Below are 144,179 nucleotides of genomic sequence, written 5' to 3' on the forward strand. Positions count from 1 at the left end.
TTTCCCTCAATTTTTTCTCCATCCTTTTCCAATATTCTTTACCATAGCAGAGCTTGAAAAACTACAGAAGCCATTCTGAAGGCAATGACAGTTTTTGTATGGATTAGATAATTTAAGAAATCCTACCATCTCATAGCATGGATAGAAGCCACCTGCTTCCTACACCTACTTCTGGCGTCCTCTGCCTCCTCCCTGTGTGTTGGACAACTGTCCTCACTAGACCTCAGCCCACCACCTGTGCCCTGGGTCCTATGTCCTGAAACCTCTTCAAGATTGACTCACAATCCAAAACAACAGACCTAGAGATTATCATAGAAAGTGGAAGTAATTCAGAGAAAGACATATATTATTTGATATCACTTATGAGTGGTATCTAACACTAGTACAAATGAACTTATTTACAAAACAGTAAAACGCTCACAGACATAGAAAACAAATTTAGGGTTACCAAAGAGGAAAGGGGGCTGATAAATTGGGAATATGGGATTAACAGATGCATACTACTATGTATATAATAGATAAACAACAAGGACCTACTGCATAGCACATGGAACTATGTTCAATATCTTGTAATAACAAAATTGCTATTTAATAATCTTGAATTAAATTATTAATAATAATTTTTGTAATGAAAAAGAAAATTTAAAAATATATTTTCACATATATACATATAACTAAATCCCTTTGCTGCTGCTAAGTCACTTCAGTCGTGTCCAACTTTGTGCGACCCCATTGACGGCAGCCCACCAGGCTCCCCCATCCCTGGGATTCTCCAGGCAAGAACACTGGAGTGGGTTGCCATTTCCTTCTCCAATGCATGAAAGTGAAAAGTGAAAGTCAAGTCGCTCAGTGGTGTTCGACTCTTAGCGACCCCATGGACCGCAGCCTATCAGGCTCCTCCGTCCATGGGATTTTCCAGGCAAGATTACTGGAGTGGGGTGCCATTGCCTTCTCCGAATCACTTTGCTGTATACCTAAAACTAATACACTATGTAAATCTAGTATACTTCAATAAAAATGAAAAAAAAAAGATTCGTCCCTAATTCAATTTCCTCATTCAGTTCAGTTCAGTTCAGTCACTCAGTCGTGTCTGACTCTTTGCAGCCCTATAGACTGCAACACTCCAGGCCTCTCTGTCCATCACCAACTCCCAGAGTTTACTCAAATTCATGTCCATTGAGTCAGTGATGCCATCCAACCATCTCATCCTCTGTCATCCCCTTCTCCTCCCACCTTCAATCCTTCCCAGCATCAGGGTCTTTTCAAATGAGTCAGCTCTTTGCATCAGGGTGCCAAAGTATTTGAGTTTCAGCTTCAACATCAGTCCTTCCAATGAATATTCAGGACTAATTTCCTTTAGGATGGACTGGTTGGATCTCCTTGCGGTCCAAGCGACTCTCAAGTGTCTTCTCCAACACCACAGTTCAAAAGCATCAATTCTTCGGTGCTCAGCTTTCTTTATAGTCCAACTCCCACATCGAATTTCCTCATTAGTTGTATCCTTTTGTTGACATAAAACACGATTCAATCACTCCCGTGTTGAAGTAAGGAAAGAAGATGGTTGTGGTTTGGGCTGGGGTGAGAAAGTTCAGGGACAGAGGGGGATGTGTTGGAAAGCCATTGAGGACATGTGCTTTTTAGGGTCATAACCATAAAATGATATAGTGTTGTTGTAGGGTCAGAATTCATCTCCATTTTTGCTTTATCCAGTCTATTCTCTACAGAAAAACACAGTTGTCAAAATGTGTGGTTTCTGGGCTCTGTAAATTCTTCAAGTTAATTCTTACTCACTTCATTTGTCTGTTCTTTACCTGTGAGGACCAACATCTCTAGAAAGGTGAAGTTAAACACACAAACATTCTAATTAATGACTACTTTAGTAATAGTAGCTCATTTTCTGTTTGTTTAAAGTGGATTCATTGGTCAAACAGCAAGTCCCAGCATGACCAATGAATCCATTTTAAGGCAAAATGGTTGATGTTGAGTTCTTTGGCAACTTCTTATATAGATGTAAGAGGATCAGCTTCATTGATACTCTCAATTGTAGTTGTCAACTTTCAATAGCTGGCCACCACACTCCTCATCTTCGAGGTGCTTGTCTCCTTTTGTGAAACTTCTTGAACCACCACTGCACTGTAGTACATTTGTGTGCATTTCCTGGGCCAAACGTGTTGCTGATGTTGTGAATTGTCTCTCCTGCTTTATGACCCATTTTGAACTCAGGTAAGAAAATCGCTTGAATTTTCTTTTTGCCTAACATCATTTCCCTAGTCCAAAATGAATATAAAATAAACAGCAAGTAGTAAGTCATTTTTGTTGACTGTATAGAGCTTCTCCATCTTTGGCTGCAAAGAATATAATCAATCTGATTTCGGTATTGACCATCTGGTGATGTCCATGTGTAGAGTCTTCTATTGTGTTGTTGGAAGAGGGTGTTTGCTATGAGCAGAGCAATTCCTTGGCAAAACTCTATTAGTCTTTGCCCTGCTATATTCCGTATTCCAAGGCCAAACTTGCCTGTTACTCCAGGTGTTTCTTGACTTCCTACTTTTGCATTCCAGTCCCCTATAATGAAAAAGACATCTTTTTTGGGTGTTAGTTCTAAAAGGTCTTGCAGGTCTTCATAGAACCATTCAACTTCAGCTTCTCCAGCATTACTGGTTGGGGCACAGACTTGGATTACTGGAGAAGCTCTATACAGTAAAAAAAAAAACAAGACCAGGAGCTGACTGGCTCAGATCATGAACTCCTTATTGTCAAATTCAGACTTAAATTGAAGAAAGTGGGGAAAACCACTAGACCATTCAGGTATGACCTAAATCAAATCCCTTATGATTATACAGTGGAAGTGAGAAATAGATTTAAGGGACTAGATCTGATAGAGTGCCTGAGGAACTATGGACTGAGGTTCGTGATGTTGTACAGGAGACAGGGATCAAGACCATCCCCATGGAAAAGAAATGCAAAAAAGCAAAATGGCTGTCTGGGGAGGCCTTACAAATAGCTGTGAAAAGAAGAGAAGCGAAAAGCAAAGGAGAAAAGGAAAGGTATAGACATCTGAATGCAGAGTACCAAAGAAAAGCAAGAAGAGATAAGAAAGCCTTCCTCAGCGATCAGTGCAAAGACATAGAGGAAAACAACAGAATGGGAAAGACTAGAGATCTATTCAAGAAAATTAAAGATACCAAGGGAACATTTCATGCAAAGATGGGCTCAGTAAAGGACAGAAATGGTATGGACCTAACAGAGGCAGAAGATATTAAGAAGAGGTGGCAAGAATACACAGAAGAACTGTACAAAAAAGATCTTCATGACCCAGATAATCACGATGGTATGATCACTCACCTAGAGCCAGACATCCTGGAATGTGAAGTCAAATGGGCCTTGGAAAGCATCACTACAAACAAAGCTAGTGGAGGTGATGGAATTCCAGTGGAGCTATTCCAAATCCTGAAAGATGATGCTGTGAAAGTGCTGCACTCAATATGCCAGCAAATTTGGAAAACTCAGCTGTGGCCACAGGACTGGAAAAGCTCAATTTTCATTCCAACCCCAAAGAAAGGCAATGCCAAAGAATGTTCAAACTACCACACAATTGCACTCATTTCACACGCTAGTAAAGTAATGCTCAAAATTCTCCAAGCCAGGTTTCAGCAATACATGAACCGTGAACTTCCAGTTGTTCAAGATGGTTTTAGAAAAGGCAGAGGAACCAGAGATCAAATTGCCAACATCCTCTGGATCATCGAAAAAGCAAGGGAGTTCCAGAAAAACATCTATTTCTGCTTTATTATGCCAAAGCCTTTGACTGTGTGGATCACAATAAACTGTGGAAAATTCTGAAAGAGATGGGAATACCAGACCACCTGACCTGCCTCTTGAGAAATCTGTATGCAGGTCAGGAAGCAACAGTTAGAACTGGACATGGAACAACAGACTGGTTCCAAATAGGAAAAGGAGTACATCAAGGCTGTATATTGTCACCCTGCTTATTTAACTTATATGCAGAGTACCTCATGAGAAATGCTGGGCTGGAAGAAGCACAAGCTGGAATCAAGATTGCTGGGAGAAATATCAATAACCTCAGATATGCAGATGACACCACCCTTATGGGAGAAAGTGAAGAGGAACTCAAAAGTCTCTTGATGAAGGTGAAAGAGGAGAGTGAAAAAGTTGGCTTAAAGCTCAACATTCAGAAAATGAAGATCATGGCATCTGGTCCCATCACTTCATGGGAAATAGATGCGGAAACAGGGGAAACAGTGTCAGACTTTATTTTTTTGGGCTCCAAAATCACTAGATGGTGACTCCAGCCATGAAATTAAAAGATGCTTACTGCTTGGAAGAAAAGTTATGACCAACCTAGATAGCATATTCAAAAGCAGAGACATTACTTTGCCAACAAAAGTCCGTCTAGTCAAGGCTATGGTTTTTCCAGTGGTCATGTATGGATGTGAGAGTTGGACTGTGAAGAAAGCTGAGCACCGAAGAATTGATGCTTTTGATCTGTGGTGTTGGAGGAGACTCTTGAGAGTCCCTTGGACTGCAAGGAGATCCAACCAGTCCATTCTAAAGGAGATCAGTCCTGTGTGTTCATTGGAAGGACTGATGCTAAAGCTGAAACTCCAATACTTTGGCCACCTGATGCAAAGAGCTGACTCATTGGAAAAGACTTTGATGCTGGGAGGGATTGGGGGCAGGAGGAGAAGGGGATGACAGGATGAGATGGCTGGATGGCATCACGGACTCAATGGACGTGAGTTTGAGTGAACTCCGGGAGTTGGTGATGGACAGGGAGGCCTGGTGTGCTGTGATTCATGGGGTCGCAAAGAGTCGGACACGACTGAGTGACTGAACTGAATGGGTCAAGCCAAACCTCTAAACATTTAGAGATTGTTCATAGCAGCCATACTTCTTTGGAGATCTGAACAAACTTAAAAGATAGCAGAAGACCCTAGATCTCTCCTCCCTGCATTAGAAGTACGTAAATGGACTCCCTTCCCTGGAGATTTGAAAGAAAAAGATAAAGAGAGACCACTGAGAGTTGGAGAAAGATCTCTGACTTGAAATACTTACCCTAATAGTGCTGGGCAAACTAAAATAATCATTCTATATTTAAGTGTAATAGCTCTTAACTATTCAAAATCAGTTCTTGCCCATCTGACTTGTTATTTGCAGCCCCCCTGGGGAGACTTCCTGTGACTCTGAGTCAAATCCTGACATCACACCTGCCAGTTCTGATATATGTGGGATTAACACTATGGTAAGAAAATAGAATGCTGCTGCTAAGTCGCTTCAGTCGTGTCCGACTCTGTGTGACCCCATAGACAGCAGCCCACCAGGCTCCACCATCCCTGGGATTCTCCAGGCAAGAACACTGGAGTGGGTTGCCATTTCCTACTCCAATGCATGAAAGTGAAAAGTGAAAGTGAAGTCACTCAGTCGTGTCCGACTCTTAGCGACCCCATGGACTGCAGCCTACCAGGCTCCTCCGTCCATGGGATTTTCCAGGTAAGAGTACTGGAGTGGGGTGCCATGCCCTCCAAGAACTTCAGGGCTTACCTGTTAGTGTGGAGTGGAGGAGAGAACACATTTCTTCAAATGAAAAAATTGTGAGTTTATGGAGCAGCATCATAGCTTAAGGAGATCCAACAAGCAAGGAAATCCAACCGGTCCATCCTAAAGGAAATCAGTCCTGAATAGTCATTGGAAGGACTGATGTTGAAGCTGAAACTCCAATACTTTGGCCACCTGATGTGAAGAACTGACTCATTTGAAAAGACCCTGATGCTGGGAAAGATTAAAGGTGGGGGGAGAAGGGGACAACAGAGGATGAGATGGTTGCATGGCATCACTAACTCAATGGACGTGAGTTTGAGTAAACTCCAGGAGTTGGTGATTGACAGGGAGGCCTGGCATGCTGCAGTTCATGGGGTCACAAAGAGTTGGACAGGACAGAGTGACTCAACTGAACTGAATCATAGCTTAAAGGAGAGGCACTCTGGCTGCAGAAGCACCCCATGGGTCTGAATCCCAGCTCTAACACCTCCTAGCTCACTGGATCTCATTTCTCTCATCTCTAAGATAAGGATAATATTAACATGTAGTACATACAATTGTGTGAAGGTTAAGTAAGTTAATATATGTAATGGGTAAAACAGCACCTGATACACATATAGGGATTATTGTTATTGTTGCTATTTTTGCTTTATTGCTTGACAGATTTTGCTGGGCACTACCATCCATCTCCCAGGAATTTTGACAGATCTTAGAACTGTTAACCATCTTCTTCTTTACTCCTGTTGGGGCCAGAATGGGTTTTCTGGTCAGGAGGGTCCTCAGTTGAATCAGACTCTACATGTTGCATCATGTTTCTGGAAGGACAATGGCGTCACAGCATTGTCATTTAGAAGAAAAATAAATTGATTTTCTAATATTGTCTCACTGGTCCCACTTTCCACAATTGTTCTTCAGCTTTTAGAGCAATGGCATTCATACTGTGCGGGTGCTTTGTCAGATTTTTACATGTGGGCTTAATTGCTTGACTATCTCAGGACCCCTATTCGTTAGTCTCTTAATCACAGCACTGCGTTTCTTCTGACAGCTTCCCAATTTGTCTACATTGTTTTCAAAATGAGATATCTCAGTGCAAACGGGATTCTGAAAGTGGAATTTCCCCATCATTAGAGGGGGAGCCAGCATCTTCCTGCTCCCCAGCCTGATGACTCTATGTCTGCATCTCCAAATAACACTGGCCTTTTCAGACTCAATATCACGTGTCTAGCTGATTTCAGTGTCACCTCATAGACTGGGCCCCTTCCTGTTACACAGTTCTTTGACAATATCACTTTCTGCATTTTATACTTCTTCTTGACTGTCTACAAGCCAAATGTGCAAGTTTGCTTTTTCTCCAGATGGAATCTCATTGTGTCATGTTCAGCTCCTACTTAAAATGACATCTGATGGAGACAGTAATAAGTTGCTCTCAACACTTTAGTAGGTTACCTCCTTGCATCAGGGTGAGCTTTCCAAAGCCTAGAAGAAACAGTTTTCAAGTATATATATATTTTCTTTCTTTCCTATATGTGGGGGAAAAATGGTGCCATGTTTTATAAAATGACCCGACTTTTTTTTAAATGCATGTAGCAAATCTGGTCCAATTATGGAAGCAGGAGGCTCATGCCATTTACTCACCAGTTTGTTTTACCAGGTACACAGTTTCATAACTATCCACAGGATGACTGATTTATATTTTGTACGAGAGGAAAAACTTGCCTTGGATAATGCTGGACATCTTGTTAGATTCCATTCCCAAATCTGTCAACCGTTTAATGACAGCCAGAGCACAAAACAAGATTTTGCTTGTACATAAGCAACAAGACTCATGAGTAGAAATAGCTCCTTTTCTAAGTGTTTATGTGGTGATGGACAAACTATAGAACATAGCTCATGTTCTTGGGAAATCACCATAAAATGGCATGCTGTGTTAATTTTCAATATACCTAATCAGTAAGATTCTATATGCATGGTTATTATACTGCTAAAATACTTACCAAAAAAAAAAAAAAAACAACTCACTATAAGTCAAACCCTAATGGATTTGCCTCTCTTAATATAGTGAAATGTTTTAAGAGAATCCTTTCAATATGTGTCAAATTTAATTCCCATTTCCTGAAAGCCAATATCATAAATTGAAGTTTTTAAGGATTTCGGGACACCACCATTTAAAATTAATGTTTTGGGGAAAAAATATACATATATAAAACTGAATCACTTTACTGTAACCTGAAACGAATACAATATTGTCAATCACCTAAGTTTCAATAAATGAATGAATGAAATTAGTGTTTTGGCCAAGTTGCAACAAATGTTCTATTATTTCTTCCATTTAAATGAACAACAACAAAAAAAGATGGACTGGAAACTTACCATGGAACAGAATTTTACTTATTGTCCTAAAATATGATTCATCAAATGAGTACCATGGTGGTCTCGCTCCAGGCAGACTGGTTGTATGGAATTAAATCAACCCCTTCTAGCAGACATGTGTGTCTTTGCTTCCTCATTTCTCTGAGCTCTTAACTATGGGGTCAGTCCTTGACCTTTTTTCTGCCCTTACTTACTGCTTTGGTGATTTCTTGAAGTCTAGGGAATTCAAATACTTTGTATATATTCTACTTGTTTATTTAAATGCCTCTGAAGTTTCCTTGCACTCTGACTCCTATGTACATCTGGTACTCACCATCTGCACTTCTATTGATAAATTAATACGTCCAAATTTAGACTTAATATGACCCACATGAGCTCCAGACCCATTTCCTTAGCATTCTTTGCAAAGTCTGACCCATCTCAGTTAGTGGCAGTGGCAACTCCAATATTCTTTATAATCCAATCATTCTACGTAAGTGGGTGATTAGATGGTAAAGATAAAGAGGAATATAAACTCCCAGTATCCGCATGGGCTCTACAGTTCCTGGTACAGAATAACCACTTGATAATTATTTGTTAAAAGAACAAAAGAATGGATAAATACAGAAATATTTAGCAATTGAGACAAAAATCTCCAAATATCAAGGTGTATTCTAGACATAGCTAAGTCTGAATTTTATGTTTGTTTTTCAAGTGAAGGACAAATAAAGTTCTCACATGGACCAGGACACCATCGAGCTCATTAATAACCCATTGCTTTCCACCACTTGATGCTTTTGAGTCATCCATGTCCTAATGACTGTATTTGGTCATAGACAGGCTTTCAGTTACAGCTTATGGAATCAGGCACATGATTTTCTATTTGCTTTCAAACTAGTATTGATTATATTTGCTGAAGCATTTTTTATTGAGGTATGATTGACATGTAACAGTATATTAGTTCCAGGTGTACAGCATAATGATCCAATATTTATGTATATTGCAAAATGATCACCACTGTTAAGTCTGGTTAACATCCATCACCATAGAGATTTATACTTGTTTTTGCTTGTGATAAGGACTTATACTATTGACTCTCTTAGCAACTTCCAAATGTGCTCTACAGTATTATTAATTACAGTCACCATGCTGTACATTGCATCCCCATGATTTACTTATTTTATAACTGGAAGTTTTTATATTTTGACCTGCTTCACCCATTTTGTTCATCCCCCACGCCTCTGCCTTTGGCAGCTGCCGATCTCTTTATCTATGAGTTTGGTTTCATTTTCTGAAGTTTTTAGTCCCAAAGAATTTCTTGCATTTTGCCCCCATGAGTTTAGATTGTCTATGCTCAATTCCCCATGGTCAACTTTTTCTGTAATTACTCACTTCTTAGTATTGCTTATCATGTGCTGTGCTGTGCTTAGTCGCTTAGTCGTGTCTGACTCTTTGGGACCCCACAGACTATAGCCCACCAGGCTCCTCTGTCCATGGGATTCTCCAGGCAACAATACTGGAGTGGATCGCCATGCCCTCCTCCACGGGATCTTCCTGACCCAAGGATCGAACCCAGGCAGATTCTTTACCATCTGAGCCACCAGGGAAGTCCATTGCTTATCATATCCCTAAATAAAAGGAATCCAACCACCCGCCCATAGAACGAAGCAAGCACAAGACTGAGACAAGAGTCTATGGCTTTCATATGAGCTTAGATTCTTAATGACCCTTAGACAACTGTACAAACCACACCTCGTAGAGTTAGCTTTTGCACTCTCTCTCATACTGTTCCTCTACCTGGAATGCTTTTTCTCTTTCTCTCTCTAGTTCCTACATAGTGACCAAAGTCTATACTTATAAGCATGGATTTAAGTAACTCTTATCTGCCCATCTATTCGACATATCACAGATGTTTCATCACATTGGCCATATTATTTTTTCAAGTGATTTTTTTCTTTCACAAAGGCTGTATCTTGTATCGGTTGGGTCCTACAGTATTGATCATGCTCCACTGTGAAATAGTCACTTAACTGTTTGCTGATTAACTGACTAATTTTGAGTGATCTTGTGTCTTCCATGATGCTAGTTCTTTATAACATGAACAGCCATTGATTTCATTCCTGGCACTTATGCAGGGCACTGTGCCTAGAGGTGCAATTACTGTAATCTGCACTTCTACTTCTAGACCACTGGGGATGGTTTTCAGCTGCAAATATTGGAAAATCCAGTGAATAATGATCTAAATTTTTTTTTCTTTCACCTAATAAGAAGTCTGGAATAAATGGCTGCTGTATTTGATTCACTAACTCAGTGATACTAGGGCCAGTATTTTGAAAAGTATGATGGTCTTTCTGTAACAGATATAAAGTGGCTGCTAAAAGTATGGCTTCAAGTTCCTGTTCAAGGGAAGAATGATCAGGAAAAAGGAAGGGTAAAGCTAGCAGTTCAGTCCCTCTTAAAAAGAAGCCTGACATTGAAACATGTAAAATATCATGTATGAAACGAGATGCCAGTCCAGGTTCAATGCACGATACTGGATGCTTGGGGCTAGTGCACTGGGACGACCCAGAGGGATGGTATGGGGAGGGAGGAGGGAGGAGGGTTCAGGATGGGGAGCACATGTATACCTGTGATGGATTCATTTTGATATTTGGCAAAACTAATACAATTATGTAAAGTTTAAAAATAAAATAAAATTAAAAAAATAATAAAAAAATAAAATAAAATAAAATTGAAATAAAATAAAATAAAATAAAATAAGAAGAAGCCTGAGTTTTTCAGGAAGCACTTCTACACCTTGCATGTTTCTGCACACTTCTCATTGGCCCCTGGAGAGGTGGGGAAGAGAGACTGCGGTTGCTGATACATTGGGTTAATTAATTAACAGAATCTGCTGAAACATCCTCATGAGTATGCTTTGTGTACCCCAGTTTCTCTGGTCATAAACTAGGCATAAAACTAACAATAAGTTATGTCAGAGGAGGCTGAGGTTGTAAAGTGTTTGAGCTCAAGATAAAATAACATCCCATGCATTTTCTAACTTGGGGAATGAAATCTCTGATAAATGAAATAGAAGGTGACATGCAGTGAAGCAGAGAATGGAGATGTAAGTAACCATTTGTTGAGCTTGGACTGTGAGCAAAGAAAAGAAAAGGAGCCTTAAGTTGTTTTCCTCTCTCAGGGAACTTTATGCTCAAGAAAGGAGGAAAGTGCTAAAGAAGACAGACTAATTATGCCCTCAAAAAAACCATAGGATAGATTCATGGGATTATTGAAATCAAATAACAGATCCTATTTTGATCCTATTAGTCTAGATTTTTGACAACTTGGATAAAGGCTAGACCACTGTTTATATCTGTACTACTTTGACATATTAATAAGAACATTGGTGAGTTTAACCCACTTAAGAAAACGATTCTTAGTCATTTTAAATAGCTGGACCTACATCCAGAAAACTTATTGTGAATAATTACCAGTCATCCTTGGATATTTACTAAAGTCTCTTCTGTGAAAATGGATCTTGATAATCATACCTAAGAGTCTATATTTTTAAAATAAAATACAAAATTATAACTCATGTTTTACTAATTCACAGAGGTAGCATCCCCTTAAATTTCAGTTAATAATGATACAAATTTACTGCAATATATTAATTTGACAAGGATCTTATCTTTAATAGATAATGATCACAGAGGTAGAGAAGGAAATGGCACCCCACTCCAGTATTCTTGCCTGGAGAATCCTGTGGACAGAGGAGCCTGGTGGGCTGCTGTCCATAGGGTTGCACAGAGTCAGACACGACTGAAGCAACTTAGCATGCATGCATGCATTGGAGGAAGAAATGGCAACACACCCCATATTCTTGCCTGGAGAATCCCAGGGATGGAGGAGCCTGGTTGGCTGCCATCTATGGGGTCGCACAGAGTCAGGCACGACTGAAGAGACTTAGCAGCAGCAGCAGCAGATCACAGAGCTGTAGTTTCATGCTTCTATTTGGAATAAATAATCCAAATAGTTCTTTGTTAGGCTAAGTAAGAAATTACTATTTTTCTATACTGAGGTGATTAGAAGAATTAAAATTATATTATTTATACTTTTAAACAAGAAAAGTAAATTACGTGGTTTAACTCACATTTAAATTGTCAAATTTTATCTTAGGCATGAATAGAGATTTAGGATTCAGAGTCAAAATTTAAATTCGGTTTTTAGTTTATTTCAGAGTCCTCCATCAAACACTAGGTGGTACTGTTGTCACAATGAAAACCTAGCATTCACCCACTTTTCTATACCATCGAGAAGAATCTTCTTTTGAAATTAAATTTAAGACCTCACTCTGGATTATTTTCACTTTTCCTGTGTGATTAAAATAAATCTGTAATAAACATAAAAAAAGATTAAAATTCATTATCAACATCTGCTATTCACTAAGAGGTGTGAACCATGATAATTTTTAAGAGAGTGTTCTTGTGAATCCTAGAATTTAAAGGATATTTGCATAAAGACCAAATAGCTCTTATAATTAAATGTTATATTTTCTTTGTTCAAAAGTCTCTATTGCTTGGATGTAGAAATACTATGTCAAAATGGTTTTTAAAAATTCCTTTCTGGAAAATCCTGCCTGAAGTTTTATGGAATGCCTGAAAAATCACAGATCAATTTTTTTTTTAGGAATAGAATAAAAAAATGTAAGAAATATTGCTATATTTGCAGTGAAAATCAAAATTAGTAAAGAACTGAATCTCAAAAACATCAGTTCAGACTTTTGTGTTGTTTTGCATGTACACAGGGAAATGGAGATCAATGGAAAAGGGGAAAAGTAAATTATCAGCATAAGGAAATGTTCTTGCTTCTAAAATGAATTCAAAAATTTCAGATAAAGTTACAACAAAGAGAAATGGAGATAGAACACACTTCTAGGACCAGAAGGCCACTGCAAATGTTTTACCAAATAATACAGTGTAGATGAGCTTGTCTTGACTTACTCTGAGTTTAGATTACTTGGGTGAGTTTACGGACCTCTAGGGACACTCATAGCTGTAGGAGACCATAGTTTTTAACACTTTGCTGAAGGCCGCAGTTTAGTTCCAGAGATAAGAACACAGCAAATGTGCCTGCCTTTGAATCCTGGCACATAGGCAATTTTTTAAACCTCTAAGCCTACATTTTCTCATATATAAATTAAGGGCAATAATATTCCTTAGAGTTGATTTGAAATCCACACAATATATAAAGCCTACCACACTGTGAGGCCCTAGCTGAAAAAGTGGTGCTGGGAAGGGGGTGTTATCTTGTTATTAACACAGTCATAGAGCTGAAGAGGTGTTCCCTCTGCATTGTGCACCCCGACCCCTGGGGAAGGCCCCGGAGCTCCTTACTGTGAGATGGGGCCGGGGGTTCAGGAACTTTAGGTCTAAAATCTGATAGCCACATCTGCCAACTTCAAGGTTGTGGGAAAAGGACACCTCTTTAAACCTCAGTTACTCTACCTGCAAAGCAGAAATAAAATGAGTAACCCTCACTTCACAGCATATATATACTGACTGTGGTGGCTTAGTGATAAAGAATCTGCCTGCAGTGCAGGAGACCTGGGTTTGATCCCTGGATCAGGAAGATCCCCTGGAGGAAGGCATGGCAACCCACCCCAGTATTCTTGCCTGGAGAATCCCATGGACAGAGGCTGCAGTCCATGGGGTTGCAAAGTGTCGGGCACAACTGAAGCGACTCAGCAGCAGCAACAGTACAATCATGTTAATAATAAGAGCTCAGTAAATGTTAGTCAGGACGACCACCAACACCATCACCACAGACAATCCACTTGTGATTTCAGTCTGTGAAGCTTTTGACCTTTTCATGTCCTTCTACTTGGGAAAGCATTTGAAGATTCCAAATAATATTGCTATACTGACCTCTCCACAGATCTGGGGAGAAAACAACTTACCAGTATCAAAGGAATTTAGAAAAAATTGTAACAGTCTCAGTCAACCATAAAAACCAGAGATTCTCAATGTAGGCATATTGCAAACTGCAAATCCAAGTTATAATATGTCACTGTAATTTGCTGACCTCACTAAATGAACAGCAAATATTGCATTTTGATAGAATCGAAATCTTTTTTTTAAAAAGTGAATGTCAAAGCAAAGAGGATCTAATGTGTATTTATTAAACAAATGCACCCATACTATCTTAAACTTTCCTGGTTATAGGTCTCCCTTCCTCTTATTATACTCTAAAGTGCCTAATGTAATATTGGTTTCTTATTCTGGCATTGATTTCAGCATCTTCATGTATTAGGCTCCGAGTAATCTTTGTTAAGGATGAGCAAATGAGTGAGTGAAAAACAAACAAGCACACACTTATCTGTCAATCAAATCACAAGGGATCAATTTTAAAATTTTATTTTCAGCATTTGTGTAGAAACTACTCCTTTTCAAGTCTTACCTGACATCACTATAACTTGCGGACCTTCAACTGCTGACCTTTAGAGACTGTAAATTGGCCAAGGAAAAGCTGACCAGGTTCATATCGACTTGTGCTGCTTCACCTTTCCCTGGAAGACTCCAAATTTCTAACTCTATGGAACTTGAGGACTTACTAAATAATACTAAGTTGTCGCAAAAGAATTAAGAGAGGTAACAGGGAGATGGAAACCTTCTATGTTATCTTTCAACTTACTATTAACTTCTACTATTCCCATTTGTATATTTAAACTGAATGTTGTTGCCTGCATTTCAGTCTAGCAGGGATTTATTTTCATACATTTCCAGTTTAAATAAATAGTAGTTATAATAAAAGTTTTAATACTCCCCTTGAGAGGCAGGTTTGCAGTACTATACATTCATATGTAATATGTAATTTAGAAACAATCAAAGTTGCCTTTCAGTAAGGTCTCCTATGCTTCAGGCACTATGCTGGCCTCCTGATATTTATGCAATTCTTAATAATTCTGAAAGCCAATTATTCCTACAAATGAGGAAACTGAAACTTAGAGAAGTTAAATTACATCTTCATGGTCAGATGGCTAAGCAATCTGGGAGCTGCGATTTTAATCCAGATATTTCTGATGTCAAAATCTGTACTTCTCTCAACTTTCATTTACCACTACAAGTATCTGCTAAAAGTCACAATTTCTCCTTAGGAGGTCCATTATTTAAGGTAACTCAGGTTGTATATATCTGGTATGCCAACTTTGGATGGCCTAGCTAATTTAGTAAATAAAGGGCAATTTCTGGGAGAAATAAGATAAATAGCGGACCTCCTTCAGTGAGACAGTATCTCATGATCACAAAGCTCAGAAGGGAGGGGTCACTCTAGTAAGTGCCATTGGTTCCCTTAACCTATATTTATTAAACACCAACTATGTGACAGGCACCTTGTGAGGGACTTGCAGGAAACAAAGCAAGTGAAACAGGCTCTGGACAGGTGGAGCCTTCAGATAGATGAGAAATCATAGACCTCTAATCTTGTTTACAAGTTACAGGTGGCTTACAGGTGGTTTTTTTCTCTCTGTTAAGAATGAACATGTGGGTCTCGGTACTTCACATCAACAAGAATGGAAAACAGCTAAACGTACTGAAATAAAGACTTGAACAATGTGACAAGAATAAAATAATGCCACGGGAGGAAAAAATTAATCAAAGTGAATGAGGTAGGTTATATTATTTTGACTCCAACTCCCACAGCATGGGTCTAAGCTGCCTGGATGTTTCCCCTTCATATATTCTCTGTTCTACTCCTTCTTTTATCAGCTTCATCGGTCAGGAAAGTAAGTGGTTGTTGTATCAATATATTTCGTATATTAAGGCCATCTGCCAGCTCAATTACTCAAATACGTTCTCACAGTATGGGATTTCTCGGAGGAGTAATTCTATTGTAACGCTGCCGAAATTATATAAATGTCCTATGTGACTGAGAGAAAGAAATATTCAGAATGACAGTCATAAAGGGATCCAAAGTGCACTGTTGTTTTATCGTTGCGGTTTTTTTTTTTTTCCCCAGACTTCTGAAACCGATTTTTATTTTGGCATCTTAAAACTAAACATGGAGCTTTTGTTTAATTTGATTTTGATGAGACAAAACCACACTGCTAAAGTTTAAAAATTTAAAAAGGCAACAATGCATGGAGCATTTAAAGGCAGTACAACTTAATGAAATTAATAATGGTAGAACTCAGGAGCAAATCTTCTCTTTCTGTCTCCATGGTCAATGTCATGTGTGACCTTTCTCTCCATAAACCTCAGTTTCCTCATCTCCAACAGGATAAGGATGAATCAGGGTGTTAGTGGTTGGAGTGCTCGTATCAAGGGAAGCTTTATTCTGAGTCGTAGACCTATCTGATACTCTTCTACACACACAACCTTTTTTTTTTTTTTTAAATAGATTGTTAAAAACCACAAATGCAATTGACAATAATTCTGTGACTTGACAGAAAACAAAGTGTAAGAAATTATAATTGTGTAACATAAAAGGGTATATGTAGTGGAAATTCTCCTGGAAAAGAATGACGTAGAAAAGGACCATTCCCTTTGAAGTAAAAAAGATGTGTTCAAAATGCATCAGGGGGATTTATTTAAATATACCCAATTATTATTATGTGCATGAAATCCTAGTAAATATTACTGTTGGAAGCTATAAATTCTTTTATCTCAAAGACTATAAATCTCAAAACAAATAAATACTGGATCAACTCAGGCCTTTTTCAGAAAACACATTCCTATTTTGTTCATGTTCAAGAAAATAAAATCTTCACATTTAAATGCATTCAAGCGGAAGTTTGGGTTTTAGCAAAAGAAAAAAATGGGTATCCTTCCACACCATTCTTACAAGCTGCCTTCCATGCCTTTCCTTTAAATACAGGTCTGATTTACTAGAGAATATATAGTACACAACAAGTTTTCAGAGATGATTCCTGGAAGTACTTAAATGAGTTTAGTATAAATCTGGTTCAGCAGTTCTCTACTGAGCATTCTACATATTGGCTTAGAATTCAGCATCTATCCTGGTTGGTAGGAAGAGTTTTCAGCGCTGTCCTGCAGGGAAGCAGGGATTAAAAACAGGTGACCTCCAGCTCTCTCCTATAGCTAAGAATCTATTTGTTCACACTCATTAAGCTGTTCATATGCTCAAAGCACTTGTTCTGATTACTCCCTTTTTCTATGTTCTCTCTGGGCAGAGGTGAAAATACTCAATTGGTGTCAAGACCCTATTATTTTTCTCCTGAATTCCCTTCCTGCTCCAGTTTATATTAAGCAGTAGAGAGCATCTTGTACAAAGTCAAATTGGGCAAGTTTCCTTTATTCCATGGAAGAGAAACTTTCTGGGAAGAACGATCATTGGTCTCTCTTTCCTACCCAAAGTGAATTTATTCAATTAATATTTATTTTTCAAGGGCCACCTCTGTGACTATATAGGTTGACTTTGCACTGGGAAAAGATCAGAACATCATTGATATAAATTGACTCTACAGTTGCGGAGACAGGGTATCCATCCATGCCATTCTTCGAAGCTGCCTTCCCTACCTTTGCTTTAAATGCAGGTCTGTGTTTTATTAGAGACTATGTAGTATACAACCAGTTTTTGCAGATGATTCCTGGAAGTATTTAAATAAGTTTAGGTACATGAATATTTCTTTATAAACTGCATAAAGTCCATAAACACAAGGAGTCCATTGTTAATAAAATATTCCACCTCTTGTTTTATTAACGGGTGGAAGTGAAAGGGAAAGTGTTAGTTGCTCAATGGTGTCTTACTCTGGGACCCCATGGACCATATTAGCTCACCAGGCTCCTCTGTCCATGGAATTCTCCAGGCAAGAATACTGGAGCAGGTAGCCATTCCCTTTTCCAGGGGATCTTCCTGACCAAGGGATCAAACCCAGGTCTCCTGCATTGCAGGCAGAATCTTCTCTGAGCCACCAGGGAAGCTACCAATTATTAACAGGTAGAAGTCCAAAAGTAATAAAAAGTCTGCCACTTGTGAGTACGCTTTTAAGTGCAGGGTATCCACTCTTGTGCAAAGTGGGAAGAATAGTCCACGACTCCTTAGAGGAGATTCTTTCTGCCCAGAGCTAAACCTGAATGAATTTAAGACTCCAGAAGTCCCAGATTCTTAACCAAGGCTCATGCCTTTGAAATCATTAGGGTGATTAATGGGTTAGTCCAAGAAAAGCTTGCTAACTTTTCTTAGGACTAGCACACAGAGAAAATAATACATTTTATAAAGCACCATGGGCTCTATGAACGCCTGGGAGAGCTCAGAGCACAACTCCTTTGGGAAATTTAGCCACTCCAGATCCCCACAACTCCTCCAAAGATTCAGGCAAATATTTGTCCAACTTGAAACCCACTAGGAAAAGAGGAGTGTTAGCCAACAAAGTAAATAGTTGGAGAATATAGAAAACAAATTCTTTCTTTCCATCATCAAAATTCTGTTGCTCCCTTAGGCCCCAAGATTAAAAGCAGAGTGACAGATGGATAGCATCTTAGTTGGCACTAAGTGAAGCCACTCAGTCGTGTCTGACTCTTTGCCACCCCATGGACTGTAGCCTACCAGGCTCCTCCGTCCATGGGATTTTCCAGTCAAGAATACTGGAGTGGGTTGCCATTTCCTTCTCCAGGAGATCTTCCAGACCCAGGGACTGGACCCAGGTCTCCCACACTGTAGGCAGATGCTTTACCATGTAGGTAAATGCTTTACCATTTACCATCTGAGCCACCAGAGAAGTCTAGTTGGCACTGGTACAGGATACATATGGTACTTGATATATGTGATGGATAAAAAAGTCTATGTATGTGAGTCTTGGTGTGTATGGGTATGTACATCTGCTTAGATTTCATGTGTGTGTGTTCATGTGCACTGGAGCTATGAAATGCGGGAGAAGCATCCCTACAAGTGAAACCTCTGTCCCCTTGGTTCTTTGGCCCATCATGTCTTTCGAACTTGCCTCTAGCATGATGACAGTTCTCCAGCACCACAGGAAGACATGACAGTTATTCCTGAGGTTGAATCTGAGCAAGTTTTGAAGAAGAGGAGTGAAGCATGGACCATTTTCTAAAAAGTTAAATAAAATGAAACAAGTATGAAGTGGCAGAGGTAGAAACTTCTAAAGAAGAGCACTGAGAAAGTCGGAAGAAGGAAGGTGACAGCAGAGGGCAGGGAGCTTCTCCTTTTCACGCTGCTCACCATTAACTTAACACTGACCCATGGCAGGAGTCACTCTGAGTATTGATTAGTGAGAGCACTTGGGTTACTGAAGACCCTTCATAAACCCCCACTACTGTCTGAGGATGCCCCAGGGGAATAAACACTTTTTTGAAAATCCTAAAGTAACAATAGGCCAAATGCAGAACACTGAAGGAAATATACAGCATCTTCACATTTCAGGAGGCCTTTTGCAACAGACGTTTCCAAGATCTTGGTGGAAGACAGATTTTTTTTTTTTTTTCCTTAGGCCGGCTGTGCTGCAAATTTTCTCAGTCTATTGGAATTTACTGCTCTTTTCACCTAAAATCACTGTAAATGTTGTGACATGTCTAAAAATGTGTCTGCCTCTTCCTTGTTTCATCTCGCCCCAAACTATTTTTCTTTGTAATTTGACCATGTACTTTCAAAGAATATATCATCTTCCTTGCTAGGACTTGTTCTTTATTTTTCGTATGGGAATTAGCTTTTTATTTGATTTGAGTGAGATGCCACAGAAGGAGATTAACTGATCTGTAAATAGAATCCTTTTGTATATGGGCTGCGCACAGTAAAATCATAACTTAGCTAAACTTGCTTGAATCAAAAAAATGGGCTAAATATGAAAAGTAGAATTTATAATTTAAATTGTAATGCTAAGTTAACAATACAATTTGTTGGGTGTGGAAAAGGAAAGTATTGATAATTATTCAGGGACAATAACTTAAATTGAGACTTTTTTTTTCCCCCAAAACCAGAAGATATGGTCACCTTGTTGAAAGTCTCTATCTTTCTCTGCACTTGACTGTATAACCTAACTTACTTAACCTTGACAGGAGTTAGTAAGTGAAAAAGAATGTGAGCTCTGATGCTTGAATGAAATCTTGGCCATACTCCTTACAAGTTATGAGAGCAAAGGTCTCAGGTAGAATCAGGTGCACAGTCAGCCAGACTAGAGCAAAAGGAACTGTTACTAAGTTAGAATTATTATTCCTGGGCCTCACCACCATCACACACTGAAGAGAGCTATGGAAAATATCCCTGGACTTGTATTTCAGCAGATTAATTGATCACTATGTTCTTTCCTAAAATTGAAATTCAAAAATTAATAAAATTGAATAATTTGAAAAATGTTTTGAAATAAAAAGGGGCTACTGATATTGATGAACTGGTGAATTTCATGTTACTTTCCTCAGCATTCTACATAACCTCCCACCCATGTCAGCTCTGTCTTAATTTCAGGCAGCTCCAGGAGAAAACCAACTAAGATATACACATGCAATGCAAATTTAGGTTAATACAATTCCCTTTTAATAGAATGATAAGAATACAATATTCATAAAATTGTAAAACAACATAATTTTAAAAATCAGGAAAATGTCCTTCTATCACTTTAAGATTATTCTACTTTCTAAAGAGCAACAGTGACTTTTTAATTTGTTGTTGATGGAATCACCTCATAATTTTAAGTTGTGGGTTGGAAGAAAAGAAAAAGTTTGAAAGTTCTTACCTCCCCCAAATGGAGTTACACAACAGGGATATCAGAAGAAAGAAAATATAAATGACTTTTATTCTTAGGTCTGTTTTCCAATTAAGAGGGTAGCATGCATTTCCTGAGTTCACTCAGTTGTCATTAATGTTATAGGAAGTCTTAGCTTTGTTTGTACCTATCAGAAAAATAAGCTAATCTTTGATTACATGCAAACCTAGCTTAAAACAGTCATTCCGTCCAATGAAAATGTTGCCTTTAGTGCTTAATGTTTTATAGTGTTCTGTAAGAGGTCATAATGCACTTCACTAGACGAAGGGCTGAAGAAGCTGAAGTTGAACGGTTCTATGAAGACCTATAAGACCTTCGAGAACTAACACCATAAAAAGATGTTCTTTTCATCATAGGGAACTAGAATGCAAAGGTAGGATGTCAAGAGATACCTAGAATAATAGGCAAGTTTGGGCTTGGAGTACAAAAGGAAGCAAGGCAAAGGCTAACAGTTTTGCGAAGAGAACACACTGGTCATAGCAAACATCCTCTTCCAACAGCACAAGAGATGACTGTACAAATGGACATCACCAGATGGTCAAAACGGAAATCACACTAATTATATTCTTTGCAGCCAAAGATGGAGAAGCTCTATACAGTCAGCAAAAACAAGACTGCAAGCTGACTGTGGCTCAGATTATGAACCCTTAATGCAAAATTCAGACTTAAATTGAAGAAAGTAGGGAAAACTACTAGACCATTCAGGTATGACCTAAATCAAATCCCTCATGATTATACAGTGCAAGTGACAAATAGATTCAAGGGATTAGGTCTGATAGACAGACTGCCTGAAGCACTATGGACAGAGATTTGTAACTTTGTACAGAAGGCTCTGATCAAAACCACCCCCAAGAAAAAAATGCAAAAAGTCAAAATAGTTGTCTGAGGAGGCCTTACAAATAGCTGAGAAAAGAAGGGAAGCAAAAGGCAAAAGAGAAAAAGAAAGATACATCCATCTGAATGCAGAGTTCCAAAGTATAGCAAGGAGAGATAAGAAAGCCTTCCTCAGTTATCAATGTAAAGAAATAGAGGAAAACAATAGAATGGGAAAGACTAGAGATCTCTTCAAGAAAACTAGAGATACCAAGGGAACATTTCATGCAAAGATGGGCAAAATAAAAGACAGAAATGGTATGGACCTAATAGAATAAGACCTAATTAGAAGCAGAAGAGATTAAGAAGAGGTGCCAAGAATACGCAGAAGAACTATTCAAAAAAGATCTTCATGACCCAGATAACCACAATGGTGTGATCACGCACGTAGAACCAGACATCATGGAGTGTGAAGTCAAGAGGGCCTTAGGAAGCATCACTATGAACAAAGCTAGTGGAGGTGATGGAATTCCAGTTGAACTGTGTCAAATCCTGAAAGATGCCATTGGGAAAGTGCTACACTCAATACGCCAGCAAATTTGGAAAACTCAGCAGTGGGCACAGGACTGGAAAATGTCAGTTTTCATTCCAATCCCAAAGAAAGGCAATAGTAAACAACATTGAAAATACTGCACAATTGCACTCATCTCACATGCTAGAAAAGTAATGCTCAAAATTCTCCAAGCCAGGCTTCAACAGTTTGTGAAACAGGAACTTTCAGATGTTCAAGCTGGATACAGAAAAGGCAGAGGAACCAGAGATCAAATTGCCAAAACTCATTGGATCATAGAAAAAGCAAGAGAATTCCAGAAGAACATCTACTTCTGCTTCATTGACTACACTAAAGTCTTTGACTATGTAGATCACAACAAACTGTGGAAAATTCTTAAAGAGATGGGAACACCTGACCACCTTACCTGTCTCCTGAGATGTCTGTGCGAAGATCAAGAAGCCACAGTTAGAGCTGGATATGGAACAACAGACTGATTCCAAATTGGGAAAGGAGTATATCAAGGCTGTATATTGTCACCCTGATTATTTAAATTCTATGCAGAGTACATCATGCAAAATGCTGGGCTAGACGAAGCACAAGCTGGAATCAGCATTGCTGGGAGAAATGTCAATAACCTCAGATATGCAGATGACACTACCCTTATGGCAGAAAGTGAAGAGGAACTAAAAAGCCTCTTGATGAAAGTGAAAGAGGAAAGTGAAAAAGCTTACTTAAAACTCAACATTCAAAAAACAAAGATTATGGCATCCAGTCCCTTCATTTCATGGCAAATAAATGGGGGAAACAATGGAAACAGTGACAGACTTTATTTTGGGAGGCTCCAAAATCACTGCACCTGGTGACTGCAGCCATGAAATTAAAAGACTTTTGCTCCTTGGAAGAAAAGCTATGACCAACCTAGACAGCATAGTAAAAAGTAGACACGTTACTTTGCCAGCAAAGGTCCATTTAGTCAAAGCTATGGTTTTTCCAGTAGTCATGTATGGATGTGAGAGTTGGACTATAGAGAAAGCTGAGCACAGAAGAACTGATGCTTTTGAACTGTGGTGTTGGAGAAGACTCTTGAGAGTCCCTTGGACTGCAAGGAGATCCAACCAGTCCATCCTAAAGGAAATCAGTCCTGAATATTCATTGGAAGGACTGATGTTGAAGCTGAAACTCCAATACTTTGGCCACCTGATGTGAAGAGCTGACTCATTAGAAAAGATCCTGATGCTGGGAAAGATTGAAGGTGGGAGGAGAAGGGGATGACAGAGGATGAGATGGTTTGATGTCATCACCGACTCAATGGACATAAGTTGGAGTAAACTCCGGGAGTTGGTGATGGACAGGGAGGCCTGGTGTGCTGCAGTCCATGGGGTTGTAAAGAGTCAGACATGACTGAGTGACTGAACTGATACTGATACTGATAGTCTAAAACATGGATGACATTTTCAAAGAGCCAATATGAGAAAGTTATACAGAAAATGATAAAATAAAAGTACTAAAATGATTAGATAAGGAAAAATCTCCTTGCAATACTCTACTTTTTCTTCCAAGCAGCCACCTATAAGCAGAATTAGTATAAAGTGCTGACTCCTTTGTTTAATGTCTAGATTTCCAACACAAAGTTTAGTAGCCCATATATAATATTATTACAATTTGAAGAGAAACCCAATTGGATTGTGCAGAGTGTTGGCTACATGAATTATTCACCAATGTGCGTTTATGCCTTTATAAATTATCTAAAGAGTTATCCAACAAGGTATTTTTAAATATAACAATATAAATATTTAATTATAGAACAGTGAAGCAATAAACTCTTGATTATATATAAATATAAAGGAAATATAAAATGTAAGTAATAATAATTCAAAATAGTTTCTGTGAAATTGAAATGATCACGTATACTTATTTAAGTATTCTTAAAAAAATATATTAAAATAGATTGACAAAATGTGGAATTCCCTTAGATTCTCAAGTCTGGCCCACACAAAATGACTGTCTTGTGAGGTACACATGTTATATGATTTTTGTATAGTCAATGACACTTTCATTCAAATAAGAGAGAAAACACAAATCTAAGTCACAATGGGTTAAATAGGCTGCCCATGTGATCAAATACCTGGTTCAAATCTGCTCCAACTACAAAACCTTGGAAAACTTTTCTACTTTTTTGGAACCTTATCTGTCCTCTCCATAAGTTGTTTTCAACTTCTCCTAAAGACTAAATGGTAGGAATTAACAGAATTATTGACCTAGAAAAGCATTTTGAGATCATCTGGAACAACTCATCATTTTACACGTTTAGGTCTAAGATCCAGATATTTAATTAATTTTACCTAGGTCAAACATAACATTATCAGCAGAGCTGGTGGTACAGTACGTGTTTACCTAGTCCTCATACATTTTGCTTTTCACTCCAGCACTCTGCCTCCTAATAATTTAACAATTAGAACTCTTGGTACAATTTCTGAAACATTTATGTTAAAACCTATCTGAATCTTGATTTTTCCATATATTTTTCTCCACAGCATGGGCTGTAAGTCAACCTAAACTGAGGACCTCAAATATCAGTAAAATTTTAACTAGACTTAGTTGTATCCCTTGATTATTTCAATCTGAAAAAAATCTTTCAGAAATAGTACCAGTGGTTTCAGTTTTCCTACACTGTAATTAGTGGTGACTGCAGCCATGAAATTAAAAGACGCTTACTCCTTTGAAGGAAAGTTATGACCAACCTAGATAGCATACTCAAAAGCAGAGACATTACTTTGCTAACAAAGGTCCGTATAGTCAAGGCTATGGTTTTTCCTGTGGTCATGTATGTATGTGAGAGTTGGACTGTGAAGAAGGCTGAGTGCCAAAGAATTGATGCTTTTGAACTGTGGTGTTGGAGAAGACTCTTGAGAGTCCCTTGGACTGCAAGGAGATCCAACCAGTCCATTCTGAAGGAGATCAGCCCTGGGATTTCTTTGGAAGGACTGATGCTAAAGCTGAAACTCCAGTACTTTGGCCACCTCATGTGAAGAGTTGACTCATTGGAAAAGACTCTGATGCTGGGAGGGATTGGGGGCAGGAGGAGAAGGGGACGACAGAGGATGAGATGGCTGGATGGCATCACTGACTCGAAGGACGTGAGTCTCAGTGAACTCCGGAAGTTGGTGATGGACAGGGGGGCCTGGTGTGCTGCAATTCATGGGCTCACAGAGAGTTGGACACGACTGAGCGACTGATCTGATCTGATCTGATCTGACCTGGGGATTTTAGTATATACAATCATAGTGTCGTCACACAAAAATTTATTTAAGTACAAATAAATTAAAAGTTATTGTAATATATTCTATGTGTTGCTTCTAGCATTAAAGATACTGGGCTTTAAAGTTAAAGATAAAATAAATTTCATTGAAATAAAAAACATGTGGCTGTCTTGGATCATCCACTTTTTTTTTTCATTGAAGTATGGCTGATTTACAATGTTATGTTAATTTCTGCTGTATAGCTATCCACTCTCTTAAATGATGTTTTTCAAAATAGCTACTATCAAAGTTGTTATGAGGGAAAGATAATATAAACAAATTCACATAAAATTATAAATTACTGTCAGCTTAATCTATTATCCTTTCCAAGTGAAAGAAAGTGAAACTGTTAGTTGCTGAGCTGTGTTTGACTCTGCAACCCCACGGACAGTAGCCTGCCAGGCTCCTCTGTCCATGGAATTCTCCAGGCAAGAATACTGCAGTAGGTTGCCATTTCCTTCTCCAGGAGATCTTCCTGACCCAGGGATTGAACTCGGGTCTTCTGCATTACAGGCAGATTCTTTACCATCTGAGCCACCAATTTACTAGGCAAAAGCAAGTCTTTAACAAACAGAAGAGAACCATACTGACTGAGTTCTAGAAAGGAAGGTAATCAAGGCTCACAGATAAATCTTTCAACCCATAGTATAGGCCTCCTCAATCCATAATACTCCTTTATCCGCAATACAAATCAACAGTTCTCCAAGTTTAGTGTGTATCAGGAATCACTTGGAGAGCTTCTTTAAATACAGATAGCTGTGTCTCATTCCAGGTTTCATATTCAACATTCTCAGGTGATGCTAAAGCTGCTGGTCAGTCAATGGGTCACACTTTGAAAGCCAAGCTTAGACTGGTCACTATTCAAATGATAATATGATAATTTAAATGATATTCAGTTCAGCTCAGTTCAGTCACTCAGTCGTGTCCGACTCTTTGCGACCCCATGAACCACAGCACGCCAGGGCTTCCTGTCCATCACCAACTCCCGGAGTCCACCCAAACTCATGTCCATTGAGTTGATGACGCCATCCAACCATCTCATCCTCTGTCATCCCCTCCTCCTCCTGCCCTCAATCTTTCCCAGCATCACGGTCTTTTCAAATGATTCAGCTCTTCGCATCAGGTGGCCAAAGTACTGGAGTTTCAGCTTCAACATCAGTCCATCCAGTATTACCAATACTCTATTGCAAAGATGGTGAAGGGCAGAGAATCCTGACGTGCTGCAGTTCATGGGGTCACAAAGATTCAGATTTGACTAAGCACCTGAACAACGACAAAAAGCATTACTCTCTTGGGCAACAGATAAAATACAAGAAAGGAGGACTGGGATTTTGGAGATCAGACCTCTAAGACTGCATAGTGGGAAAGTGGCTGTTGGATGTGATACCTATAACATTTCCCAAATCAAATGGACTGTAGGAACAAAGCATCAAGTCAGAGTATAGCAGGGAATCAGAAATAAAAATGTACTTGAGAAGTGGAAAATAGAACAGTTGTTCCAACACTGGGTAAAGCATAAAAAATTGAGTGAAAGGAATACCAATTATACATGACACTGTCGATAGACCTGAGCTATTAAACAACATAACATGAAGAGGCAACATGTCTATACCCCAGTGCAACAGAGTAAGCACAATAGAAGCCACTTACTCTACAGCCCGGTCTCTACAGTCACTCTCTCCTTTCTTGTTTTATTCACCCCTACTTTATCCAAGGTTTCATTTCCCAGTACTCTACCACTTTATCTTATCATTACCTCAATATTTTGATTATTAATCTTTTCAAATTTCACCATTTTAAACTCTAAATCAGGTACCCAGAGCATGCCTGTTCTTGACTAAGACATGTCCTCTTCTCTCTGAAAAGGAACCTGAACAATGATTCTTGTTACAGTATCCAAGGTTGCAAGTAGTGAGTGACGTTGATGATATCCATTCAGGAGACTGAATGCTGAATGATCTGTGAGTACTGACCACTCCTTACACACACACACACACACACACACACACACACACACACACACACCCTTTCTCTTTATACCCAGGACTCTAGAGAGAGCCATTATGAACTTGTTGAGGAAAGAAAAAGAAAACTCAGAATAAAGTGTTGGTAATGAATTTGGGAGATGGAATTAAAAAATCCCAGAGATACACAAAACTATTAATAGGTAGCCTATGTGCTTGAGGGGTGTGTTAAATGCACTAATTTCTTTAGAATACTATATATTTTCTATTTTTGCATTCACAATATTCTTTAAAGAATATTTCTTTATCACCATTTTACAGATGAAGAAACTAAGACCCGGAGGGGACTTGCTCTAGGTCAACAAGCAGTGACAAAGCTTGAATTAAATTGTATCAAATCTTATTTCCTTAGAGGATTCTCATGAATGGTTAAAATTGAAATCAAGACTGTAATTGAAGCATGTAAAAAGTATTATTGCTCTTATTTTTCCAAAGATAGAAGGGCCAAATGCCCCAGAAACCTTATATTCTCTTGCATTCCTCAATAGTAATAGGTTCTTCACAAGCATTATTTTATATATTTTACATGCCCTCACAAAAATTTTATGAAAGTTTGTGTTTTCTAACTTTAAGACTGAGGAAAATGAGGCATCAGGCACTATGAAAGACATCTACCTAATGCGCAGGTAAAGTATTCAAATTGAGATCTGTATCATGACTGCAGAGACCAAGATTTATCTACTCCACCCTTTCACTCCTCATATGGGATTCTTATCTATTAATATTCCTAGAGGTCAGCATCCAGCAAAAATTACTTACTCGATGAGGACCAAGGAATGTATCCATATTGTATGCCAAGACTTGCATTATAATGAGTATTCCTAAAACATCACTGTGATGTGTTGACATGCTAAAGGGTTCAGTGTCTTTTTTCTACCAAGAAATTAAAATGAATACTCTGTTCATAGGTTCTAAGACACTTCACAGTTTTTCACATGCCAGTCACCCCATGTCCCATTTTGAAGGAATTTGCCACCCACAGGCCCCACCTCATGACACAACTGATTGGATCACAGATGTTTATCTGACCCAACAGCAGCCAATCTATAGGCTTTCCAGAGTCTCTACCCTTGAGTTCTTATAAGCTGGGCCAATCACATTCCTTTTTTTCCTCTTTTTTTCTTTTTAATTTAAACTGAGGAACAGAGGAAAGGTGCAAAATATCAATAGGACAGAGAGAGAATACCTTATGAAGTGGTTGTTCGGGGGGGTAGCACCTCAGAGACAAGCTTGAGGGTAAAACCCTTGATGGGAAATACATAAACAATTCAGGTATGAAATATTGCACATTTTATGTTCTTCACTACATTCTTACAAATCACTCAATGATATTCTCCCCAGATTTATTTTAAAAATGAGTGTTAAAGTCCATATCAGAGCTGTTAAACAGGTTTGGCACATTTTCTTAGCTAGAATCCTTTAAATAGAATCACTATTAAATTATTCAACTTTTTATGGTAACAAATACATAGAGTTAATAATATTTACATTTAAGTAATGGAAATTTCTTAAAAGTAAGAAAATGGAAAACTTTATGTTTCCAATGTTCTGTAATAAATATGAGTAGTTTTAAAATGTATAGTAATGTATGAATTATATGAACAAATGCACTTGTGTTGTCAGTCAGATTCTTTACATGAATTCAAGGGCAAAACCTACTATACCGATTTCCTCTCCAGTGTGGTACAGAGAAAAACCCAAGGATTCTGGAGTCAGTCTGGGTTCAAATCACCTATTGATACTTAGTAGGTGTATGGCTGCAGATGAGTGACATTTACTCTGTGTAATATTTTGCTTCTCTGTAAAAAATAAGCTATATTAATTCATACTCAACCTCATTATCCTTGTGTGAGTAAAAAGAGTTTGAGTCTTTCTCAAACTCTCAAAAAGAGTATAGAGTTTTTCTTTTGGTAGCTTCATGTTTTATCATAAAGTATTGCTCCAACATGTATCACCTAGAGCTTAGATGCTGAAGCTGAAGCTCCAATACTTTGGCTACCTGATGTGAAGAGCTGACTCATTGAAAAAGACCCTGAGGCTGGAAAAGATTGAGAGCAGGAGGAGAAGGGGGTGACAGAGGGTGAGATGGTTAGATAGCATCACTGACTCAATGGACATGAGTTTGAGCAAAATCCAGGAGATAGTAAAGGACAGGAAAGCCTGGCATGCTGCAGTTCGTGGGGTTGAAAAGAGTTGGACATGACTTAGTGACTGAACAACAACAAAACAACAGAGCTTAAGAGTCATTTTTATTGTATAGAGTGTGACTTTAATAGTTTATTCTGATATACTCTTCAGTCAGTTATACCTCTTCCTCCTATATTCAATGATCTATAAATCCAATGCATACTTAGAGTGGACATCATTTAATAAACTCCTAGTATTTTCCTAGTGTGACACAGCAAGGGCTTTCAGAAATTAGGTGTAGAAATTCAGTATTTCTCCAGAAATATGGTCAAAAACTAGCACATTTAAATTTTTCACTTAGCATACTGGTTAGTGTTTCATAAAATCTGCTGTTTTCTGTCTTCCCCGAAACACTTGATCTGACTTCCAGACTTATACACTTTCTACCTTCCTTACCACTTCTTCATTCTTATAAAAGGAACATGAGGTAAATGATACGTACATTCCACTTGAAAACTTCAAGCATGAGAGTCCAGTCTCATGTTCCCCAAATGCAGCTGGGGAAAGCAGCTTTCACAACACTGTTAATGCTTCATTACCAAGCCAGATGTGGGTGACAGCGGCATTCTCTCTGACAGTTCAAATGGCATGTTTCTGAGAGTGTTTAATTCAGGATTACAAGTGGACAGAGCTATTCAGACCTCTTCACCACCTTTATTAGGGGTTTCAATTTTGTTGCTTGTATTTTTCCCCTTTTTTAATAGGTGAGGCAGCTGACAACTGAATTAGTACACTCTCCTTAGTATGCCAGTGGCTCATGACAATAGCCTAAGGGGGAAGATATAGATAACTGAGAAGTTTTCTCACTGTTGTGATATATTTTTTCATATGGTTAATAAGGCAATTGAAATGACATTCTGTCACAGTGGTGTAATACAGTGAGCTTGTGATTTCCCTTGTGCTACCACTAGGAGGAGATACATTTTGTTTAATGCTTTTTTTTTTTTTTTTTTTGAAAGGAAGAGGAAGAAGAAGAAAAGGAATATGTTTAAACATGGAATGGTCTGCAAACTTGAACATTCTTAGTGCAATGAAGTATAAGCAATACCCAGTGCTAATGGTGGTCGGGGGAGAGCTCCACGCCAGGCTGGACTTGTTCTGGTGATGAAAAAAGATTAAGTAGAATTAATAAAGAAAATTTAAAAACCTAAAGAAGATAGTTATTTAGTTAGCAGCCTTAGAAGGCAGAAGAGCTACTGTTAGCTTTCCAAGGCATCAAGTTTTACAACACCAGAAGACGGGCCAAAGTCCAGGGTCACTTTCTCATACTGGGATGTCTGAAGTTATATTAGGGAGAGGACTGGAGGCTTCAGATATTGGTAAATTTAAGGTAGGTTAAAAGAAGTATAATGTGGGAACTGAACAAAGAGAAAAATGGAAGTCAAGTGGCATCTACTTAAAAGAGAACTGCTGCAACCTCTGACAGAGTTCACTGTGCATTATTGACAGGTGGGCTTCCCCAGACGCTCAGATGGTAACAAATCCACCTGCAGTACAGGAGACCTGGGTTTGGTCCCTGGGTTGGGAAGATCCCCTGGAGGAGGGCATGGTAATCCACTCCAGTAGTCTTGCCTGGAGAATCCCCCAGGACAGCCTACTGGGCTACAGTCCATGGGTCACAAAGAGTCGGACATGACTGAGCAACTGAGCACACCCACTCCTGTTTACCAGGCTGAGGAGGTGTTGACAATCCCACTCAGTCAAGTGGAACATAAACAGACAATTCCTCAAGCACAAGATTCTTAAAGACAATTTTCCATAACTTTTCTCCCTTTTAGGACAGCAATGGACACCAGCCCGAGGACAATATATAGGGTCCTCTACTATACTTGGAGCTTCTTCGATTGCTCAGCAGATGAAGAACCTCCCTGCAATACAGGAGACACAGGAGATGCGGGTTCAATCCCTGGGTCAGGAAGATCCCCTGGAGGAATAAAATGGCAACCCACTCCAGTATTCTTCCCTGAAAAACGCCATGGACAGAGGAGCCTGGCAGGCTATAGTCCAAAGGGTTGCAAACAGTCAGACACAACTGAGTGACTAAGTATCACTATACTTGAATATTTATTTGTAGATTCTTTGACCTGGGCAAAGCAGACATGAAGGCAGTCTTTTGGCCTGTTTCTCTCAAGTAGTTTAGCTTTTGCCAAAGTAACATGGACCTGAGATAGCTTGTTGACCCATGTCTGGATGAGTACACATGTGGAGCTGAGAAAAGAGGAGGCAGAACAGAGTTTCCCAACATCTGTTACTGGAATGTGACAGCCCCTTCAAGAAGAAGATTAGATTCGACATGCAATTGTGATTGGAGCATTTTGGTTCACTACTACATTGCTTCAACTTATTCCTGTGACAAGTAATGCTCAGGAAGAGCTGCTGCTCTACTAGTTAATAAAAGTTCTCTATTTTCTATTTCTGGAGTGGGTAGCCTTTCCCTTCTCCAGGGGATCTTCCCAACCCAGGGATCGAACCCAGGTCTCCTGTATCGCAGGTGGATTCTTTACCAGCTGAGACACAAGAGAAGCCCCCTATTTTCTATAAAGTGATTCAATAACCGCAGGACCTTAACATCATTGCAAACACAACCAAGAGTGAAATAAATGCCAACTGGGGAAACTCACTTTTGTTCAATAACAACTAAAAATGGTGTTTAATGCATATTCAAATACCATTAATAGATCTAGTAGGACCTCTTTTTTAAAAAAAATTTTAATATATACTTAAAAATATGCAAATGTTTAACTAAAACATAGAACCTGAACAGGAGAAGAATACTTAGGGAAATGCATAGGAAGATGGTATAAAAATATTAATGAAGTTTTTATGAGTATTTAACTTTTACACAACAAGTGTTATTTAATTGATTTTAGTTCTTCTTAGAGTCTGAGTGAATCAGAATATCCCATTTAGGTTTTTTTTCCTCTCATCTTGTAGGTTGAGTAGAAATAAAGGAACTGTTAGTTATTAATTTTTAGGATATTAATAATGCTCACCTGTGTTTCTCAAAGTCTATTCCTAACCTCCCACCCTACCTTGGCCCTTACCTGCAAGACACCAGTATCTAGCACATGAGTAGATTAGCTGCTATCAGCAGACATTTGATTACACCCACCACTCCCCATCTCAAACACTCTATGGTTAAAATTCTTTTTACTAGTTTGTGAGATATAAAGCATCTCACAAATGCTTTAATCTGCTTAAATTTACATCTTTAAGCTGTGCTACAGCTAAGCATAGTACAAATCTGATACTAACGTCATGGATCTAATTTGAAAGTCAAAGTGCTAGATGTTCACTTGTGTCATACTCTTTGCGATCCCATGTACTGTAAGCTCCTCTGCCCATGGGATTTTCCAGGCAAGAATATTGGAGTGGGTTGTCATTCCCTTCGCCAGGGTATCTTCCCAACCCAAGGATTGAACCTGGGTCTCCTACAATGCAGGTGGATTCTTTACCATCTGAGCCACCAAAGGAAGGTAATACAGGAGAAGGGAAGCTCTCAGGAAATCAAAAGCTAAAGGAAAGTTTGCTCTGGACCAGAGTACTTAGAAAAGGGCTTACCTCCCCTCCTCTTCAGAGCACATGTACAAAGAAGAATTCTTTGAGAGTTGACCGTTTTCTATTTTCTTGAGAAACTCTGAATGTCACAGAACTTTGTAATGGTCTTAAGATCCTGCAGACCTGATTTCCAGAAATTGCCAATCCATTTTCTCCTTCTGAGAAAGATGCCTCAGGAAGTTATTTAAACTCTTAAATTTTTCTTGGGACAAAAAGAATTAGCTTGCTGTTAAGAACAAAATCATTAAGTGTTCCATCTCCTCTTTGCAGTACATAACTTAAGGACAGAACAAATTCTTGCCCTCAAGGATCTTACAATCTCTTTCAAAACACAGTGCATTAGCATTTTAATAGTGTGATAATTCTGTGATGCTGTTGGAAATGTTTTATTTAAATGGGCATAACAGCTACATTTATTCTAATGAAGACTCATTGACAATATAGATTAGCAATTGCCAGTGGGAAGTAGCTATTAACCTTGATATATGTGAATACATCCACATATAGTGGCCAAGACTCTGTACAGACTATTTTCTAAGGTATAACAAGAGGGTTGAGGAAGGGAGGGAGGAGAGATATCTACTATAGTCAGAATGTTTGCAGAGGAGAGAGGTGAGTCCAGACCCCAGGTGAAAGAGCAAACTTGTCTGATCAGCAACTCTTCTAAAACCTCTGTCTTTCAATAGTAGAAAAAAAGAAAACAGTCCTATTCTTTAATTTTCAACTTACTGAAACTTCATTACTATCTGCTACTATTTAAAAAAAAAAATCATCCAGATGGGTGGCATAAAAGCATTAATCTCCATGTTGATAACAATAATGCCTGTACTAATAATAATGGCCAGGAATAATAGGGCTGTTAAAAATGGATTTTGCATCTTCTATAGAACAGTTCATTTAATTCTCATGAGAAGTCTAGAGTTTACAGTATTCATATTGCCCAGGATTTCACAATGTGTACCAGTGTGTCCAAAATTCTTGTTTATTCTTGTCAAACTCAACATTTCTGCTCCTTTCACTTTCCTCTGAGGTGAACACCAGTCCTAACATCACTGGAATAGACATCTCTCATATACAGAAACAGAGCTACATGTATATACTATATATAAGAACCTCACAGATGAAAATGCCAACAAAGTATATACGGCTCTCACTGCTATGACCTAAAAAGCATTTTATTACACAAAAACATTTAAAAATCAAGATTACTAATCCTCTACAGATATATGAAGTCAGAAGCAATAGAAAATGCCCTTTTCAGAGATGCTGACTTTGAGGCTTCATACCTCTATAGTTTATCCCAGCTTTAGAAACTCTGGCAGAGCCGTAGAGAAGCTCATCTATTTTGGAATACTACATTGCTTGCTGAACCTTCCAACTCCCTTGACACTACAGTCAGTTTCAACGATGGAGTTCTTTTTGTTTGTTGTTTCTTTGCTTGTCTTTCTTATTTTTTCTTGCTTTGATGTCTCTAATCCTACTGATCCACGCAGGTGACCAAACTTTCATCCATAATCTGTAGCATTCAAATTAAAGGAATGGTTTATAGATTCTAGGATTTTCTGAGCACCTCAGATAAATCCTTCATAGGCCCCTCATGAACAGATAAAACCAGGAGCAGAGGATGAAGTTAAATTGATCCCAATCAATGTACCACAAAGCATCAAATTGCATTCGCTGCCAGTCAACAAACAAATATCTATTCCTCCTCATTTTTAAAATAAATTTTATTTTCATTATGTTTCACTTTTTTTCCTAGTTCAGCTTGATCACAAGTTCATTCTTTGTAGCAAGTTTAGATTCACTGGATAATACATCCTCCTTTATATGATAAAGAGCTTTTAGATTTCCACAGAATTCAATTTCTTGTGGCTCCCTTTAACTGAACCCTTCTGAAATGCTTACACTCTGTGTTACATTAAGAAAAGAATATAATCTCTTTTTCATAGCAAAATTCTATATCTCTTTAAAGAAAATAGAATGGAAATAAGTGCACTTTCTCCCAGTCACGTTAAACAGAAAGGTTAAGCTCCTACTGACAGGAAAGATGTATTTGCAAGTGATTAGTTATATTTCTATCATAGTGCTTGTCTGTGTTCTTTCTTTGATGTTTAAACAAAGCTCGTGAACACGCTGGGTTGTATGCTCTGATGTTGATTTATAGGTAGAGCTGAATTCCAAACACTGAGCCAGTAGGTAGGCTTTAATAAAAGGCACAGACTTTCCCCCTGCTGGTTAGTGTGTGACTAAGCGATATTGTTCTAGGGCCCCAATCTGTCAAGACAGGTGTACAATGGTGGAGTCCTTCAGGCACAAAGACCCGGACTATCCACAGAGGGCCACATTCTGCTCTACTGGATTGCTGGGTTTATAAACCCTTAGAAGAAAAATAAGCCATGTTTAAAAACAAAACAAAACAAAACTGGTTTGTATTCCGCAATGATGTTGACATGCCTTCATTAGAAAGTGAACTGTATCTAGGAGGGTGAAGCTGAAGGCAATGGGGTAGTCACTGGGAGATGAGAGGCAGGCCAGGCAGTGCCAGTCCTAATGCAGGCACATCAGAAGGAATGATAGAGCATCTTCTGCAGGCTTATCCACGCCTAACTGGCTGACACCTCTCAGCGAGCTGGGTGGGGATACAGGCAGCATTATCGGTAGCTCAATGAAGTTATCTGGTGGAGCCACAAAAGGGGGAAAATTAATGTAATAGAGATATTTGGTTAAATTAACAGAGGCATCCCCATCTGGCCAGGCCCAAGGAGGTATGAATTACTAGAGTCATAAAATGAGGGCATGTGAAATGCCTCAGCTTGCCAGCTTCATGACCATCATCTCACATATGATCTCAAGCATTGCCAGAAATACTACATTCTCACCTGAATGTTTTGTAATGCATTTTCCAAACAATGGATTGCACTTTCTACTTTATATCCATTTCACTTTGGGATTCTCTAAGTGCAAGCCCAGAAATGCAATGAAAGTAATCTCTTTAAGGAAGGCATTCAGGGAAAGATTCAGGAAGAAACTCTGACCTTCCTTCCATCTGCCTAAAATAATGTAGATAGATAATTTGTTCCGGGAAGGGAACCAGCAACAGATACAACTACAGTATGAACTAGGTGTGTCAAATGGGTGGAAACTAATAAAGTCCATTAAAATTCCTCTCAATGTCCCATTGTGTCTGCAGGCCCAGCAAACATTTATTCGCTGAACAGTACTTTTCCGTTACCATGTGAATTGTCTTCCTCTTGTTTGAAGTCCCAAGCCACTACTCTCAGCATCCCTTTAGCTAAAGATGATATTAAAGGTGAGGGCTTAAGCCATTTTGGTAAGTTAATCAGTTTTCCTGGGTGACTCCCATTTATAAGTTTATTTGTATTTATATGTTGCTAAACTTTTAGTTGATTTCCTCCTGTTAATCTGTCTCATGCCAGTTTAATTCTTAGACCAACCAGAAGAACTCAGAAGGGTAAAGGAAAATTTCTTCTTCCCCAACACTTTAAAAAATAAAAAATGCAAAAATTTGCATAATAAAAGTTATCCTTGAGAACATCCACCAATGTATCAATTATGTCATTGAAAAAATAAAACTAAATTGTTTTCACATCCTCTGTAACACTCCACCCAATGGTACAAAATAGCACTGAGTCAAGACTCTTATGATATCATGATTTATAATAACAAATGTGTATTTAGTCCTTTCCCTATTTCTGGTGCAGAGCTCCTAAAACCCTTGAATTTTCTGGGTAATGAAAGCAATAAAGGTGTCTTTTGTAATGTCAATGAAGTAATTTTTGAACCCCAACTAAGGATTGGGGCTTTTTGCTAGTGGAGCCAAGCATGTGGTTAGAAGATTAGGGCTTTCATTCCAACCCCATGACCTCAGGGGAGGGAGTAGGAGTTAGAGACTGAGTTCAGTCACCACTGATTAATGATGTAGTCAATCATACCTACCTAATGAAATCTCCATAAAAAGCCCCCTAAAAATAAGGTTCGGAGGGCTTCTGGGTTGAGGAACATGTGAAGGTACTGGCAAAGCAATGAGCCTGGTAAGGGTGTGCAAACTTTTTGGTTCTTCTCACACACGCTGCCCTATGCATCTCTTCCTGAGTTGTATCCTTTTAATAAACAAGTGATTAAATGGGTTTTCTCAGTTCTATGAACTTCTCTAGCAGATTAATTGAACCCAAGGAGGATGTCTATAGAATCTCCAATTTTTAGTTGGTCAGAAGCACAGACTAACAATGTAGAATTGCAGTTGGCCTCTGAAATGGAAAGTGATCTTGTGAGACTGAACCCTTTACCTGTGGAATCTGATGTCATGCCTGGGTAGATACTATCAAAACTGAATTGACGTTTATCTGGTGTCCTGATTATTGCACAGTGGTATACAGGAAAACCTCCCCTCTCTCTGTGGGGAAATTAGGTGCTAAGAACCCAAATAACTTTGAAAATGATTAATATATAGAATTCTGTAAACCTTAGATTTAATGTTTTTCTTAATAACAACATTGTTTTTGAGGTTTCATCAAAGACCTAGATAAATGATTTCTGGATCTCATATTTTCAGTTTATAAAAGTATTCACAAATTAAAAGTGACTATCATTGGCAATAACTCACATTCTTAATTCTTAATTAGATAGCTTCAACCGTAAGGGGCTAAAATTGTGTCCCCATTGATGAATTTTTCTTCTAAATTTATAAATTCAACTCAGTCCCCTCATTCTTACTTTTTAATACAGCTTGTTGGTTGTTATTTTTTTTTACCAGTTTTTCTTTAAAACCCTTTCCTTCATTTAAAGTCCTTATTCTGTTTAAATAACTACCAATACATGATAAATCAAGAAACTTAGGAATCTATTGTTTTCTCTTTATCTTCTAAATCCAATCTGTCAACGAACCTGGCTCATCCTACAACCTACGTAGAGCTAGACTGCTTCTTCTTCCTTTCACTTCTATTTCTACTACAGCTGCTCAGGATTTTCCCCCTGGATTTCATGATGGTACTCAGATTATTCCCCCAGTCCTCTGTTTTCGCTCCTTCCAAGACAACCTGTTGCTTCAGAGATATGTTTAAAAGTCTTAGCTTATTGGAAGAAAAGTTGTGACAAACCTTGACAGCATAGTGAAAAGCAGAGACATTACTTTGCTGACAAGGTCCTTATAGTCAAAGCTATGGTTTTCTCGGTAGGCATGTATGGATATGAGAGTTGGACCATAAAGAAGGCTAAGCGCTAGAGAATTGATGCTTTTGAACTGTGGTGTTGGAGAAGACTCTTGAGAGTCCTTTGGACTGCAAGGAGATCAGACCAGTCAATCCTTAAGGAAATCAGTCCTGAATGTTCACTGGAAGGACTGACACTGAAACTGAAGCTCCAATATTTTGGCCACCTGATGCGAACAGCCGACTCATTAGAAAGGCTTCTGATGCTGGGAAAGATTGAAGGCAGGAGGAGAAGGTGATGACAGAGGATGAGACAGCTAGATAGCATCACCAACTCAATGGACATGAGTTTGAGCAAGCTCCAGGAGATAGTGAAGGACATGGAAGCCTGGCATGCTGCAGTCCATGTGGTCACAGAGTTGTACATGACTGAGCGACTCAACAAAAACTGATTCCCAGCTCTTAAGTTTTCTGCCTTTTTGTTGACAACAAAGTAAAAGCACAAATTTCAGCTCATCAAATGAGGCTTTTTATGATCCAACTCTACCTACAAGATTTCTTTGACACAAGTTGCAACATAAAGAAGGCTGAGCACCAAAGAATTGATGCTTTTGAGTTATGATGCTGGAGAAAACTCTTGAAGTCCCTTGGACAGCAGGGATACTAGCATCACTGACTCAACAGACATGAGTTTGAGCCAACTCTGGGAGACAGTGGAGGACGGGGAAGCCTGTCTTGCTGCAGCCCATGGGGGTCAGAAAGGGCTGGACACAACTTAGCAACTGAATAACAATGTTGCAGCAACACCACTCCTTGTAATCTCTGCAAAATGCTTTACTGTTCATTCATTAAACATGATAATTATTAGTATTTTTTTTTTTTTTTGATCTAAGAATGTACTCAATTTCCCTTGGTCATTCTTTATATTTCAGGTCTGAGTTTAACTTTCCCCTTCTTTATCAAGCCATCAAGCACATTTTCAATCTCATTCTCTCTTTTGTAACCCAGAGAAAGTTAATCTGCCTTTTGTGCAAATACTGAACTTCATACTTTATTATAGTGATTATCACATTATTTAAAAGTGATGCTTTATGTCCTCTCTTTCTTGAACCTCTTGATAAAAGGTAGGTCCACAGAGTCTAGTTCAAAACTTGACACACAATGAGATAACAGTGCCATGTGGATGAATTATGAAAAGAAAACATATTTGCTTTAAAAAGTTTCAGTCTTAATAGCTCCTTCTATATGTACAGAGGATTTTTTTCCCTCTAATTTCTTATAACAAAAATACATCCTGGTGTTGGACTCCCTTAAAAGTCATTTTTGTATCATAGTCATTTGCAATTTTATCCAATTTTAAGGAGATTTGAGATAACCTTATTTATACCTTTTCTTTTGAACCCCAAATCAGATTCATCCTTTCTCTAAGTTGCTTAATCAATCAAAATAGAAGAATATTTTGGATTAGATAAGACCAATCAGTTCTATTTTTATAAATTAATAGCCAGTGTTCCACCAACAGAATCAACAATATATATCTATATATAGTGAATTATTTTTTTTGCAAATAATTAGCCTATCCGATTATGTAACAATTTAAGCAAACCCAAAATTCATAGAGCAGGCTGTCAGGAAGTGTGGACTGGAAATCTTGGGTATAAGCTGACTCTTCAGTCCACAGAATTTCTTCTTTCTCCATTCTGCTCTTAAAGCTTTTCAACTGATTGGATCAAACTCACTCAGATTACCAAGAATAATCTTTACATAAAGTCAACTGATAATAAATACTAATCACATCTACAAAACACTTTTACTACAACACTTAGATTAGTGTTTGACTGAATAACTGGATACTAGAGCTGCTCAAGATCATATCTAAAAATGCCAGAATTTCATTCCAACATTTTTAAATAAATCTTGGAAATGTAAATATAAAAACACATTAAACATTAGTAATACTTATATTTTAAAATAACATAATAATACTATTTATATACATTTTACAATTCCAGAGTTGATAACTAAATTTGTATTTTCATAAGATATGCTTTTTAAAAGTATTCTTAGAACTATCTTTATTAGTTTTATTTATCATCAGATGATCTGTATAAGCTAACATTACTTCTTCCCTTTCTGGTCTAAGGCATTGTAAGGCAAAACTTCTGTTATCATTAATATGCCAAAGTCAACACTAATAGAGAAGAAGAAGGAGGAGAAGCAACATTTTTAAAATTTCTTAAAGATACTACTTTATTAAATGATGGATGCCTGTATATCCTCAAAAATTCAGAGCAATGAAAATATGGGATTAGAATCAGGCTGCATGCCCAAAATAATAAAATTATTTGAGGACAAAGAAGATGCTACATTCTCTCTCTTTTTAAAATATATTATAATCAAGTAATTCAGTCTAATATTATTGACATGGGCACCACAAACCTTTTTTTAACACAGAGAGAAAATTTTGTTTTAGGATTATGTGATAATTTTGTGTTTCTACTTTTCCTAAGTACTACTATGGAGATGGTTCCACTCCAGCAATATTGTTATCCAGAATTTTTCAGCTTAATGGAATGACATTGACTTCTTAATTTTTATAAATTTACAGTGTAATTTTCACAAACCACTTAAATCCATAATAAAACATAATCATCAGTTTATTATACCAAAAGCTTTCCATTTATTCCTAAACCCAATATCAATCTTACTTCATGTTAATTTTAAAATCCAAAATTCTGAAGTAGTATTTTCTGACTTCTTTCTGACGACCAGGGCAGTATTTTCTCCTGTCAATTCTGAAATATGAAATGAGGAATCTGCTTTTATTAATCTAGTTAGAGGAATGAACTTCAGACTTCTAAAAGGCAGCAAAGAAATTGAGTCAGGCAGGAAAAAAAAATAATGAGAAAGTTAGGATGCCTTCGTGAGCAGGCAGAGTCATTTTATGTAGAGGTTTCCCTCAAGCAACTGAATCGAGCCCAAACAAGCCTATTTCTCTGAAACTTGCTTTACCCGCCATTCCGTCGCAAAATACATTGTAATAATATCATAAAACAGCTTGAGACGAAGAAGGATTCTGATTGACTGTTCAACATTCCAAAAGGGTAGATTAATATCTGTGAATCTCACAGCTGAAGCATTTTAATGCAAACTTGCAGTTTGTGGGAATTGAATCTGTCCGCCAAAATCATTTATTTATATATAGAAAATGGGGGGGAAATAGACATTTCATAATAGCAATGAGTCCAGGGGATGCTGTTATCATGAGCTAATCACATCCCATGGGCATGATAGCACTCAGCTGTGTCCCCTGTCTTGTATTGCTCCAGAGGAATGATTATCTCATGATAATAACCCTTATCGTGGCTTAGTGGGTAATAAAAAAAAAATAACTTTCTTCCGAAGTTCTTGGGTATTTATTTATCAGCTAACTTTTTCCCTCTTGAGCTCTGGTTGTATGTAACTTCCTGTTTAGGAAATAAAAAGAAATTCTGTGTTTTGATATTTTCAGTTAGCAAAGTGCAAAAAAAGAAAAAAAAATGTGTAACTGTACTGATCTGACCAGAAAAGAGCAGCATTGAAGACAAGCTGTGATCTCCTAAGACCAGCATACAGAAGATCCATACTTGCATTGGCATTTTATAGGATGTCTAGACTGGCTAATCCACTTTAGAGAAATGAATGTATTTTGTCGCACAGGAACAGTAAGAGAAACATATGCTTATACAATACTACACTTGTTTAAGCACTGTAACGTGTGACTATCTGATACGTACATTTAGTTGGAGCGCACATATCACGCAACTTAAAATCTGGTTGTCCCACTTAGACGCAAACCTCCTACCAGTGACCCTCACACTGCCAAACTGCAGGGATTCAAGGTCATGTCAGTCACAACAGCAGGGACGCCAGTGCATTCTGTCATTTGCGGCTTAGAATGCAAAGGCAATAGGCATGCTGAGGCAACATCATGGAGAAACAGAAAATCAAAAAGAAATTAGACAAAAAGAGGAATTAGAGCAAAAGACAATAGAAAAGAAGTAAAGTGGAAGGGAGAGAATTTAGAGCACATTCCACTTGTTCATGTGTTGCTAACCTGATAATCCCCAAATTCCCCAACTTGCCCCATTTGCTAATAAAATACCCACCTGTGACTCTTCAGTTTAAAAAATATATCCTTAACACAATGCTTTCTGTGAAAAGTACACTATTTATAAGGTGCACTTCTTTTTGTATACTAAGAAGGATACATTGCAACATGCCATATTTAATGTTTATAAAAATTAAAGTTAAAGCAATTAGCCTCTAATTAAAAATAAATTAAAAAAAAAAGCCTGACTCTGGTCCTCAAAAAAAATTAAAGATGACCCAATGAGATAATATTTGCCCTGTTAAACACAGTATAAAAATCCAAATAATTCAATTTAATAAATTGTAGTATATGTGTGTAGTAACATAAAACTAAATATGCGAGAACAGTGTTAAGAAGCATTGGTACATGGAATTTTCATTCTGTAGAGACAACACTCCAAAGACCACAATGTACACCTCACATAGGGAAACAGAGATTGTGGTCTATAATGGAGCTAAAAGAAAGAATGAGACTGCTTTTACTCTCTACTTGACTATCAGTAGGGCAGGTGGATCTTATCTAGTCATTTTATTTTCCCATTCATCAACATCAGGTATTTTTTTTCCAGATTAAAAAAAAAAACAGTTTAGATAATATCTTGTACTTTGTCCAACTCTGACATTCTAAGAATTTATAATTACTAATATATATGGATTACACTTCCGTTTACCTCACAGTGCACTATAAACAACAGTGGAAACCAAAAATACCAACCTAAATCTAACGCCAAGAGCAGAAAGAAGAAATATAATGAATATGTAGAATATTTTTTATTATATTACAGGTTGCATTACAATACAGGCAGGTTGCATATATGTCAAGTTGGTTAGTTCAGTTAAATAATGAGTCTTCTGAAAAAACTAAAATGTCATGTTGAAATTGTTCATTACACTTAAAAAAAACTTCTACATTGTTAATGAAGTGAAATAGCATATCATCATTCATATGTTACATAAATGGCTGCAAATATTTTTACACAATACTAAAAACAAATTAGTACTTTCAATGTAAGATGGTGATTTATGCTGTCATGTTTATTCTACCTTCTCAACACTCCATAGAATAGATTAGAAGGAAAAAGAATATTAAATGAAAGAAACAATAATTATGCTTATTTGGTTGGTCTAAAATGTGTTAGGTCACTAAAGTCAGAAGAGGTATTGGGTGAAATCTATTTAAGATTAGGGAGTGTTTACATTGTGACTAAAAGAAAAGATTATCTAGTTTAGTTGGAGTTCTGGCAAATGTAGAAAATCTACCTGAATGTCAACTGCATCAATACCTTTCTGATCATCACCGTTACGCAAATATTCTGATGACTTATAAAAAGGTGAGTAATGCACAAAAGCATATTGAGTAATTAGGGATGAAGGAAACACAGCTCAATTAGCTCAACTCCAGAATATATCAGAGGACGATTTTTAGGGGGTTTGAAGTAGAAAGTGAAGGCTTTCTTCTAGAACAGAGTCCCACAGGGAGGAGGGAATTCTGGAAGTGGAGTCAAAATTATGCAAGGGAAAGTCAAAATCAAAATGGTAGAGGAGACCAAAGTCAGGAAGATGAAGTTCTGTTAAGTTGGATGTTTTCCTAAACTCTGCCTCATCAAAAACAAACAAACAAACCCAACAACAATATAACAAAGCAAAACAAACAAAAAACTAATTCCACATAAAAATGAGAGACAGAAACTAAGATCAAATTCTATATAAATTTTTCAAAATAAAATAAGAGGAAGAAGCAAAACAATACTCCCATAGACAGAACAAAGACTATTTTAAAACAAGGTAAAGATGTTAAGAAAATGATAATGAACATTAAAGAGAACTTAAATTGAAATTAGAAAAAATTTTAAATGAGAAGATAGAAATAAGGTAAGAAAAAGAAAGTCAATTTTAGAAACAAATAACAAGCTATAAAAAGCACATGACATGAGCTAATAAATACAACATATAACAGATTAAAGGAACTAGAAGGTGGAAAAACAAATTCAAAAACAAATGAAACAAGATAGATGACAAACAGAATTTAAGAGAAAGTGATAATACTGAGTATATGCAAAGAACATGTAGATGAAGAAGAAAACCAAAACAATAAAACAAAAACTATAAAAACTATAATTCAAGATATCTTTTCTGAAATAGTAAAATATGTGAAGCTACATATTGAAAGATTACATTGCATATCTGATAATATTGACCACCCCCAAAAAATGCCTAGGTACATTCTAGCAAAATTATTAAACTTAAAAAAGTTTTTTTTTTTTCCTCATTTCTTTCACTTGTTGAAACACCCATGCCACTTGTCCTGTAGCATTTCCCAAAGTCTGGATTTTGCTGATTATACACTCATCAGTTCAGTTCAGTTCAGTTGCTCAGTCGTGTCCGACTCTTTCCAACTCCATGAATCACAGCATGCCAGGCCTCCCTGTCCATCACCAACTCCTGGAGTTCACTCAAACTCATATGCATTGAGTCGGTGATGACATCCAGCCATCTCATCCTCTGTCGTCCCCTTCTCCTCCTGCCCCCAACCCTTCCCAGCATCAGGGTCTTTTCCAATGAGTTAACTCTTCTCATGAGGTGGCCAAAATATTGGAGTTTCAGCTCCAGCATCAGTCCTTCCAATGAACACCCAGGACTGATCTCCTTTAGGATGGACTGGTTGGATCTCCTTGCAGTCCAAGGGATTCTCAAGAGTCTTCTCCAACACCACAGTTCAAAAGCATTAATTCTCCGGCACTCAGCTTTCTTCACAGTCCAACTCTCACATCCATACATGACCACTGGAAAAACCATAGCCTTGACTAGATGGACCTTTGTTGGCAGAGTAATGTCTCTGCTTTTGAATATGCTATCTAGATTGGTCATAACTTTCCTTCCAAGGAGTAAGCGTCTTTTAATTTCATGGCTGCAGTCACCATCTGCTGTGATTTTGGAGCCCCCCAAAAATAAAGTCTGACACTCTTTCCACTGTTTCCCCATCTATTTCCCATGGAGTGATGGGACCAGATGCCGTGATCTTAGTTTTCTGAATGTTGAGCTTTAAGCCAACTTTTTCACTCTCCTCTTTCACTTTCATCAAGAGGCTTTTTAGTTCCTCTTCACTTTCTGCCATAAGAGTGGTGTCATCTGCATATCTGAGGTTATTGATATTTCTCCTGGCAATCTTGATTTCAGTTTGTGCTTCATCCAGACCAGCATTTCTCATGATGTACTCTGCATATAAGGTAAATAAGCAGAGTGACAATATACAGCCTTGACGTACTCACTGATATTACAGGTTAATAGGTTTCTTTGTCTCTGTTTTCAGGAAACAGTCTGTTCAATATTGAAACTGAATCACCCTCAGCCTTATTTTTGCACAACTATCAATAGTGTTAGGCAAAAATACAGGAGTAACATGGGGTCTGTTTTTCTGTTATTTTATGATGTTGGAAACTACTGATGCCTAAAACCTGTATCAATTAGGGATTTAAAAAAGTGATATTCTAGTTATATCATTTATTTTTCCCTTATCAGTGGAAATACTTTGACAAGATTTCTCAGCTACTATTTGATTATCCTCTGTTATAGTTTAGAGAGGAAAGGCAAAGTTAAAACATGTTATTTATTTTCTAGATTTCAAGTGAATAAATTGGTTCCCTATGATTCTCCAATGGTGACAAATTTTTTAAATTAGAGCATGCATTTAAACATCTTAACTGAGTTCAATCCATTGAAAATTGTATCACTGAAACTCACAATTTCCAATGTTTGGTTAGTAGAAGACTTTTCAACAAGTAAAAGAAATAATTGGAGAGAAAACATAAGATTAAAATACAATTAAAAGTCATTGAATTTAAAAAGAAATGCACAGAATTATAATGCCTGAGGAGGCACTTTTGGATGACAGGCTTCCTTTAAAGGTGCAAAGTAAATAGTATAAAAATAGGATGGTGGTTACATACAAGGGAAGGTAGGGGTTGTGATTGGAATGGGGCAGCGGAATTGGTCTTCCGAGGTGGTTTACAAAGTTCTATTACATGATCTGGTGATGTTTATAGAATGCCTATCTTAGAACAATTTATTAGATTATATTTTTATTTGATGTGTTATTCTAAATGTTTTATTTTGCAATGAAAATACAGTAAATAATAAGTAAATATAAAACTTTATTCATCACCTTAAATAAAATGAAACTATTTCTTAAAAGACACTAATGAAAAAGATCAACACAGGAAGAAGGGGAAGCCATGAGGCATGCAGTGGGCTAGGTGAGAGTCCCAACCTCCCTGCCACCACAGCACTCAGACTCACACAGCCCACCCTGGAGCAGCCCTTGAGTGCTTGACTCTGGTGGTCAGGGGATTGCACAGTACATCTCCTGCACGAGGTCACTTCTTCAAGATTGTGAGAGGTAGCCGATTTGCCTAATACATAGAAACAAACACCAAGAGTTAGGAAAAAATGAGGAAACAAAGGAATATGTTCCAAATCTAAAAATAAGACAAAACTTCAGGAAAAGCGCTTAATGAAATGGAGATAAGCAATCTATCTCAAAGAGTTCAAAGTGATGGTCATAAAAATGTTTAACAAACTCAGGAGGAGAATAAATCTACACAGTGAGAACATCAATGAAGAGATAGAAAATATATAAAAGTACCTAACAGAAGTTATAGAGCTGAATAATTTAATAACTGAACGGAACAATACACTATAGGGGTTCTTCAAACTAGGTGAAGCAGAAGAACAAATCATCAAGCTGGAAGATGAAGCAATAGAACTCATCCAAACAGAGCAGCAGGAAGAAAAAGAAAAGACATTTAAGAAGTGAAGATTCTTCAAGGGACTGTTGAGACAATATAAAGTAGAAAAGCATTCACATTACAGGGGTCCCAGAAGGAGAGACAAGAGAAAGGTCCAGAATATGTACTTGAAGAAATAATGGCTGAAAAGATCCCTAAACTGGAGAAGGAAATAGATATCTAGATCTAGGAAGCCCAGTGAGTTTCAAATAAGATACCAGAAGAAATCCATTAAGACACATTATAATTAAAATGATAAAAAGATAAAGAGAAAACTTTAAAAGCAGCAAGACAAAAACAACTTATTACATATGAGGGAAACCCCCTAAGGCTATCAGCAGATTTTTCAGTAGAAACTTTGCAGGCCACAAGGAAGTGGCATGACATATTTAAAGTGCTGAAAGGATGAAACCACAAACCAGTAATTCTCTACCAGGAAGGTTATCTTTCAGTACAAATGGGAAGATAAAGAGTTTTTCGGACCAAAAAAGCTAAAGGTGTTCATCACCACTGAATCAGCCTTACAATAACTATTAAAGGGACTTCTTTTTTTTTTTTTTTTTTAATTTTTTTTTTCAGCGGTGGCGGGGAGGTCTCCTGGCTGAGCCGGAGCGGCGCGCGGCCCGCCACATACAGCCCCTCACCACGCGCCGCCACCACACACCGCGCACCCCAAAGGGACTTCTTTTAACTGAAAAGAAATGATACTAATTAATAGCAAAAAGTCAAAGTAAAAATCTCACTGGAAAAGATAAATATATAGTAAAGGTAATGGATCAATCACTTATAAAGCATGTATGAAGATGAAAAAACAAAAGCAGCAAAATTAACTAAAACTGGAATATTTATTTAAGAAATACATAAAATAAAAAAGATGTAAAAGGTGATACAAGAAATATAAAATGTGAGTGGGGAGAAAAAAAAATTTAAGTTCTGAAATTAAGTTGCTGTCAACTTAAAACAGACCATTATATTCATAGGAAGCTCACAGTACCCACAAAGCAAAACTTACAGTAAATACACAAAAGAAAATGAAAACAGAACCTTAACACCGCATGAAAGAAAGCCACCAAAACACAAGGGAAGAGAGAACGAGAAGACAAGGACAGAGAAGAGCTATAAACCAGCCAGAAAACACTTAACAAAATAGCAATAAGTACATACCTAGCAATAATAACTTTAAATGTAAATGGACTATATTTCCCAATCAAAAAACACAGTGGCTGAAAGAGTGGGGGGGAAAAAAAAAAAAAGCAGAACTCTGGTTACCTGGGGCCAGAAGTTTGGAGATCAATGGTTAAAAGGTATGAGGAAACTTTGCTTTAAAAACATTTTTTTAAGTAGACCATTTTTAAAGTCTTTTTTGAGTTTGTTACCACGTTGATTCTGTCTTTTGTTTTTTTGGCTGAGAGGCATATGAGATCTTAGCTCTCTGACCAGGGATCATGCCTGCAACCTCTGCACTCAAAGGTGAAATCTTAACCACTGGACCAGAAGGAAAATCCCAAAAGGTATGAGGAAACTTTTGATGGTGCTGGAAATATCTTATCATTGATCAACACTGATAAACATACACATTATAAATGATACCTTTCATTTTGTATAGGTATACTTCAATAAATTCTAATTTTAAAAAATCAGAAGGCCAATCAAGTGACAAGAACAACAGCAGCCATCATAATGCACTTGCATCCTTTACAGCTCCTTCAGTAGGTATCAGTCACTCAGTCGTGTCCAGCCCTTTGGGACCCATGGACTATAGCCTGCCAGGCTCCTCTGGTCATGGGCGTTTTCAAGCAAGAATACTGGAGTGGGTTGCTATTTCCTTCTCCTTGTGTATACAGCTCTCAATATGATCAGAGCCAGCACAAGTACATTAAGTGAAATTCTGCTGCCTCACCTCTTCTACTGAAAGCAATTACTAGAAGCTACCTTTGCACAGGGTGAAGATCAAACCTATTCTTATGGTGGCTTTTAGAGTTAGTTTGAGTTACTAAATGTGTGGAAATATTTTAACTTTATTTCTTCTTTTGGTCCTTATTGCCATTCCAAGAAAGTCTTACCCAATTTAATAGGGATCTTATATATAGAAAAAAAAAAAAAAAACAAAACCAGGTAAACAATTGAATAAATGATCCAAGAATCATCAGACATTCAAGAAAAATTGTCACATGTCAGATAAAAACTAGGAATAAAAAAACAGAAAAACTGACTCTAAACAAACAAAACTAATCCCAATTGCAATGTTGAAACAAATTCCAATTATTATCCTAAAGGATGATCAGGAACACATTTTGTTAATAAATGTGTAACAGTGTACCATATAAAACGCTCTTTCAGATCACAAGGAAAAGCCAGTGGAAATTTTTAAAAGGAAGTGATATTAAAAATTCTAACTAAAGGTTGGAATATATTAATAGTTAAGGAACTCTCCCAAATTTCATTCATTTATGCATTCATCTATTTATTCAATATTTACTGGTCACCCACTCTGTGCAGGTGTCGGCTTAGTACCATGGAGAATACAGTGAATCACACATACACATCAGAAAGAACCAAGAGTTTGACACAGATCTGCCTACAATTCTGAGCAGTCTCATGATACTACACTGTCATGTGATAAATGAGATTCACTCAAACAATGTTCATTTGTAGGAAATATAAGGTTGCCATATATTACAAAAAACGATTATAATTTTTCCATCTACCATCAACAAAAATGTATTCAGATGCAAGGTAATGAAGGCAATATCATTGTAAGAATTACTTTAAATCCTCTTTAACTTAAGTGGGGAAATCATTGACAAACTTTCTTATTTTTGACAATTTTTAGTAACAAACTTGCTATACACTTATGTAGGAAAAAGGAGAGCTTGGTGGTTATGGGTATATGGTCAAGAGTCACACTATCAGCCCTGCCATTTGTTAGATTTGTGATCTAATTAGCATAAAGGAGGTGTATTAAGAAGTACGCTTGGAATCAACACCTGTAAGAATGGGGAAGGAGCAGATACAGAGAAAGAAGTCAGGTGAGATAGACCCAAAGGCAGATTTGTACAACCTCATAGAGAGCTCTGGACGTAGTATTGTCTTTTAGAAGTGTCCAGAATTGGGCTAAGATGACCAGGACCCTTTATGTAGGCATCAATCAGTCATCAGATGTGAGTGAACTAGGAAGGGGCTTGATCTTGGTGAGGTAGCTGGCTGTGGCTGAGGCAAGTCTTATTAGGAGCTGATAGGTAAAGACTCCTGCCTACTGCACTCCTTAAGCCTGGGCAACAAGTTCTTCTTTAAAAGAGTTTTTGGGTGGCACATAAGAGCATCTATCATGCTATCTCATGAGCTTGTCATGGGTTAAAGAGAGAGATTATAAAAATTCTTGGCAGATAGGATGATGTACAGTGTTGCTATTATTATACCTGAACAAATACGCAACTTCACGTAAAATGTAATGTTCATATGGAAGGAAAAGAGAAGGCTGGAGAAAAACTGGCAGGAAGAAAGTGATTATAGTGAAAATTTACTATTGTGACAACCTTGAATAGCATTCCACTTCTTTTTAGGAACTGATACTCTCTCATTCCAATAATATAGTTTCTGGAGGGGCTGTGAACAAGTGGCTTTTCTGAGGCCAGAAATGGAACTGCCTTTAACTACCAAACCTGGTCTGCAGAAGGCATATGATACCAGTTGAACTATTCAAGTCTACCTAGGAATTCCTACTATGGAAATAAAGGGAAGATTCCTTTCTCTCTAGCAGTTAAAAAGCTGTTAGATTATGAATTCCATAATCTTACTGTAGTTAAATTTATATTCTGCGTTCTTGAAACACGTAACCACAATCATTCAATATGGATGAGAAATTGTTTAAAAGGAGAACCTAACTCAAGATGGTGAAGACTTAATTCCAGCCACCACCATTCAAGAGCCTAGGAAGTTCTGGGGGTTTTGAGCTGAATAGGACTTGATTTATTGTTTATGAAGACCCAGGTCAATATATTCCACAAAAGATATTGCTCACAGGACCAGAAACCACACTAGCAAATCACCTGAGATGTAAGCTTTCCTAGAGCCAAGATATGAACCCGTAAAGCCTCCTAACACCAGCTTCCTGTTCTGCCCCCTTCCCCCCAAGGAGCCTGCCCAGCCCGTTTGCAGGTGCCCTTGCAGTTTGAGGTATTAACACTAGAGGTCTCTCCCTACTCGTGAGCCTTCGTCCCTGCACAGGGCTTGGCCTTATACTCAGCCTGCTCTGCCGCTTTCACCCTAATCTGAAGTAACTATGCCAAATGATAATTGTGTCAAGATCAGAAAATATCCAAGATACAGTCTTGAAACCTCAAATTCTTGATCTGCTTTCTAGAGCCAAACCACATTCCACGACAGACACACCAAAAATACAGCTGACCAAAATATCCAAAGAACAAAAAAACCGTATTGACATAGTGTTTCTTTCTCTCATCCCTCATCTCCAACAGAAAAAGAGCTGGTGAGCCTGTTTGGATCCAGTGGGTCACAAATGCCACTTATACCTCAGGTATACCTCCATATATCTAGAATAACAACTGCATTATGAATGAACACCTTAGTGCCTTATCTTAGGTATTGTAATTTCTCCTGGAGGTATACAGTGAACAACCCACAGAGCTATGCATTCACTGGGCCTGCTCAGATCACTGGCTTATGGGCTGTCCATTCTGGTAGAGTAGGAGACAAACTGAAGGGAATAAAGCGGGAAAGAGATTTCACCAAAAGCCAGACTAGAGCATTAGCCTAATCCATCTACTATAAGCCTATCTGACTGGGGTCTTCATTTGGCACTAAAAAGAGAGATGTCCATCAAACTCAAGGAAATAAATGTCAAGGTATGTTAAGAGGGGGAAACAGAGAATTCCTGAGTTAGGAGGCCAAGTAGTTCCTATGCAGCATTAACATTAACTCCTTGCCCATTAAATTCCTTCGGACTGGATCTATCCTTTCAGAGTTGAAGGCAGATTGGAAGAATGGATGGAAGAGAGCCTTCAAGCAAGGCTCAGCTAGAAATCTGCCTAGAATTTCGCCTGCTGCTGCTGCTACGTCACTTCAGTCAGGTCTGACTCTGTGCGACCCCATAGACGGCAGCCCACCAGGATCCCCCGTCCCTGGGATTCTCCAGGCAAGAACACTGGAGTGGGTTGCCATTTCCTTCTCCAATGCATGAAAGTGAAAAGTGAAAGTGAAGTCACTCAGTCATGTCAGACTCTTTGTGACCCCATGGACTGCAGCCCACTAGGCTCCTCCATCCATGGGATTCTCCAGGCAAGAGTACTGGAGTGGGGTGCCATTGCCTTCTCCAGAATTTCGCCTAGAAACCAACAATTTCATCTAGAAATCAACAATTTCAGCTAAATTTCCACAGCTTTATCTTATGTCTGTTTATGGTTTGGCCAAAGATGGTATATGAAGCTTGATTAATTAGAAGATATTTAAGTTTAAATTTTTCATTTTCTCTTAAAACTTCTATGACTATGACCACTTTTCTGAGCAAGACTTATGAGCATGGCTCACCAATGTGAAAGGCCAGATTTGCGAAACCAAAGTACAAAAAAATGGCTAACTAGCAAAGCATCAGAAAACTGGGTAAGCAAAGCCTACATGAAAATAACCAAAAAAACACCACAGATTATTGACCCTGCTAAGGATTCATCTTGCTATATGTGCTATTTAAGTGTGAAAACTCAACATGTTTCAAATGTGATTCCATTTATAGCGACTTTAAATTCACACTTTTCAGCATTACATCATTTGCACTTATTGGGAAAAAAAAAACAACCTACCCTTACTTAAAAAGCAGAACTAGAAATGATGTGAAGTGCAAGCTTTCATGTGTGTGCATATTGCACAAATGGTCATTTTTTAGGCAGAACACTGATTTTATCAGTTAAAGGGTATCCAATTGCATGACATTAAGGTTTTCTGTTCATTTTTAGTGCTCATCAACAAAATCTACTCACTCTTATTGGAAATGGTCTGTAGTTGTAGTAAGATGAATATTTGCTAGATGTGACAATGAACTTCCTGACAAAAAGGAAGGAGTGGTTTAAACCTAGGAATCATACCTGGGCCACTGCAGTCTCTTTCCTGGAAGCTTTAAAAAGTTGAATGGACTCCCACCCACAAATATGCTCTAAGTGTGGCTCATTCTGACACCCATGTTGCATGCACTGTATGTGTGAGTAGGAGGGAGATGTATCGTGCACACGTTCGGTTTTCCCTTTCACTGTAGGGTCAATGGCCTGCCTTGCCATGCTTTTCAATGTGCAGTCATTATGCTATTCATCAATGTTCTGTTGTGAGTTGGGCATCTTAGTCACAAACTAGTACTACTTGCAAGGGATATGCCATCACCCCTTTGGCCTAGGAGCCAGCCAGACAATGCGCCTCTTGGATGCCCAATCCTCATTGTGATTCTGCTGGAGCACTGCCTGTTCCCTCGCCTCTCTCCAAAGGTCAGCCCGAGGTCTGCACTCCACCGCTAATGGGTGCACGCAGACTGCTTATCGCTCCTGCTGTGGAGGAGGAACTCGGTCCCTTTACATACCTCTCTTTCCCCAACTCTCTCTTTACTCCCTCCTTTTCTCTCTGCCGTGCTAGCTCTCTCTTTCTCTGCCTTGCAAATGACTCTGAGGAGCTAGGCTGGTGGATGATTTATATTAAGGAAAAAAAGCACTCAATTTTTTTTTTGAACTGGGCTCCCTGAGAGCACTCTGGGCTGCCTCGTCCTGCTCAACGCCTACCTGCTCAACTGCAGGGAAACAAGCTTCTGAAGGCTTTAATGGGATTTTGCCTGAGGCTGTTTTATTAAGATGTCGGCTTTTTCTGCTGCCTCTGCAGCTGACACCATTCACTGTCAGCTGTCCCCTCCCCTTCCCACCCCCACTGCCACAGCCCCCCCCCCCCCCCAACAATGCACCAAATTATTCGCTTCATTTAGTGCTCATGGCTCAGTGTGGGCAAATTGGGAGAAGGAGCCCTACTGGGCCAGATGAACCAGGCAGAGAGGTGAAAAGCCACTGTGCTACTTAACTGGGGGTTTAAAGCGGGGAGGGAGGTGAAAAAAGGAGGACTAAATCAATGCCACTGGGGCACACTTCCATTCTATTAGGAAGAGTCACATTCAGTATCAACATACCCATTCTGTAAGTGCATTTACATTACTCATTTACATGAAGCCTTCATTTGGGAAAGTCTGTACACAGAGCTTTGTATAATTACCTACAATACATAATATTCATTGCATATGCATTGCAATTATGCCATTTAATTAATTACATATTTTTACAAGATAAAGTAAGCATGGAATTATATATTTTAATGAATGCTCTGAATTATATATATATATACATACACACACACACACATACATGCACAGACACACACACACACATGTATTTGTTGTTTGGTCACTAAGTTGTGTCTGACTCTTTTGCAACCCCATGGACTATAGCCCATCAGGCTCCTCTGTCCATGGGATTTCCCAGGCAAGAATACTGGAATGGGTTGCCATTTCCTTCTCCAAGGGATCTTCCCAACCCAGGGATCAAACCTGTGTATATATATATATACACACGAGGGGGAGAGTTGACTACAAAATGGAAATTAACAAGCTAGTGGTGGTGGGTACATATGGGGAAATGTGTGTGTTTGAGGTGTATTTGCAGGATGGGGAGAGTGTTTATAACAAAACTGTCCATTCTTAATTACCTGCTATTTTCACAGCAAGAATAAATTAGATGCAGCTCAACAGTAGTAGTGGGCAGGCTATGATGTCAATGGTGGCATCTCATTAGTAGGGAAAAATTAATGTTTATATGGAACAGACCTATTAAGTGCACAGGATATTTTAAGAGCAATTTATGAGGGATAAGACAGGGATAACTTACCGTGCCCTCATTTTATGGGTTGAAACCTAACATAATGATAAGAAAAGACATTCAACTCAACTTAAAATTTCAGTATTGGATGCTAAGAAAACCACTGTATTCCATTTCCTTCGACTGACTTGCATAACAACCTGGTGGAGCAGGAACGGTTCACTTACAAGTCATTCATTCACTCACCAAATATTTTTGAGTCCCCTATTTGACACCTTCCGTATACTATCCCATGTTTTGGGTTCAAGGTGAGAGATGGAAAGCAAATTTGCCATAATATTCGCTCTCACGGAACTCCCAATTCAGTGGAGGAGACAGACCATTGGTGAAGCAATCAAAACTCCGTCTGCTGGAAGAAAGTGGTACAATTTAGTGGAGAACCAGATTAGGCTTCCCTGGGTAAATGGTGCCAGATTTGAGACCTAAAGGATTAATAGAAGTTAACTAGGTAAAGCTATGTGGGTACAGATGGGGGTGGGGATGTTAGAATATACATGCACAGAGGCCCTCTGGCAGGAGCTCCCTGAGGCTTTTAAGGAAACAATGTGTGACAAGAGCACAAATATCAAGCAGGCAGGTATTTCAAAGTGCTCCTGCAGAGGTTAGGTATCAAAGAGCCCAGGAAGTCTTTATTCCGAAAGTACCGAAAAGTGTTATGCCACCGAATGGTTTTAAACTATGGGCTTTGGGGAAGGTGGGTTTAGTATCACCTAATTTTCATTAATAATGGACCACTTTCTCAACAGGGAGGCTAAATTGAGAGGGTGCAAGAGGAGAAACACAAAGCTATTAATATCTAAGGGACTTTTGCAGAGGTTCAGGGAGAGATAATGGTAGGTTGAACTTGGGTGATGACAAGAAAGGTGGATAAGACATGTGGATAATGCTGAGAGATGTATAGTAGATAAATTGGCAGATGCTACTAATAATGAGAGAGGGAAACTGCAACGTCAAAGGTAATTTCTAGGTTTCAGACTTGCAAAATGAATGAACGGTGGCCCCATTGACTAAGACAGAGAAGTGGAAAATGGGTAGCTCTGGAGGAAGCAGTCCTTGAATTTGCTTCTGGACACACTGTATAAGATGCCATGGAAATTTTAAGTTATTATTGTTGTTGTTCAGTTGCTAAGTCATGTCCAACTATTTGCAACCCCAAGGACTGCAGCATGCCAGGCTCCTCTGTCTTCCACTATCTTCCAGAGTTTGCTCAAATCCATGTCCATTGAGAAAGTGATGTTATCTAACCATCTCATCCTCTGGCACCCCCTTATCCTATTGCTTTCAATCTTTCCCAACATCAGGGTCTTTTCCAATGAGTCAGCTCTTTGCATCAGGTGGCCAAAGTATTAGAGCTTCTGTTTCAGCATTAGTCCTTGCAATGAATATTCAGGGTTGATTTCCTTTAGAATTGACTGACTGGTTTGATCTCCTTGCTATCCAAGGGACTCCCAAGAGTCTTCTCCAGCATTACAATTTGAAAGCATCTATTATTAGGTCCTCAGTCTTCTTTGTGGTCCAACTCTCACATCCGAGATGTCTCTGTTTTTTAATATGCTATCTAGTTTGTCATAGCTTTCCTCCAAAGGAGCAAGTGTCTTTTAATTTCATGGCTGCAGGCACCATCCACAGTGATTTTGGAGCCCCCCCCCAAAAAAAAAAATCCGTCACTGCTTCCGCCTTTTCTTCTTCTATCTGCCATAAAGTGATGGGATGGGATGCCATGATTTTAGATTTTTGAATGTTCAGTTTCAAGCCAGCTTTTTCACTCTCGTCTTTCACCCTCATCAAGAGGCTCTTTAATTCCTCTTCACTTTCTGCCATTAGAGTGGTATCACCTGCCTACCTGAGTTGGTGATATTTCTCCTGGCAATCTTGATTCCAGTTTGTGATTCATCCAGTCTAGAATTTCACATGATGTATTCTGAATAGAAGTTAAATAAGCAGGGTGACAATATAGAGCCTTATCATACTTCTTTCCCAATTTGGAGCCAGTCAGTTCCATTTCTAGTTCTAACTGTTGCTTTTTGACTCTTATACAGGTTTCTCAGGAAGCAGATAAGGTGGTTTGGTACACCCATCTCTTCAAGAATTTCCCACAAAATATGCTTCAACAAATATTGACTGTGTGCCAAGTTATGGGTTAAGCCCTATGTTATGGTCCAGGTAAGAATTTCCTGGGTAATGACTATTTCAGAGTTAAAGCCTACTAAGTAAACACTGTTTTGCTACAAGTCATTCTTTGGTTAACAAAGAGTTAAAGCCTATGGATCTCAGATACAAAGGCTACTCATGCAATTCTATTTGTGGTGCTGTAATTTGAATTTAGACATTAAGATTTTGTTTGTAAGGGAATTGTTGCAAGAGGTTTGGAGTATCTGGGTGACAATGTTATGTCTCAGACAATAGTAAACAATTTACAAAACATGATTATTCTTAGTGATTCAGAGACAATAATTCTATAAATTTTTATTCCCAGGCTTGATGACCATTTCTGCACTATATTGAGGGCTTAGTATTATTTTCTTCTTTCTCATCAAGTTCTTTCTACACTACTTAAACTAACAACATAGAAAAGTCAATAACTATATCCATGCTAAATTTTGCTATATCCAAAATAAAAATTTAGAGATTAGATATCTTCATGATTCAAGGCCACTATATTTCTTCATGACTTCCTGATAATAATAATTATAAATATTATTAAAACAACAAAAATGTAGCTAGTTTTATTGAACATGCCAGAATTAAACTCTTAGTTATCTGATATTTAGGCAATAATGTGTTTCTTATTTGACACATTTTCTACATGTACAATATAATGATAAATACTGTCATAGAAAGACCATAAAATATGCTGTAGTGTATTTTCTATTATTAAAGTAAAATTAAATAGCTTTTAGTTATAGGGCACTTTTCTCCTTCACAGCAGATAGAAGCTAACTTCTCATAAAGAAAAGTAAAATACATGTTTTGGCATCAGATAGTCTTGGTTTGAAACTTAGTTTTATGAATTAAAGGCTTTATGACCCTGATCATTTATTTAAACTCTCTGACCCTTTAGTTTTCAACAGCTGTAACCTGGGTTGTCCAGAAAACAGAGATCAGGGCAAAGCTGACTTGCTAAAGCTTTGCTAGGTGGTTACAATCCAAGGGAAGCAAGAGTGAAAAGAAAAGAAAAGTGATTCAGGAAAAGAACAAAAGCAAGTACAAGATGGTACAGTATCGATTTGCCCACATCTTCAGAAAAAGAAAAAATATATATAACAGAGGTAGATGTTTGGTCATACGGGAGATCTTCCAGACAGGCTTTGTGGAAACATTATTTCTTAGAATAATCCATCAGAGAAAGGAAAAGAGACGAATATATCTTGTTGGCCTTTCCCGTCTCCTCCAGACTCATTGGTTGAAACTTACCCAACTGGGCATCAGTTCCTCCACTGATCGGCTGGCTTTCCTCCAAGTGACCCTGCAGCATCCTATTTCATATAAGCTCAGAAGTGGTAGGTAGGAACCATATCCTCTGTGGGTCTTGCTGGACCTAGACTGTGCAACAAATGATGTTGTGTCCTGGCACAGGGATAAAAGAGGAGAGGACATAATGCTGACTCTCATAAATGATTGGCATAATAATGTGTATTGTGGGCTTCCCTGTACTGTACTTTCCATTATAAACTAGCCACATTTTTGGCAGCTTTGAAGGCAAAGAATATGCCTGCAATAAAGGAGACCTGGGTTTGATCCCTGGGTCAGGAAGATTCCCTGGAGAAGGAAATGGCAACCCACTCCAGAATTCTTGCCTGGAGAATTCCATGGACAGAGGAACGTGGAAGTCTACAGTTCATGGGGTCTCAAAGAGTCGGACATGACTGATCGACTAACATATACATGGGCATATTATCCATTCATTCTTTCTTTCATTTTAACAAGAATTTATTATGCTAAAGTCAGGACTATAGTAGTTTGGGGGCCAAAATAATAAAAATTCAGATCCTTCTCTCCAACAGCTTATAGATATGTGTGGGTGTTTTTTGTATGTTCTGTTGGTGTGTGTGCATTCAGGTCATTAATACACATAGGAAAATTATTTGGAGTGAATTCAAACATGAGTTGTTTATTCGTAGGAGTAGAAGATGCTTCTTTTGGAAGTCAGAACTGCCTATAAGCCTTATTGCATCATAGTTTCCGGTATTTTCCATTTGGAGGGAAATGGAAGCTTTTCCTGGATTTCTTTCAGAAAAGAATCGTTAGCAGTATCTGCAGAGAACATTGTGTTTTCCGTGTCTTTCAGAGGGTCTATTTGCTTGGTGATTTCATTTTTCTCTGCAGTGATGAGATGGCACTAAATCCAGAATCAGGGTGACTTGGAACCTAAATCATTTTTTAAAGGATCCTGGGAGTCATGCAATATGAGAAGTGGAGTTTCCTGATTCTTTTATAACCTCTAGTCCCCTAATCCTGAAGGTCTAGTGTTAGAGAAGGACTCAAAGAATCAAAGACTGTTTCACCCTGTGCACCATTTCTAGTGTACCTTTATCTTTCTCCATCATCCTTTGGGATGTGGACATTTTTGGACCTGAAGGAGCTTCTATCTTTAGAATTAAGGCCACACTCTACAGTAGCTATCTCACCTTCACACATTTCCAGGAATACTTTGGGAACCTTAGTTAAAATGTATATCACAAGAAAAAAAAAATGCCTGAGTCAACTTTTCTCTGAGAAAGTTTGAGGAGAAGGCAGCCTATCCTAGTTAAAATTAAAATCTGTGTCAGTTTACCACCATATTTGTGGAAAAATTCTATAAGACAGCAGCAACAATGGCGTCTCACTATTTGCTTTACTTACTGACACTTTCTCTCATCTCTCTGCTTGTCAAAGAAAAGGTAGCAAGTATTTAAATAAGGACAAACCTATGATAGAATAACTGTGACTTTTAAGATAATCTATGTATTATATTAAAAAAATCATTAGTAGCTTGAGACTTGAGGCAGACAGAATTATATAACTTTTATTCACAAACACTTTCAGTAACTTACAAAAAAGAAGCAATGTACATTCTGATATAATTGTCTGTTTTATGCTCCAATTTTGAGAATTTTTAAATTGAAGTCTATTCTATCATGGAGTAACTATGTGTTCTCCCAAAACTTGTCAAGGTAATTTTAGATGTGAAATTGGGGTACAAAAACAGAAGCTGGCACAATGAGTAGAGTTTTTCTGAGGCAGGCAGAAAGTATTAAATCCATATGATGAGAGAAAAAAAAGATTAAAAAAAAAACATGATTCAATTTAGGCACATAAGCTCCAGCATATTTCTTTTTTTGTGGAATAAGACTATAAGTTAACAAGTTAGAATCCCCTGAGTGCCTGTCACTCCTTGGTTAGGAGTTGATTGTTCATGAAGACATAGTCATCTGTTGGCCACTAAGGTATCACAGAGTGCTCTGTAACAGTTCTGCCTTAGGCTTTGAGATAAAACTTCTTATAGTAGTAACTCATTAAAATGTTCTTCAGTTAACTGAAAGAGTTAAGATCCTTCTTCAGCCCCTGACACTCAGAGAATGTGGATCTAGGAATAATTGGGCCCTCTGAAAATTATCAGTTCAATTCTACAGTGAATGCATTTTAAGCTCTTTCAAGAAAAGGAGAACAAATTAGTCTACATAGAGATTCATAGGAGATTTAAAACATCCATAGCTGCATCTTATTCCTACTACATAACTTCATGGCTACAGATAAGTTAATAAAGTTAAGCAATATTATCATTAGTTTTAACACTGAATCTGTATAGCAGTGGGCACTGCAGGAATAGTCCTAAGGTAGGACTATTATTTTACCATTTTTTTTCTTTCTCCATGTCCGTGTTACTGATTATGGTTGCTATGTGAGGAAGAATTCAACTGCAAATACACTACCTCTATATATCTTCCATAACAGATGCAATAAAGAGAGAAAGAGAGAGAGAAGGAAAGGCAACTCTAATAGTACCTCATATCTCAGGTAATGGTGCAAGCTATAATATGAACTTATTTATAAAAAGTCATATTAAAAATTATAATATGGCAGTTGTATAACATATTATTCAATGCTAGAGATACATGGAGTTTAGACTCAAATTTTTGTCTGTATATATTAATCCACTAAACCCATCAAGCCATCACTGTCTCATATACTGTCAACTCACATGTGAGAGGTCCTGTTCTATAATGGTGGTTCTCAACCTGGAGACCCTGGCAATGACTAGAGGCATTTGACCGTCACAACAAGGGGGAAGGGGTCCTCCTCACTTCTACTGGGCACAGGCCAGAGATGCTACTAAACTAACATCCTACAATGCACAGGCGGCCCCTCCAGAACAAATAACAGTCTAGTTCCAGACTTCAGTAGTCCCTCTGTTGAGAAACCCTATCCTATACTTAGGTAATACAAAGGAGTATAGTTTTTTTTTTTTTTTTTACAAAGTAGTATAGAATGGATAGAAACAGAGTTAGTCTAAGAAAAGTTATTCTTCCCTACTTCTATCCACTCTCCACCAAAACTCTCAGACTGTCCCCTCTCCTGTCTACAGTTCAGAGTTAAAAATCAGCTTCAGAGCCACCAGTAGAAGAAGAAGAAATCATTTCATTTTGGTCCCACAGAAGCCTCTAAAAAGATGTATATTATGACATTTTGTTCCATATTATCTCTCTATTTTGGTCACAGACTGAATCCGAGATAATTTTTACTTAAAAAGTTTTTTTTTTTTTCTCTTCGGTAAACAGTCAGTCATGTTCATTCTAACTTAGAAAAGTGAAAAGACCAAGTTGCTGTTTCTCACTAAGAAGGTCAAATTGGTTATATCAAAATGACCAGTTTCTCACTAAGAAGGTCAAATTGGTTATATCAAAATGACCAATTTATGTTGCCTAAGGAAATACCCAGCTTTCATGTATATTACATTGAATATAAAGGAGGGTTTTTTTTTTTTTTTTTTTGGTGGGATTACAGAACTGTTGACTTCACTATTTCTAGTAAAGGAAATGTTCCTGCACTTTGGGAAATCTAAATCAGATCCAGTGGTCGTGTGTTTCCTCAAATGTACGCCAACTACCTTCCGTGTGACAATACTGCCTCTTCCTACCCAGAAGACAACTAGGGCATAGGGTCTTTTAAGTGGTTTGCCTTCTACTTCTAAATCCATGAGCACAGCACAGATGACCTGGGATAATCTGGATAAAACATACTACTTGGTTGTATATTTTTGAGATTAGTTGTTTGTCAGTTGCTTCATTTGCTATTATTTTCTCCCATTCTGAAGGCTGTCTTTTCACCTTGCTAATAGTTTCCTTTGATGTGCAGAAGCTTTTAAGGTTAATTAGGTCCCATTTGTTTATTTTTGATTTTATTTCCAATATTCTCGGAGGTGGGTCATAGAGGATCCTGCTGTGATGTATGTCTGAGAGTGTTTTGCCTATGTTCTCCTCTAGGAGTTTTATAGTTTCTGGTCTTACATTTAGATCTTTAATCCATTTTGAGTTTATTTTTGTGTATGGTGTTAGAAAGTGTTGTAGTTTCATTCTTTTACAAGTGGTTGACCAGTTTTCCCAGCACCACTTGTTAAAGAGATTGTTTTTAATCCATTGTATATTCTTGCCTCCTTTGTCAAAGATAAGGTGTCCATATGTGCGTGGATTTATCTCTGGGCTTTCTATTTTGTTCCATTGATCTATATTTCTGTCTTTGTGTCAGTACCATACTGTCTTGATAACTGTGGCTTTGTAGTAGAGCCTGAAGTCAGGTAGGTTGATTCCTCCAGTTCCATTCTTCTTTCTCAAGATCACTTTGGCTATTCGAGGTTTTTTGTATTTCCATACAAATTGTGAAATTATTTATTCTAGCTCTGTGAAGAATACTGTTGGTAGCTTGATAGGGATTGCATTGAATCTATAAATTGCTTTGGGTAGTATACTCATTTTCACTATATTGATTCTTCCAATCCATGAAGATGGTATATTTCTCCATCTATTAGTGTCCTCTTTGATTTCTTTCACCAGTGTTTTATAGTTTTCTATATATAGGTCTTTAGTTTCTTTAGGTAGATATATTCCTAAGTATTTTATTCTTTCCATTGCAATGGTGAATGGAATTGTTTCCTTATTTCTCTTTCAGTTTTCTCATTATTAGTGTATAGGAATGCAAGGGATTTCTGTGTGTTGATTTTATATCCTGCAACTTTACTATAATCATTGATTAGTTCTAGTAATTTTCTGGTGGAGTCTTTAGGGTTTTCTATGTAGAGGATCATGTCATCTGCAAATAGTGAGAGTTTTACTTCTTCTTTTCCAATTTGGATTCCTTTTATTTCTAATAGCAAACGAAGCAACTGACAAACAACTAATCTCAAAAATATGCAAGCAACTCCTACAGCTCAACTCCAGAAAAATAAATGACCCAATCAAAAAATGGGCCAAGGAACTAAATAGATATTTCTCCAAAGAAGACATACAGATGGCTAACAAACACATGAAAAGATGCTCAACATCACTCATTATCAGAGAAATGCAAATCAAAACCACTATGAGGTACCATTTCACACCAGTCAGAATGGCTGCGATCCAAAAGTCTACAAATAATAAATGCTGGAGAGGGTGTGGAGAAAAGGGAACCCTCTTACACTGTTGGTGGGAATGCAAACTAGTTCAGCCACTGTGGAGAATGGTGTGGAGATTCCTTAAAAAACTGGAAATAGAACTGCCTTATGATCCAGCAATCCCACTGCTGGGCATACACACTGAGGAAACCAGAAGGGAAAGAGACACGTGTACCCCAATGTTCATCGCAGCACTGTTTATAATAGCCAGGACATGGAAGCAAGCTAGATGTCCATCAGCAGATGAATGGATAAGAAAGCTGTGGTACATATACACAATGGAGTATTACTCAGCCATTAAAAAGAATACATTTGAATCAGTTCTAATGAGGTGGATGAAACTGGAGCCTATTATACAGAGTGAAGTAAGCCAGAAGGAAAAACACCAATACAGTATACTAATGCATATATATGGAATTTAGAAAGATGGTAACAATAACCCTGTGTACGAGACAGCAAAAGAGACACTGATGTATAGAACAGTCTTATGGACTCTGTGGGAGAGGGAGAGGGTGGAAAGATTTGGGAGAATGGCATTGAAACATGTAAAATATCATGTAAGAAACGAGTTGCCAATCCAGGTTCGATGCATGATACTGGATGCTTGGGGCTAGTGCACTGGGATGACCCAGAGGGATGGTATGGGGAGGGAGGAGGGAGGAGGGTTCAGGATGGGGAACACATGTATACCTGTGGTGGATTCATTTTCATTCATAATCATTCATTTACATTTACATACATAAATTCATTTACATCAATTATGTAAAGTTTAAAAATAAAATAAAATTTAAAAAAAATTAACAAACAAACAAACAAAAAACATACTACTTGGGTATATAGAGGAACTCCTCAGAAGCTAGAACTCATTGGTTTTATGCACTTTGTATTTATAATATCAAGAAAAAAAAAAGGCAATTTTATTTGAGACTGAGAAATGGAAATCTTGGGGCTTCCCTGGTGGCTCAGTCTGTAAAGAATCTGCCTGCAATGCAGAAGACTGCCTGCAATACAGGAGGCCTGGGTTCAATCTCTGGGTCGGGAAGTTCCCCGGGAGAAAGAAATGGCAACTCACTCCAGTATTCTTGCCTGGGAAATCCCATGAATGCAGCAGCCTGGCAGGCCACAGTCCATGGGGTCACAAAGAGTTGGACACAACTGAGTGACTAAATCACCACCACAATGGGAATCTTAACTTATGTTATTCAATGTACGTAATTTGCTGCATGCTTTTGGAATTTCTTACAGTTACTATTGTTTGTGGCTTTGGCAAAATAAGACTGCAAGTGGGATCAGAGGCAGCAGCACCCACCCTTCTTGAACCCCATGAGATCTTGAACCCCATGAGATCTTGAATCCCATGCAGCACTTAGCAAAAGTGTGCAGGGTCATATAACAATGAGAGTGTTGGGTGGAAATGAACTTTAATTTCGTGTGTCATCTTCTCTACATCTATCTCTCTATGTAGGAGCTCCTGGTTCTCAGATTATAAGTGAGACTGCATGGTTTCCTATCCCCAACTCCAAAAGGCAGTGCAATGAAAATTGGGAAATAGAGGGACTAGGGAAAGTACCAGTGAATTTAACTTGATGACTTTTAGGTGTTCATTTTACATTTCTTTATAAAACTTGATTACCCTATCCGTGACTCATGCCAGACAGCTTTTAGTTATTAAAGGTGAAGTGGTAAGAGATCGTGTCCTTTTCAGAAACACACATATACACACATAAAATATCTCATTTCTTTAAAAATTGCATGTGATTTTTCATCTGGTTCTCTATTTCTTTCTTTTCCTTTAGATTTCTTAGTAGTTTTGTTTGTAATTTTGTGCAGAGACCTAGAAGTAAAGGACCTAATATCAACCAAGCTTCAGCACTGTGTAAAGCCCTAGGTGGCTGTCATCTTAACATATTAAAATGCACTTCATCTCTAATCTCTTTCAATTAAAAAGATAAGGTTGCCTTCAGCTTTATGAAATTTATGATATGAAACACCTTAGATATGCAATAACTGTTAAACTGAATTTTATTTAGTATTTTGATTATAAATTAGAGAAATGGTACATTAACTCCTTTCTGAGGCGAAGATTAAAAAAGACTACATTTACTTGCTGTTGTTGTAGTGTTTTGCAACATATGTTATATTTATAATTGCCTTATTAAATCTTATACGTTGTAAGTGATAATCATATTGCCCAGAGCTATAAAATCATCAAAATATATAATGGCATTTTAAGTTGTTGTATCTACAAATGGGAATTTTTATTTTTAGCTTTTTAATAATGTTTTCAACTGGGTGTTGGAAACACTCATCAACTATTCAGAAGAAGCATATTATTTCCACTAAGTATTTGGTAAGTGATATTAAGAGGAAATCATCGTCAAGCCTCACATAGATAATCAGGGACATTATAGAACTACTTCACTGTTGGGTTTCCCTGGTGGCTCAGACAGTGAAGAATATGCCTGCAATGAGGGAGACTTGGGTTCAATTCCCGGGTTGGGACGATCCCCTGGAGGAGGGCATGGCAACCCACTCCAGTATTCTCACCTTGAATCCCTGTGGACTGTGGAGCCTGGAGGACTCGCAAAGAGTTGGACATGACTGAACAACTAAACATCCCTGTAGAAAAGATTTGGGTGTAGAACATGGTTTGATGAAGATTGCACAGGCAGATATAATCAGGTTCATAGGACTAATTCAAGCAATGCTGGCAGTGTCTTGACCATCTTTACTCCTAATTATGCCCATGAACCAAAGCCATGTTACCCTAATTGATGTCTCTTCTCCTTTTCCTCTTTCTCTGCCCCCTCCCCTACTATTTTTCTGAAGGTGTTCTCAAGCTTATATTCTTCAAAGTCATCTCTCATGGCAGTTTTACCATCAATAAAATTTTTTCCACAGTGTTATCTAAACACATAGGTGCTGCTGCTGCTAAGTCGCTTCAGTCGTGTCCGACTCTGTGCGACCCCATAGATGGCAGCCCACCAGGCTTCTCCGTCCCTGGGATTCTCCATGAAAGAACACTGGAGTGGGTTGCCATTTCCTTCTCCAATATACACATAGGTGAATCCTATATTAGTTATTGACCTCTAGCCCGGATAGCTTTCCCAAGTTCCAGAGAAGTATCATCTTACTAAAGATTAGAACTGTAAAATTTAGGTTTTCTAGGGCACATTTTCATAGAAGGTTTCCTTCTAAAATTATGAGGTTGGAATCCTCACTAGAGCCCCATCATTTCTTCTGAATGCTCTGTTTTGCTACAATGTTTAGCCAAGGAACTCAGAGGAAAGGCAAGGACACATCTGATTAAACTGGACCCTACTCAAGCTTGGGGAACAGTAGGTGAGGATCAGAAAGCCTGACATGTAAATGTGCTACTATTACTTTTTATAAGCAGAAGATAAACAAAATCTTCTGAATATTTATGGAACTGAGCTGGGGGAATGAGGTAGGTGGTAGGAGGAAAACAACACAATGAAACAGCAAAACATAAAACCTGGGCACAGTAGAGAAGACCTGGCCTATTAATAGAAGTTATCCATCCTAAACTTTTGGAGAAGGCAATGGCACCCCACTCCAGTCCTCTTGCCTAGAAAATCCCCTGGGCGGAGGAGCCTGGTAGGCTGCAGTCCATGGGGTCGCTAAGAGTTGGACACGACTGAGCCACTTCACTTTCATTTTCACTTTCACGCATTGGAAAGGAAATGCAACCCACTCCAGTGTTCTTGCCTGGAGAATCCCAGGGACGGGGGAGCCTGGTGGGCTGCCGTCCATGGGGTCGCACAGAGTTGGACACGACTGAAGCGACTTAGCAGCAGCAGCAGCAGCAGCTTTTTTTTCTTGTTTGGGACTTCTGTGTCCTCATCTATGAAAAAATAAAAAAGAAAAATTCTGTGGAATTTGACTTCAAAAGACCTTTCAAAATCAAACTCCTAAAATTCCATAATCTGATGGTTTTCTAAACCAAGAATGCTCAGCAATCTGTCTTATCCATATCTTTTTTCTAACATGATCTTGCTGATTCTTTAGCAGATGTTAGACCCTGGAAAAGGAGAAGGCAATGGCAACCACTCCAGCACGCTTGCCTGGAAAATCCCATGGATGGAGGAGCCTGGTAGGCTGCAGTCCCTGGGGTTGCTAAGAGTCAGGCACGACTGAGCAACTTCACTTTCACTTTTCACTTTCATGCATTGGAGAAGGAAATGGCAACCCACTCCAGTGTTCTTACCTGGAGAATCCCAGGGACAGAGGAGCCTCGTGGGTTGCCGTCTATGGGGTCACACAGAGTCAGACATGACTGAATCGACTTAGCAGCAGCAGCAGCAGCAGCAGGCCCTGGAAACAGGGACACCTGACTCGAAGAAATATCCGTTTACAGAGTAGGTATCACATTCACTGTGAGGTTCAAGGACTGTTAAGGAAAAATCCTAGACTGGCTAAATAAACTACAATGTATCCATGAAATGAAGTAAAAAAAAAATGAGAAAGATCACAATATATTGCTATAGCACAGTCTCCAAGATACATTATTAATTATATTTCATGTTGGAGGTAAAGCTACACATAAAAATTATTTCAATTGCATTTAAAAGGTGGTAGTTTGTATATCCTGGGCTCCCTTGGTAGCTCAGCTGGTAAAGAATTGCTTACAATACAAGAAGGGAACGGCTACCCACCCCAGCATTCTGGCCTGGAGAATTCCATGGACTGTATAGTCTATGTGGTTGCAAAGAGTCGGACACGACTGAGTGACTTTCACTGTCTATCCTAAAGACAAAACACATGTATACCCACACATATATAGCAATCTTGAAATGCAGTCATTAGGTTATTGATGCTACTTTTATGTTAGTAAAATTGAAAGCTGAAGTTTTCAGAGTAAGTAAAAAGAGGTGCAACTACAAAATCAGAGCAACTAGTAGACAAAATGCTGCTAACCTAAAATACATCTCATAGGTTCTAAATCATTTTTTAAATTTTATTCTTAATTTTAAACCCTATGCAGAAATATGTTCATTAGATTAGTCAGGGTCAATGAGGAAGCTTGAAGAAATGGAAGAAAAGAAAATAGCATAATAGAAATAAATACAGTATTTATAATTTTCCACACATACATTGTACCATGTACCATGATAACTTTCCAAGAATTCCTCATTAAATATTTCCCCAAATCTTAGGAGGTAGATACAATTATGATCTTCAGCTGTGAGCCCTAAGCTATATAGATTTTAGGTAAATTTGGATATGGGAAAGTAGAAAAGGAGCTTTAGTGCAAAGCATTTGACTCATTGCAATTGAAAACTTCAGTTTTATACATACTTGAGCTTGAATCAGAATTTTACTTTCAAACATTAACTTATTTATCCTAATTAAACACTCCAATACCTTGTTTTTCCTCAAAGTAAAGAAAAAGAGTGAATATATATATTTATGTATAACTGATTCACTTCACTGTACAGCAGAAAGTAACACAACATTGTAAACCAACCATATTCCAATAAAAAAATTTTAAAAAGAAAAAAAAGACAGTATTTTAATATCCTACGCAGAGTTAACCTGAGATTCTGGATGGACTGACTTATTTGCCTTCTTTGGGGCTAGATAGCGATCAATGCAAAGAAATAGATGAAAACAACAGAATGGGAAAGAGTAAGGATCTCTTCAAGAAAATCAGAGATACCAAAGGAACATTTCATGCAAAGATGAGCTCAATAAAGGACAGGAATGGTATGGACCTAACAGAAGCAGAAGTTATTAAGGAGAGATGGCAAGAATACACAGAAGAACTGTACAAAAAAGATCTTCACGACCCAGATAATCACGATGGTGTGATCACTGACCTAGAGCCAGACATCCTGGAATGTGAAGTCAAATGGGCCTTAGAAAGCATCACTACGAACAAAGCTAGTGGAGGTGATGGAATTCCAGTGGAGCTATTCCAAATCCTGAAAGATGATGCTGTGAAAGTGCTGCACTCAATATGCCAGCAAATTTGGAAAACTCAGCAGTGGCCACAGGACTGGAAAAGGTCAGTTTTCATTCCAATCCCAAAGAAAGGCAATGCCAAAGAATGCTCAAACTACCACACAATTGCACTCATCTCACATGCTAGTAAAGTAATGCTCAAAATTCTCCAAGCCAGGCTTCAGCAATATGTGAACCGTGAACTTCCTGATGTTCAAGCTGGTTTTAGAAAAGGCAGCGGAACCAGAGATCAAATTGCCAACATCCGCTGGATCATCGAAAAAGCAGGAGAGTTCCAGAAAAACATCTATTTCTGCTTTATTGACTATGCCAAAGCCTTTGACTGTGTGGATCACAATAAACTGTGGAAAATTCTGAAACAGATGGGAATACCAGACCACCTGATCTGCCTCTTGAGAACTTTGTATGCAGGTCAGGAAACAACAGTTAGAACTGGACATGGAACAACAGACTGGTTCGTCAGCGCTGTATATTGTCACCCTGCTTATTTAACTTATATGCAGAGTACATCATGAGAAATGCTGGACTGGAAGAAACACAAGCTGGAATCAAGATTGCCGGGAGAAATATCAGTAACCTCAGATATGCAGATGACACCACTCTTACGGCAGAAAGTGAAGAGGAACTAAAAAGCCTCTTAATGAAAGTGAAAGTGGAGAGTGAAAAAGTTGGCTTAAAGCTCAACATTCAGAAAACGAAGATTATGGCATCCAGTCCCACCACTTCATGGGAAATAGATGGGGAAACAGTGGAAACAGTGTCAGACTTTATTTTGGGGGGCTCCAAAATCACTGCAGATGGTGACTGCAGCCATGAAATTAAAAGACGCTTACTCCTTGGAAGGAAAGTTATGACCAACCTAGATAGCATATTGAAAAGTAGAGACATTACTTTGCCAACAAAAGTTCATCTAGTCAAGGCTATGGTTTTTCCTGTGGTCATGTATGGATGTGAGAGTTGGACTGTGAAGAAGGCTGAGCGCTGAAGAATTGAGGCTTTTGAACTGTGGTGTTGGAGAAGACTCTTGAGAGTCCCTTGGACTGCAAGGAGATCCAATCAGTCCATTCTGAAGGAGATCAGCCCTGGGATTTCTTTGGAAGGAATGATGCTAAAGCTGAAACTCCAGTACTTTGGCCACCTCATGGGAAGAGTTGACTCATTGGAAAAGACTCTGATGCTGGGAGGGATTGGAGGCAGGAGGAGAAGGGGACGACAGAGGATGAGATGGCTGGATGGCATCACTGACTCGATGGACGTGAGTCTGAGTGAACTCCGGGAGTTGATGAGGGACAGGGAGGACTGGCGTGCTGCGATTCATGCGGTCGCAAAGAGTCAGACATGACTGAGTGACTGATCTGATCTGGGCTAGAAAATATAGCGTTGTTTGGGAGAAGGCATTATAAGAATAACTTCAAGTACAACTTGTATCTATTTAATAGTTTCCTTCCATGCAGACCCTAAAGAAAAATCCCTGTAGTGGACTTAGATATTTTTGTACTAGGTCATTACTAGGCAATGACCAAAGTACTAGAGAGATGTGCATTGTTAAAGAAACTGCCTGCAATGCAGGAGACCCGGGTTCAATCCCTGGGTCAGGAAGACCTCCTGGAGAACAAAATGGCAACCCACTCCAGTGTTCTTGCCTGGAAAATTCCTTGTACAGTGGAGCCTGCGGGGCTATGGTCCATGGGGTAACAAAGAGTCAGACACGACTGAGCAACTAACACACACTATGTCCAAATTGGGGAAAATGAGCTAAAATATATAGAGAAAATTCACCTCCTTTGTTCAAAGAAATTTGGCTTTTATTAAAAGTGCACTCATTTCACACACCTATATCATCCACTTCTTGCAAACCCTGAGTCCTGTTGAAGGCATAGTCCATTTTGGAGGAAATTATCTATATCTGATCAGCACTAAGATGCCTCATAGGCTAGTGACTTTCCTCTTCTCCCCACTCTCTAGCTCCTCTACCAACTCACTTCAAAGTAGATCAGTCTTATGGACTCTGTGGGAGAGGGAGAGGGTGGGGAGATTTGGGAGAATAGCATTGAAACATGTATAATACCATGTATGAAACGAGTCGCCAGTCCAGGTTCGATGCACGGTACTGGATGCTTGGGGCTGGCGCACTGGGACGACCCAGAGGGAGGGGAGGGGAGGGAGGAGGGAGGAGGGTTCAGGATGGGGAACGCGGGTATACCTGTGGCAGATTCATTTCGATATTTGGCAAAACTAATACAACATTGTAAAGTTTAAAAATAAAATAAAAAAAAAAAAGTATGTTTTGATAAAGACTTTCTATTTATCTAGGTCCTATTTTTCTTTCAAGGCTTGTTTTGATTCCCACCTCACTAATGAAATTACTATTGCTCGGAGTTGTGATTATTTATATTACTATTTACTTGTCATTTACTATATGCTATCACGCATTAATTTCTTTTGAAACACATGTTCTCTAAATCTGTTTATCATCTATCTATCATCTCTCTATCCACCAATTATAGATAAGTTTCTTTGTACAAAAGCTTTTTTTTTAACTTCTTATTTTTTGTTCTATGTGAATATGTATTTGACGTGGAAACTTTACTGGAGAAAAGTAACCTTCCCTGACTGTACAGCGGTGTCATATATATCATAAACTAAGTCACTGAATTTGAATGGGTCTCTTACTGGACGGCTGAATTTCTTCCATTGTAAATACGTCTCTTTTGTGAAAGACTATTTTGATTCATTGGGTCAATTCAGTTCAGTTTAGTCACTCAGTCGTGTACTACTCTTTGTGACCCCATGAATTGCAGCATGCCAGGCCTCTCTGTCCATCACCAACTCCTGGAGTTCACTCAAACTCATGTCCATCGAGTCAGTGATACCATCCAGCCATCTCATCCTCTGTCGTCCCCTTCTCTTCCTGCCCCCAATCCCTCCCAGCATCAGAGTCCTTTCCAATAAGTCAACTCTTCGCATGAGGTGGCCAAAGTACTGGAGCTTCAGCTTTAGCATCATTCCTTCCAAAGAACACCCAGGACTGATCTCCTTCAGTATGGACTGGTTGGATCTCCTTGCAGTCCAAGGGACTCTCAAGAGTCTTCTCCAACACCACAGTTCAAAAGCATCAATTCTTCATCGCTCAGCTTTCTTCACAGTCCAACTCTCACATCCATACATGACCACTGGAAAAACCATAGCCTTGACTAGATGGACCTTTGTTGGCAAAGTAATGTCTCTGCTTTTGAATATGCTATCTAGGTTGGTCATAACTTTCCTTCCAAGGAATAAGCATCTTTTAATTTCATGGCTGCAATAACATATAAGCAGGCATAAACATGAAAGGTGAGATTGGAAAGAAAATACCACTTGTCTTGGATTTGGTTTAGAGGATCCTTCTACTACCGATAGTGAGATAACAGTCAGTCAGTTCTCCCATTTGTGAGAGTAATGGAGAAACACTTTAATTTCTTCCCCAATGTAAATCTCTCCTTCATACCTTATAACTGACTATTTTGTGACTGAGCAATTTGGAGAAAAAAGGTTTCCCTAGTTGTTTCTCAAACTGAGACTCCACAGTTCTCTGCCATGAATTGAAACTTCAGAATAAACTTAGTGGAAAGTAATTGCAGACTGTGAGTTTTTTTTCAACAGGGAGAAAAGGGTATGGTTTTGGCTTTCCCTCATTATTCCAAAAACTGTGAAAATATTAGAGAAATTTTCCTGCTGCTGCTGCTAAGTCGCTTCAGTCGTCCGACTCTGTGCGACCCCATAGACGGCAGCCCATGAGGCTCCCGTCCCTGGGATTCTCCAGGCAAGAACACTGGAGTGGGTTGCCATTTCCTTCTCCTACATATCTTTAAAACATGATTAAAGGAAAAGAAGGAAATGGGAAAGAAAACTAACATTTGTTGAGTCTCTCAATCTGCTAGTCATTACACTAAATGTTTCATACATGTCAAGTTCTTCAACAACCTTGACTGGCAGGTAATATTATGTCCATTTTATATGTGAGAAAATAGAAGCACAAAGAAATTAAGAAGATTTCCACTTCCAGGAAAAGATGGTATAGACCTACTTTCTTCTAAATAACAACTAAATATCGTGGAAATAATTCAACAAAAATCATAAAAAGTCTCAAAGAGATGAAGAGGAGAAGTGGGCTAGATGAAGAAATCAAGATTTAAGGACTGACACCACTGTGAGGCTTCTGTTCCTAGATTTTCTTCTAATCATCCATGTATTTACCGAAAAGCCAGTAGCCCAGACTACACTGTCTAACCCCACAGGCATAGACATAACAACGAAGTCAACAAAGTGTAAGAAAATCTTGCTTTCATTCGCCCAAGCACTGGGAGAGGGGCACCAAGCAGAGACCTTGTGAGAAGCCTCCAGCTCCAGCCCATCCCCCAGCAGCATCTGCAAATGTGTCATGCTGGTACCTGCAGGGCACCTAATATCTCCTAATCTTCTGTCAGTGGCAGAAAGTTACTAAGACCCAGTCTTTCCTGAGCTTCCCATCCACTGGCACCAGGTAGCCCAAGTGGTACCGGAAGAAAACTGAGTGGCAGCTTCAGAGGCAACAGAAGAACAAAATCAATCGTATGGCGTTTCAAGGGACCTGAAGGTTCAATTGTCATGGGAATTACAGTTTTAAAAAGTAGGCTAGTACCTACACATGACTCCAAAATAGCATGACTACCTCCTAAAACAAAATATTTAAATAGAATCAGGAGTTTTCTGATATACAGAATACCCACAGTAGGATGAAAAATGACTAATCATACCCAGAACAGGAAATATACAACTTGAGAAAAGACAATCTATTGACAATTACCAAAATGAAGACATTGGACTTACCTGACAAGAACTTTAAAGCAAAAGAATTATTACTCAAAATTCAGAGACTGGCAGATTTAATTAAAAAAACTTACAATCCAACTATATGCTATCTAAAAGAAACTCATTTCAAATATAATGACATTTGTAGGTTGAATTTTAAAAGCTGGGGAAAAGATATATCATGCAAACATTAATTTAACATGAAAAGCAAGAAGGACTACTTTTGTTAAGAAAGTGAATTAAGTCAGTGTTTTTAAAAAGTGATTATATTAATATCATACAAAGTAGACTACAGAGCAAAGAAAACTACTGAGACAGAGCGTGATATTACATAACAATGAAAATATCAAGTCATGAAAGTGTATGAACCAAACAACAGTTTCAAAGTGCATGTAGCAAAATGCGACAAGCTGAAACAAGTAAGCAAATCTACCACTGTAGTCAAGGGTTTTAATATGCTACTCTTAGCAACTGATAGAACTAACAGAGAGTAAATAAACAGTGATATAGAAGGGAACAACAGTATCAACCAATAGAATCTGAGTATGAGAAAGACTTGTGGTGAGGAGATATTTCTATGTCTTGACGGTACTGATAGTCCTAGAAATTATACATGCAATATAATTAATGTCATTTGCTGCAACGTGGATGAATCTAGAAATTATGATACTAAGCGAAGTTAGAGAAGTATAAGTATCATATGATATCACTTCTATGTGGAATCTAAAAAAAATGACAGAAATGAACTTATTTACAAAACAGAAATATATATAATTGAATTACTTTGTTATACACAAAATTGTGAATCAACAATACTTCAATTAAAGAAAAGCTTTAAAAAATGCATGGGGTTACACCTCTACACACAAACACAACAGTGAATGACAAAAGTAATCTGAGCCTCAAACACTCTGCAAGAATAAAAGCTGAACTAAGATCTTTGTAAATCCATTTATCCAATAATCTGGTAATCTACACAGCAAGGTGGATGTTGTATGACCTAAATAACATTTCTGATTTGCAGTTACAAAGTTTTCCTTTCTCTACAATCTGTATTCGTTATTAAAAGTAAGGCTTAACAGAATTCCACAATTTCATAAATTGTCAAGCCATTTAGGATGCATAATTAATTGGATTGTAGTGTGCCATATTTATGAAGGTTATTCATGCGCAGTATGAGATAATCATAAATTATTTTGTTAACAAAATCTCTTGAGAGACTTCTTAAAGAGCTTTCCCTTGAGTAACTTCCCGTGGTGTGACTGCTGTCTGATTTTTTTCCCCCCATTGGTTAAATCAGGAAAGAGCTACTTATTACTTTATAATAATAAGTCTAATCTGAAAAATACTGAAGCAATCTGCAGAGGAGGTGCAAAGTAATATCGGGATTCAGAGTTTTCAAAAGCTTGAAACAATTTGATGAAGAAAATGAAGTGGTAATTGTAAATTTGGTATCTATATTTATATTTAAGTTTATCCATGAGTTCTAGCTCTACCTTGGTCTGTATTTCTTGGCACAAAAATTGTTAAAGCCCTGAGGTTTTTAAAATTTTCTGGAGCAACTTTTCAAAAGCATTAAGTCTAAGCAGAGTTCATGACCATAAATATGAGAAGGGAAAGGAAAGTTTTTGCCTAAAAAAATAGAAGACCAAAACACATCAAATGATATTTAATTGGGACTGGAAATATTCCAAGTTTGACATTCAAAAAAAAAAAAAAGCTTTGATTTACAATAGTTCATGTTGGCCTCATGTTGAGCCTGCCAAAAATCCAAGCTAGATCAGAGTCCTTTTTGAAATAAACACAGGCTTAATCTGATGTAGGTATTTCCAAACTCCCACTGCTTTGGTTATAACATCATCTGTTGCTGAATGATTTATAAATCACCCTCTGTAGACAAATTTCTACAAGATGGAGGGTGAGATATTTTAACCTGAGGATATAAGGACATGTCTAATTCATACATTAAAGCCACATTTAGAACAACTCTTCTTGGGAACAAAGATAATTCCTGTCCCTGGTTTTTCAAGATTGTGATTGTATCTGAAAATTTAATAGTACCTAAAATGTTCCTCCCTTGTTTTTCAGTGATCAGTCAATAAATGGTTATTGCTATTATTCCCCACTGCTGATAGAAGACTTATTACTTAGAGCTTGGCACATGGCAGACATTTAACTATGTGCTTCCAGAGAGCAGTTAAGATTTTGGGCTCTTGAGTCAGACTTGTGAACTTGAATCCCAACTTTTCCATTCATCTACTGTGGAATTTGGGTAAGTGACTTAACCTGTATATGCTTCAAATGCCTTTCTCTTAGGACTGTTATGAGGAAGAAATTAGTTAATATGTATAAATCCATTAGAGTGGTGCCTGGCATAAAAGCATTTATTAAGTGTTAATCATTATTGTTATTTTTATTATTATTTTGCAGAGTATGAACCTAAGGTCAAGTAACTTTCTCAAGATGATACGATATTTGAATACCAGCTTATTGGACACTGAATTTTGTGCTTAATCAGTTTTGCATGGCCTTTTAGCAATATCACTCCTTATTTCACATGAGGACAAATAATACTTATAAAAATTGCAACTTTTCACTGTGATATTCTCTGGTATTTATCCTTTAGTTAGTTTTAAACTTCAGCAGACATAAAATACAGTTGTGCTTAGGAACACTAATGGAAGATATAACCTACCCAATAATCTGTATATATTTTCAAGGAATTATGAAAATGGACACAAGTTTACGAACTTCAACTGTATTTACAGGAGCTGATACACCTCCTGATCTTGTGAAAATTCCTGTGTAATATTAGTGCATCCATATTAAAAGTGGTTGGGTATTTAACAAACACTGGCAACTCAAAATATATAAAAGTCCTTAAACGTATCCAATCTTCATGGCTTTCATCTTCACAAAGAAAAACCTGCTGATTTCATTTTTAGAAAGATCACTTTTAGAACAACAATAATACAGGTCTGAAACAGACTGCCAGGGCTTGAAATTTATTCTACCTATATGATGTTGGATAAATATTGAAGCCTTTCACTGTACCTACAGCTAGATTTCTGTAAAGCACAGAACTGAGAATATTTTTAAGTACTCAATAAATACCAGTTGTTACTATCAGTGGTGGTGATGATATTATTATTGATAGCACACTTATTAGTTTTAACTGTTCACTCCTCTTCCTAAGCCTAATGTGAACAGATCCACTAAAAAACAGAAATCTGCATGGTTAAAGTTACAAGAGAGATTCTCCACTGAAAACCAATCAGCTGACTGAAACAACAGGAAATGACTTTATCATAATGAAAAGCGATTTTTTCCACTTGACAGTTCAGCTCAGAGAACTTAGGCAACTGGGACTATTGCAGTTTCAGGTTCAGCCTGTAGAAACTGCTGAGAACTGCTGTAGAGAGAAAGAGGATCATCAGCATTTCTGGAACCCTCCAGGGAGTTTTTGATACCTGTGCAGTTAAAGCCTTGTAGAAACAGGCAAGGTAAATGTCCCAAGACAAAGTATACAAAGTCCTTAAGAAAGGAATGTGGAATAGTTAAGTGATTAGCTATCTTGTTGGTGCCTATTGCTCTGTGTAATAATGAACTCAATCCTACTTATTATTTTAAGCAATTATATGGCACTTTATTTTTGCAAAGTGCTTTACAATAATTTTTTATTAGCTATTCATCACAATAATCCTGTGAAGGAGGTCAGAATATCTCCAAGGAAGAAAAGATGAAGCTGTTTTTATAAACATCTTAACGGTAAAATGTGCTAATTTTCCTAATGATAAATAAAAAAGTTTTATGTTGTGATTTGTTTGGTGCTCTAACACGCGACCTGGTTTAACAATGTGCAGTTTGGAATCACCCTGCCCCTGCACTGCCTGATACAATAGCTGAGGAAGTCCGGATCCTTGAGGGCAATATAAATAATCATAAAAATTAAACATGCGAGCAACAGATACTGACAGAAATTCAAAAAAAATGGTTAATGGAATCTTGCAAATTTATAAACAGAAGCATTAAAAACAAAGAATATTTGTATTGCTTTATAATTTTTCAAACACTTTTAGTCAGTGTATTAAATAATTTTTTATTTATCACAATTACTCTTAAGTAAGATTTTTTTAAAAAGATCTCTTATAGATACAGAAAATGGAGTTAAAAGAGGGAAATAACCAGCTCTAGGTAACACAAGTAGTAGCTAGTAAAGTTGGTAATTAACAGTCTTCTTAATCTAGAACACGTTAGCCCTATTTAACATTTTGGTTCATTTATTGTAAGTGATACAGTCAATTTACCTACTAATGGTGACAAGTTGCAGAGAAGAGTTGAATTTCCTCTTCTGCAAATTTGCCAATGTAAGCCAGCTTACAGTGCATAAATCATCTTCTCCAGAAGTGTGTGTCACTCCAGTCTGTAGCAATTTGATTTATGCTGTCCTTGGATATAGCTCCAAGGAGAATGAGAAGTGACGGCCTTTGGAGTCCTGACGTTGCCACTGGCAGTCCAGGTGGCTGTTTTTGTGCCACCCTCCACCATATATTTACCTAGACAGCAATGGGAATCATACAGAAATCCCTGGCTAAGAAGAGAATTGTCTTTTGGTGCCCCCTACTACAGTTCTAAGGATGCTGAAATTACAGTCAATTTAAGGGCAAGTGTCTGTTACCCTCTGAATAATCAGAGTCCACTCCTCTCCAGAGCATCAGAGAAAGTAGGGGTACAACCAAGTAGGAAAGCTAATGAAGAGAAACTTTTTGTTCTAGTAGTTTAGAGCAAACATGGAGGCTTCCTTCGGAGAACATGGATTCCTGGTTGCACCAGGTAAGAATTCTTGGCTTTCTTTAATTGTCTTGTTTCACTTGTGAAGTGCTGCACACCCATACGATACACACATGGGAGACTTTCTAGACAGTGCTGTGGACAGATGGACTCCAGACAGCGGGGAGCAGGTGTGATGCCAACAGAGGCAAGAAGTGGGGAATCCTGTCAGCACCCATAGGGACTTTGCCTAGCAGCAGGGAGAAATGCTGTGCCCAACAGCCCAGTGCTGAAAAGGCCCAAAGGGAGGGATGCAATGGAAGAAGCTAAAGATCTGGGGTCCAGATGCGCTCAGGGTGAAATGCTGGGCCCTAGCTTTTCCTCTTGGCATGGTGTGCGTGGCTAGTTGCTCACGTACATTCCACTCTTCTGCTGCCTTTCAATCCAAGTATACTCACTGTTTCCCCAGCAAGTACAGGGAATGATGAAAACATACACTGGAAAGAGTACCAGATTCTAAGGAAATCTGAAAACTTAAAAATTAAAATGATGTAACTCTAATGGATACAGAAATCTCTAACACAAAGTTTCTAACATAATCTTCTTTGATGTCTAGACACATGACCCAAACTTTCCCACGACAGGTAGGAGGCAGGTGCTTGACCCTGCCTCCCCAGCTGCCTGACCGTGGATTTCAGAAAGCAGTCGTGCTAGGAAATGTTGCCAGAGGTACTGCCCTTGCAAGATTTTCCAGACTGATTTTTAAATAAAACGTATCAAAAGGAGAAATCCAATAGTAGATATTCTTGGATACAGAAGTATTTATCATTTTATAAGTTTAATTTTATGAGCAACCTAGAAAACTGACACCTTAGAAAGTGGAGCCAGATAATAAATGGAGAAATAAAGGTTTAGTTTGCTTGTTTTCCTTTAAGAGAGGTAAAGCGAGCTACACATAACAAAAATTAAATTAAAGAACTTTAGTTATCAACTTTCTACATTTGTTTTTTGAATGGTTATTAAAAGTACTTTATAGTTGTTTTAGAAAAAAAAAAGTTTTTCTATATGACAGTGTGCTAATACTAATGATAATTAAAGAGAAATAATCATATAAAATAATCACCATGACTATGTAAAGCAGCTTTGCCCAAGGGCAGATTCACGTTCCAAGAGGCCCTCTTTTCCCCAAAGACTGTCAGATTTTTCAATTTCTCTATTAACAGCTTTTTCCATCTTTGTGGTAGAGATTTGGATCAGCCTGGGAAGCAATGGGTGTGGGGGATGGTTCCCTTGCTTCTTTATTTTCTTGGTGGTGGGGAGATGGAGCACCTTTGCTTCTGCATTCTCTTTGTGGGGATTGGCGATTAGACCCCTTTGCTCCCTGGGGCCTTGGGGCAGCTGTCAGGAGCACAGCCCACTGCAGGCCTTAGAGCTGCATTTTGATTTTGCAGATGAAGGAAATGGCCTCAGAGCCTCACAGGAGTGGGGGAGAGTGGGGCAGGGTTGGATAACATGCAGATTTTGTCCTACAGACTTTATAATTTGGCAAATCTAATCTCAACTCTGTGTACTTCAGATCTGACATCTGAAATGAGGAAACTTCAACTGAACGGGAAAAATTTGTCAGCCAGAACCTAGAATATGCAGTCAATTATGTGAGTTTAGTCAAATGAGTCACTTAATATTTTATAGATAATGCACTCGGATATATAAACTCTATAGATATGATATTCATATGCTAATAACAATAGATAAATAGATATAGATATAACATTTTTCTCTCTCTATATGTGTACATACACGCACATAGTTTTTACACCATGTCTCTTTTATGATTTATCCTATAAATACTTAAATATATATACAAATTTTACTTAGGCATATAAATACATGCCTATATTTGCTAAAAATAAATTATTTTATCTAATATAATAATCAGAATAATTTTTGGCATTCTCAAATCATGCAAAACTTTGCCACACAATTTAGGACTCAATATTAACATTGAGTATTGTCAGTTAGCCTTTTAGCCCCTTGAAAATCTTCATTCTATAATAATTTCTTTGTAATTCAAGTCAAATTATATCCATAAATGTACACTTAACATGTTTATTAAATTGGCTTTCTATATAAAAGTGCCTATGTGTATATAGGCAAAGATTGAATTAACGATGATTCAATGAACCACGATGCCTTGTTGCCAGTCTTACAGATGAACCATTCCCCTAAAACATGTCTCTCAGATCAGATCAGTCGCTCAGTCGTGTTCGACTCTTTGTGACCCCATGAATCGCAGCACGCCAGACCTCCCTGTCCATCACCAACTCCCAGAGTTCACTCAGACTCACGTCCATTGAGTCAGTGATGCCATCCAGCCATCTCATCCTCTGTCGTCCCCTTCTCCTCCTGCCCCCAACCCCTCCCAGCATCAGAGTCTTTTCCAATGAGTCAACTCTTCGCATGAGGCGGCCAAAGTACTGGAGTTTCAGCTTTAGCATCATTCCTTCCAAAGAACCCAGAGAAAAATCTTCCAAGGTCACAGCAGAACAGATCCAGCCTATTTCTTCTGTTTCTTACTTTTCTTAACTTCTTTTAGCCATGTTTTACACTGAGAGAAGTTGATAAAATAACTATATTGTGTTTTGACAAACAGGTTTATAAAACACACATTTAGCTAAGGAGTCTTAGAATATCATAGGAGCTAAAGTTTGTCTCTAGGGAGTATATGTTTCAAACAGGGCTAGCCAAAGCACTTAATTTTAGAATTTTAGCTTCTTTATATTAAGAAAAAAAAAAGAAAAAGTTGTGCCAAAGGACTTAATTTCATCAAATTACTCTTCTGGGGTACTTTCATAATGAGTGTGTTTGGTCGAAGAAATAAACATTTAATTGATTCAGAATGCAGAAACCAAAACCATGTGCTTAAACACACTTATTAAACTATTTCATTGATTTTAGTTTGGGGAATTAAGCATCAAGAAAAAATTTATAACATGTTCTAATTTGCATTCTTGCTCAGATATCTAAACCAGTACCTGAGGATTCCTTTCTCTGCCCCCAAGTTTTTAAAACATGGAGAACAAGAAAGAAAGAACCCGAGGAACAACTCAGAGGAGGTGGTTGCTGCAGTTGGCTCTCTTCTCACACTTTTCATTTTTAAATATTATCAGAGTAAGAGGCACTAAAGCATCTCCTTATTTTTCTTACAGCCCTTGTCATCACATTAAACTATTACCCAAAGTCTCAGAAATTGTATTGAATAACCCAGTTTTGTGAAGCCAAATAAACCAAAGTGTTAGAATATAGACCAGAAGTATGTTTACTGATGGAGAGGTACCAACCCAGAAGATGTGAAACATAGGTATGTATCAGATCCATCTTGCTGGCTGGGTAAGGGGCATGGGATTTTTAAAGGCAAAAGGAATAAATGGGAGGAGGTCTTTGTGATTTCAGCTTCTCAATAAGATCTCAATTGTGGACTTCCTGGTACTGTCTTCTTTTGTAGTCCTCTCTCACATCTGGTGTTCCCTTATCTAAAAAGGGAACCACGTGTTGGTGTTTTGAGTTCGCTTTCTTTAGTATATTTTGGTGTCAGCTTTCCCTGATTGAGGTCTTTCATGGTTGCTCCAATGGTAAAGAATCTGCCTGCAATGCGGGAGACCTGAGTTTGATCCCTGGGTTGGGAAGATCCTGTGGAGGAGGGCATGGCAACCCAGTGCAGGATTCTGGCCTGGAGAATAGGAGAGAGGACACTGGCAGGCTATAGTCTATGGGGTTGCAAAGAGTCAGATAAGACTGAGCGACCAAGCACACACTTCCCTGGTTGATCTATGCAATTTCAATTGTTGTCTAATTTTTCTAAAGATGTTGATGGGGGACATGGACCAAACAGAGAGATGTTGAGCTAAATGTTAAAGATGCCCATATTTCATAAAATGAATAAATGAGAACACACCCCTGTTCAAACATATTTGAGTTAAACATGAGGTTTCTGATGATGTTAGGCTTAAAAATCAACATTCAAACAATGAAGATCATGGCATCTGGTCTTATCACTTGATGGCAAATAGATGGGGAAACAATGGAAACAGTGACAGACTTTATTTTCTTGGACTCCAAAATCACTGCAGATGGTGACTGCAGCAATGAAATTAAAAGGCGCTTGCTCCTTGGAAGAAAAGCTATGACAAACCTAACAGTGTATTAGAAAGTAGAGATATTATTTTGCTGACAAAGTCTGTAGAGTCAAAGCTATGATTTCTTCAAGTAGTCATGTATGGATGTGAAATTGGACCATAATGAAAGCTGAGTGCCGAAGAATTGATGCTTTTGAACTGTGCTGTTGGAGAAGACTCTTAAGAGTCCCTTGGCCAGCAAGGACATCAAACCAGTCAATCCTAAAGGAAATCAGTCCTGAATATTCATTGGAAGGACTGATGCTGAAGCTGAAACTCCAATACTTTGGCCACTTGATGCAAAGAACTGACACATTTGAAAAGACTCTGATGCTGGGAAATATTGAAGGCAGGAGAAGGGGACGACAGAGGATGAGATGGTTGGATGGCATCACCAACTCAATGGACATGAATTTGAGCAAGCTCTGGGAGTTGGTGATGGACAGGGAAGCCTGGCATGTCACAGTCCATGAGGTCATAAAGACTTGGACATGACTGAGTGACTGAACTGACCTATGGCTTATTTCAAATGTCCACTCAGAAACAAGGTAGGAGATGAATATATCCTTTTTGTAATTTGCCTACCCCCAAACTCAGTAATATCTCTTACAATTCCGTAATTTAGTGATACCATTGTCCTTATATAATTTTGCCCAGGTTTGTACATAACTCTTCCATGGGTAAATGGACTCATTTGCCAAGGTTCATGTAATGCTTTAAATGGAATAATAAATATGGCAACAATTAGTACAGTTATTACCACATAGTAATGCTCAATATATGCTACTGTTTTGCTTTATTTCCTTCTCTCTTCCCTTCATCCTTCCCATTTGCTTCATTAAGGTGGATGAACAGGGGAGCATCTAGGTCAGAGATCTTTGAAAGTGAAAGTGAAAGTCACTCAGTCGTGTCCGACTCTTTGCGACCCCATGGACTATACAGTGAAATTCTCTAGCCCAGAATATTGGAGTGTGTAGCCTTTCCCTTCTCCAGGAGATCTTCCCAATTCAGGGATTGAACTCAGGTCTCCCGCATTGCAGGCAGATTCTTTACCAGCTGAGCTACAAGGAAAACCCAAGAACATTGGAGTGGGTAGCCTATCCCTTTTCCAGCAGATCTTTCCAACCCAGGAATCAAACCTGGGTTGAAATGCGGGTCTCCTGCATTGCAGGCAGATTCTTTACCAACTAAACTATAACGGAAGCTCAGAAGGAAAGTGAAAGTCTCTCAGTCCTTTCTGACTCTTTGCAACACTATGGATTATACAGTCCATGGAATTCTCCAGGCCAGAATACTGGAATGGGTAGCCTTTCCCTTCTCCAGGGAATCTTCCCTACCCAGGGATCGAACCCAGGTCTCCTGCAGTGCAGGCATATTCTTTACCAGCTGAGCTACAAGGGAAGCCCATAGAGATCTTTGAGAGATCTTTGAGGACACCCCACTTCTCACATGGCACACCCTTATCATTTGTACTCTAACTACCAGGCGGTCCTGAATTCCTAGACAGTTGGGCACTTATTCCCAGCCTACTCCAGTTCTGACTATAGTCATGAACAGGTGAACTTACAGGGCAGAGCTTGCTCACTGGAAACTGATTGAAGTGGCGTTCAAGCCATGACTAATTTATTTAGTATTCAAAAATCAGCAAAGATTCTTCTGTCACATCATTCTCCCAAATAAAAGGGAATACAAATATAGTAGAAACCTGTTTGATGCCTCAGGCATGTTCAGTGTGGTTGTTCAGGTCAGTTCATTTCAATACTTAATTTGTGTCTCTTCATTTAATGGAATCATTTAACACCCAAAAAGTAATTATAAAAATGAACAAATTTGGTTTCCTGTGGTTGGTATTTGACATCGTAGAACACTGAAATCCTTACTGCTAGCTTAAGCTGCCTTTGTCATTCTGTAAACAATTAAATGACATTAATTTGAATATGGGTTATGGATGAGCTCTTATATATCGCAATCTTAAATTTTTTTTTTGTCACTGAACTTAGTAACGGGACAAGGAATGACTCCTACAGTACCATCATTCACAATTAAATAAGGTACCAGAATATTACCTTGCAGATTGCCAGAGCACAACGTAGTTGCCATACCCTGCTCCAGGAAGGATCTTCCTGAACCAGGGATGGAGGCTGTCTCCTGCATCGCAGGCGGATTCTTACCTACTGAGCTACAGGGAAGCTACTTGGGACTTAGGAGAAATGTAGTCAGTGTTGCTTTGGTGACTGAGTTAGGTGAACATATAATGGGTACAGAAAATGAGAACTCTTAACCATTTATTTTTTGTCTACCACTGAGCTTCTTTTCTTCCTTTTTTTCTGTCATATGTGCTATTTTTTTTTTTTTTTTTCTGCCTAAAGACCAGCTTCCTCATTTTTGGAGTACATTTGATGTAAGATGAAAGTTCTTCAGCCTGAAGTGTGAATTATTTCAGCTCAAGCAAAGAGCTTATAATAATCCATCATCTGAGTCTGAAATCCACATTCCCAGGAAGAAGAATACAAGCAACCCAGTTTGAGTGATATGCATAGTTCTGGTCCAATCAATTGTGACCAGGGCTGGAGCAGACCCATTTAGTACAAATGTGGCTGCCCAGAACCAGCTTTTGGCAGAGAACATCAATTATCCGATAATAAGAGTTCCCTAGGAGTCAGCTTCTGTCTGACAATTTCTCTTGAAACACAACATATAACTCAAAAATTATCTAATACTCTAGGGTGATAGACTGATTAAGTGGCAGTGCAAGGACTCAAATCTGTCTCCATTCCAAAGAGCCTACAGTTAACCATTATATATACTACTCCCCCAACAACAATTTGATAAAATGTTTTCCTATCATGTGTGTTTTTAAGAATAAATTTTCTGAAATATCCACTGTCTAAAACTATAAATACCAATATAGTCCCTCTAAAATAGGCTACAAGTTAGGAAAGATTGGTAATTCATTCTTTGGGTTTACCCTGGGAACAATTTAAGATTTTCTATTGCAGAATCTTAAGAAATGAATGCTTAAATGAATATCTCTAGAGTCTTCATACTATAGGAATAGCTTACTATTTATTAGATAATAAAAATATATAAAAGTAAGAATAAACTTTTCCCTTCCACTCATGACACATCATTTCTTTTAAGTGTACCATTTCAATAACTCTGAAAGTCACAAACTTTTCTTAATATCCCAGACCTATAATGCTGGTCCACCTGGATTCCTAGTAATAAATTCCCAATGGTATCTCAATCACCAATGTATCATACTCCACGCACAATCCATTCTCTAAATCACAACCAGAAAAAATTCCTAAATTCATCATGTCTTTGCTCCCAGACCTAATGAACACAATGCTCATAGACTAAAAAATTAATACACCTTGTATAGAACTCTGTAGACTGGCACCCATATACCTTTCTAGTCTCTGTTCTTGCTGTTTCTGTCTCCTACTCGAATGCATCTTTCAGATATATCATCTCACATCTAAAACTTCACACTTATCCCTGAGCCTGAGTCACACTCCCCAGCCTCTGCTTCTACATCACTTGTATTTCCAAATTGTACTTTGCATTAGAGTGAAACTGTTGAGCAGTACAGCATCAGGCTTTGGAGTGAATCAAGTCTTACTGGTCACTAATTTCATGTCTTGGAGGATGTTTTCATCATCCGTACATCTTCATTAATATAAATAATAATAGTCTTATTCTAAGAGTTGTTTTATGGATTCATTGTGTTTGGTTTGGAGCCAAACTCATAGTGAGAAACCAGTAACTGTTAGCTAAGAGCTGATTAAGGCAACACAAATTTTCAGGCATTTTTTACTCATCCATTAAGTGTCACTTATTTTGCAAAGCCTTTCCTACACATTCCCTTGCTTTCAAGTGATTTTTTAAAAAATAAGTCACATTTTAAAAACCTTGGGTTCACCCTCTCCCAGTAAGATTTCACATAAAAATCTATTTCCACTTTTCTTTGAAAAATGGAACAATCGGGCAACATTTCCATAGGTCACCATTTGACCAGGCTGAGCTGCCTGTCTAGGATGGGGTACTTGCCTCTTAGGTTGCCACAGACCACACAACTCCCTTTTATACCTGCCCTTCTTTACTTGTTTAAGGTCTGCTATCCAGCCCATTAGGAACTTGGGTTCACCCTAGACTAGGAGTCAGTAAACTTTTTTTTTCTTTAAGGGCCAGATGGTTAACATTTTAGGCTTTAAGGACCAGATGGTTTTTGTTGCAACCACACTCCAGTTTGTAGTTGAAGGGCAAATGCACCTAATGCATATATGAATGAGTATATCTATGCTCAGTAAAATTTTATTTTAAAACAAGCAATGGCCATATTTGGCCAGGCTATAGTTTGCTGACTTCTATCCTAGACCCTCATTTGTCCTCAAAAACTTTGTGGCCATTTGTGGCTTTGTTACCTATTCTATAAACTCTTTTAATGCCCTATAATTTGCCTCTAATGCCAACTATTATACTATATTTTAATGGTTAATTTAATTGTATGTCTCTCCAAACAGCATGTTAGTCTGGTTCACTGGCTAAGAAGTGCATGGGACAGTCTTCCTTTAAAAAAAAAAAAAAGTACTTTTCATGTGAATTAAGGTCAAGTGGCATTCACCTCAAACTTCATCTACAGCCTGAATGTAACCTATTTAGCTTTGAATTGTTCCATTTTGTGGAGCCTTGGACTTTGACAGTTGAGATTTCATTTAAAAAAAAAAAAAAAAAAACAGTAACAGAAGGTTTCATAGACTCTGTTCCACTTTATTTTAAAAACTATTTAAACACAAGAAGTGCAGGTCATTTGCATTGTGTATCGACCCTATCATCTTCACTTGGGATAGTAACATTTTATTAAAAGTAAGAAAAGAAAAATTAAACTTAGTTTATTTGCTTGTTTCTTTCTCTGTGAAAACTTTCTTTGCAGAGCATTTTCTATTGACATGACTCCTAGATTTTGGTAACTATCTTAACTATCGTATTTATTTCATATATATATTTTTAAAGATAACTTTTGATAGAAAGATTATATATATAATCTTGTAAATCCTGGAGATGAGGGACAGTATGTCTTATTTTTCTCTGATTTTCCCACAAACTTAGAACTGTAAGTGATTCACCATAATAGATAAAAAATAAGGAATGACTGGGTTTTCATTTTCTACAGTCTTCTTATATTTTCATTCTTATAAAATATACCATTATTCCAACATTGTATCAGTTGAAACTAGTGTAGTCACTCTGCCTTTCCATTGGGTTGGCAAGAGTAATGGAGTATGAGGACATGGAAGAACCCATTTCTACGGTCCTTATCTCACTTATGTCCTCTTCAGGCCCAGTGAATCCTGTCTCTAAGCACACAATGGCATTTTAAGTCAGGGTTTCCCACAGGAAGCATTATGCCTTCAAGAGAGGAAAGAAAAAAATCACCGTGGCATGCCAAGGATGTCACTTACACTCCATTGGCCACATCGTCAAGGTTCATTTCCATTAAGCCTTGTGTCAGTTCAGAAACTTTACACATGAGGCTGTGTGTAGCAGTCTACCACTGCTGACTGCCCTGGGGCTAGCCCAGAGTCCCAATCTTGTCACTGGTTTTCCAGAATGCCTCTGTGAGAATTAGTTGCATATGCTGGCCAGCCTCACCATTTGAGACAGGAATGTGGTTTGGCTGTATTTTTATAAATCACTCTCTTATGAAACACTTACCATCTTTGACATATTTAGATAGGGAAGAGATAAGAACAAGAGGAGAGTGAAAATAGTCACAGATAATGATAGGTAGGTGGAGAGATGGATGGATATAGATGGAATGGATGGATGACTTTTGACATTAATAATAGAGAACAAATGTGAGAAGGGTATTGCTTTCAATACCTGTCTAGTGCTTCCAAAATGTGTCATGAAATGTGCATAAGAGAGATATTCAGACTCCATTTTTCAGTAGTGACCATATTCAACTACCTGCATCAACTTAAAAAATAGCGAAAACAAAAAAAAAACCCTTTAACCCAGATTAACTAGATGAAGAAGGATAAATGAAGGTGTGAAGGTAGGATGAGGGAATTGGGCTATGTCCTTTTAATTTTAGTTGTTGTAAACACAAAAGTATAAGAAAGTTGGCTGTCATTTGTAATGCTGTTTTTATTTAAAAAGCTAAATGATCTCTTCCGAACAACTTCAATCTATGGCCAAGTGAAATCTTCCAAGTCATTGAATAATATTGTGTAAAACAAGATATTTTCATTTTATCTATTTTATCTTCCACTCTTACTTTCTCATTTACACTTTTCCAACCACTTTGTTCTTTTTTTTTTTTTTAATCTCCCTGATGTGCCATTTTTATTTTCACATGGTAAGTAACAACTTTCAAGGTTCATTAAGTTTTTAAAGTATCACTCAGCTTCCCAATTGCAAAAGTTTAAGAGTTTTTTTCTGCCTTTTGGATAGCCTAACAACCTAAATACAGTGGCCAGATCAAAGATGGTTAAAGAAGATGGTGAACAACTAATCACCCACTGCAGCAACCACAGCCTTAGATCATCATTGATTTTTCCTCCAAGCCACATAATGAAACTGAAGTTCATCCAAGATTGCATAGATATTTCTCTGCAAGTACCCAGGTGGAATTAGTGGGTTATTAGTTCAGCTGAATTCTTTTTTCCTTCAATTTTTTTTTTCATTTTTAGAGTCTTTATTGAATGTTTTACAATATTGCTTCTGTTTTTTTATGTATTTATTTTTAATTGAAGGATAATTGCTTCACAATATCGTGTTGGCTTCTGCCAAACATCAACATAAAAAGATCAGTTTTAAAATGATGCAACAAAGATCCTGCTCATCATGACTAAGAACTGACAAAGAGATAAATAAAATAAAATGGTTTGCCATGTACATGATGTTAACTGGGGGGTATTAAAAAGTTCCCCTCACAGAGAAGGGAAAACACATGCTAAATATCAGGACTGGATATTGAGCTGGAGTCAATGACAAAGTTCTTATTGATCTCTTAAACAGAGTGAAAAATACAAACAGTAAGTTTTTCACGAAGTCATAAACTTTTCATAAAGTAAATACATCTCAAGGTTTCCTTCAGTTTGAGATTGTACTTCCTATTTTTTATGTTAATTAAAATGTTTTTAATTCATAAAATGTTAGTAATTAAGCCAGTAGGTTGTTTAACTGTTTGATGTACAGGAAATTTTGTAATGTTCTTAATTATACAAAAAGTACTTTTTTCAGAAATTATATATCACATATGATTGTAACATTTTCATAAATACCAGATTTTGATATTTTAATAAACATGAACTTTTAATTTTTAAAAAGTTCCTCTCACAAAAACCATCTCATCTACACTAGTTTGCACAGTGACTAACTTTACGCTATTCATGATTAATTCATTGTCGGGAAGACAGTCACCATTAGTTCAGTTCAGTTCAGTCGCTCACTCGTGTCCGACTCTTTGAGACCACAAGGACGGCAGCACACCAGGCTTCCCTGTCCATCACCACTCCCTGACCTTACTCAAATTCATGTCCATCAAGTCAGTAATGCCATCCAACCATCTCATCCTCTGCCGTTCCCTTCTCTCCTGCCTTTAATCTTTCCCAGCATCAGGGTCTTTTCCAATGAGTCAGTTCTTCACATCCGGTGGCCAAAGTATTGCAGTTTCAGCTTCAGCATCAGTCCTTCCAGTGAATATTAAGGACTGATTTCCTTTAGGATGGACTGGTTGGATCTCCTGGCTTTCCAAGGGACGCTCAAGAATATTCTCCAATACCACAGTTCAAAAGCATCCATTCTTTAGGGCTCAATTTTCTTTATATTCCAACTCTCACATCCATACATGAATGACTACTGGAAAAACCAAAGCTTTGACTAGATGGACCTTTGTTGGCAAAGTAATGTCTCTGCTTTTTAATATGCTGTCTAGGTTGGTTGTGACTTTTCTTCCAGGGAACAAGTGTCTTTTAATTTCATGGCTGCAGTCACCATCTGCAGTGGTTTTGGAGCCCAGAAAAACAAAGTCAGTCACCGTTTCCACTGTTTCCCCATCTATTTGCCATGAAGTGGTTGGACTGGATGCCATGATCTTAGTTTACTGAATGTTGAGCTTTAAGCCAACTTTTTCACTCTCCTCTTTCACTTTCATCAAGAGGCTCTCTAGTTCTTCTTTGCTTTCTGCCATAAGGGTGGTGTCATCTGCATATCTGAGGTTATTGATATTTCTCCCGGCAATCTTGATTCTAGCTTATGCGTCCTCCAGCCCAGCATTTCTCATGATGTCCTCTGCATATAAGTTAAATAAGCAGGGTGACAATATACAGCTTTGACGTACTCCTTCCCCAATTTGCAACCACTCTTTTGTTCCATGTCCAGTTCTAATTGTTGCATCCTGACCTACATACAGATTTCTCAAGAGGCAGGTCAGGTGGTCTGGTATTCCCATCTTTTGAACAATTTTCCACAGTTTGTTGTGATCCAAACAGTTAAAGGCTTTGACATAGTCAATAAAGCAGAAGTAGATGTTTTTCTGGAATTCTCTCACTTTTTCAATGATCCAACAGATGTTGGCAATTTGATCTCTATTCCTCTGCCTTTTCTAAATCCAGCTTGAACATCTGAAAGTTCACTGTTCACGTACTGTTGAAGCCTGCCTTGGAGCATTTTGAGCATTACTTTGCTAACATGTGAGATGAGTGCAATTGTGCAGTATTTTCAACGTTGTTTACTGCCGGAGCCAGCGTGAGGAACTCCGCCCATGGCAAAGGTCATGAGGAAGGAGGCTCGGCATACGCAAAGGCAGGATCAAGCCTCAGGAGTCCCCCTGGAAATTCTCGAGCATCTACCCCTAAAATCAGAGTCTGCCTACTTTACTGTTTTGTGCTCTCACCTACACCTCTGACTTTATGGGGGGCTGTCCCTCATCACCTCTTTCAGAGAAGGAGTTAACTTAGAGCTCCAGTTTATAATAATTCCTGGGTGTGATAGGAGTGTTTCAACTTACAAACTCCTCTGAAGGTTCTCTAGCCTGCCTGACAGGCTTATCCGGCCACACGTGATTGTTCACAGCCTCCCAACCGTGAGAGGCACGAGATGCTCTAAACTTTCTAAAAACAGATTCTTTTGAGAAGTTAGAAAATTATTAGTATAGTATTAGTGGGCTAGTTAGGAATTATACTGGTGGAGGGTTTCATTCTTGAGCCAATGTTTGCTGCTAAGTCTCCACATCCCCTGCCCTTATACACATTAATGAATATATAAAAGAAATAAGTATTAACCTTTGATATTAGTCACGTTAGACCTTAGGCTAAGCAAATTCTTTCCTTAATTAAAACCCACTGCACCCTCACCCTATAGGAATGTAACTTTATCTGGTGCCTTCAGAAGGTGGCATCTGTTTTAAGAATAATCACCCCTGGAGAAATAAGTGTTCTGGTTGACTGACCGCTGTCACAAGGAGAGGGTCATAAATTGTTAGTAGGCCCCCTGGCCAGAAGATGATGTAACACCCCTAAGACCTTTGTATACATTTGTATGAAGCACCTGATTTTGATAAAAGTCAGGACTGCTGACCCCGTGTGACTTTTGTATTACCTCTCTGTGTATAAAAGCGGACCCTGGAAAATAAAGAATGGGATCAGTTCCTCAAAAGACTGGTCTCCTCATGTCATTCTTTCTTTCACCTTCTGGCTGAATTCCCATCTGGAGGGCAGAGGCCTGCCAAGCCTACTAATTTTGCCTGGGCTTCTAAGATCTGACCGGGGAAGCCTTGGTGTCTCCTCTCCCTCGGGAGAATGGGAAGATGCCTGTGGCCTATGTGGGTGGTGCAAACTTCTTGTCTTGAAGTTTTATTGGTTTTCTGCATAAACCAAGTTATTCAGCCTCTTTTCTCCACTGAATTTCCCTGCTGAGCTATCCTCACTTAACCAATTTATAAGCCTCTGCTGCTGCTGCTGTCACTTCAGTCATGTCTGACTCTGTGCGACCCCACGGACAGCAGCCCACCAGGCTTCCCCGTCCCTGGGATTCTCCAGGCAAGAACACTGGAGTGGGTTGGCATTTCCTTCTCCAATGCATGAAAGTGGAAAGTGAAAGTGAAGTCGCTCAGTCGTGTCATTGCCTTCTCCCCTATAAGCCTCTAGTTAATATTTAATCTAGCAGTTGTTTCTGGATTGAAGCCAATGCTGTCTCTCCTTCAAGTTTCCCTGGATCTACCGGGGCTGACCCCAGCAGTTTACAAGGCCTTTCTTTAGTTTTAGAACAAAAATTGACCTTTTCCAGTCCTGTGGTCAATGCTGAGTTTTTGAAATTTTCTGGCGTATCAAGCGCAGTACTTTCCTAGCATCATCTTTTAGGATTTGAAATAGCTTAACTTAAATTCCATCACCTCTACCAGCTTTGTTTGTAGTGATGCTTTCTAAGGCCCACTTGACTTCGCATTCCAGGATGTCTGGCTCTAGGTGAGTGATCACACCATCGTGATTATCTGGGCAAAATGATAGGATACTGAAAGAGGAACTCCCCAGGTCGGTAGGTGCCCAGTATGATACTGGAGATCAGTGGACAAATAACTCCAGAAAGAATGACGGGATAGAGCCAAAGCAAAAACAATACCCCGTTGTGGATGTGACTGGTGATAGAAGCAAGTTCTGATGCTGTAAAGAGCAATATTGCATAGGAACCTGGAATGTCAGGTCCATGAATTAAGGCAAATTGGAAGGAAATGGCAACCCACTCCAGTATTCTTGCCTGGAAAATCCCATGGACAGAGAAGCCTGATAGGCTCAGTTCATGGGGTCGTGAACAGTCAGATACGACTGAATGACTTCATTTTCACTTTTCACTTTCATGCACTGGAGAAGGAAATGGCAACCTACTCCAGCATTCTTGCCTGGAGAATCCCAGGGATGGGGGAGCCTGGTGGGCTGCCGTCTCTGGGGTCGCACAGAGTTGGACACGACTGAAGCAACTTAGCAGCAAACAGGAGATGGCAAGAATGAATGTTGACATTCTAGGAATCAGCAAACTAAAATGGACTGGAATGGGTGAATTTAACTCAGATGACCATTATATCTACTACTGCAGGCAGGAATCCCTTAGAAGAAATGGAGTAGCCACCATGGTCAACAAAAGAGTCTGAAATGCAGTACTTGGATGCAATCTCAAAAACGAAAGAATGATCTCTGTTCATTTCCAAGGCAAACCATTCAATATCACAGTAATCCAAGTCTATGCCCCAACCAGTAATGCTGAAGAAGCTGAAGTTGAATGGTCCTATAAAGACCTACAAGACCTTTTAGAACTAACACCCAAAAAAGATGTCCTTTTCATTAAGGGGACTAGAATGCAAAAGTAGGAAGTCAAGAAACACCTGGAGTAACAGGCAAATTTGGCCTTGGAATATGGAATGAAGCAGAGCAAAGACTAATAGAGTTTTGCCAAGAAAAAGCACTGGTCATAGCAAACACCCTCTTCCAACAACACAAGAGAAGACTCTACACATGGACATCACCAGATGGTCAATACCGAAATCAGACTGATTATATTTTTTGCAGCCAAAGATGGAGAAGCTCTATACAGTCAGCAAAAGCAAGACCAAGAGCTGACTGTGGCTCAGATCATGAACTCCTTATTGCCAAATTCAGGCTTAAATTGAAGAAACTAGGGGAAACGACTAGACCATTCAGGTATGACCTAAATCAAATCCCTTATGATTATACAGTGGAAGTGAGAAATAGATTTAAGGGCCTAGATCTGATAGATAGAGTGCCTGATGAACTATGGACGGAGATTCCTGACAATGTACAGGAGACAGAGATCAAGACCTTCCCCATGGAAAAGAAATGCAAAAAAGCAAAATGGCTGTCTGAGGAGGCCTTACAAATAGCTGTGAAAAGAAGAGTACTGAAAAGCAAAGGAGAAAAGGAAAGATATAAGCATCTAAATGCAGAGCTCTAAAGAATAGCAAGAAGAGATAAGAAAGCCTTCCTTAGTGATCAGTGCAAAGAAATAGAGGAAAACAACAGAATGGGAAAGATTAGAGATCTCTTCAAGAAAATTAGAGATACCAAGGGAACATTTCATGCAAAGATGGGCACAATAAAGGACAGAAATGCTATGGACCTAACAGAAGCAGAAGATATTAAGAAGAGGTGGTAGGAATACACAGAACTGTACAAAAAAGGTCTTCATGACCAAGATAATCACTAGGGGTGTGATCACTCCCCTAGAGCCAGCATCCTGGAATGTGAAGTCAAGTGGGCCTTACAAAGCATCACTATGAACAAAGCTAGTGGAGGTGATGGAATTCCAGTTGAGCTATTTCAAATCCTGAAAGATGATGCTGTGAAAATGCTGCACTCAATATGCCAGCAAATTTGGAAAACTCAGCAGTGGCCACAGGACTGGAAAAGGTCAGTTTTCATTCCAATCCCAAAGAAAGGCAATGCCAAAGAATGCTCAAACTACCACACAATTGCACTCAGTAAAGTAATGCTCAAAATCCTCCAAGCCAGGCTTCAGCAATATGTGAACCGTGAACTTCCTGATGTTCAAGCTGGTTTTAGAAAAGGCAGAGGAACCAGAGATCAAATTGCCAACATCTGCTGGATCATGGGAAAAGCAAGAGAGTTCCAGAAAAACATCTATTTCTGCTTTATTGATTATGCCAAAGCCTTTGAGTGTATGGATCATAATAAACTGTGGAAAATTCTGAAAGAGATGGGAATATCAGACCACCTGACCTGCCTCTTGAGAAACCTCTATGCAGGTCAGGAAGCAACAGTCAAAACTGGACATGGAACAACAGACTGGTTCCAAATAGGAAAAGGAGTATGTCAAGGCTGTATATTGTCACCCTGCTTATTTAACTTATATGCAGAGTACATCATGGGAAACGCTGGACTGGAAGAAGCACAAGCTTGAATCAAGATTGCTGGGAGAAATATCAATAACCTCAGATATGCAGATGACACCACCCTTATGGCAGAAAGTGAAGAGGAACTAAAAAGCCTCTTGGTGAAAGTAAAAGTGGAGAGTGAAAAAGTTGGCTTAAAGCTCAACATTCAGAAAACGAAGATCATGGCATCTGGTCCCATCACTTCATGGGAAATAGATGGGGAAACAGTGGAAACAGTGTCAGACTTTATTTTTCTGGGCTCCAAAATCACTGCAGATGGTGACTGCAGCCATGAAATTAAAAGACGCTTACTCCTTGGAAGGAAAGTTATGACCAACCTAGATAGTATATTGAAAAGCAGAGACATTACTTTGCCAACAAAAGTCTGTCTAGTCAAGGCTATGGTTTTTCCTGTGGTCATGTATGGATGTGAGAGTTGGACTGTGAAGAAGGCTGAGCACTGAAGAACTGATGCTTTTGAACTGTGGTGTTGGAGAAGATTCTTGAGAGTCCCTTGGACTGCAAGGAGATCCAACCAGTCCATTCTGAAGGAGATCAGCCCTGGGATTTCTTTGGAAGGAATGATGCTAAAGCTGAAACTCCAGTACTTTGGCCACCTCATGAGAAGAGTTGACTCATTGGAAAAGACTGTGATCCTGGAAGGGATTGGGGGCGGGAGGAGAAGGGGATGACAGAGGATGAGATGGCTGGATGGCATCACTGACTCAATAGAATTGAGTTTGAGTGAACTCCGGGAGTTGGTGATGGACAGGGAGGCCTGGCGTGCTGCAATTCATCGGGTCACAAAGAGTTGGACATGACTGAGTGACTGAACTGACTGACTAACTGAGAGATCTTTTTTGTATAGTTCTTCTGTGTATTCTTGCCACCTCTTCTTAATCTTTTCTTCCGTTAGGTTCATGCCATTTCTGTCCTTTATCGAGCCCATCTTTGCATGAAATGTTCCCTTGGCATCTCTAATTTTCTTGAAGAGATCTCTAGTCTTTCCCATTCTGTTGTTTTCCTCTATTTCTTTGCATTGATCACTGAGGAAAGCTTTCTTATCTGTCCTTGCTATTCTTTGGAACTCTGCATTCAAATGGGTATATCTTTCCTTTTCTCCTTTTCCTTTCACTTTTCTTCTTTTCATGGCCATTTGTAAGGCCTCCTTGGACAACCATTTTGTCTTTTTGTCTTTCTTTTTCTTGGGGATGGTCTTGATCCCTGCCTCCTGTGTAATGTCAAGAACCTCCATTCATAGTTCTTCAGGCAGTCTGTCTATCAGATCTAATCCCTTGAATCTATTTGTCACTTCCACTGTATAATCATAAGGTATTTGATTTAGGTCATACCTAAATGGTCTAGTGGTTTTCTCTACTTTCTTCAATTTAAATCTGAATTTGGCAATAAGGAGTTCATGATCTGAACCACAGTCAGCTCCTGGACTTGTTTTTGCTGGCTGTATAGGGCTTCTCCATCTTTGGTTGCAAAGAATATAATCAGTCTGATTTCGGTATTGACCATCTGGTGATGTCCATGTGTAGAGTCTTCTCTTGTGTTGTTGGAAGAGGGTGTTTGCTATGACTAGTGTGTTCTCTTGGCAAAACTCTATTAGCCTTTGCCCTGCTTCGTTCTGTCCTGCAAGGCCAAATTTGTCTGTTACTCCAAGTATTTTTTGACTTCCTACTTTTGCATTCCAGTCCCCTATTATCAAAAGGACATCTTTTTTGGGTGTTAGTTCTAGAAGTTCTTGTTTATGTTGTTACAGATTATAAATTTTATAAAGAGTAATTCATTAACTCAATATGGGGCAATCGCACTATGTTGTTAATTTGTGACAGATAAGAGGATGCTTGCTCCTTGGAAGGAAAGCTATGACAAACCTAGGCAGCGTGTTAAAAAGTAGAGACATCGCTTTGCTGACATATAATCAAATCTATGTTTTTTCCAGTAGTTATGGATGTGAGTATGGATGTGAGATTTGGACCATAATGAAGACTGAGTGCTACAGAATTGATGCTTTGAACTGTCGTGTTGGAGAAGACTCTTGAGAGTCCCATGGACAGCAAGGAGATCAAACCAGTCAACCCTAAAGGAAACCGACCCTCAATATTCATTGGAAGGACTGATGCTGAAGCTGAAGCTCCAACACTTTTGCCACCTAACGTAGAGTTGACTCACTGGAAAAGACCCTGATGCTGGGAAAGACTGAAGGCAAAAGGAAAAGGGGATGGCAGAGGATGAGATGGTAGTAGTATTTTAATAAATACCAGATTTTTATATTTTAATAAACATTAACTTTAATTAAAAAAAATTTCTCTCACAAATACTATCTCACCTATACTAGTTTGCACAGTGGCTAACTTTACACTATTCATGATTAATTCATTATTAATGAATTTGGGCAACTCCAAGAGGTAGTGGAGGATAGGGTAGCCTGGTGTGCTACAGTCCATGGGGTCACAAAGAGTCAGACACAACTTAGTGACTGAACAACAAGAGGAGAAATAAGGACATGATACAGACAAATTTTTGACAGAGACAGAGAAAGGAAGGAAATTATACATATATTTGCATACCTTAACTAATTTTCATTTTATTTCTTCTTCTACCTTCTGTGATTTTATACAGGCTGTGTTGGTAGAGTTAACTAGTGTCTAATTAACAGTATATCTTTGTCCATAGTTTGTACAACATCAAGATATATTTACAACACTAAAGAAATAATTCTGTTTGGGAACAAAAGGTTTCTGAGGCCCTCTGAGGGCACATCAACAATTCAGTTCAGTTCAGTCACTCAGTCATGTCCAACTCTTTGTGACCCCATGGACTGCAGTACACCAGGCCTCTGCATCCATCACCAACTCCTGGAACTTACTCAAACCCATGTCCATCATGTCGATGATGCCATCCAACCATCCCATCCTCTGTTGTCCCCTTCTCCTCCCACCTTCAATCTTTCCCAGCATCATGGTCTTTTCAAATGAGTCAGTTCTTCCCAACAGGTGGCCAAACTATTGGAGTTTCAGCTTCAGCATCAGTCCTTCCAATGAATATTCAGGACTGACTTCCTTTAGGATGGACTGGTTGGATCTCCTTGCAGTCCAAGAGACTCTCAAGAAATAAATAAATTCCAAGGCTAAATCTAATGACTGTTGAGATCTGGAACATCTCATTAAAGGGAGAGGATATGTACAATTATTTGTGTATTTAAAACATTGCAGATATATTTGCATTATGATATGTAGGAGCACTTCTCTATATGTTACTGTGTAAGTTCGATGAAAAACCAAAGGAGTAGAATGAACTGGATGATGACTATTTAAGGTTGCTCAAGACAAACAGCCTTCCTTTATCGTGAAAAAAGTCAGTGTAAGCAAGGTCCATGCCACACTTTCCATCACAAGAGCTCAAGCTAGGCATATACCTCTTCTCCACCACCCAGACAACAAACATAGGGAGTTACTCAGTTCAGTTCAGTTCAGTCACTCAGTCGTGTCCAACTCTTTGCGAACCCATGAATTGCAGCATGCCAGGCCTCTCTGTCCATCACCAACTCCTGGAGTTCACTCAAACTCACGTCCATCGAGTTGGTGATGCCATCCAGCCATCTCACCCTCTGTCATCCCCTTCTCCTCCTGCCCGCAATCCCTCCCAGCATCAGGGTCTTTTCCAATGAGTCAACTCTTCGCATGAGGTGGCCAAAGTACTGGAGTTTCAGCTTTAGCATCATTCCTTCCAAGGAATACCCAGGACTGATCTCCTTCAGAATGGACTGGTTGGATCTCCTTGCAGTCCAAGGGACTCTCAAGAGTCTTCTCCAACACCACAGTGCAAATTCATCAGTTCTTCGGCACTCAGCTTTCTTCACAGTCCAACTCTCACATCCATACATGACTACTGGAAAAAGGGAGTTATTAGACCCAGCCAATTGAAAGTCCCATCAGTTCTCTGAATTCTGGGGTGGTAATGGGAAAGCTTTTCAGAAAGTATTTGTAGAGACTTCAGCAGAGCCAATAACCCAGTAGGGTGCCAATGAGTTAGAGAGTGACATAACCTTGGTTTTGCCATTCTTTCCCTTAAATTCCATCAGCTGTCTTTGACATGTCCTCCAACTGCTGCATCAGTTCTGAGATCTATCTGATGTTGATTCAATGAATTACATTTCTGCTTGATTTAGTCAGACATGGTACTTCTTGCTTGCAACTAGCCACTTAGATATATAAGTTTTAAAAATGTCTTCTCTCTTTTTTACACTATTGTTCTGTTAAATATTAAATTAAGGAAGAGTTTATTAAGTAGTGTTTACTTTTCAGGGAAGTTTGGGACAAATATCAATTGCTTCTCCAGTGATGCACTTTTGACTATTCTTTTCTTTTTTTTTCTATTGCTTATTTAGGGCAAGGAAAGAGTTTTTCTGTTAACTCCCGTAAGATGAGTAATTTATGAGACTTAAAAACTATTGTAATTTATGAGAGCTTAAGGCCAGTTCTTAATGTAGCAATTGATGTTGATTGCCCATTGGCATGATTTTAGTGGTGTCCCAGCTTGACATAAATGTCATCATCTCACATCCATTTCTTTGAATCAAGTTTTCATGTTTTAAAAAGAATCTTCACAAATGTAAATTTTGATAGGAAGAGCTACATTTGAATGAGTACTAAAAGTTCATGTTCTTCTAATTTAGCTAACTAGAAAAAAAAAAAAAAGGAGCCATCTAAGAAATCAGTGGAAATTTATTTAAGAAAGAAAGAAAAACTAAAGTGATATTCAAATTATGAGAGTATTCAACAACTCGATGGTATTTCATGTGTCAATGCATTTTCATAGAAGGAGAGAAAAAGGAAAACATTTAGTTAAATTTTGCTGGGTGGTGAGGGAAGTCACTAGAGGAGCACTGGGCACCTAGGAATAGTGTGTGAAAGAACTTAAAAATGATTAAAGGGCAATGAAAGGTGCTGAGTACAATACCTTGTAAAGAATGCTTTGTTCCAGGTGTGATAGAATAAGGTTCATATTTCCAGTCTTTCACACACTGGCCAATTTTTAAGGAAATCTTTTGTAAAGATATGTAATTCTACCTGTAGGACCTCTTTTTGATTCCCTTTTTAAGCTGTGAGGCTTGGTGGTTAACCTAACTTATATGTTGTTGAGGTCATAGTTAGGAACTATTATGACATTCTGACGGTCTTATCTATTAAATAGATGTACATGGGAAAAAACCTTGCATGCCTTCTTATCATAAAACACATCATCTTTTTATTCTCTAACCTCATAGACAGCATTTATGAATTCTTAAAAAAATTCCTTGATGGTAAATGAGAGGCATGAAGACAACATATGGTATATTTGGTATCTATTTTCCAAGGGAATATGATTCCATTTAAAAAATTATTAGCCTTTAGTATGGGTCCTGCATGCATTAGGATGCTGCAAATACACACACACACACCATAAACCATATCATAATCAGATGAGATTGTTTGAGATATACCAGCCTTTCTATTCTTTACATTTGCCCCAGAAAACTGAGAGGTTACCACTGCTGTAGGTGGAAAGGATAGTTTCCCACAGACATTATCAACTTGATGAAAATTTCAAGCTATAAGCTATTTTTTCAATTACATGGACTAGTTATGCAGTTCAAAACACACTGTTTATATTAGGATTGTTAAGTGTGATAATTTGAGTTTTGCTTAAATAAGGAAACACAAAATACAAGGTATTATAATTATTTTCTTGTTTTCAGTGAAAACAAATAACTCTAGTATATGCTTCCCTGGGGGAGAAAAACCTATGTGTGATTATGTCTAATTTAAAAAGGAAAAATAAAGAAAGCAAACAAATCATGAGTTCAGTTTCAGCATATGTTGACATTAACATAACTATTTTTGCTGTATTATTGAAATATTTAATAGTCTGATAAAAAAATTATTTGTATTTTAATTGGAGGAACTTTCTTCAAAACCTTTTCTCTGCCAAATTCTCTAACATCTTATTGTTTGGCTGAAATAGAACCTATATAGTGTTATAGCTCCTTGAGTACATTAGATGTTTGTGCTTCTGTGAAATTGAGGTTGAGGACTGTGCCCTCCATCAACGGAAAACTTGCTTTATCTCACCCATTTTCCATTGTCACCTTCACAGACTACTTAGGTTGCTCTGCTGCTGCTGCTGCTGCTCTAACATCCTTTAATGTTTCTAATCACCTCGTCTATTACTTTCAAAGTACCTATCACAATCTATAATTCCGATGCCTGTCTCTTCCTTGATTACTGTTTGTCATCCTCACAGGAAGGTAAATTTCCTGGGAAAGAGTCTTCTCTGTTCTATTTAGTGCTATAACATCAGTATTTGGCACATAGTGAGTGCCCAACAAATATCTGCAGGAATTAATTCTGTTTGGCATGGTCTTCCCAGCCCTACGTAGGATGAGGGAATGAGTTACTTTCTCTGCAGGCTCAGATCCAACCAGTTTCTGTATCAAGAGTGTTTACACTGCTACTGCTTTTCTCAACACTAATTAGGCTGAAATTATCTTCCTGTCCTAAGTTTCACATACAAGAAATGTGTGATTAGTGAGTTTCTGGTGATCCACAGTTCCCCTGCTCTCCATGGCCCCATCCTTCTCTGGGTTCTATATGCTTTCTGCTTTATAGCAATCTTTGGCTTCCTTTGTGGCTCAGCTGATTAAGAATCTGCCTGCAAGGTGGGAGACCTGAGTTTGATCCCTGGGTTGGCAAGATCCCCTGGAGAAAGGAAATGCTACCCACTCCAGTATTCTGGCCTGGAGAATTCCACGGACTGTATAGTTCATGAGGTAGAAAAGAGTCAGACACAAAACAGCGACTTTCACTTACAGCATCTCAAATGTCCTTTTATAATGGAAGCCTAATGGTGACACAGCTCACTTTCTGGGGGTCTGAAAACATGACTAGCCTTTGGAATCTCCTCTCTTTGGAGTGTGATTCTTGTCTTCATTCAGCAGAAGGATTTGAAAATCAAATGTCTCTGTCCTTCCAGAGTTCTGCCAACAAAAATAAATAAGTTAGAGACTTTAGAGCTTCATAGTTTCTGGACTGTGAGATGGATTAAATAGTGAAACAGATTAATAGGTAAAGAAAAAGAAATCATCTTTGGTAACCATAAGGTGTCAAGTCTGTTTTTTATTTTGAATAATTTTGGGTGTGTACTTCCCAGCTTACCGGGGGTAAATTCAAGCTATCCTATTATCCTATCCATGAGTCTGTAAATTGAGTCTCTAAGTTAGATAGTATATTGAAAAGCAGAGATATTACTTTGCCAACAAAGGTCCATCTAGTCAAGGCCATGGTTTTTCCAGTGGTCATGTATGGATGTGAGAGTTGGACTGTGAAGAAAGCTGAGCACTGAAGAATTGATGCTTTTGAACTGTGGTGTTGGAGAAGACTCTTGAGAGTCCCTTGGACTGCAAGGAGATCCAACCAGTCCATTCTAAAGGAGATCAGTCCTGGGTGTTCATTGGAAGGAATGATGCTGAAGCTGAAACTCCAATACTTTGGCCACCTCATGCGAAGAGTTGACTCATTGGAAAAGACCCTGATGCTGGGAGGGATTGGGGGCCAGAGGAGAAGGGGATGACAGAGGATGAGATGGCTGGATGGCATCACCGACTGTATGGACATGAGCTTGAGTGAACTCTGGGAGTTGGTGATGGACAGGGAGACCTGGAGTGCTGCAGTTCATGGGGTCGCAAAGAGTCGGACACGACTGAGTGACTGAACTGAACTGAACTGAAGTGATCTCGACTCCAGGATAATGGTGAAAGAATATTCAGTTAATATTTTGGACACTCACAAGCTAGGCTCAGCTCATAAAGAAACTGTTCAGTTCAGTTCAGTCGCTCAGTCATGTCCAACTCTTTGCCCCATGAACTGCAGCACTCCAGGCCTCCCTGTCCATCACCAACTCCCGGAGTCCACCTAAACCCATGTGCATTGAGTCAGTGATGCCATCCAGCCATCTCATCCTCTGTCGTTGCCTTTTCCTCCTGCCCTCAATCTTTCCCAGCATCAAGGTCTTTTCAAATGAGTCAGCTCTTCAAATGAGGTGGTCAAAATATTGGAGTTTCAGCTTCAACATCAGTCCCTCCAATGAACATCCAGGACTGATCTCCTCTAGGAAGGACTGGTTGGATCTCCTTACAGTCCAAGGGACTCTCAAGAGTCTTCTCCAACACCACAGTTCAAAAGCATCAATTCTTCGGTGCTCAGCTTTCTTCACAGTCCACCTCTCACATCCATACATGATCACTGGAAAAAACCATAGCCTTGACTAGATGGACCTTTGTTGGCAAAGTAATGTCTCTGGTTTTGAATATGCTATCTAGGTTGGTCATAACTTTCCTTCCAAGGAATAAGCATCTTTTAATTTCATGGCTGCAATCACCATCTACAGTGATTTTGGAGCCCAGAAAAATAAAGTCAGCCACTGTTTCCACTGTTTCCCCATCTATTTGCCATGAAGTGATGGGATCAGATGCCATGATCTTAGTTTTCTGAATGTTGAGCTTTAAGCCAATTTTTTCACTCTCCTCTTTCATTTTCATCAAGAGCCTCTTTAGTTCTTCTTTGCTTTCTGCCATAAGGGTGGTATCATCTGCATATCTGAGGTTATTGATATTTCTCCTGGCAATCTTGATTCTAGCTTGTGCTTCCTCCAGCCCAGTGTTTCTCATGATGTCCTCTGCATATAAGTTAAATAAGCAGGGTGACAATATACAGCTTTGACATGGGTTTTCATTTTTAAAATTAGGAAAGTTTTTTCTAATATTGGTGAGAAGGCTTTTGCTTTCCAGTTAAAAGTCCTGCCAAATGTTATTTTCTATATAAGACATATATATTTTCATAACAGAAAACAGAAGGCTTTTTTTGTCCACAATACGGTTTCTTATATCCCAAGATTTATTTCTACCTATACTCAGAAGCCCTGCTCCTTGCTATGCAATTACTTACTGGATGATTCTGAATGTTACTATCAACACTCAGGATACATATAACTCCCATCAACCTCTCTCTCTTGGCTGGGTGGCAGAAGCAAGTGCCCAGGGAAAGCAAAGTGTGGTTTAGTTGTAGCCATTCCTCACTTCCATAACAAGGCGGGTCTCAATCATCACAGCCCTTTTCCCACTGTGCCTCAGAAACTCCCCAGGTTCAGTCATCAAGGTAGCTATTCCCCATCAACTGGAGCTCTTCTAATGGGAGGAAAATTACAAATTCATTCCTGAAATATTCTAGATTTTAGCTCACCCTGAACTCTTTGCCAAGTAGACCTCCTGATCGGGGAATGAAGCCAACTGGAAATAAATGTATCATTTAATATATTTCTGTGCTTTACTATACCTATATTATATCAAGGTAACAAACCAAAGCATAAAAGAAAGAATTGATTTATTTGAAATTCTAATAACCGTTTAACTACTAAACCTAATTTCTGTATAAATCCCTCCCATGGTGTTTTCATTACAAGACAAGGCTGAGTTCTGTGAAGTGTAGCTTAGGTATCATTTATTTTCCGGCAAGAATGGACATAAACACATTAAGAAGCTAAAGGTAGCATTGAATCCACTGAAACAAGGATTATAAAATGGACATATATCTTTTAAAGCTGATTCTTCCATGTAGATTGAAGTTTAGTTGCAAAAGTCAATTTACCGGAGTTGAGTGAACATAGAACAAAATGATACCAGTAAACACTCATTAAGAAACAGAATGATGCTGATTATGTAAAATATATGTGATTGTTGTATTCACCTAATACACATTTACTAACTCCTTACTATGTTGCAGATATCATCCTAGAAACTAGCAATAGTACACGTGACTGAGCATAGTATACTTTCTTAAAAAGCAGATAAGACAATGGGAATCTAAATTTATGTGCATAAATAGAGACACACACAGATACACAAAGAAAAAGCCCAGAATTTTACAGATAAAAGGGACTTACAGAGTCTTGCATTTCTCAGGAAACTAAAAATCTTGGAATAATCTAATCTATAATCATACATCTCACTTTTTGGCAGATGAGGGCAATCTCTCACACTGCCAACTTTTTGTTCCTAAATTTCTACAACAGAATTTCCTTAATTTGCATTTATCTTCAAAAGTATTTCTGAGGATTCACTATTTTCTTGGCACTTGTGTGTTCTAAGCAAACTGCTTTCAAAAATTTACAACCTGAATATGTGTGTATATACACACATATCCGTATACACAATTTAAATATAATCAGATCAGATCAGTTCAGTCGCTCAGTCGTGTCTGACTCTTTGCAACCCATGAATCGCAGCACGCCAGGCCTCCCTGTCCATCACCAACTCCCGGAGTTCACTCAGACTCATGTCCATCGAGTCAGTGATGCCATCCAGCCATCTCATCCTTTGTTGTCCCCTTCTCCTCTTGCCCTCAATCCCTCCCAGCATCAGAGTCTTTTCCAATGAGTCAACTCTTCGCATGAGGTGGCCAATCATTATTTCTAATTTACAGATAAAGAAATGTGATATTTATTATTTGTTGAACTAAACTGAACAGTTTTCTGCCTAAATATGTGAGACTCTGGTTTCAGGAAGACAAAGAAGAATAGAATCTCTTGTCTGCCTACAAAAAACAAAGATGTCATAGTTCAGTTCAGTTCAGTCACTTCAGCCATGTCTGACTCTGTGCAACCCCATAGACAGCAGCCCACCAGGCTCCGCCATCCCTGGGATCCTCCAGGCAAGAACACTGGAGTGGGCTGCCATTTCCTTCTCCAATGCATGAAAGTGAAAAGTGAAAGTGAAGTCGCTCAGTCGTGTCCAACTCTTAGTGGCCCCATGGACTGTAGCATACCAGGCTCCTCTGTCCATGGGATTTGCCAGGCAAGAGTACTGGAGTGGGGTGCCATTGCCCTCTCCAAGAGATGTCATAAGAGATGTATAAAAAATTAAACCAATATGTGGCAAGTGCTATGGCACCAATATGCACAAGACACAGAGGTGGCAACTCAGTTTAGCCTAGAGGCCCAGTGAAGTCTTCAGAAAAAGAACAATTTCTGAGTTAAGTCTTATAAAGTAATCTCAGAGTGGTTGAAATGGATGAATATCTAGAATGAGTTGAGCAACTAGATGGTGGTACAACAAACCAATACATAGAACATGAAGGAGAAGTAGGGATGGGTAAGTAGGTGAAGTAGGGCTGGTAGGATAGTTTAAGATAATTATTTATTTAATTTGTGGGTATGTTGGATTTAAGGTGCTTGTGAAAGATTGAATTGGATATATGCAGCAGATAATTGGATAAATTAAGACTGATTTTAAAGAATAGATCTGAACAGGAGATGGAATATGGAAATCAGATATATGAGTGAATCTTCCCATAGCAGATATCTAGAAAGAGACAAAATTAAATGTAAATCTAAAGTATCTGGTCTAAAAGTTCAAGATCTTTGGAAAGAGAAGGTATATCATATTACCTGCTATTACATTCTAAGTAAGAATTTGCAAAACTAATACAATTATGTAAAGTTTAAAAATAAAATAAAATAAAAAAATAAACCTTAAAAAAAAATAACCAGAAATTTTATTTTAAAATAGGTATGTATGTATGGGTATATGGAGTGAGTGTGTGTGTGTGTGTATGTGTGTGTGTGTGAAGTGTATTTCAAATTGACTTTATTCAAAAGAATTACTTGCTCAATTAGTGGAAGATAGCATTGCATGAAGGGTGCTTAGAAAGAAGTTTGTTTCATTTTAGAGAGAAGAATGTATTGAGACATGAAATCCATAAAAGAGAATTTCCAAATGAACCAGTTTAATCTTGACCCAATTCTCATTTGTCAAATTTTTTCCCATGAAAAACAGAAAGATTATTCCTGAATACTTTCAGTATTGGGGAAGACATTTCTTCCACTTTATTTTTGGACAAGTAGTGATTTGTTCATGCATTCATTGACTTTTTCATTTTCTTTACATGCTTTTATTGAATACCTATTACATATCAAGTTCTGTGCTAAGTGCTAGAAATAAAGTACTACCCAGGTCAAAAGTGGTTTCTGCCTTTACGACTTCCAGTCTTTTGAAGGTTATACTAAATAAATAACTTATAAAAGTAATTGCATTATCTATCAGAGTGTACTAAATTATCCCCAAATATGGTGACTTCAGTTCAGTTCAGTTCAGTCGCTCAGTCGTGTCCAACTCTTTGCGACCCAATGAATTGCAGCACTCCAGGTCTCCCTGTCCATCACCAACTCCCGGAGTTCACCCAAACTCATGTCCATCAAGTCGGTGATGCCATCCAGCCATCTCATTCTCTGTCGTCCCCTTCTCCTTCTGCCCCCAATCTCTCCCAGTATCAGAGTCTTTTCCAATGAGTCAGCTCTTCGCATGAGGTGGCCAAAGTATTGGAGTTTCAACTTCAGCATCAGTCCTTCCAAAGAACACCCAGGACTGATCTCCTTTAGAATGGACTGGTTGGATCTCCTTGCAGTCCAAGGGACTCTCATGAGTCTTCTCCAACACCACAGTTCAAAAGCATCAATTCTTTGGCACTCAGCTTTCTTCACAGTCCAACTCTCACATCCATACATGACCACTGGAAAAACCATAGCCTTGACTAGATGGACCTTTGTTGACAGAGTTATATCTCTGCTTTTGAATATGCTATCTAGGTTGATCATAACTTTCCTTCCAAGGAGTAAGCAGTTTTTAATTTCATGGCTGCAATCACCATCTGCAGTGATTCTGGAGCCCCCAAAAATAAAGTCAGCCACTGTTTTCACTGTTTCTCCGTCTATTTCCCATGAAGTGATGGGACTGGATGCCATGATCTTTGTTTTCTGAATGTTGAGCTTTAAGCCAACTTTTTCACTCTCCTCTTTCACTTTCATCAAGAGGCTTGTGAGTTCCTCTTCACTTTCTGCCATAAGGGTGGTGTCATCTGCATATCTGAGGTTATTGATATTTCTCCCAGCAATCTTGATTCCAGCTTGTGCTTCTTCCAGTCCAGCATTTCTCATAATGTACTCTGCATATAAGTTAAATAAGCAGGGTGACAATATACAGCCTTGACGTACTCCTTTTCCTATTTGGAACCAGTCTGGTGTTCCATGTCCAGTTCTAACTGTTGCTTCCTGACTTGCATATAGGTTTCTCAAGAGGCAGGTCAGGTGGTCTGGTATTCCCATCTCTTTCAGAATTTTCCACAGTTTATTGTGATCCACACAGTCAAAGGCTTTGGCATAGTCAATAAAGCAGAAATAGATGTTTTTCTGGAAATCTCTTGCTTTTTCTATGATCCAGCAGATGTTGGCAATTTGATCTCTGGTTCCTCTGCCTTTTCTAAAACCAACTTGAACACTTAAAACAGCATAAATATGTATTATCTCATTTATAATTTGAGTATTCATTTTATTTTTATTGTAGAATGAATAATTTTAAGTAACTGCAAATGGTTCCTGACTTACAATGGTTCAACTTACAATTTTTCTATAGTATGATGGTATGAAGCAATATATGTTCAGTAGAAACAACTCATTAAATTTTGACTTTTGTTCTTTTCTCTGGATAGGAGTATGTCATATGATATTCTCTTGTGATTCTAGGCAGTGGTAGGGAGCCACAGCTCCCCGTAAACCATATGATTGTAAAGGTGAACAGCCATTCTTCTGATTGTACCCATACAATCATCTCTTTTTCACTTTCAGTGCAGTATTTAGGCTAGGTCAAGCTATGCCCTTAGGTAGACTAAATATATTAATATAATTAAATTATGTTAATTCCCATTTTCTCTCTGGGAAATTTTCAACTTATGAGTTTATTGAGTTTTGTTGGGTGGACTATGGCTTCCCAGGTAGAATTGACCTGACAATGCAGGAGATGCCGGGCTGCGGATTCCATACGAGGGTCTGGAAGATCTCCTGAAGCCCAGTATTCTTGCCTGGGTAATCCCATGGACAGAAGAGCCTGGTGGGCTATAGTCCATAGGGTTGAAGTCCATGGGTCCTTGAACATGAATCAAGGGCTGATCACACAAGCATGAAAGTAAAAGTGAAAGTGAAAGTCACTCAGTTGTGTCGGACTCTGCAACCCCATGGACTATACAGTCCATGGAATTCTCTAGGCCAGAATACTAGAGTGGGTAGCCTTTCCCTTCTCCAGGGGATTTTCCCAACCCAGGGATCTAAAGCAGGTCTCCTGCATTGCAGGCAGATTCTTTACCAGCTGAGCCCCAAGGGAAACCCTGGGCCCTAATCCAATATGGCTGCTGTCCCTGTAAGAAGAGGAAATTAAGACCCAGAAAACACAGGGGAAGACAACATGAAGACACCCAGAAAAAGATGGCCATCCACAAGCCAAACCAAGGAGAGAGACCCTCAGAAGAAATCAGTCCTATTGATACCTTGCTTTGGGATTTCTAGCCTTTATGTGGAGCGAAAGTCACTCAGTTGTGTCCAATTCTTTGTGACCCAATGGACTATAGTCCATGGAATTCTCCAGGCCAGAATACTGGAATGGGTAGCCTTTCCCTTATCCAGGGGATTTTCCCAACCCAGGGATCGAACCCAGGTCTCCTACATTGCAGGCGGATTCCTTACCAGCTGAGTCACCTATGAGAAAATAAACTCCTATTGTTTAAGCCTCACAGTCAGTGTTATTTTCTTATGTCGGATAGCAAAGTAATACCGCAGGAACAGAGGGTATAGGTAAAGCTGGGAGCAAATCCAGACCCGAGTGTTGTCTACTACTATTGACAGTGGCTCTCCTTTAATTCACACCCATTTCCATACAGAGGGCCTGTGTAACAACTTATGGAAGGAAAAGGGGGAGATTTTTATCAGAAATAAGGCTTTTTTTCACTTCTTGTGAGACACTTTATTGTCATTCATTTAATTTAGTGTTTCTTTGGCAGTTATGTAGAATGTCTGACTCATTAGCTACAGGGAAGCAACAGAATATGGGTGAGAGTATGGTCTTTGCCATCAGATGGACCCAGGACCACATTCATGTCTAGATCACTGACTACTCTGAGGTTCAGTTTCATTTGTAGAACTGAGTTAATAAGAGTAATTACACACTGAAGTGACTATAAAAATGAAATGAGATAATGCATATAAATTGTTTCATAGAGCCCTTGACACTTAATCATATTATCATTTCATAAATATATGTAATCTATATAAAGTTATCATATTATCACTATATACACTCACACATATATAAACATATAAACAGACACATACACACACACCCACACAACATGTCTCCCCTACCATCAATCTCAATAAAGAATTTTGCATTATGTGACACAAATTTCATCTGGGGAAATGATGTTATTAGGCCTGTTATTTCAGCCTGTCAAGATCTTTTTGACTCCACATTCTACCATCTAACAAGCTCACAATTTCGCCCAACTTCATGTCAAACCCAAATTCAATAAATGTGTCATCTTGATTCCCGAGAGAATGAGTGATTATTTAGTAAGCAGGTCTATGGTCATTTCTTTTTCCATATATTGCATTTTCCAAATATAAATTGTTCAATTTTATTAGTGAAAAGTTACTGTTAAAAGGAATTAGTTTTGATTCCATCATACATTTTTGGATTCACATTATTTCTTTTATTGTGTCTTACTTCTCCTCTTTTCAAAAACTGAGAGATTTCTCTATTCCTATAGACCAAGTTCCAATTTTTAGATAGAGGAACATTTCAGTGAACTGTGAACATCGTTTTCGGCCATGGGATAAACCACAGTTTGTCATTTTCTAATCCAACTTCGCTTTTAGTCTACATTTTAAATGCCAAGTGGCGGAAATATTCTGTGAAAAGACAAGGTAGTAAAATCAACATTTTTTATGCTTAAAACTACTCAGGGGAATTTCTTAGTAACGCATAGTTCTATGACCAAACCATTATAGAAAATAAATAGTGACATGGGTCAAAGACTGTCAAGCAGCTTGAAAGCTACCTAAACAGCCCCTTACATCTCAAGGATTTCTGTGCACTTGGTCCCAGGCCTGTCAATCTGCTAAGTTACTGATGCTTTAGTCTATGAGGTCAGAGTTATGATTTTTCATTCAGTAATGCCAAATAGCCCAGAAAAGTCTGTAGCATTTGCATCACAAAACGCTTCCAAAAAGAGCTGATGATTCATGAATAGACAAGAGGGAATAAATGAAATCTGTGATGATTATTACTGAGATATTTTGAACCACAATCTACAACACAGCAAAGCTTATTGTCAAGTCTGAAAAGTCTTAGGGATCTAAAGTAGGTGAACAACAGACATATTAATAGTATCTAAAGCCTTAATGAACCTGAATCTCATGTTGCGTCTGTCTTTGGTGAAGCATTTAGGTCACAGTTATATTTGCTAGAAACAGCAAAGGATTTTGTCAATTATAACAGAGAAACCAAAGGGGAAACTTCTCTTTTTTGTCTGGATTTTATAGCATCATTACCAGATTTTCCCCCAGAGCTCGTGTTAGTTCAAGGAGGTTATAATTTTGCTTTCTGATGCTTTGCATCTGGTTTTTAACCAAAATTGGGTCTATCACTGTAAAACTTACAATAAAGATTTTAAACAATTACTTATTAATCAGGCTAAGTGGATTCTGCCTATGTGAATATCGTTTATAGATTTCTATGTATTACTCCATAACTGCCTGTTTGTTAATTATATTTTTTAGACATAAGTTGGAGAAACCCAAATTAAATCAGCTTTGAAAAAAAGAAATGTCTTGACAGGAACTAGAAAGGTTCAGAGAATCAAAGAATGATGTTAGTAACTGACTGGTAAAGAAGGACATCCACTTCCGGCCAAGACAATGTAACCGCCTGTCTGCAATCAAACAAGCAACAAAATCACACCAGATATAGGTGGATAGATAGATAGATAATGACACTTTTCAAGGAAATGGTTATCAGGCAAATAAGGATAATGATTTCTGAGAGTTGGGGAACAAATGAGGTAAGCCCTGTGGTTGTCCTGGATTCCTACCTTGACAGAATTTCTAGGCTTCAGGACATGCAGAGGGAGAGGAGGCAGAGACAGCAAAGCCCCTACTGTGAGGAACTGAAAATCTAGAAATAATCAAGTGGTTAGGATGTGCAGGAGAGAGCACTGGAGAGGAAGAAATTGCAAAGAGAGAGGAACTTGAAGGCCTGTAGATCGTGTCTTCCATGTTTAGCCGAGTACTGATGAGTACATATGCATAAGAAAACTAAGCAAAGTCCGAGAAACATTATCTGAGATGATTAGTTCAAATCGTGCCTGTCTGTCACTCACAAATGGCCAGGAACAAATGCCTTTTTCCATTAGCCAAAATGAATGAACCATACAGCACTGAGGGAAGTACTCAGAAGAGTCTTGCCTCAGTGATGAGGAACATTTAGACCTGGATTTAAATTCTGGTCTGGTATACCTAACAAATCTTAAATGCAAGACCCAAACGATCAACCTAGTTCCAAGTAACTTAATAAAGTCCCAGAACCAAAGTTCAAAAATACACTATTGTAGTTGTTCAGTTGCTAAGTCACATCTGACCCTTTTCCAACCCCATGGACTGTAGCCCCCCAGGCTTCTCTGTCCATGGGACTCCCCAGGCAAGTATTCTAGAGTGGGCTGCCATTTCCTTCTCCATGCGACCTTTCTTACCCAGGGATCAAACCTGCATTTCCTGAACTAACTGGCAGATTCTTTACCACCAAACCACCAGGGAAGCCCCAAGAATACATAGAGAAGCCACAAGACTACAAGATACAAAAATATCTAACACCAATACAGCAAAATTTACAATTTTGGGGATCCAATTAAAGATTATAAGACTTGCAAAGTAGCAGGAAAATATGACCCCTAGTGAGGGCAAAAAATAATCAGTCAATCAAAATCAAACTAGAACTGACACAGACATTAGAATTAGCAGATAAGGCTATTAAAATATTTATTATAACTATATTCTATTTGTTCAAGTTAACAGAAACAAGTTATTTAAAAATGCAAATCACACTCAATGCCTTTGATGAAAAATACACTGTTAGGGTTAATGGCGAATTAGACATTGGAAGTGGAGAAGGCAATGGCACCCCACTCCAGTACTCTTGCCTGCAGTCCACGGGGTTGCTAAGAGTCAGACATGACTGAGCAACTTTACTTTCACTTTTCACTTTCATGCATTGGAGAAGGAAATGGCAACCCACTCCAGTGTTCTTTCCTGGAGAATCCCAGGCACAGAGGAGCCTGGTAGGCTGCCGTCTATGGGGTCGCACAGAGTCGGACATGACTGAAGCAACTTAGCAGCAGCAGCAGCAGACACTGGAAGAGAAAAGACTAGCGAAATTAAAGACAGAAATATCAGTTATACAAAATTAAATGTAGAGGAAAAAAAGAATTAAAAAAAAAAACCAACAACAAGAATTATCAGTAAGTTGTAGGGTAATATCAAACAAAAAAGTGAATATGAAACTGGATTGCTTGAAGAACAGAAAGAGTAAGGGAAAAAGCAGGTTTCAGAATTTTCCAATTTGATGAAAAATACAAACACAAAAATCCAAGATGCTCAATAAATCCTACACACAAGAAATACGGAGAAATTATTTTCACCTTTAGGCTATTGAGACCACTGCTGCTGTGAACATATATGTACATGTACTTATTTGAGTACTTATTTTCATTTACACATATTCATAGCAAAATCATTAGCAATATCTAAGAGGTAAAAATAGCCCAAAAGTCTCTCGATAGACAAATAGATAGACACATTTGGTATGTACATGCAAAGGAATATTATTCACACACAACAAAATGAAATATACACAGATAAACTTCTAAAACATCATTCTAAGTGGAAGAAGCCAGACACAAAAGGACAAATACTGTATGATTCAACTCCAATAAAGTATCTAGGATAGGCAAGCTCATAGAGACAGAAAGTAGATTAGTGGTTGCCAGAACACAGGAGGAATAGAGAATGGGGAGTTACTAATTAATGCATAAGGAATTCTACTTTGGAGTGATGGCAATATTGTGGAACTAGGTAAAGGTGATGGTTTTGCATATTGTGAATGTATGAAATACATTGAAATGTTCCTTTTAAAACAACATAATTCGTTTTATTAATCCCACCTCAACACTTAAACAAATTAAGGTAAAAATAACAATATGTAAAGTATTTAGCCAATGGGAATTTGCTGTATGTCTCAGGGAACTCAAACAAGGGCTCTGTATCAACCTAAAGAGGTGAGATGGGGAGGGAGATAGGAGAGAGGCTCAAGAGGGAGGTAACATATGTACACCTACGGCTGATTCATGTTGACAGAAAACCACCAAATTCTGTAAAGCAATTATCCTTCAATTAGAAAATAAATTTAAAAAATAAAGGTGAAAATATATTTCAAAAATGAAAGTGAAAGTCACTCAGTCGTGTCTGACTCTTTGCAACCCCATGGACTATACAGTTCATGGAATTCTCCAGGCCAGAATACTAGAGTGGGTAGTCTTTCCCTTCTCTAGCAGATCTTCCCAACCCAGGGATTGAACCCAGGTCTCCCTCCTTGCAGGCAGATTCTTTACCAGCTGAGCCACAAGGGAAGCCCCAGTGAAGATATATAAAATCAGAAAGCAAAAAGCCTTCACTAGAAAGCCTTAACTACAAAAAGTATTAAAGGAAATCACTCAGACAGACAGAAAATGATAGCAGATAAAAATATGGATCAACAAGAAGGAAGAAAACACCAGATATGGTATATACCAGTACATGGGAAAGTATATAAAATATTTTTCTAATTATAAACTGTAGGAAACACAGAGATAAAGCTGAGTCTCAGGGAAAACCCCATGCAAGCCCTCAAATATCTCCGTGTCTCCACGCTGTTGCTTTCAGTAAAGTTAGCTTTACTTTCTATCATTAATATTATAATAATTCTCAGTAACAAGCATCTATTGTATTCTATATTATGAGTGATAAAATAAAAATTAGCTAATAATACCTCATTTATTTAATAGCTTAAGGAAATTAGCTCTTCTATAGAAATTCACTATATAGATAACTGAAGCTTAAGCATCCTTTAGTTTACAATTTTAATTATACAAGAAAATCTATTAACAATTTACTTTGATTTTTTTTCTAAATTAGTATTCCAGTATCAAAATAATATACATGATGAGTATCTCAGTATGATCATAATGAATATATTACTGAAGAACCTAAAGGTTCATTTAAAGAATGTTTTTCCCCCACACTAAATGGCCCCAGACTGAGTTGCTTTAGTTCTTGTGTGTGTGTGTGTGTGTGTGTGTGTGGATGTGGATGCTCAGTCACTTCTGACTCTCTGTGGCCCCATGGACTGTAGCCTGCCAGGCTCCTCTGTCCAAAGAATTTTCCAGGCAAGTATACTGGAGTGGGTTACCATTTCCTACTCCAGGGGATCTTCATGACCCAGAGATTGAACCTGGGTCTTTTGCATCTCCTGCATGGCAGGTGAATTCTTTACTGCTAGCGCCACTTGAGAAGCCCCATTTTAGTTCTTGGCTTTGCTTATTTTATCTTTAATTCTGAACCCTATGAACAGTATGAAAAGGCAAAAAGATAGGACACTGAAAGATGAACTACCAAGGTAGGTAGGTGCCCAATATGCTACTGGAGATCAGTGGAGAAATAACTCCAGAAAGAATGAAGAGACAGAGCCAAAGCAAAAACAACACCCAGTTGTGGATGTGACTGGTGATGGAAGTAAAGTCCAATGCTGTAAAGAGCAATATTGCATAGGAATCTGAAATGTTAGGTCCATGAACCAAGGCAAATTGGAAGTGGTCAAACAGGAGATGGCAAAAGTTAACACTGACATTTAAGGAATTAGCGAACTAAAATGGACTGGAATGGGTGAATTTAACTCAGATGACCATTATATATACTATTTTGGGCAGGATTCCTTAGAAGAAATGGAATAGCCATCATAGTCAACAAAAGAGTCCAAAATGCAGTAATCGGATGCAAAAATGACAGAATGATCTCTGTTCGTTTCCAAGGCAAACCATTCAATACCATGGTAAACCACATCTATGCCCTGACCAGGTATGCTGAAGAAGCTGAAGTTGAATGGCTCTATGAAGACCTACCAGACTTTCTAGAACTAACACCCCAAAAAAGATGACCTTTTCATTATAGGGGACTGGAATGCAAAAGTAGGAAGTCAAGAAATATCTGAAGTAACAGAAAAATTTGGCCTTGCAGTACAGAATGAAGTAGGGCAAAGGCTAATAGAGTTTTGCCGAGAGAACACACTGGTCATAGCAAAACACCCTCTTCCAACAACACAAGAGAAGACTCTACACATGGACGTCACCAGATGGTCAATAATGAAATCAGATCGATTATATTCTTTGCATTCAAAGATGGAGACACTCTATACAGTCAGCAAAAACAAGACCAGAAGCTGACTGTGGCTCAGATCATGAACTCCTTATTACCAAATTCAGATTACCAAATTAAATTGGAGAAAGTAGGGAAAACCACTAGATCATTCAGATATGACCTAAATCAAACCCCTTATGATTATAGAGTGGAAATGAGAAATAGATTCAAGGGACTAGATTTGATAGACAGAGTGCCTGAAGAACTATGGAAAGAGCTTCATGACATTGTACAGGAGGCAGGGATCAAGATAATCTCCAAGGGAAAAAAAAATGTAAAAGGCTAAATGGTTGTCTCAGGAGGCTGTACAAATAGCTGTGAAAGGAAGAGAAGTGAAAGGAAAAGGAGAAAAGGAAAGATATACCCATTTTAATGCAGAATTCCAAAGAATAGCAAGGAGAGATAAGAAAGCCTTCCTCAGTGACCAGTCCAAAGATATAGAGGAAACAATAGAATGGGAAAGACTAGACCTCTCTTCAAGAAAATTAGAGATAACAAGCAAACATTTCATGCAAAGATGGGCACAATAAAGGACAGAAATGGTATGGACCTAACAGAAGCAGAAGAGATTAAGAAGAGGTGGCAAGAATACACAGAAGAACTATACAAAAAAGATCTACCTATGACCCAGATAATCACGATGGTGTGATCACTCACCTAGAGCCAGACATCCTAGAATATGAAGTCAAGTGGGCCTTAGGAAACAACACTATGAACAAAGCTAGCAGAGGTGATGGAATTCCAGTTGACCTATTTTAAATCCTAAAAGATGATGCTGTGAAAGTGCTACACTCAATATGTCAGCAAATTTGGAAAACTCAGCAGTGGCCACAGGATTGGAAAAGGTCAGTTTTCATTCCAATCCCAAAGAAAGGAAATGACAAACAATGTTTAAAATATTGCACAATTGCACTCATCTCACACGCTAGTAAGGTAATGCTCAAAATTCTCCAAGCCATGCTTCAACAGTACATGAACGGTGAACTTCCAGATGTTCAAGCTGGATTTAGAAAAGGCAGAGGAACCAGAGATCAAATTGCCAACATCCATTGGATCACTGAAAATGCAAAAGAGTTACAGAAAAACATCTACTTTATTAATTATGCCAAAGCCTTTGACTGTTTGGATCACAACAAACTGTGCAAAATTCTGAAAGAGATGGGAATACCAGACCACCTGACCTGCCTCCTGATAAATCTGTATGTAGGTCAGGATGCAACAGTTAAAACTGGACATGGAACAATGAACTGGTTCCAAATTGGGAAAGGAGTATGTCAAAAAATTGTATATTGTCACCCTGCTTATTTAACTTATATGCAGAGTATATCATGAGAAACATTAGGCTGGATGAAGCACAAGCTGGAATCAAGATTGCCAGGAGAAATATCAATATCCTCAGATATGTAGATGACAGCACCCTTATGGCAGAAAGCAAAGAACTAAAGAGCCTCTTGATGAAAGTGAGAGAGTGAAAAAGTTGGCTTAAAGCTCAACATTCAGAAAACTAAGATCATGGCATCCGGTCCCATCACTTCATGGCAAATAGATGGGGAAACAGTGGAAACAGTGACCAACTTTATTTTGGGGGGCTCCAAAATCACTGCAGATGGTGACTGCAGCCATGAAATTCAAAGACGCTTGCTCCTTGGAAGACAAGTTATGAACAACCTAGACAGCATATTAAAAAGCAGAGAGACATTACTTTGCCAACAAAGGTCCATCCAGTCAAAGCTATGGTTTCTCCAGTAGTCATGTATCGATGTGAGAGTTGGACTATAATGAAATCTGAGCACCAAAGAATTGATGCTTTTGAACTGTGGTGTTGGAGAAGACTCTTGAGAGTCTCTTGGACAGAAAGGAGATCCAACCAGTCCATCCTAAAGGAAATCAGTCCTGAATATTCATTTGAAGGACTGATGCTGATGCTGAAACTCCGATACTTTGGCTACCTGATGTGAAGAACTGACTCATTTGAAAAGACCTTGATGCTGGGAAAGATTGAAGGTGGGAGGAGAAGGGGATGACAGAGGATGAGATGGTTGAATGGCATCACTGACTCAATGGACATGAGTTTGAGTAATTCGGGGAGTTGCTGATGGACAAGGAGGCCTGACGTGCTGTAGCCCAAGGAGTTCCAAAGAGTCAGACACGACTGAGTGACTGAACTGAACTGAACTGAAGCATGATATCAGGCTCCCATCATTTCCTCCTTGCTCATCTGTATGTGCACATTTAAGTCATACACTTCTCACATCCTGTTATATATTGGTTGTGGTGAAGACAGTGCTGCAAAAGATTAATTCTGATTTGCTTGAACTATTAATTCGGAGAAAGCTTCAATCCTAGTTAAGAGGAAAGGAAGAGACAAGGCACTTACATTAAAAACTGCATAAGAAACCTAACCTCAAAAGTTTCCTCCTAACAGAAGAAAACCAATCTATTTTGATTGATTTTTACATACAACAATGGGCTTATTATGGCATAACATGGTTGGTATTTGATTTTGTCACAGTCATATTCTATTGTCAGTGGCATGTAATTCTTCCCTGAATGTATTTCTTTTTAATTGAGTTATAATTTACATATAACATTACATTAGCTTTGGGTGTATAAAATAATAATTTAGGACTTGTATATACTGGCAAAGTTACATATTTGTATGGTGATAGCTGGGGCTTCCCTGGTGGTTCAGATGATAAGAATCTGCCTGCAATGCAGGAGCCCAGGTTCAAGACTTTGTCTCTTTAGTATCTAGAAAAAAAATTGTAACTATCCATACATACTCACAACTTTTTTCTTGTGATGAGAATTTCTAAGATTTACTCACTTAGCAACTTCTGAATATGCAATACAATATCATTAAGTACAGTCCCCATGCTATACATTGTGTCCCTATGACTTATTATAATTGAAAGTTTATCCTATTTGACCCCATGTACCCATTTCACCAACTCCCTACTTGCCCCTGGCAACCATCAGTCTGTCTCTGTGTGAATTTGCTTTTTTTTTTTTCATTTTAATTTCGCATATAAGTGAGATCATAGATATTTGTCTTTCTCTGTCCGACCTATTACACTCAGCATAATGCCTTCAAGACCCATCCATATTGTCACAAATTGCAAGATACTACTCTTTTTTTATGGCTGAATAAAAACCCATTGTATATTATATATATGTGTGCATATTAATATATTTTACATATATACCTATGTACTTATATACATATGCCACATTTTCTTTATCGATTCATCCACTGTTGAACGTATAAGTTGTTTCTATATCTTGGATATGGTAAACGATGCTGCAGCGAACATGTGGATGCCTATATCTTTTTGAGTTACCGTTTTCATTTTCTTTGAATACATACTCAGGAGTGGGGCTGCCTGACAATATGGCTATTTTTAATTATTTTTAGGAATATCCATACAGTTTTCCATAGTAGCTGCACCAATTTACATTATCACTAATGGTGCACAAGGGTTCTCTTTCACCAGATTTTTATCAACACTGTTATTCTTTAATATATTTCTTTTTTTTCTCTACTTCTAATATATCTCTGGCAGAGGAACCAGAGACCAAATTGCCAACATCCGCTGGATCATGGAAAAAGCAAGAGAGTTCTAGAAAAACATCTATTTCTGCTTTATTGACTATGCCAAAGCCTTTGACTGTGTGGATCACAATAAACTGTGGAAAATTCTGAAAGAGATGGGAATACCAGAACACCTGACCTGCCTCTTGAGAAACCTCTATGCAGGTCAGGAAGCAACAGTTAGAACTGGACATGGAACACCAGACTGGTTCCAAATAGGAAAAGGAGTACGTCAAGGCTGTATATTGTCACCCTGCTTATTTAACTTATATGCAGAGTACATCATGAGAAATGCTGGACTGGAAGAAATGGGAAAATAAAATTTCATGGGAAATAGATGGGGAAACAGTGGAAACACCGTCAGATTTTATTTTGGGGGGCTCCAAAATCACTGCAGATGGTGACTGCAGCCATGAAATTAAAAGACGCTTACTCCTTGGAAGGAAAGTTATGACCAACCTAGATAGCATATTCAAAAGCAGAGACATTACTTTGCCAACAAAGTTTCATCTAGTCAAGGCTATGGTTTTTCCTGTGGTCATGTATGGATGTGAGAGTTGGACTGTGAAGAAAGAATTGATGCTTTTGAAATGTGGTGTTGGAGAAGACTCTTGAGAGTCCCTTGGACTGCAAGGAGATCCAACCAATCCATTCTGAAGGAGATCAGTCCTGGGATTTCTTTGGAAAGAATGATGCTAAGGCTGAAACTCCAGTACTTTGACCACCTCATGCGAAGAGTTGACTCATTGGAAAAGACTCTGATGCTGGGAGGGATTGGGAGCAGGAAGAGAAGGGGACGACAGAGGATGAGATGGCTGGATGGCATCACTGACTCGATGGACGTGAGTCTCAGTGAACTCCGGGAGTTGGTGATGGACAGGGAGGCCTGGCATGCTGAGATTCATGGGGTCGCAAAGAGTCGGACATGACTGAGAGACTAAACTGAACTGAACTAATGTATCATTTCTCCTTCTTATATATAATAATATTCAGAGGACTATAATCAGTTAGTGTAAATATGAGTCTGAAGTATTCATTCTGGCTTATTTCCTCATTCCTTTGGGGGTGATAAAAATACATTGATCTGAAAAACACAATTTATATTACCTACTATTCATGCAGGAAATGGTTTTATATGGTTCTATAATGTCCTGGAAGTGAAATATTAACACATCTAGAAGTGAAAGTTTATATATCTTTTTTAAAAAATATATATGTTAGTAAATATTTAAAGATCACAATCTACATGAAAGAAACATTGTATATCAGTCAGCTTTATTAAGGATAGCCAGTTAACTATAAGTTTATGAAATAGATGATTGCTAGTAGGAATTAGACATTACATTGTCATGGAAGAAGCTGGGAACTAATGTCTAGAATGGGATCTGTAGGACTAGAGAAAGAGTAGCTATAAAGGCGGAACACATGGAGAAGTTCAAAGGTTCCCTCTGTATATCTTCTATGTGAGGAACCAGGAGGAGACTTAGGGCTCTAGTTGGTAGGCAGAATCCAGAGTCAGAAGACACAGATGTAGAGTGGAGGAGGGTGAGAACAAACTGGAACTTACAGGTTTCTTTTGCATATATCTATCACCATACCTGATCATGCCAAGCCTTTTGGAGAATAAAAGGCACTACTAAAGTTTAGAAGGCATGTTCCTGTTTTGGCTAATGCTAACCCACTCCAGTGTTCTTGCCTGGAGAATCCCAGGAACACGGGGGAGCCTGGTGGGCTGCCATCTATGGGGTCACACAGAGTCGGACACGACTGAAGTGACTTAGCAGCAGCAGCAACACAGAACAATACAGGGAAAGAGATTCTGAGAAACACAGTTCCCAGCTTAACCAAGTTGGCACAGCACAAACCAACACACATGGCTTATCTACAGTGCTGATAGTTTTTTCCAGATGGCATTGTTGCATGAGGAAATGTTTTACTGGTTCCATAAGCCAAGATGATCATTTGCAAACACTCTAGTGTTACAGCAAACAAATCTCAATACTTCATTTGGTAGAGAATTTGGATTTTCACTAGAATACCAAAAATAAAAACAAAACAAAAACAAAAAACCAACATGGAAATACTAGGTTCCACTCTTTAATGTCTCAGAGAGCTGATTTGAATGAAGACTTAAGAGACCAGAACAATTCCAAATAACTCTCCTATTTTTTTTTGAGAAGACATATTCAAAGTGCTTTATGAGCTGAAAAACACTATCAGATTCTAATTTCTATTATTAAAATGCATCAGCTCCCAGAAATGGAAATTATCTCTAATAATTTTCTCAGCTGTTCATCTAATTGATTGAAGACCTAGGTCACGTCCAAAACTACACTTCCCATAAGACACCAATCAACATCTAACCAAAAGCCTCCTTTAAGTATTTTAATTTTCTAATAAATAGCCTACTTGCACAAGCTTTCCAGGTGGTGCTAATGGTAAAGAACCTGCCTGCCAATGCAGGTTAGACACGAGAGATGTGGGTTCGATCCCTGGGTTGGAAAGATCCCCTGGAAGAGGACATGGCAACCCACTCCAGTATTCTTGCCTGGAGAATCCCAAAGCCTGGCAGGCTGCAGTCCATAGGGTTGCACGTGTCCACAGAGCTGGACACAAAGTGAAGCACTTTAGCATGCAGCACACAGAGCCCACCTGTACACCCCTTATGCTCCTTATGATAAGGGTAAAGGGATAAGGATCTTCTTCTAAAGCAAGCCATAGTAAACAATAATGAAAACACTTGAAGCATCTGTAGTTCCAAAGCCTGGACTATGTGGACAACAAAGAGACAGGGTTAGATAAAAGGAACTGAACATTTGAACATGATGTTAATAATTGATTATTGTTCCTGTTGAGTCCAGATTTGGAGTTAAAGCCAACTTTTGGTAATTTAGAAAACGTTGATTTATTCATGGCATGAAATTTTGGTGTGATTGGAGCTGAGATCCAGGTATGTATTGTTAAGCAAATCCTCTCTTCCACCTCTACTTTCCTACTTTCCAATGAGTTCCCCTCTGGGCTCTGGGCTCTAAGTCTCTTTACCTTGGATTTTGAAATTCCACATTCTTAATCCGCATCTTGTGTAGGAGTTCCTTGGGAATAATTGATGCCAGCCTACTGTATTTGTTATTGAGACAGATGAAAATATGTCTGACACACTGGGTGAGTGGGGGGTGAGGATATTGGAAGCTTAGAATCAAATATTAAGAAGATACAATACCCTCCTAAATGAGTAAGCAGTCTTCCTGGCAGTCATGGGCTAATGCAGGAAAAGTCCTAAATATCAGAGACAGCCACATTCCAGGCTCACTGTTAAGCTGTGTTTGACAATCTCTTGACCTAAAATTATCCTTTCCGAGCTTCTGTACATCCAAGAAAGGAGAGATTTCGGTGGGAATGTCAAAACTATAATATCTTGGCTCAAAATGTCAAAACTATAATATCTTGGACCTAAGCAACACAGTTATAGAAATTTTTTGAGAATATTTTGGCAAAGGAAAAGAAAGATAATGTAGTACTGCCCAGAAAGAGAGAAGTGAGCAAACGCAAGGGTGTCCAGGCAGTGTAGAGAAGAGTTAATTCCGGGGAGGTCAGAGGTCAAGTGCAGGTAAGCACCATTCAAAGGAAATACAAATAAAGACTAAGCAGCCCCCAAACTGTAAGATTGGCTTCCCTGGTGGCTCAGTGGTAAAGAATCCACCTGTCAATGCAGGAGACACAGGTTTGATCCCTGAAGTTGAGAAGACGCCCTGGAGAAGGAAATGGCAAACCACTCCAGTAGTCTTGATTGGGAAATTCCATGGACAGAGTAGCTGGCAGCCTATAGTCCATGGGGTCGTAAAAGAATCAGACACAACTTACCGACTAAACAACACCAACAACAAACCGCAAGATATGATCAGTAGTGGCGCAAGTCTGCATCATGGGACATGTAAAGACTTCCCTCAAAGGAGACCAGCAGGTGATGCAGGGGCCCAAGATGAGCAATGAACCTGGTACCAATAGAGCTGTCCATCAGTAAAAGCAGCAGGACATACAGGGAAACCTGAAGAGTAACAGACATTTGTATTGCTATTTAGTAACTCTAGAGCTTGAGCAAGTTGATTTTGGAATAATAGCTCAGACATGCTTAAAAAAAACTTTGTAGAGGACAAATACATGAAAAGACACTCAACATCTCTAACTATCAGGGAAATTCAAATCAAGACCACAATGAAATATCATCTCATATTTATTAGAATGGCTACCATCAAAAAGACAACAAGTAACCATTGTCGGTGACTGCTGCTGCTGCTGCTAAGTTGCTTCAGGCGTGTTCGACTCTGTGAGATATCATAGACGACAGCCCACTAGGTTTCTCTGTCCATGGGATTCTGCAGGCAAGCATACTGGAGTGGGTTGCCATTGCCTTCTCCAATGTTAGTGAGGATGTGGAGAAAAGGGAACCCTTGTGCACTGCTGGTATGTAAATTGATTGGTATAGCCACTTGGTAAACAGTATAGAGATTCTTCACAAATTAAAAATAGTATTACTCTAGGATCCAGCCATCCTACTTGGTTGGGTATAGTTTTGAAAGGTATAGCATCGCTGTCTCAAACAGATGTCTGAACTCTCATATTCATTGCAGCATTTTACATAACAGCCAATACAATCTGCTGCTGCTGCTGCTAAGTCACTTCAGTCGTGTCTGACTCTGTGCGACCCCATAGACGGCAGCCCACCAGGCTTCCCCGTCCCGGGGATTCTCCAGGCAAAAACACTGGAGTGGGTTGCCATTTCCTTCTCCAATGCATGAAAGTGAAAAGTGAAAGGGAAGTCGCTCAGTCGTGTCTGACTCTCAGCGACCCCGTGGACTGCAGCCTACCAGGCTCCTCCACCCATGGGATTTTCCAGGCAAGAGTACTGGAGTGGGTGTCCCTCAAAAACTGACTGTGGTTGAAAAGAAAATATGATAGTTATAGATAACAGATATTATTCAGCCATAAAAAAAAAGAAATTCTTCCATTTGCAATAACATGGTTAGACCTTGAGGATATTTTGCTAAGTGAAATAAATCAGACAGAAAGACAAATACTGTATGAGCTCTCTTCTATGTGGAGTCTAATAAAACAATTGGTCTCAAAGAGTACTGTTGCCAGAGACTGATGGGTGGCAGAAATGCAATGTTGGTCAAACTTTCAGTTACAATACTAATGAGTTCTAGTGATCTAATGTAGAGCATGGAGACTGTAATTAACAGTACTGTATTGTACTCTTGAAAACTGTTCTAAGCTTTAAGGTTCTCACTATAACAACAGCAAGAAAATGGTAATATAAGTAAGATAAGAGATGTATTAAGTATACTTACTGTGGCAAACATTTCACAATACATTCATGTATCAAATCATCACATTGTTATAAGTCAATTATATTTCAATAAAGCTGGTAGAAAAAAAAAAACACACACACACACAGCAACTTTTATACCACCAAAAGATCTGAATTCAGAGAAAGCACTGTTCGTGCTGGACTCAAGCAGTGGATTCAAGTAATACTGAAATTGACATCCTCTGATAGGCTTTTAAAAGCCCAGTGAAGATAAAACCAGAAAATAAATGCAATGTAGCTGAATGTAGTAATCATTATCTCTTCATCAATATTATTATGTGAAAACAGACTCCTCTAGAAAAGGATTAATTCCTCTACCCTGAACACAATTTCTGAAGCATTCACAGATAAAAGGAGGTAGAGTGTTTCAGATGTAACAAAAGATTTAGTAAGAAAGTATCATTCTAGCCTTAAGTATGAGGATGCTGTTGGATTCTCTAGGAGACTGAATGCTGGGTCAGGTCTTTCACATATGATCTGTTTGGGGAAGACTATACAACCCCTGATGGCAACCCATGTGGCCCTAAAAGTAGAGAAAGCTGTTAGTCACTTAGGAGGAGATCTTGCATACTAGCTAAAGAATGCCAATGAGATGCCGAAAAGGTTAAATATTAATATATATGAAAGGTTAATGGAAAGCCTGTGTGACTATTCTAGAAGTCATCAGTGAGCCTTTGGAAAACAGGAGCTCCTTCCCTGTGGCAGATTTATGGGTATATTTAAACAGGAGTTCAAAAAAAGGATGAATTCAAAACCACAGGGGTTAAATTTCCTAAGACCTGTCAGAAGGAAAAAAAAAAAAAAAATCCTGCCCAGAAAGCCTTAGAGAAAAGTGTCACAGGCAAAAAGAAGTCAGGCTAGGCTCACCTTAATTAAGTACTTTCATTTATTTTTAGAAAGCAAAAAAAAAAAAGCAAGGGTGGTTGACAGTATTCTTCGGAGAGAACCTAATTCGAGAGGAGGCGGGGGAAAAGCTACTTTTGAGACTAAGAAGGGGAAACAAAACAGCAGTGAAAAAACTCCAGCCACTGATGCAACAAATGCCTCTCAATCTCAGAGTTTAAAGGGAACTTCTAGGAACATTTAGACTCGAGAGAGCACCCCCATACATGGCGGGAGCATATGTCTGCTGCAATCCTTAAAAAAATCAGTGAATCGTACCATTCTGTTATGGTTGAACCCACTTTTAGGCTTGAAAGTTTAACATATTTGAAAGCTAAAAGTAACCTGAAAACTTGCTTGGAAAACACAACTGATGATTAACCCCTACCTTCAGTAAACTCTTATTTTCAGAATCGGGTAGTGCTCTGGAATTACTATATATACTGATCCAGGTGGTAAATGTGAGTACAGAACCCAAGATGCTAGGACAGGAGAGTGGGAAGGACTGTCTACCTCAGTTTGGAATATTTCTACTTAGCCATCTGAAAATAGTGTAAAAATTAAGTGTCCCTGATCTCGGGTCTCAATAAAGACCAAGGTAGAAGGTTCTCTAAAGAGTGGATAATGGACCAGCTCTTCTTATCCCAGTTTGGAACCTAAATCTGAGGACACAGATACTAGCCCACTCATAAGAATAAATTGTATTCATTTCAGGACTGCTTTTAAGTGAAAGGCATCTGCCTCCCTGTGGGTCACATGAATCTCCAAAAAAACTTGTTGTAGAACCAGGAGGAACTTTGTGTTAATAGCACTGAACAGGTAACCAGTAGTGTAGAAGCAACTTTGAAAGCTGAATTGGCACCGTGAAAGTAAAAGTATGCAAACCACTCTAAATATAAGCTTTTTATATTGTTTCTGGAATGCTAGACTGATATTATTTAACCTGTGAAAATAAAATCTCCAGCCCTGAAAAAATATCAGTATTTTCAACTGAAAGAATGTACTTTCCTTTCCCTACAACTACTTAAATGGCATAGAACTTTGAAAGGGACTATAAAGTTTTCACATTAGAGGAACAGAAAAAAAAGTTTATTGGCTGGGCTGGAGCTAGGATTCAGAAATGCTGGCATATGGAGCAGGCAACACTCCCTACTCACAGAGTCTTATGTGTATGTATATGTGTAAGTTCACATGCAAAATGAGCCAAGCAGGCTTAAATGTTACCAAAAGCTCTTAGAAAAAATGAAACATACATAGACACTTAAATGTCACAGAAAGTTCAAAGAGCTCCTAAGTGTCCAGAATGGTTGCATATACTATATAAGTGTCCAACCATATTCTCTGATTTACATATGAGCCAAGACTTCCACGAAAAAAATGTCCATTGATCCATTCCATAGTTCAGCAAAGCCCCTGCTTGCTGTGTACTGAATCATTTTCCTCAACCACTTAATTCTAGGTTGAAGCCCTAACCCACAATTGGACTATATCTGGAGATAGGGCTATAGGAGGTAAAGTTAAATGAAGTCATAATGGTGTGATCCTAATCTGATAAAACCGGTGGCCTTATAAGAAGAGAAAGAAAAAAAATCACTCTCTTTCTTTGGCCCACTATCTTCCATGCACAGAGGAAAGGCCATATGAGCACACAGCAAGAAGGTGATTGACTGAAACACAAGAAGAAAATCCTCACAAAAACCTGGCTCCCTAATCTTGGTCTTCCAGCCTCTGGAACTGTGTAATAATAAATTTCTGTTGGTTAAATTACATTTTTGCTGTTGTTCGGTTGCCAAGCCATGGTATTCTGTTCAGTAGCCTAAAAAGTCTAATGCAGCCCTTCTTCTTCAATAAGCTCAAATTCCAGAAATAAAGAGCAAGAAGTAGTTCAGGAAGTCACTAAACCCATGTATAATATGTCATAATGGCCACAAAATCACTGCAGATGGTGACTGCAGCCATGAAATTAAAAGACACTCCTTGGAAGGAAAGTTATGACCAACCTAGAGAGCATATTGAAAAACAGAGACATTTCTTTGCCAACAAAGGTCCGTCTAGTCAAGGCTATGGTTTTTCCAGTAGTCATGTATGGATGTGAGAGTTGGACTGTGAAGAAAGCTGAGCACTGAAGAATTGATACTTTTGAACTGTGGTGTTGGAGAAGACTCCTGAGAGTCCCTTGGACTGCAAGGAGATCCAACCAGTCCATTCTGAAAGAGATCAGCCCTGGGATTTCTTTGGAAGGAATGATGCTAAAGCTGAAACTCCAGTACTTTGGCCACCTCATGCAAAGAGTTGACTCATTGGAAAAGACTCTGATGCTGGAGGGATTGGGGGCAGGAGGAGAAGGGATGGCTGGATGGCATCACCGACTTGATGGACAGGAGTCTGAGTGAACTCTGGGAGTTGGTGATGGACAGGGAGGCCTGTGGTGTGCTGCGATTCATGGGGTTGCAAAGAGTTGACATGACTGAGCTACTGAACTGAACTGATCTGAATGGCCACAAGTGCTCAAAGAAAAATGAAGCAGCAAAAAAGGGTGAAAAATAATGAGAAGTGGTATTCCCGAAAATGGGCTTCCCTGGTGGCTCAGCAGTAAAGAATCTGCCTGCCCATGCAGGAGATATGATTTTGATCCGTGGGTTGGGACGATGCCCTGGAGAAGGAAATGGCAACCCACTTCAGTATTCTTACCTGAGAAATCCCATGGACAGAGTAGTCTGGTGAGCTACAGTCCTTGGGGTCACAAAGAGTTGGACGTGATTTAGCGACTAAACAACAACAACACTCCCTAAAATATCAATGAACATCTATTTTTCTAAGGTGAAAACTAAGTGGAGAGTGAAAGTGAGTAGAATGGAGCATGGAACAAATCATGTCAATATCTGGGGATTAACATTTCAAGAGGAAACCACATGAGTACTAAATATCTCTCATTTATTTGTGTATTCCTCTATTTCTTTCATCAGTGACTTGTTTTCACAGTACAATTCTTTTACCTCTTTGGATAAATTTATTCCTGAGTATTTTATTCCTTTTGATGCAACTGTAAACAGACACATAGAACAATGCACAAGAATAGAGAGGCAAAAAATAATCATATCGACCATCATATGTGGTCAACTAATTTATGACAAAGCAGCCAAGAATATACAGGGAAAAAAGATAGTCTCTTCAAGAAGAGGTGTTTGGGAAACTGGAGAGTTATGCAAAAGAATCAAATCGGATCCAATCAAAAAAATGGGCCAAAGAACTACATAGACATTTCTCCAAAGAAGACATACAGATGGCTAACAAACACATGAAAAGATGCTCAACATCACTCATTATCAGAGAAATGCAAATCAAAACCACAATGAGGTACCATTTCACGCCAGTCAGAATGGCTGCGTTCCAAAAGTCTACAAGCAATAAATGCTGGAGAGGGTGTGGAGAAAAGGGAACCCTCTTACACTGTTGGTGGGAATGCAAGCTAGTACAGCCACTATGGAGAACAGTGTGGAGATTCCTTAAAAAAATGGAAATAGAACTGCTTATGACCCAGCAATCCCACTGCTGGGCATACACACCAAGGAAACCAGAATTGAAAGAGTCACATGTATCCCAATGTTCATCGCAGCACTGTTTATAATAGCCAGGACATGGAAGCAACCTAGATGTCCATCAGCAGATGAATGGATAAGAAAGCTGTGGTACATATACACAATGGAGTATTACTCAGCCATTAAAAAGAATACATTTGAATCAGTTCTAATGAGGTGGATGAAACTGGAGCCTATTATACAGAGTGAAGTAAGCCAGAAAGAAAAACACCAATACAGTATACTAACGCATATATTTGGAATTTAGAAAGATGGTAACGATAACCTGGGAGAAGGCAATGGCACCCCACTCCAGTACTCTTGCCTGGAAAATCCCATGGATGGAGGAGCTTGGTAGGCTGTAGACCATGGGGTCACTAAGAGTCGGACACGACTGAACGACTTCACTTTCACTTTTCACTTTCACGCATTGGAGAAGGAAATGGCAACCCACTCTGGTGTTCTTGCCTGGAGAATCCCAGGGATGGGGGAGCCTGGTGGGCTGCCGTCTATGGGGTCACACAGAGTCGGACACGACTGAAGCGACTTAGCAGCAGCAGCAGCAGCAGCGATAACCCTGTATGCAAGACAGCAAAAGAGACACAGATGTATAGAACAGTCTTTTGGACTGTGGGAGAGGGCAAGGGTGGGATGATTTGGGAGAATGGCATTGAAACATGTATAATATCATATGTGAAATAAATTGGCAGTCCAGGTTGGATGCAAGATACAGGATGCTTGGGGCTGGTGCACTGGGATGACCCAGAGGGATGGTACGGGGAGGAGGTGGGAGGGGGGTTCAGGATGGGGAACACGTGTATACCCGTGGTGGATTCATGTTGATGTATGGTAAAACCAATACAATATTGTAAAGTAATTAGCCTCCAATTAAAATAAATAATTTAAAAAAATCTCTATATTACATCATACATACAAATTAACTCAAAATGGATTAAAGACTTCAACATAAAAGCTGAAGCCATAAAACTCCTAGAAGAAAACACAGGGTTAAACTCCATGACAGTGAATTTTTGGATTGTACACCAAAAGCAAAGACAAAACCTAAGAGCAACAATAAATAAGAAGGACTATATTAAACTAAAAGTCTTCTGTACAGCAAATGAAACCATCAACAAACTGAAAAGGTAACCTACAGAATGGTAGAAAATATTTGCAATCATATACCATAAATCCAAACTATATAAACAACGCATACAACTCAATAGCAAGAAATTAAAAAGAAGGCAGAAAAACTGAATAGACATTTTTCCAAAGAAAACATACAGATGGCCAGCAGGCACATTAGAATATGTTCAATATCGCTAATTATCAAGAAATTGCAAATCATGGCCATTATGTTAGAATGGCTACTGTCAAAAAGACAAGAAATAACAAGTTCTGGGGAGAATGTGGAGAAACAGGAACCCTTGTGCATTACTGGTGGGAATGTAAACTGTTGAAGCAACTATAGAAAACTAGAGATCTCTTCGAGGACACAATAAAGGACAAAAATGGTAAGGACCTAAGAAGTAGAAGAGATTAAGAAGAGGTGGTAAGAATACATAGAAGAATTGTACAAAAAAGGTCTTAATGACCCAGATAACCATGATGGTATGGTCATTCACCTAGAGCCAGACATCCTGGAGTGCAAAGTCAAGTGGGCATTAGGAAGCCTTACTACAGACAAAGCTAGTGGAGGTGATGGAATTCCAGCTGAGCTATTTCAAATCCTAAAGATGATGCCGTTAAAGTGCTTCACTCAATATGCCAGCAAATTTGGAAAACTCAGCAATGGCCACAGCACTGGAAGAGCTTGGTTTTCATTCCAATCCCAAAGAAGGGCAATGCCAAAAGTTTTTCAAACTACCTCACATTTGCACTCCCTTCACATGATAGCAAGGTAATACTCAAAATCCTTCAAGCTAGGCTTCAACAGTACGTGAACCAAGAACTTCCAGATGTACAAGATTTACATCTAGAAAAGGCAGAGGAAGATCAAAAGGAGATCAAATTGCCACATATGCTGGATTATAGAAAAATCAAGAGAACTCCAGAAAAAATCTACTTCTGATTCATTGACTATGCTAAAGCCTTTGACTGTGTAGCTCATAACAAACAGGAAAATTCTTAAAGAGATGGGAATACCAGACCACTTTACCTGCTTCCTGAGAAACCTGTATGCAGGTCAAGAAGCAACAGTTAGAATCAGACATGTAAAAATGGAGTAATTCAGTTTTGGGAAAGGAGTGTCAAGGCTGTATACTGTTACTCTACTTATTTAACTTATATGCTGAGTAGAGAAGAAAGAAAGAAAGTGACAGCCACTCAGTTGTGTCCAATTCTTTGCAACCCCATGGACTATAGCCCACCAGGTTCCCATGTCCATGAGATTTTCCAGGCAGGAATCCTGCAGTGGGTTGCCATTTCCTCCTCCAGGGGATCTACATGACCCAAGGATCAAACCCACATCTCCTGTGGCTCCTGAATTGAAGGCAGATTCTTCAGAACTGAGCCACCAGGGAAACTCTTATGCTGAGTACATCATACAAAATGCCAGGCTGGATGAAGCATAAACTGGAATCAAGATTGCCAAGAGAAATATCAACAACCTCAGACATGCAGATGATACCACCCTAATGGCAGAAAACAAAGAGGGACTAAAGAGCCTCTTGATAAAGGTGAAAGAGGAGAGGATAAAAGCTGGTTTAAAACTCAACATTCAAAAAAACTAACATCATGATATCGGGTCCTATCACTTCACGGCAAATAGATGGGGAAAAATTGGAAAGAGTGATAAGACTATTTTTTTTTGGCTCCAAAACCACTATGGATGCTGACTGCAGCTATGAAATTAAAAATGACTTGCTTCTTGGAAGAAAATCTATGAGAGACCTAGATGGCATATTAAAAAGCAGAGACAGTTTGCCAAAAATGGTCTGTATGGTCATAGCTATGGTTTCTCCAGTAGTCATGTACTGATGTGAGAGTTGGACCATAAAGAAGGCTGAGCACCAAAGAATTAATGCTTTTGAACTGTGGTGTTGGAGAAGAATCTTGAGAGTCCCTTGGACTGCAAGGAGATCAAATCAGTCAATCCTAAAAGAAATCAATCCTGAATATTCATTGGAAGGACTGATGCTGAAGCTGAAGCTACAATAATTTGGCCACCTGATGGAAGAGCCAACTCATTGGAAAAGACCCTGATGCTAGGAAAGATTGAAGGCAGGAGAAGGAGAAAACAGAGGATGAAATGGTTGGATGGCATCACTGTCTCAATGGACATGAGTTTGAGCAAACTCTGGGAGATTCTGAAGGACAGGGAAGCCTGATGTGCTGCAGTCTATGTGGTCGCAAATAGCTGGACAAGATTTAGTGAGTTACCAACATTGAAAACATTATGAAGATTCCTCAAAAAATTAAATACGTAACTACCATATGACCCAACAATTTCACTTCTGACTGTGTATCCAAAGGAAACAAAATCACTATCTTGGAAAGATATCTCTATCCTCATGTTTAATACAACATTATTTATAACAGCTAAGCTATGTAAACCATCTAAGTGTCCACAGATGGGTGTATATAAAACAAAGATGAATACACACAATTAAATATTCAATTCAGTTCAGTTCAGTCACTCAGTCATGTCCAACTCTTTGCGACCTCATGAATCGCAGCACGCCAGGCCTCCCTGTCCATCACCAACTCCCGGAGTTCACTCGGACTCACACCCATCGAGTCAGTGATGCCATCCAGCCATCTCATCCTCTGTTGTCCCCTTCTCCTCCTACCCCCAATCCCTCCCAGCATCAGAGTCTTTTCCAATGAGTCAACTCTTCGCATGAGGTAGCCAAAGTACTTGAGTTTCAGCCTTAGCTTCATTCCTTCCAAAGAAATCCCAGGGCTGATCTCCTTCAGAATGGACTGGTTGGATCTCCTTGCAGTCCAAGGGACTCTCAAGAGTCTTCTCCAACACCATAATTCAAAAGCATCAATTGTTTGGCACTCAGCCTTCTTCACAGTCCAACTTTCACATCCATACATGACCACAGGAAAAACCATAGCCTTGACTAGATGGACCTTTGTTGGCAAAGTAATGTCTCTGCTTTTCAATATGCTATCTAGGTTGGTCATAACTTTCCTTCCAAGGAGTAAGTGTCTTTTAACTTCATGGCTGCAGTCACCATCTGCAGTGATTTTGGAGCCCAGAAAAATAAAGTCTGACACTGTTTCCACTGTTTCCCCATCTATTTCCCATGAAGTGATGGGACCAGGTGCCGATCTTCATTTTCTGAATGTTGAGCTTTAAGTCAACTTTTTCACTCTCCACTTTCACTTTCATCAAGAGGCTCTTTAGTTCCTCTTCACTTTCTGCCATAAGGGTGGTGTCATCTGCATATCTGAGGTTATTGATATTTCTCCTGGCAATCTTGATTCCAGCTTGTGCTTCTTCCAGCCCAGCGTTTCTCATGATGTACTCTGCATATAAGTTAAATAAGCAGGGTGACAATATACAGCCTTGACGTACTCCTTTTCCTATTTGGAACCAGTCTGGTGTTCCATGTCCAGTTCTAACTGTTGCTTCCTGACCTGCATAGAGGTTTCTCAAGAGGCAGGTCAGGTGTTCTGGTATTCCCATCTCTTTCAGAATTTTCCACAGTTTATTGTGATCCACACAGTCAAAGGCTTTGGCATAGTCAATAAAGCAAAAATAGATGTTTTTCTGGAACTCTCTTGCTTTTTCCATGATCCAGCGGATGTTGGCAATTTGATCTCTGGTTCCTCTGCTTTTTCTAAAACCAGCTTGATAAAAAAATTAAAAAAAAAAAAAATAAAACCAGCTTGAACATCTGGAAGTTCACATATTGCTGAAGCCTGGCTTGGAGAATTTTGAGCATTACTTTACTAGCGTGTGCTGCTGCTGCTGCTAAGTCACTTCAGTCATGTCCGACTCTGTGCGACCCCATAGACGGCAGCCCACCAGGCTCCCCCGTCCCTGGGATTCTCCAGGCAAGAACACCGGAGTGGGTTGCCATTTCCTTCTGCAATGCATGAAAGTGAAAAGTGGAAGTGAAGTTGCTCAGTCGTGTCCAACTCTTAGCGACCCCATGGACTGCAGCCTACCAGGCTCCTCCATCCATGGGATTTTCCAGGCAAGAGTACTGGAGTGGGGTGCCATTGAGTGCAATTGTGTGGTAGTTTGAGCATTTTTTGGCATTTCCTTTCTTTGGCATCAGAATGAAAACCGACCTTTTCCAGTCCTGTGGCCACTGCTGAGTTTTCCAAATTTGCTGGCATATTGAGTGCAGCACTTTCACAGCATCATCTTTCAGGATTTGAAATAGCTCAACTGGATATTCAGCAGTAAAAAAGAAGGAAATCTATCCACTTGCAATGATATGGATGGAACTTAAAAACATTATGCTAACTAAAATGTCAGGAAGAGAAAGACAAATATTGTATGAGCTCACTTAAATGTGGAATCTGAAACAAACAAACAAACACAGAGAGAAAAGTTGATTGTTGTCTAAGGTGGGCAGAGGAAGGCAAAAATGGGTGAAGGTGATCAAAAGTTACAAAATTGTATTTACAAGATAAATAAGTACTGGAGTTGTAATGTGCAGCATGGTGACTACAGTATAGTTCATACTGTATGGAACATTTGAAAGTTGCTAAGAGAGTAGAGGGCTTCCCTGGTGGCTCAGATGGTAAAGAATACACCTGCAATGCAGGAGATCACGGGGTTGGGGAAATTACATGGAGACGGGAATGGCTACCCACTTCAGTATTCTTGCCTGGAGAACTGAATGGACAGAGGAGCCTGGTGGGCCACAGCCCATGAGGTCACAAAGAGTCAGACAGGACTGAATGACTAACACACACACACACACACACACACACACACACACACACACACACACACAAGAGAGTAGATCTTAAAGTTTTTTTCACCATAAGAAAAAAATTATAACAATATGAAGTGATAGAGGTTAAGTAAACTTACTCTGTTACGCATTTCACAAATGTATGAGTATCAAATCCTATGTTGTAGACCTAAAATATTGATACCGTGTTGTATGTCAGTTATATCTCAATAAAACTAGATAAAAATTTAAAGCATGTTACATTTCTTTGCTATTTGAGGTTCTAAACTTAAAGACTTTCTCTATCTGAGTTGTTAAATTCTAGATTTGACAGTATAAGAAAGGACTTTTCTCACTAAGTTTTTAAGAAAAGGGAGGAGAACCATGTCTGCGTTCACTGGCAGTTACGTAAATCTATTTCCCTGCCACTGTCCTTAGAGGCACTACATCTTAAACAAAGATTCTGAGTAAATTAACTTACTGTCATTCTCATTACACCTACTGTTAACTTGCTTTTATTTAGCAATACTTTCTGTTTAGAGTCTTAAAATAGTAAACTCCTTTAAAAAATTCTTTAAAATTTGAGTAGGATTAAACTGGTGAGGAAATAAATAAAAGAGTGAAAATGACTTGCAAATGTATTTTTATCAAGAAGGGCATTGAAAAATGGAATCCACAGGTTAGTCATTAAAATAATTACTCTCAGGCTTCAGAGGGGGTCTGCCATGGCAAGAGAGCAAGAATCTAGACATTCCTGATCTGTTCTCATTCAAGACTGTGGCCTCATTAGCCCAAATTCCCTGAACGGGCCTTTGAGAACCCTTCTCAAAAAAAAAAAAAAAAAAAAAAAGAGAGACACTGTCTTCAAGTTGAGGCTAATGAGGAACAATGTACATTTACAGAATCGTGACTTTCTAACACCAGTCCTGTCAATGGTGAAGAATTAGAGCAAGAAGATATATTCTCTTCCCCAGGTCTTAACAAACAGAAGTGGAGAATCAGAAACCTCTCCGGGATATTGGATATATAATGCATTCTAGTGCTGACACCATGTTGATAAGCAGAAGGCAAGAGAAGTGGATGTTCATTTTACATGGGGAAGAAAGCCATAAATCATGTTTATATTTGCCAAGGCTTTGTTTCCTTGGTTTCTTGGTGGGTTATGCCTGTTTTCATGTGACAGTGGGCAGTAGGCATTCAAAAGCTAGAAATAAGTTTCATATTTTGAAGAACTGCATTATGAGTTCATTTTGGGTTTATTCCCTGAGGTATTTAGCAATTTTACATTTGTGAAACATTAACTGGTTTAATGCCTCAGTCAACCCAAAGTTTTGGCACTAAAGAAATAGTGGTTTTATTTTCTACACAATGCTAGATTTCTAATTGGCAAATAGAATTTTTGAGTGCCTGATGTCAAACATGTATTGTTATTTTTTTATTCCAAAAATTTTCCTCAAAAGTATGTGACCAGGTACACTCAATCTAACATTAACTAGCTTTGTTGACTTCTTATTAAATAATTGAAGATTCTAAAAGCAATTTTAAGCTATTGAAGAAAAAAATATCTGCAGTTGCTGTTATTTCATTTAGGGCCATTTAAATAAATATCATAGATAATTAAGAAGACAACTTTTTTGTTGTTTATAATTATTGAAGTTATTGTGTGTGATAGTTAATTTTATATGTCAGCCTGACTGGGCTGGGGGTACCCAGATAGCTGGTAAAATGCTATTTCCGGATGTGTCTGTGAGGGTGTCTCCAGGAGAGAATAACATTTAATCAGTGGACTCAGAACAAGATTTATGTCATTACTCCCCTCCTTACCTTTCCACCTTGTCCCCCGACTCCCAATTTACAGGCCTTTGGACCTGGACTAAACTATATCCCAGTTTTTCTGGTTCTCCGACTTGCAGACAGAATATTGTGTGACTTTTTGGTCTCCATAACCACGGAAACCAATTCTTATATTAATCCTCCTCTTAGGAGACTTCCCTGGCAGTCCAGTGGTTAAGATTCCATACTTCCACTGCAGGAGACACGGGTTTGATCCCTGCTCAGGGAACTATGATCCCAAATGCCACGTGGTGGGGCTAAAAAAATTTTTTTAATAAAATAAACCTCTTATATAGAATCTGTATATCCTATTGGTTCTGTTTCTCTGGAGAATCCTGTGAAATATACTATGCATTGAACAATTAAAACAGAGTCAGATCTAGATGGAAGCTTGGCCATATTTAGGAGATTCACTTCCCTGTCTTTAAAGAGACACATGTCTAAAATCTCACTACAGAGAGTGAAAGGGAGGCATAAGCAGATAAGATAAACACACTTGGATCACATCAATGATCTATCCAATTAGGTGACATAATTGTCAGAATGTAATCATAAATAATAACTCTGATTCCTTTGCTAGTGACTTAAGAGGGAAGAAGTGAAGGGATGTTTAATAATGTAACATAGGAATTTTCAAGGTGCAGTTCCAAGAGAAATATTTTCGGGCCATATGCCAAACAGGATGTAACTTTAAACGTAGTTTAAAATGCCTCTTCCTTTTATCAAAGCAGATATTTTGAATGTTGGTTTTGGAGAGAAATAAGGAGTTAGTAGTAAGAACATGAAAACAAGTTTGGATGCCCAAGTTAAAAAGAGACAAACAGTGATAATGTGAAACACCAAATATGATTATCAAGTGAAACAAGCAACCAGAACTCAGCAGAACACATTTTTTAAAAATTAAAAAGTGGAAACACACCGGGTGCAAAGAGCAGGACTGGGGTGCCGATAGAGCGGAGGCATACAAACTTGGGTAGTGCACACAACCCTCCTGGCACAGCCGGAGGAACAAATAATCCCCGCGACAGAGTACAGGCAGTGAGTGGAAACAAGTGCTCATAAACCCCGTGACACTGATGATGGGCACGGGAAGCCGAAACAAGTTCACACTACCCCAGGGTGCAGAGACCAGCCCGGGGATCTGAAACAAGCGCACACAAGCCCGCGACACAGAGCGGACCTCAGGAGCTCAGAGTCAAGCGCACACAACCCTGCGACACAGAGAGTGAGCTTAGAGGGCCGAGGGAAGCCCACACAAGTCGCTGCCGCAGAAGGATCACACAAGCACCTACCTACCAAGTTTCGGGCAGCAGCACAGGGCGGGACAGGGGAACAGAAGCACCGTCAATGATCCCAGGGACAAGTAGGGGACTGGCGGCACTGCAGTTATGCGACTTCACTTTCACTTTTCCCTTTCATGCATTGGAGAAGGAAATGGTAACCCACTCCAGTGTTCTTGCCTGGAGAATCCCAGGGACGGGGAGCCTGGTGGGCTGCCGTCCAGGGGTTCGCACAGTGTCCGACACAACTGAAGTGACTTAGCAGCAGCACCACCACCACCACAAAAGCTGAAACTCCAATACTTTGGCCACCTCATATGAAGAGTTGACTCATTGGAAAAGACTCTGATGCTGGGTGGGATTGGGGGCAGGAGAAGAAGGGGACGACAGAGGATGAGAGGGCTGGATGGCATCACCGACTTGATGGACATGAGTTTGAGTGAACTCCAGGAGTTGGTGATGGACAGGGAGGCCTGGTGTGCTGCGAGTCATGGGGTCGCAAAGAGTCGGACAGGACTGAGCGACCGAACCGAACTGAACACCACAAAAGCTAGAAGGACTGCCCAAAGGCATACTGAACCCATAGACACTCCAAAACCTACTACTGGACGCTGAACTGCCCTTCAGAGAGAGGATATCCAGCTCCATCAACCAGAACACAGGCACAAGTGCCGCTAACCAGGAAAACATCACAGGACACTAACCCAACCCCTTCCACAGGGACAGCCTCCACAACCAAATGTCTATGACCTTGAAAACCCAAATGTCTATGACCTTGAAAACCCACAGCAATCAGAGCAGAAAAAGAAATAAAAGGAATCCAAATTGGAAAAGAAGAAGTAAAACTCTCACTATTTGCAGATGACATGATCCTCTACATAGAAAACCCTAAAGACTCCACCAGAAAATTACTAGAACTAATCAATGATTATAGTAAAGTTGCAGGATATAAAATCAACACACAGAAATCCCTTGCATTCCTATACACTAATAATGAGAAAACTGAAAGAGAAATTAAGGAAACAATTCCATTCACCATTGCAATGGAAAGAATAAAATACTTAGGAATATATCTACCTAAAGAAACTAAAGACCTATATATAGAAAACTATAAAACACTGGTGAAAGAAATCAAAGAGGACACTAATAGATGGAGAAATATACCATGTTCATGGATTGGAAGAATCAATATAGTGAAAATGAGTATACTACCCAAAGCAATTTATAGATTCAATGCAATCCCTATCAAGCTACCAACGGTATTCTTCACAGAGCTAGAACAAATAGTTTCACAATTTGTATGGAAATACAAAAAACCTCGAATAGCCAAAGCGATCTTGAGAAAGAAAAATGGAACTGGAGGAATCAACCTACCTGACTTCAAGCTCTACTACAAAGCCACAGTTATCAAGACAGTATGGTACTGGCACAAAGACAGAAATATAGATCAATGGAACAAAATAGAAAGCCCAGAGATAAATCCACACACATATGGACACCTTATCTTTGACAAAGGAGGCAAGAATATACAATGGATTAAAGACAATCTCTTTAACAAGTGGTGCTGGGAAATCTGGTCAACCACTTGTAAAAGAATGAAACTAGAACACTTTCTAACACCATATACAAAAATAAACTCAAAATGGATTAAAGATCTCAACGTAAGACCAGAAACTATAAAACTCCTAGAGGAGAACATAGGCAAAACACTCTCTGACATACACCACAGCAGGATCCTCTATGACCCACCTCCCAGAATATTGGAAATAAAAGCAAAAATAAACAAATGGGACCTAATTAAACTTAAAAGCTTCTGCACATCAAAGGAAACTATTAGCAAGGTGAAAAGACAGCCTTCAGAATGGGAGAAAATAATAGCAAATGAAGCAACCGACAAACAACTAATCTCAAAAATATACAAGCAACTCCTCCAGCTAAACTCCAGAAAAATAAATGACCCAATCAAAAAATGGGCCAAAGATCTAAATAGATATTTCTCCAAAGAAGAAATACCGATGGCTAACAAACACATTAAAAGATGCTCAACATCACTCATTATCAGAGAAATGCAAATCAAAACCACTATGAGATACCATTTCACACCAGTCAGAATGGCTGCAATCCAAAAGTCTACAAATAATAAATGCTGGAGAGGGTGTGGAGAAAAGGGAACCCTCTTACACTGTTGGTGGGAATGCAAACTAGTACAGCCACTATGGAGAACAGTGTGGAGATTCCTTAAAAAACTGGAAATAGAACTGCTTATGATCCAGCAATCCCACTGCTGGGCATACACACTGAGGAAACCAGAAGGGAAAGAGACACGTGTACCCCAATGTTCATCACAGCACTGTTTATAATAGCCAGGACATGGAAGCAACCTAGATGTCCATCAGCAGATGAATGGATAAGAAAGCCGTGGTACATATACACAATGGAGTATTACTCAGCCATTAAAAAGAATACATTTGAATCAGTTCTAATGAGGTGGATGAAACTGGAGCCTATTATACAGAGTGAAGTAAGCCAGAAGGACAAACACCAATACAGTATACTAATGCATATATATGGAATTTAGAAAGATGGTAACGATAACCCTGTATACGAGACAGCAAAAGAGACACTGATGTATAGAACAGGCTTATGGACTCTGTGGGAGAGGGAGAGGGTGGCAAGATATGGGAGAATGGCACTGAAACATGTGAAATGTCATGTATGAAATGAGATGCCAGTCCAGGTTCAATGCACGATGCTGGATGCTTGGGGCTGGTGCACTGGGACGACCCAGAGGGATGGTATGGGGAGGGAGGAGGGAGGAGGGTTCAGGATGGGGAACATATGTATAATTTTTTTTTAATTAAAAAAAAAATAAAGGTTTGAGGATGAAAAAAAAAAATTCATTTTGAGATTTTTTTTCTTATAAATCACACAGTTTATCCCCCTATATATTTCCATCTCCATATTAGCCTTTTGTGGTGCTGTGGAGCTTTTCTCTTTGTGTTTCTTGTTAAAAAAAAAAAAAAAAAAAGCAAGAAAAAAATTCATTTTAGGTTTTTTTTTTCTTTTCTTTTTCTCTTTTTCTCACTTTTTTTTTTCCTTCTTTTTTCTTGATGAGGTTTTTTAAATTTTGTTTTGGATATATTCAACTGCTTTTCCTACTGTTCTTTACTTGGCTGTAGCTATTCCTGAATATAGACAAATCTTTCCCACACACATCTATTCATCTTTGCTTTTCTCTTTTTTATTTTCTCTTTTTATTTTTTAAATCCTCTTCACCACTCCTTCCTCTTGTCCTTTCTATCCCTTTTCCTCTTTCTTTGCTCTCTCTCTTTTTTCCTCCCTTTTTTCCTTCACTCTTCTTTCACCAAGTAAGTTAAATTGTTGAGCTCTCTATCCAAAATTCCCAGTTGGCCTCCTGCTCATGCTCAGATTTCCAGATTGAACATTAGCTAACTCTGCTTTAAATTGGCTGATACCACCTCTGCTTTCCCTTGCTCACCAAGTCAATCTCCTTTACTCTTTTCTTCAGAATATTTTGGCTATAACTGAATGTGTGGAAGTGTGTACGTATATGCCCCAGTATTTCTATAATTACCTATCTGATCTCCTCCCACTAGAACACAGGCACAAGTCACCCCCAACAAGAAATCAACACAAACCACCCACCAACATTTCCCTCCAGGGGCAAAAATCAAAAGGAAGAAGTAATACAACTCTAAAGCCTGGGAAAAGGAGACATCAAGAGGAGCAAGTTAGAAAAAAAGATTATGATGATGAAAAGACAACACAAATGAAAGAGCAAGGTAGAAACTCACAGGACCAAATAAATGAAGAGGAAATAAGTAATCTCCCTGAAAAAGATTTAAGAGTAACGATAGTAAAGATGATCCGAAGACTTGAAAATAGAATGGAGAAAATACAAGAAGCTTTTAACACAGTTAATGCAATCACCAAGGACATAGAAGAAATAAAGAATAAGCAAACAGAGATGAATAACACAATTA

This window comes from Bos indicus x Bos taurus, chromosome 23 (genome assembly GCF_003369695.1).
Source record: "Bos indicus x Bos taurus breed Angus x Brahman F1 hybrid chromosome 23, Bos_hybrid_MaternalHap_v2.0, whole genome shotgun sequence".
Taxonomy (NCBI): domain Eukaryota; kingdom Metazoa; phylum Chordata; class Mammalia; order Artiodactyla; family Bovidae; genus Bos; species Bos indicus x Bos taurus.